The 144,179-nt window shown below is 46.3% G+C and overlaps 1 protein-coding gene across 2 annotated transcripts; it reads left to right on the forward strand.

The window, feature by feature from the left end:
- Positions 1 to 56,514: 56,514 nt before the first annotated feature.
- LOC144511039 (synaptic vesicle glycoprotein 2B-like) lies at positions 56,515 to 113,502 on the forward strand. 2 transcript variants are annotated; one of them, XM_078241009.1, is made up of 12 exons: positions 56,515 to 57,043; positions 72,990 to 73,170; positions 76,284 to 76,435; positions 88,062 to 88,195; positions 90,417 to 90,506; positions 91,418 to 91,528; positions 93,371 to 93,459; positions 96,506 to 96,670; positions 98,602 to 98,735; positions 103,201 to 103,407; positions 112,410 to 112,569; positions 113,319 to 113,502. In XM_078241009.1, the coding sequence occupies exons 1-12, from the start codon at positions 56,515 to 56,517 to the stop codon at positions 113,500 to 113,502; spliced, it is 2,136 nt and encodes a 711-aa protein (XP_078097135.1). The 2 variants fall into 2 exon arrangements, with proteins under 2 accessions (XP_078097135.1, XP_078097136.1); XM_078241010.1 differs by lacking the exon at positions 103,201 to 103,407.
- The last annotated feature ends 30,677 nt before the right edge of the window (positions 113,503 to 144,179 follow it).

Below are 144,179 nucleotides of genomic sequence, written 5' to 3' on the forward strand. Positions count from 1 at the left end.
TTTGTCAAGGGCAGGTCGTGCCTTACGAGCCTGGTTGAGTTCTTTGAAAATGTGACCAAACACATTGACGAAGGAAGAGCGGTGGATGTGGTCTATATGGACTTCAGCAAGGCGTTCGATAAGGTCCCCCATGCAAGACTTCTTGAGAAAGTGAGAGGGCATGGGATCCAAGGGGCTGTTGCCTTGTGGATCCAGAACTGGCTTGCCTGCAGAAGGCAGAGAGTGGCTGTGGAGGGGTCTTTCTCTGCATGGAGGTCAGTGACCAGTGGAGTGCCCCAGGGATCTGTTCTGGGACCCTTGCTGTTTGTCATTTTCATAAATGACCTGGATGAGGAAGTGGAGGGATGGGTTGGTAAGTTTGCTGACGACACCAAGGTAGGTGGTGTTGTGGATAGTTTGGAGGGATGTCAGAAGTTGCAGCGAGACATAGATAGAATGCAAGACTGGGCGGAGAAGTGGCAGATGGACTTCAACCCGGATAAGTGTGTGGTGATCCATTTTGGCAGATCCAATGGGATGAAGCAGCAGTATAATATGAAGGGTACCATTCTTAGCAGTGTAGAGGATCAGAAGGACCTTGGGGTCCGGGTCCATAGGACTCTTAAATCGGCCTCGCAGGTGGAGGATGCGGTCAAGAAGGCGTACGGCGTACTGGCCTTCATTAATCGAGGGATTGAGTTTAGGAGTCGGGAGATAATGCTGCAGCTTTATAGGACCCTGGTTAGACCCCACTTGGAGTACTGCACGCAGTTCTGGTCACCTCGTTACAGGAAAGATGTTGAAGCCATTGAAAGGGTGCAGAGGAGATTTACAAGGATGTTGCCTGGATTGGGGGGCATGCCTTATGAGGATAGGTTGAGGGAGCTTGGTCTCTTCTCCCTGGAGAGACGAAGGATGAGAGGTGACCTGATAGAGGTTTACAAGATGTTGAGAGGTCTGGATAGGGTAGACTCTCAGAGGCTATTTCCAAGGGCTGAAATGGTTGCTACGAGAGGACACAGGTTTAAGGTGCTGGGGGGTAGGTACAGAGGAGATGTCAGGGGTAAGTTTTTCACTCAGAGGGTGGTGGGTGAGTGGAATCGGCTGACGTCGGTGGTGGTGGAGGCAAACTCGTTGGGGTCTTTTAAGAGACTTCTGGATGAGTACATGGGATTTAATGGGATTGAGGGCTATAGATAGGCCTAGAGGTGGGGATGTGATCGGCGCAACTTGTGGGCCGAAGGGCCTGTTTGTGCTGTGGCTTTCTATGTTCTATGTAACACAGAGACACATAATGAGACTTGGTTAAAAAAACTTGGCCAAAGAGGTAAGTTTTAAGGAACATCTTAAAAGAAAGAAAAAGTAATCTGGAGGTGGAGGAAATTCCAGGATTTAGGATCTAAGCAACTGAAGGCATGCTCACCAATTGTACAACCCATCATTTCTTTTATTCATTCATGGGACATGGGTGTCACTGGCTGACCAGCATTTATTGCCCATCCCTAGTTGCCCTTGGAAGGTTGAGAGTCAATCATTGCTGTTATCTGGAGTCACATATAGGAAAGGTTTAGAGGGATATGAGCCAAATGCAGGCAAATGGGGTTAGTTTAGATGGGCTTTTTGGTCGACATGGACCAGTGTGGGCCAAAGGGCCTTTTCTCTGTGTCGTACATTCTAAGATTCTATAACTGGAGCAGATAACATAAATGGGTTCAAGGAATAGCAAAGAAATTAAGGAACATGCTGAGACGAGAGGACGATGGCCTATTGGCATTATCGCTAGACTATTAATCCAGAAATTCAGCTAATGTTCTGGGGACCCGGTTCGAATCCCACCATGGCAGATGGTGGAATTTGAATTCAGTAAAAATATCTGGAATTAAGAATCTACTGATGACCATGAAACCATTGTCGATTGTTGGAAAAACCCGCCTGATTCACTTCCCTAAAAGTCATTAGTGAATCAGATGGGTTTTTCCGACAATGGTTTCATGGTCATCAGTAGATTCTTAATTCCGGATATTTTTAGTCTTTATTTCCACTCTTTATTTCCCTCTTTCTTGCTTGGAGCTGTTTATCCCCCGCACGCTTGCCTTATGAGTTTAAATCCTCCGGCAGCACCTTTGCATTGACACTGCATCATTCTATTCTAAAGCTGGTCCCTTCGAAAGGTGCGCTGGCATCATGAAAAGCAACCCCGTCAAGCTTCATCACGGTGGGTGGAGAAAGCTGGTACCTATTTAACAACTTATCACAGCTTTCAGAAACATCCCACAGCAGGTTACATACTATGAGGGTTGGCTTATGAGGAGAGACTGAGTAGACTGGAACTATACTCATTGGAATTCAGAAGAATGAGGGGGGATCTTATAGAAACATATAAGATTATGAAGGGAATAGATAAGAAAGAAGCAGGGGAGTTGTTTCCACTGGCGGGTGAAACTAGAACTAGGGGGCATGGCCTCAAAATAATGGGAAGCAGATTTAGCCCTGAGTTGAGGAGGAACTTCTTCCCACAAAGGGTTGTGAATCTGTGGAATTCCCTGCCCAGTGAAGCAGTTGAGGCTACCTCATTGAATGTTTTTAAGGCAAGGATAGATACATTTTTGAACAGTAAAGGAATTAAGGGTTATGGTGAGCGGGCGGGTAAGTGGAGCTGAGTCCAGGAAAAGATCAGCCATGATCTTATTAAATGGCGGAGCAGGCTCGATGGGCCAGATGGCCTACTCCTGCTCTTAGTTCTTATGTTCTTATGAACTATATCGAAACACACTCTGTTGTTGTGTATGCAAGGATGCCCGATGTTCTGCACACTGCCAATGTCCCACAAGCAACAAACTTGAATGTGTTTTGTTTATAATGTTAACATAGAAACATAGAAGATAGGAGCAGGAAGAGGCCATTTGGCCCTTCGAGCCTGCTCCGCCATTCATTACGATCATGGCTGATCACCCAACTCAATGGCCTAACCCGGCTTTCTCCCCATAACCTTTGCCCCAAGTGCTATACCCAGCTGCCTCTTGAACGCATTCAATGTTTTGGCATCAACTACTTCCTGTGGTAATGAATTCCACAGACTCACCACTCTTTGGGTGAAGAAATGTCTCCTCACCTCCATCCTAAATGGTCTACCCTGAATTCTCAGACTGTGACCCCTGGTTCTGGACTCCCCCACCATCGTGAACATTCTACCTGTATCTATCCTGTCTAGACCTGTTAGAATTTTGTAAGTCTCTATGAGATCCCTCCTCATTTCTCTGAACTCCAGCGAAAGCAATCCTAACCTTGTCAGTGTCTCCTCATACATCAGTCCCGCCATTCCCGGAATCAGCCTAGTAAACTTTTGCTGCACTCCCTCGGGAGCAAGAACATCCTTCCTCTGAAAAGGAGACCAAAACTGCACACAATACTCTAGGTGTCACCTCACCAAGGCCCTGTATAGTTGCAACAACACATCCCTGCTCCTGTACTCAAAACCTCCCGCATGCCAACATGCCATTTTCCTTCTTTACCGCCTGTTGCACCTGCATGCTTACCTTCAGTGATTGGTGCACACTCCCCTCTCCTAATTTACAGTGATTCAGGTAGCAATCTGCCTTCTTGTTTTTGCTTCCAAAGTGAATGACCTCACACTTATCCAAATTATACAACATCTGCCATTGATTAGCCCACTCACCCAACCTGTCCAGATCATTCTGAAGGATCTCTGCATCCTTGTCACAGTTCACCCTCCCACCCAACTTGGTATCATCTGCAAACTTTGAGATGTTACATTTTGTTCCCTCATCCAAAATCATTAATATATATTGTGAATAGCTGGGGTCTCAGCACCAATCCCTGTGGCACCCCACTAGTTACAGCCTGCCAATTTGAAAAGCACCCATTCATTCCTACTCTTTGTTTCCTCTCTGCCAACCAGTTTTCTATCCATCTCAATACACTTCCCCCAATCCCATGTAATCGTGCACAATAATCTCTTGTGCAGGACTTTGTCAAACGCTTTCTGAAAGTCCAAATATACCACATCGACTGGTTCCCCCTTGTCAACTCTACTAGTTACATCTTCAAAGAATTCCAACAGATTTGTCAAGCATGATTTCCCCTTCATAAATCCATGCTGACTCTGTCTGATCCTGCCACTGCTTTCTAAATGCTCTGCTATAAAGCCCTTGATAATGGATTCGAGAATTCACCCCACTACCGATGTTTCACAGTTTTTTGCAGCTTGGGTTGCATAGGACGACGGAAGCAGATTCAATAGTAATTTTCAAAAGAAAATCTAATAAAGGCTTGCAGAGAAAATAAATGGCATGGCTGTAGGGAGAGAACAGGGGAAGGGAATACGTTGGATAACACTAAGAAGAACCAGCACTGGCACAATGGGCCAAATGGCCTCCTGTGCTACTTTTCATTCCAGGAATGATGGAATTAAGGTCACAGTCGGATCAGCCATGATCTTATTGAATGACAAAGCAGGCTTGAGTGGCAAATTACCTATTCCTGCTCTTATTTCTTATGATCTTATGATCTATTCTTTATGCAAGTGATTTGTCAATTTTTTCTCCCCCTGTGAAGACAGTGCCCCTTTAACACGGATCTGAAAATAAATGGATACTGCGGCAGTCATCACTGAAGAATGCATCATTCTCCAAGCTAATAATAGAACAGCCATTAACGTTTTATAAAAAAAGCAACATTGTCTACACTGTGAAATTGGAGATCTTTTCCCAAAGGGGTTGGAAGGTCTTGCCTCAGCTCAGAAAGATAGAGTCGGAACTGCAATGAAAGAGCTTTGGTTTCCATTTTACTTTCAATTTCCTTCTTTTATTTTACTGGTGACACTAACTCGTGCCATGGCTGATCTTGCCCGAGTCTTCTTAGAGCAAAGGAGGTGAAGAGGAGATTGAATAGAGATGTTCAGGGGTTTTGGCACAGTAAATAAGGAGGAGATATTTTTGGTGATAGAAGTTTGCTGAAGGGCAGCACGGTGGCACAGTGGTTAGCACCGCTGCCTCACAGCGCCAGGGACAGGGGTTCAATTCCGACTTGGGTCACTGTCTGTGTGGAGTTTGCACGTTTTCCCAGTGTCTGCGTGGGTTTCCTCCGGGTGCTCCGGTTTCCTCCCACAGTCCAAAAAAAGTGCGGGTTAATTTGATTGGCCATGCTAAATTGCTCCTTAGTGTCAGGGGAATTAACATGGGGTTACAGGGATAGGGCCTGGATGGGATTGTTGTCGGTGCAGACTCGTTGGGCCAAATGGCCTCCTTCTGCACTGTAAGGATTCTATGATTCTATGAAGTGTCAATGACAACGGGGAGGATTTTACGGCCCTTCCCGTCAGTGGGATCTTCTGGTTCCAGCAAAGACGACACCCCCCCACCACCCGCGACGGGTTCTCTGGCAGCAGGACGGGCAAGTCGTGCAAAGCACCGTATACATCGGTGGTACACCATGATCCTGCCCGAGGCCAGTGGCGAACTACCTCTGCCACGGAAAGCATACCACTGGGGGGCATGGGGCTCGCACTGCGGAAGTCCCGCCCAGGGAGTTGTGGTCTGGAATACACTGCCTGAAAGGATAATGGAAGCCGACTCATTGGTATCATTTAAATCAAAATTGAAAAAGAAACAGCATATCTGAAGTGAAAAAAGCATTACATGGCTATGGCAAAAAATCAGGGGATTGGGATTAAATGGGTAGGTTTACAAAAGTGCCATCACAGACATGATGGGTTGAATAGCCCCCTTCTGTGTTGTATCTTTCTATGATTATGAAATCTTCAGTCTTTATGAGTGGGGCTTGACAGTGAAGCCAGCAGGATTTCGCATCCTGGAGGCACGTTAGCCGACTTTTCAACGCACATGCATATTCAGCAGAAGCTTCTGGACAATGACCTCGAGGTTTGGCAGAGGATTCCCCCCCAGGACAGTTGAGGTCAACTGTGCCCCTGTCGACTGCCCTCACTGAGATCAGCTCACCCCACACAGAGCAAAAGCCAAAGCTGGAACTATCCTAGTTGATAAGTGAATAAAATAACATTTGCATAAATGACGTTTATCAGTTGGAAACACTTTTGCAATGCCACGAGAGTTATTGTGTCGACAAATTTGGCAGCCATTTTGAACATCAGAAGATTCATGAAGTGAATGACTAGTTCACCTCTTTCCGTTGAATATTTGTCAGGGCACCAACAGGAGAACCTCCTATTTTTCTTGACGTTATGGAATCAATGATATCTAAGCGTAAAAGGAGGTTGCTGGGTTGTTCTGCCTTATTAATGGGAGCTCCACTAACGCATATATCCTTTACAATTTTCACTGCTGAATCCTGTGATCGACTCAGTTTTAAGTATTTCACTTGCAATAATTTTCATGTCCTTTGCCTGAATTTTTTTAACTTCCCCTCCTGATATTGATCTTAAATTTCTGCCATGTTGTAACCAATTGCCAGTGGAAATAATCTCTCACTTTTTAATCTCTCAACCCCTTTCAGAACCTTCAACATATGAAACTACATCCTCGGTTAACTTTCTTTGCTGCAGTATTATAGACACTGTCCCATTTATCAAGTGGTTTAACACATCTCTATTCTCTCTTTCTTGGTAACATCCTGTAATAAGTCTTTGGAGGCAGAAGTCCCTTCACCAAAATCCCTTTATTTACAAACTCTAACAGCAGTACACAGAGTGCTGTGCCAGAGGAACTGACACTCTCGGTTAAATACGAGGAAAAGACTCCTTGATTGGCCCATCAATTGACTCCTAAATCAGGGAATTCATATTCCAATAGGCCAACCTCAATGGCCTGATTGAAGTCATTACACATCTTAATTAATTTAATTGTACCTTTTCCATGGTTTCAATATCTTTTCGATGAAAGGGTTCTGAATTTCATACTGTACAACATGGCTTGATCAGATTCACTGCCCTTCCTGTTTTTTCCAGTTGATAGTTGATAATAGTTGATAGTACCTCAGTGGTAGCTGGCACTTTAATTGCTGCTTTTACAGAAGGTCACGGGTTCAAATCCTGCTCCAGAGATTTAAGCACATAATCCAGACTGAAATGTACAGTGCAGCACTGGGGGAGGTGCGTCTTTTGAGGGTGATCTTAAACTGAGACCCAGTCTGCTCTCTCAGCTGTGAAAGAGAACAGGGGAGTTCTGAAACCAAAAGAGAAAACACTGGAAAATCGCAACAGATTTGTCAAAGGGTCATCTGGACTCGAAACGTCAGCTCTTTTCTCTCCTTACAGATGCTGCCAGACCTGCTGAGATTTTCCAGCATTTTCTCTTTTGGTTTCAGAATACAGCATCCGCAGGGGAGTTCCTCCTGGTCTCCTGGTCAGTAATTATCCCACAAGCAACATCACTAAAAGCAGATTAGCTTGCCATTATTCCATCGCAGGATGTTTGTGGGAGCTTTCTGTGCTCAAATTGTCATACAGTACAATAATGACTTAATTGGCTGCAATGCACTTTGGAATATCGGAGGTTGTGAGAGCTATCACTGCAATGTATTTACTTTTGCTTAAATTGTATCACTTTTATCTTCGGGGTGGCACAGTGGTTATCACCTCAAGGTGACAGGGACCCTGGTTCGATTCCCAGCTTGGGTCACTGTCTATGCAGAGTCTGCACGTTCTCCCTGTGTCTGCGTGGGTTTCCTCCGGGTGCTCCGGTTTCCTCCCATAGTCCGAAAGACGAGTTGGCCATGTTAGATTCTCCCTCAGTGTACCTAAACAGGCGCCGGAGTATGGCGACTAGGGGATTTTCACAGTAACTTCATAGCAGTGTTAATGTAAGTCTTACTTGTGACACTGATAAATAAACTTAAAACTTTAAACTTTATTTACACTGATTTAATATGAAAATTATTTATACAAATGGAGAGCATAGATATATAAATATAATATATATACATATATATATAAAGATATATATATATAATAAAGATCCACTGGCGCTGTTGTGTAAATCAAAAACACCTTACTCCTTGGGGATAATTTTACTTTTTCCTTGAGGAATGTGGCAGCGGGTGGGAAAAGCGACGTTGAATCTGTTGGCACCAATGGTGGCTTTCTCTGCCGTATTGCGAGGAACTTAGTGCACAAAAGCTGAAGGGGAGACTCCCCCGATGTCACACTGGCCTGCCAGCAACTTCATTTCTAAAAGATTCAAGCGCAGTCTAAAGTTGAACTCAACACTGGGAGCTGTAATGTGCCTAATCGGGAGGTGAGTTGCTGTTACTCCAGTTTGCGTTGGGCTTTACTGGAGCATTGCAGCAGGCCACGGGTGGACATGAGGGAATGGGAGCAAGGTGCTGAGGTGAAATGGCAGCAACAGGAAGCTGGGGGTCATCATGCTTGCTGGCTGAGCAAAGGTGTCATGCAAAGTGACCCACTCTGCATCATGTCTCCACGACGTAGAGAAGACCGCGTTGGGAGCAGCGAATACAGTAAACCAAACTGAGATCAAATGGAAGGGAGTGCAAGTGAAATCTTGCTTCACCTGAAGGGAGTGCTTGGGGCCTTGAACGCTGAGGAGCCAGGAGGTGTTGCGCTTTTTGCAATTGGCGTGAAAGGTGTGGTGGGAAGGGGATGAAGAGTTGGGGGTGATGGAGAAGTGGACCTGGTTGCCGCAGAGGGAGCAGTCCCTGCAGTATGCTTCACGGGCCGGGGGACGGGTGGGAGGAGGTGGGGGGATGGGGAATGGGAATGGGGTGGGGTGAGACAGAGGGGGGAGTGGGTAAGGAGAAAATGTGTTTCTCCAGCATTTTTTTGTTTTGTTAAATGTGCTTGGCCGGCCTGTAACTTTCTTCTCTTGCAGTTTTTCCACGACAGATTTGATGCTGATCGATCTTAGCCACATAGCTTACCCTTGATTCTTTTGACTGGAACAGAACAATTGATTCCCTGCAGGTTTGCTTAAATATAACTCCCGTCTTCCAAGAACTATGGATAGTGCCCCTCCTATTTCTTTATTATCTCCCTAACCACTCTAGAATCTAGATCATCCAAGTTTGGCAAATTGCCCAAGTTAAGTCTCATTAATCATTTTTAAAAGTATTTTATATCATGCAACACTCCTGCTACATCCTTTCTTTATTTTTTTCTATGCCTGCAGCCTTCCCTTCATTTCTTTAATCCAGAGACACCATTGTGGCGCTGGAAGAAAGCAGGCAGGAGGATGGTTTGCTGTTTCACCTGAAAGACGGTATCTCTGACATTGCAGTATTTCATTGAAGGGGCTGTCTGCATTACAAAAGAGGAAGATAGATTTGCATTGGCAAAGCTTGTGTTGTGACCACAGGGTTCCCCCAAAGTGCTTTACAGCCAGCCAGACACTTTTTTCTTCGAAGACTGATCACTGTTGTGATGTCGGAAGCCGATCAGCTGATTTGTGCACAGCAAGATCCCACAAATGCCAATCATAGAATCCATACAATGCAGAGATAGGCCATTCGGCCCATCGAGCCTTCGCTGACAACAATCCCACCCAGGCCCTATCCCCGCAACCCCACCTATTTACCCTGCTATTCTCCCTGGCACTAAGGGACAATTTAGCATGGCCAATTAACCTAACCCGCACACCTTTGGAGTGTGGGAGGAAACCCACACAGACCCGGGGAGAATGTGCAAACTCCACATAGACAGTCACCCAAGGCCGGAATCGAACCCGGGTCCCAGGCGCTGTGAGACAGCAGCGAGCGCTAACCACTGTGCCACCGTGCCGCTCAAAGCAGCGCTTCGACAGTAAAAGTATGTTGAACGGGGGATAGATATCAGCCTGGGAAGAGCTCCCAAGCTCTTTGTTGAAATTGTGCCCCAGATTATTTTATTGAGAGGGCTGATAAGGCCTCGATTTCAGGTTCCATCCAAGAGATGACACCTCGGAGACTGCAGTATTCCCTCTCAGGATGCATTGCAGTGTCAGCTGAAGTTTTGTTTTGCTAAAGGGGGGCTTGAACCCACAATCTTCCAACTCAAGAGGGCTGAGCCGCAGCTGACATGCATCATGTGCAGACATTTGAGCACCACTGCTGGGGAAAGCACTATTCTGTACCAGATCCTTGAGTGCTCAATGTCAGCAACAACATTGTAAGAAATGCTACACTCCCCCAAACACACATGACAGCATTCATCCTGACAAGAACAAAAGAGATGGCCGAGCAGGGGAAAGTATTGACATGAAATTTCGAAAAAATCAATCTAAAACAGGGAAGAACACATTAAGATGCCTCTCATCAGAGATGTTTCTAAGGCAGATGTTTAGAATATCACTCTTTACTGCAATTTGGCTATGCACACTTCGCAATCTATATCAATGATTGGATGAAGGGACTGATTGTATAGCTGCTAACTTGGCAGGCAACACAAAGATAAAACAAAGAACAAAGAAAATTACAGCACAGGAACAGGCCCTTCAGCCCTCCAAGCCTGCACCGACCATGCTGCCTGTCTGAACTAAAACCCCCTACCGTTCCAGGAACTATATCCCTCTATTCCCATCCTATTCATGTATTTGTCAAGACACCCCTTAAAGTCACTACCGTATCTGCTTCCACTACCTCCCCTGGCAGCGAGTTCCAGGCACCCACCACCCTCTGTGTAAAAAAACTTGCCTCTCTCCTTTAAACCTTGCTCCTTGCACCTTAAACCTATGCCCCCTAGTAATTGACACTTCCACCCTGGGAAAAAGCTTCTGACAATCCACGCTGTCAATGCCCCTCATAATCTTGTAGACTTCTATCAGGTCGCCCCTCGACCTCCGTCGCTCCAGTGAGAACAAACCAAGTTTCTCCAACCTCTCCTCATAGCTAATGCCCTCCATACCAGGCAACATCCTGGTAAATCTTTTCTGTACCCTCTCCAAAGCCTCCACATCCTTCTGGTGGTGTGGCAACCAGAATGGAACACTATATTCCAAGTGCGGCCTAATTAAGGTTCTATAAAGCTGCAAGATGACTTGCCAATTTTGAAACTCAATGCCCCAGCCGATGAAGGCAAGCATGCCGTATGCCTCCTTGACTACCTCCTCCACCTGCATTGCCACTTTCAGTGACCTGTGTACCTGTATACGCAGATCCTAGCAAAGGAAATAAGGCGGCTACAAAGAAATATAAATGGGTTAAGAGAGTGGGCAATAATCTGACAGGTGGCATAAATTGGGGTAAAATGTGAACTTATCCACTTTGACAGGAAAAATAAGAAAAACAACATATTGGCCAGAATTCTCCAGCCGTTCATGCCCTGCCGCCACTGCTAGCGAGAATGGAGAATTTGGCGCTCAGTCAAATCTCTGTTCAGTGCAGCGGGACTGGTGAATCTCAGCCACGGGCGAGGTCAAAGAAGAAAGAAAATTACAGCACAGGAAGAGGCCCTTCGGCCCTCCAAGCCTGCACCGACCATGCTGCCCGACTTATCTTAAACCCCCTATCCTTCTGGGGATCATATCCCTCTATTCCCATCCTATTCATGTACTTGTCAAGACGCCCCTTAAAAGTCACTACCGTATCCGCTTCCACTACCTCCGCCGGCAACAAGTTCCAGGCACCCACCACCCTCTGTGTAAAGAATCTGCCTCCTGCATCTCCTTTAAACCTTGCCCCTCGCACCTTAAACCTGTGCCCCCGAGTAATTGACCCTTCCACCCTGGGAAAAAGCTTCTAACTATCCACTCTGTCCATGCCTCTCATAATCTTGTAGACTTCTATCAGGTCGCCCCTCACCCTCCGTCATTCCAGTGAGAACAAACCAAGTTTCCCCAACCTTTCCTCATAGCTAAAGCCCTCCATACCAGGCAACATCCTGGTAAATCTTTTCTGTACCCTCTCCAAAGCCTCCACATCCTTCTGGTAGTGTGGCGACCAGAATTGAACACTCTATTCCAAGTGCGGCCTATAAAGCTGCAACATGACTTGCCAATTTTTAAACTCAGTGTCCCAGCCGATGAAGGCAAGCATGCTGTATGCCTTCTTGACTACCTTCTCCACCTGCATTGCCACTTTCAGTGACCTGTGTACCTGTACACCCAGATCCCTTTGCCTATCAATACTCTTAAGGGTTATGCCATTTACTGTATATTCCTTATTTGTTTTAGACCTTCCAAAATGTATTACTTCACATTTGTGCGGATTAAACTCCACCTGCCATCTCTCCACCCAAGTCTCCAACTGATCTATATCCTGCTGTATTCTCTGATGGCTTTCATCACTATCCACAAATCCACCAACCTTTGTGTCATCCGCAAACTTACTAATCAATCCAGTTACATTTTCCTCCAAATCATTTATATATATTACAAGCAGCAAAGTCCCAGCACTGATCCCTGAGGAACACCACTTGCCACAGCTCTCCATTCAGAAACGCACCCTTCCATTGCTACCCTCTGTCATCTTTGACCGAGCCAGTTTTGTATCCAAGGTCGGAGAATCTGGCCCATTATCTCAAAAGTTAAAGTTTATTTATTGCCACAAGTAGGCTTACATTAACACTGCAATGAAGTTACTGTGAAAATCCCCTAGTCGCCACACTCCGGCGCCTGTTCGGGTACACTGAGGGAGAATTTAGCATAGCTAACGCACCTAACCAACACATCTTTCGGACTGTGGGAGGAAATTGGAGCGCCTGGAGGAAACCCATGCAGACACGGGGAGAACGTGCCAACTCCATGCAGTGACCCAAGCCAGGAATCGAACCCAGGTCCCTGGCGCTGTGAGGCAGCAGTGCTAACCACTGTGCCACTGCGGAGAGAGAGAGAAAGGAGAGAGATTGCAGAGCTTTGAGGTACAGAAGGAATAGGGTGACTTGGTATATGAATCACAAAATGTTAATATGCAGGTACAGCTAATGATTAGGAAGGCAAATGGAATTTTGTCATTTTCTGAAAGGGGAATGGAATATAAATGAAGGAATGTTTTACTGCAGCTGTTTGGGCATTGGTGAGATCACATCTGGAGTACTGTGCACAGTTTTGGTCTCCTTATTTATGAAATGACATTGTTGCATTGGAAACAGTTCAGAGAAGGTTCACTCGACTGATTCCTGGGATGAGGGAGTTATGAAGAAAGGTTGTACAGATTGGGCCAGTATTCATTGGGGTGTAAGATTTGGGCCGGAGTTCTCCAGTCTCGCACGCCCTCCGTTCCCAGCAGCAGCACCGGATGATCCCAGCCACGGGCGAGGTTAGAGAATTCCGCCCTTGATCTTGAAACATGTAAGATCCTGAGAGGAGCTGATAGAGTGGATGCTTGAAGGATGTTTCCCCTTGTGAGAGAGACCAGAAGCAGGCTACACAGTTTCAAAATAATTGGTCTCCCATTTACGATTGAGATGAGCAAAAATGTTTTCTCACAGAGGATCATGAGCCTGTGGAGCTTGTTCCCCAAGAGTGGTAGCGGCAGGGTCATTTAATATTTTTAAGACAGATAAAGTCTTGATTAACAAGGGAGTCAAAGGGTATCAGGCGTGGACGGGAAAGTAGCATTGAGGTCAAAATCATATCAGCCATGATCTTATTGAAAGGTGGAGCAGGCTTGAGGGCCTACTCCTGCTCCTAATGTGTATGTTTGCATGTTCGCTGGCTGGCAACATGGGCTAAAGGTGTTTTTTTGTCAAGGTATATACAAAGATCACAAACAAGCCTGCTTTCACATTGTTTGTGTGTGGGTTAAGTCACCTGGTTTAGTTTCTGTAGTTGTGATCGAGTTACCAGAGCCTTTTAACTGACACATAATCCATTATCTCCACAATTAAAAATAATGTTTTGTTTTCTGGTCAATGTCAACATTTCCCAAAGACAATTACATGCAAATTTGTTCCTATCTTTCAGATAAACATTGCATGGATTGTTCTTTGTTTTCTCTCAGATACGTGTTTGAACCTTGATCTTCCTTGAGCCAGACTTTATGTGAACTGTTTTTATCCCTTCCTCACCTGAAGGTACTGATATTCAGAGGTACTTACCACCTGGTAATTCTCCATCAGTTTATTTATTAGTGTTACAAGTAGGCTTACATTCACACTGCAATGAAGTTACTGTGAAAATCTCCTGGTCGCCACACTCCGGCGTACACTGAGGAAGAATTTAGTATGACCAATGCATCTAACCAGCACGTCTTTCGGACTGTGGGAGGAAATCGGGGCACCCGGAGAAAACCCACGCAGACACAGGGAGAACGTGCAAAGTCTGCATAGACAGTGACCCAAGCTGCGAACCCGGGTCCCTGGCGCTGTGAAGCAGCAATACTAACCACTGTGCCACCTGGACAGAGAATGGCGGAGAGCTATTCCACAATGGCAGGCATCACAAACAAGGCTAACCCTGTCCCTCCCTCTCATCCACGGTGGCACAAGGATTTGCACTGTTGCCTCACAGCGCCAGGAACCCGGGTTCAATTCCGGCCTCGGGTCACTGTCTGTGTGGAGTTTGCACTTTCTCCCCGTGTCTGTGTGGGTTGCCTCTGGGTGCTCCGGTTTCCTTCCACACTCCAAAGATGTACGGGTTAGGTTGATTGGCCATGCTACATTGACCCTAGTGTCAGGGGGATTAGCAGGTTAAGTATGTGGGGCTACGGGAAAAGGGCCCGGGTGGGATTGTGGTCGGTGCAGACTCGATGAGCTGAATGGCCTCCTTCTGCACTGTAGGGATTCTATGATTCGGATTCTATGATCCACAAAAATGACTTTCCAATACCTAACCGTGGCTGATTATTAACCTCTCCTGCCCGGTGTAGAAGATTCATGGTCAGTTATGATATTTCAATTCTAAACGCAGCTGAGGTTACTTGACTCAAAGATCAAATGCGTGTCCTTGTGATTTGAATTGTTTGGCTCCCTGGTGAGCAATCTATTATGCCACCAAACAGCAAGTCTCATTTCAATCTGTACAAAACCGACATGCTGTGAGAAAATGTCGAAGTTGATGACTAAAAAGTTAATTGCTATTAAATAAGAGGAGACAATTTTTTCAACACAGAAAGCTTGAATCGCTGCAACAGTATTTGGTGAATATTGTCTCTCCCCCTAACCAACGTAACCAGATTTTTCTAGTGAGGTTTATTTCCTTGTAATGGCTACTCGCCTTAAGAATGAAATTGAAAGCTAAGATGCTGGAAACGCTTAGCAGGCCTTGGAGTTTCAGATTGGCGAGCCCTTTCTTGCATTTTCTCTCCGCAGTTTCTGCCTGATCTGCCGAGTGTTTCCAGATCTTTCCGTCAGATATTTCACATTTCCAGCCTCTGCGCCATTTTGCCTTCAGCTTTGAAATAAATGTTTGTCACAAGGACCTGTAGTTATTGATCATATTTCTATTGAACAAGATTGGGGGATTGCAGCAAAAAAAATCTGTCAAAGAGTCCATTACCATCGAAATATTGTACGTAGAAAATGGATGGGAGTCAGAGCTGAAATCTAATTGAGAAATTCATGTGATGTCGGAAAATGTGAGAGGGAGGCTCGGACCATTTGTGAATGCGATCAGTAATCTGAGATTCGATTATAATCTTGCAGTCATTCCGTGCTGCCTGTTCATTTAATGATATACATTAGACAATTTTGCAAATGGAATTAAGGCCTTCGCATCTTGTCATCTGCAAACAAAGTAAGTATTTAAATCACTTTAAGGTTTGGAGGATGGCTGATAGTTGTGCAATATGCAATTCGCAGAGGTGGACTCAATTGTCTATTCAATTGTTTATTCAGCAGCGTTCTCCAGATCATTGCTCATCTGAATTTGCTCCTTCTAAGTACATTTTCCTAATCGGGTTAGCTGAAGTTGGATGGGAGGAGGCTCACATGCAAGATTGGTGCTAACCCAGACCATTTGGGCCGCATGTGCTGCAAATTCTATGGAATTCTAAATGCCATTGCTTTCCCTCACACCTTACATAGAATCCCTACAGTGCAGAAGGAGGCCATTCGGCCTGTCAAGTCTGTACCCACCACGATCCCACCCAGGCCCTATTCCCATAACCCCACATATTTATCCTGATAGTCCCCCTGACACTAAGGTCAATTTAATATGGCCAATCCACCTAACCCGCACATCTTTGGAGTGTGGGAGGAAACCGGAGCACCCGGAGGAAACCCACGCAGACACGGGGAGAATATGCAAACTCCGCACAGACAGTGACCCAAAGCCGGAATTGAACCCGGGTCCCTGGCGCTGTGAGGCAGCAGTGCTAACCACTGTGCCACCGTGCCACCCCATGTGGGAGATGTTGTGACAGCATCGTCACAACATCTCCCACCTGAATTGTTTGTTCCTTGATGGAATTCCTTCGATCCCTCAGTTTTCCTGTCCTCTTACTATCTTCGTATTTTAAAGCTGATTTGCTTTGGTCTCTTACTCTTTTCAGCCTTGCTGCTGTCATTGCAACATTGCTCTTTCATCAAGGTTTTCATGTGACTGCTCTGGGACAGTAGATTAGAAAAATAATCTTATATTCAACGCATTAACCAATTTACAACACTGATGTAAAGAGGCAATGATGTGATGAAGTTGAAGTGTTGGTAAATCCATTACTGCTTGATGTGGGGTTGGGAAAGGCAGCGTGGAATTTAACATTGTCCACACTTCTGTTAAGATCCCTCGAAGAGTTATATGACATTGAGAAACTGGAAGTGGGATAGTCGGAGTGAAAGTTATCATCAGGCTGCTGCTGCTTGTTTCTTGTCAGGCAATTGTAGGGGCGGCACGGTGGCACAGTGGTTAGCACTGCTGCTTCACTGTGCCAGGAACCCTGGTTCGATTCCGGCCTTGGCTCACTGTCTGTGAGGAGTGTGCACATCCTCCCCGTGTCTGCGTGGGTTTGCTTTGCTTTCTTCCCATAGTCCAAAGATGTGCAGGTGAGGTTGACTGGCCATGCAAAATTGCCCCTTAGAGTCAGGGGGACTAGCAGGCTAAATAAATGGGGTTATGTGGATAAGGGCTAGGTGGGATTGTTGTTAGTGCATGCTTGATGGGCTGAATGGCCTTCTTCTGTTAGCACTGCTGCCTCACAGCGCCAGGGACCCAGGTTCGAGTCCCAACTTGGGTCACTGTCTGTGCTGAGTCTGCATGTTCTCCCCGTGTCGGCGTGGGCTTCCTCCGGGTGCTCCGATTTCCTCCCACAGTCCGAAAGACGTGCTGGTTATTTGCATTGGCCATGCTAAATTCTCCCTCAGTGTACCCGAACAGGCACCGGAGTGTGGCGACCAGGGAATTTTCACAGTAACTTCATTGCAGTGTTGATGTAAGTCTACTTGCGATACCAATAAATAAACTTAAACTATAATTCTAGGTTGCCCTTTGGTGTCCTAAGATGTGTAGGTTAGATGGATTAGCCATAGTAAATACACGGGATCACAGGGATAGGGAGCGGTGGGGGGAAGGCCTGGGTAAGATACTCTGTCAGGAGTCAGTGCAGAGTCAGTGGGTTGAATGGCCTATTCTGCACTGTAAGGATTCTATGGTTCTAAGCAAATGTTGGCTTTTTACTCTCTCCATAGCTGTTGTCGGGACTGCTGGGATTTTCCAGCACATTCTGGCTTTATTTCCAGTTTCCACAGTATTTTGTTTTTATCTCCATGACGCGTGGTTGGTTAGTCTCAATGCGATAGATTGGTACTAATTGGAACCAAATAGGTAATCATGCTTAGAAAGGGCACAAGATGGCAAGTACAGGAAGTGATTGCAATGGAGAGTTATGAAAAAGAAGACTTTGAGGAGAGTTTGGAGAGAGTCAAGAAGGGCCCACTTTGCTGCTAACCTCATATTGTACTTGATAAAAGCAAATTACTGAGGATGCTGGAATCTGAAACCAAAAAAGGAAATGCTGGAAAATCTCAGCAGGTCTGGCAGCATCTGCTTGGACAAAGGGTCATCTGGACTCGAAACGTCAGCTCTTTTCTCTCCTTACAGATGCTGCCAGACCTGCTGAGACTTTCCAGCATTTTCTCTTTTGGTCTCAGATTGTACTTGAACCTGGCTTTTCCTTTGTGCCAAATGCTTCTAATGGGAACTGTTCCATTTCATAGAACCATAGAAACTTTACAGTGTAGAAGGAGGCAATTCAGCCCATCGAGTTAGCTCTAACCCTCTGAAAGAGCACACTACCCAGACCCATCCCCCAACCTACCCCCATAATCCCATGCATTTACCATGGCTAATCCGCCTAATCTACACATTTTTGGACTGACATCCCACAGACTGGTGACTTACATATCTTCACAGTATGTCATGTGCCGCTTCGCAAGTTAGCACAAAAATCAAATTATAATAGTCAATAAAACAGCAATAGTATTGCACTGAATAATGCTACATTGCTCTTAAATTCTCTCATTTATGACATAGGCTTTCTGAGCACATAGAATCCCTACAGTGCAGAAGAAGGCCATTGGCCCATCCAATCTGCACTGATTCTCCGACAGCGCATCTTACTCAGACCCTATCCCCATAACCCCATGCATTTAGCACGGCCAATCAATCTAACCAGCACATCTTTGGAGTGTGGGAGGAAACCGGAGCACCCGGAGGAAACCCACGCAGACACGGGGAGAATGTGCAAACTCCACATAGACAGTGACCCGAGGCTGGAATTGAACCCGGGTCCCTGGCGCTGTGAGGCATCAGTGTTAACCACTGTGCCACATAAAACACACAGAAGAGACAATTGCAGAGAGTACTTATTGCATTATCATCCTGCACGTTGGTATCAACAATGGAGCTGTTCACGGTGCTGAAAATGATTTCTCCAGATCTGTGACAATGGGATTCTGTGAGCTGCTGCATTTTGTTCTGCTCTCTTGAATTTTCTAGTCTTGGACAATTAGTTCAAGCAATCTGATTTCTCCTCCTCCATTGCTTAGAGGCAGCACGGTGGCACAGTGGTTAGCACTGCTGCCTCACAGTGCTAGGGACCTGGGTTCAATTCCAGCCTCGGGTGATTGTCTGTGTGGAGTTTGCACATTCTCCCCGTGTCTGAGTGGGTTTTCTCCGGGTGCTCCGGTTTCCTTCCACACTCCAAAGATGTGCGGGATAGGTGCATTGGCCATGCTAAATTGCCCCTTAACGTCAGGGGGATCAGGAGGGTAAATATGTGGGATTACAGGGACAGGACTGGTTGGGATTCTTGTCAGTGCAGGCTCGATGGGCCAAAATGGCCTCCTGCACTGTAGATTCTATGACTCTTTGTGCTGAGACTGACAGTTTGGGAGGGTTGAGTGAATAAAGATATTGAAGCAATATCACTCATTGCCTTGGCCTCTGCGCACATTTGTCTAAAAGTGCTGGCACAATATATTTTATTTGCTTTATTGTGCTTTGAAAGTATTCTTCCTGAGTTAAAGAACATTTGGATAATAAAACATTACCCAAAGCGCTATCACTTTTGTTTTATTGGCTAGTAAAATCCTCAAATGTTTTGTCATAGAAGAAGACAGTAGCTAGCACTGCTGCCTCACAGCGCTAGGGACCTGGGTTCGATTTTGGCCTCGAGTTATTGCCTGTGTGGAGTTTGCACATTCTACCCGTGTCTGCGTGGATTTAGTCTGGGTGCTCCGGTTCTCTCCCACACTCCAAAGATGTTCAGCTTAGGTGGATTGACCATGCTAAGTTGACCCTAGTGTCAGGTGGATTAGCAGGGTAAATGCATAAGGTTACGGGGATAGGGCCTAGGTGGGATTTTTGTTGGTTCAGGCTTGATGGGCCGAATGGTCTCCTTATGCATTGTAGGGATTCTATGATTCTATGAGACCATTTGGCCTGTTATGCCTCTGCTAGCTCTCTGAAAGATCCACCTATTTCAATCTGATTGCCCTGCCATGACCTTATATCCCTGTCATTTTCACTTTGTTAAATATTTATCCATTCTCTTTAAAAGCTATTTGGATTTGAATTTCCCCGGCATTCTTGAAAGGACATTCCAGGTATTAAGTGTGTGGTGTACGAATAAAACTTGCTGGGTTGAAAGTGTGAATTTTATGCATAATTTTGGCTCTGACCACTGATTACCTTGAATGCTTGCCTCTACTTGCCTAATGCTATGCCATAAACATGAAGGTTTAGCAATTGAGTTCTGATAAGACAAAGCTTTTATGGAGCTGCAAGTGTGGGCACCTTGCAACCCCTTCCATTAAAGGTGTAGCATTCTGTGCCTGGCACTTAGCAGCATACTGCAGGATGGTTCAGGGACTGAGGGATTGGCTGCACACCATCGATCATGTTGTACTGAAAGCTCTTTCTCCTGATGACTCCCATAAGGTGGAGTAGCAGAACACTTGCTCTTTTAAATTGAGGTCCTCAGAAGGGCAGCATGGTGGCACAGTGGTTAGCACTGCTGCCTCTCAGCACCAGGGACCTGGGTTCAAGTATGTCCTTGGGTGACTATGTAGAGTTTGCACGTTCTCCCCGTATCTGCCTGGGTTTCCTCTGGATGCTCCGGTTTCCTCCTACACTCCAAAGATGTGTGGGTTAGGTGGATTGACCAGGCTAAATCGCCCCTTAGTGGCCCAAGATGTGCAGAGTAGATGGATTGGCCATGCTAAATTGTCCCTTAGTGTCCAAAGATGTGCAGGTCAGGTGGATTGGCCATGCTAAATTGCCCCTTAGTGTCCCAAGATATGTAGGTGAGGAGGATTAGCAGGGTAAATATGTGGGGATATGGGAATAGGATCTGGGTAAAATGCTCTATTGGAGATTTGGTGCAGACTCGATGGGCTGAATGGCATCCTTCTATACTGTAAAGATTCTATTCTATGAATTTCTAGAATAAATGTTTTTAGTGTTTGTGAAGTCTTGGCAAAGTGCCCCAGAAAGTCTCCCAATTTATGCCCTGCAGTTACTGACCTACTTCCTCTCAATTTGCCTTATTAACTCCACATCACGGTGGCACAGTGGTTAGCACTGCTGCCTCACAGCGCCAGGGACCCAGGTTCGATTCCCGGCTTGGGTCACTGTCTGTGCAGAGTCTGCACATTCTCCCCGTGTCTGCGTGGGTTTCCTCCGGGTGCTCCGGTTTCCTCCCACAGTCCGAAAGATGTGCTGGTTAGGTGGATTGGCCATGCTAGATTCTCCCTCAGTGTACCCGAACAAGCGCCGGAGTGTGGTGACTAGGGGATTTTCACAGTAGCTTCATTGCAGTGTTAATGTAAGCCTTCTTGTGACGTCAATAAAAAAAAACTTTAAATATGTGATAATTTCTAATCCAGTTCCATTTTCTACAAAGCGTAAATTGCACGATGTAGGTCTTTAGGTTTTAGGAACCTGCACAAAGATGCACCCTGTTCATGACATCGTCATGTATTCCGTTCATCTTACATCTCCACTGACTTACAGACATGTGCAATTATAATGCTGATTAATACATTTACCAAGCGGTTGTGTGCATAATTCACCCTGCCAAAGAGGACAGGGAAACTTGCAATAATGATTTATCACATTGAAGAAAACCTGCTCCCCCTGTCGGGCTTGTGCCAGACGCGTTTACCATCCAGTTCTAACGTCAAGTGATGGGATAAGCCTTATCCCGTCTGAAAGACAAAAACGCTGGATTAAACAGCAAATCATCGGATCAGCCAAACAAAATGTAGTTCAAAATGTATATTAAAAAAAAAGCTCACCGGACTTTTAATCAGAAGCCAAAACTGTCGCCTCGGTTTGATATCTCGGGTGTTCTGTTCCATGAGCAACTGAGGGCTAAGTTGTGTAGCAGTTACGACCCTGGACTAGTAATCAAAATACCTGAAGTAATAATTCCGAAGAACACAGGTTCAAATCCCATGATGGTGCTTTAGAAATTGGAAATCAGTTCTTTAAAAAAAAATCTGGAAATAAAAATATCAGCTGTCGGGTTGTTGTAAAAATCCAAGTGGTTCATTGATGGCCTGAGGGGAAGGAAAGCTGGTGTCCCCACATGCTCTGACTTGCCAGTGACTCCTAACCCATAGCATTCTGGTTCATTCTTAACTTCCCCCTGAAGTGGCTATTCAGTATTAAACCAGGACACAGACGAGATGGTCAAATGGGCAGATATGTGGCAGATGGAATTTAACCCTGAAAAGTGCAAGGTGATGCACTTTGACGTGGAGATGCTGGCATTATCCCTTTCTCCACTCATACTGTCTGTACCTGTAAAGACGTGATTACCTGTGAAGACTAGCATTCCAACCATTATCTTGCAATTGTGCCTTTGTTGATATATGCCGTGTTTGTGAAACCTACCTCCCCACTCACCTGATGAAGGAGCAGCGCTCTGAAAGCTCATGATTCCAAATACATCTGTTGGACTTTAACCTGATGCTGTGAGACCATGATACACTTTGGAAGGAATAATTTGACCAGGAAGTATTTAATTAACGGCATGACATGAGGAGGTTCTGAGTAACAAAGGGATCTTGGCGTGGTTGTCCACAGGTCTCTGAAGGCGGAAGGGCATGTTAGTAGGGTGGCGAGAAAGACAATTGTGACACTTGCCTTTATCAGTTGAGGCATAGATTACAAAAGCAGGGAAGTCATGTTGGAGTTGTATAGAACTTTGGTGAGGCCACAGCTGGAGTGCAAAGGGACCTGGGGGTCCTTGTGCATGAGACGCAAAAGCCCAGTCTGCAGGTACAACAGGTGATCAAGAAGGCAAATGGGATGTTGGCCTATATTGCGAGGGGGATAGAATATAAAAGCAGGGATGTCTTGATGCACCTGTACAGGGCATTGGTGAGGCCGCAGCTGGAATACTGTGTGCAGTATTGGTCCCCTTATATGAGGAAGGATATATTGGCATTGGAGGGAGTGCAGAGAAGGTTCACCAGGTTGATACCGGAGATGAGGGGTTTGGATTATGAGGAGAGGCTGAGGAGATTGGGTTTGTACTCGTTGGAGTTTAGAAGGATGAGGGGGGATCTTATGGAGACTTATAAGATAATGCGGGGGCTGGATAGGGTGGAGGCGGAGAGATTCTTTCCACTTAGTAAGGAAGTTAAAACTAGAGGACACAGCCTCAAAATAAAGGGGGGTCGGTTTAAGACAGAGTTGAGGAGGAACTTCTTCTCCCAGAGGGTGGTGAATCTCTGGAATTCTCTGCCCACTGAGGTGGTGGAGGCTACCTCGCTGAATATGTTTAAAGCGCGGATGGATGGATTCCTGATCGGTAAGGGAATTAAGAGTTATGGGGATCAGGCGGGTAAGTGGTACTGATCCACGTCAGAACAGCCATGATCTTATTGAATGGCGGGGCAGGCTCGAGGGGCTAGATGGCCTACTCCTGCTCCTATTTCTTATGTTCTTATGTTCTTATGTACTGTGTGCAGTTCTGGTCGCCACATTATAAGAAGGAAGTGATTGCACTGGAAGGGGTGCTGAGGAGATTCACCAGGATGCTGCCTGGGATGGAACATTTAAGTTATGAAGAGAGGTTGGATAGACTTGTGCTGATTTGTTGGAGCAGAGAAGACTGAGGGGCGACCTAATCGAGGTGTACAGAATTATGGAGAGAGTGGATAAGGAGTAGCTGTTCCCCTTAGTTAAAGGGTCAGTCAAGAAGGGACACAAGTTCAAGGTGAGGGGCCGGAGGTTTAGGGGGTAATGTGAGGAAAAACCTTTTTATCCAGAGGGTGGTGACAGTCTGGAATGCGCTGCCTGGGAGGGTGGTAGTGGCGGGTTGCCTCACACCCTTTAAAAGGTACCTGGATGAGCACTTGGCACATCATAACATTCAGGGCTATGGGCCAAGTGTTGGTAGATGGGGTTAGGTTGCAGATCAGGTAATTCACATGTCAGTGCAGACTCAATGGGCCGAATGGCCTCCTCTGCATTGTACAATTCTATGATCTATGATTCTGTGAAGAGGAAATGGACAATAAGTGCCATATCCTGTGAGTAAATTCTTAAAAACAGTTGAAGTTTAGCCATCGGACCAGATTTAAATATTTAATACATGCAAATTAGATTCCTCTCAAATGATACGCAATGACAGGACTATTACAGCTGAGACAGAAGGTTGTAGCTTCAAGTCGCACTCCAGAGGTTTGAGCACATCATCTAAGTTCCACCTTTGGTGCAGTACTGTGGAAGTGCTACCTTATCTGAGGCGCTGTCTTTTGCATAAGGTAGTAAACCTAGGCTTCATCTGTCTGCTCAGGCAGATAGAAAAGATCCCATGGCACGATATGGGTGACACGGTGGCACAGTGGTTAGCACTGCTGCCTCACAGTGCCAGGGACCTGGGTTCGATTCTTGGCTTGGGTGTCTGTCTGTGTGGAGTCTGCACGTTCTCTCCGTGTCTTCATGGGTTTCGTCCGGGTGCTCCGGTTTCCTCCCACAGTCTGAAAGAGGTGCTGGTTAGTTGCATTGACCTGAACAGGCACAGGCTACAGGTGTAGCAACTAGGGGATTTTCACAGTAATGAAATTGCAGTGTTAATATAAACCTACTTGTGACAGTAATAAATATAAACTTAAGCTTTTATTTGAGGAAGAGTTAGGGAGCTGTCCTTCCCTGTGACCAATATTTGGTCTGCAATAAACATCACTAAATCAGATTACCCTATGAATGATCTCATTGCTGTTTGTGGGAGCTTTCTGTGCACAGATTGGCTACCTAGATTACAACAGTGAATCATAGAATTCCGACAGTGCAGAAGGAGGCCATTCAGCCCATCTACACTGTCAACAATCCCACCCAGACCCTATTGCCATTTAACCCCACCCATTTACCCTGTTAATCCCCTGACACTAGGGTCAATTTAGCATGGCCAATCAGCCTAACCCACACGTCTTTGGATTGTGGGAGGAAACCGGAGCACCCGGAGGAAACCCATGCAGACACGAGGAGAAGGTGCAAACTCCACACAGATAGTGACGCGAGGCTGGAATTAAACCTGGGTCCCTGGCGCTGTGAGGCAGCTGTGCTAACCATTGTGCCACTGTGCCACCCATACCTAACCCGCACATCTTTGGACTGTGGGAGGAAACTGGAGCACCTGGAGTGAACCCACACAGACAGGGAGAGAACATGCAAACTCCACACAACAGTATTACACTATTAAAGTATTTCATTGGCTATAAAGTGCTTTGGGAAATCCTGATGTTGTGTAAAGTTTATTAATACAAATTCAATTGCGTCCTTTTGATTTCCATTAAACAATGACAGTTTAAGTGTAGATTCCAAAACTTAAGCAACAGATACACTCACATTGTATAATTATGTAATAATTAGTGATGTAAAAGGTTATCATCTAATCCCAGCCAGTGCAGGTTGTTGATAATCAACAAATCTTTTCTCAGTACTCCATGTTCTGAGACTCTGATATAAAGAGCTGTTTCTTTGATTTGATTCTATTTGATTTATTATTATTACATGCATTGGGATACAGTGAAAAGTATTGTTTCTTGCGTGCTATACAGACAAAGCATCTCGTTCATAGAGTATATCGAGGAGAAGGAAAGGAGAGGGTGCAGAATGTAGTGTTACAGTCATAGCTAGGGTGTAGAGAAAGACCAACTGAATATAAGGTCGGTCCATTCAAAAGTTTGATGGCAGCAGGGAAGAAGCTGTTCTTGAGTACGTGTTTTCAGACTTTTGTATCTTTTTCCGGATGGAAGAAGGTGGAAGCGAGTATGTCCGGAATGCGTGGGGTCCTTGATTATGCTGGCTGCTTTCTCGAGGCAATGGGAAGTGTAGACGGAGTCGATGGATAGGAAACTGGTTTGCGTGATGGACTGGGCTATGTTCACAACCCTTTGTAGTTTCTTGTGGTCTTAGTCAGAGTAGGAGTCACACAAAGCTGTGATGCATCTGGAAAGGATGCTTTTTATGGTACATCTGTAAAAATTGGCGAGAGTCAGAGTGTATATGCCAATTCCCTCATTAGTTCTGAATCCGTAAACTCTCTAATAGTCCATATCCTACAATTACAGCCCATTATCCTTTATTTTTATACCCACTGTTACCCACTGTCTATTCTGTGCAACCCAAAGACCTTCATTGTGAACTTTCCATTGCATTCTCTGTGGTTCATCATTCTTCATTGGGTATTCTGTGTCCTTCAATCTCCACCCTCATTGGGGAGGCGATGGTCTTACGGTATTATCACTAGATATTTAATACAGAAACTCAACTAATCTTCTGGGACCTGGGTTCGAATCCTGCCAGAGCAGATGGTAGAATTTCAATTCAATAAAAAAAAATCTGGAATTAAGAATCTGCTGACGACCATGAAACCATTGTCAATTGTTGGAAAAATCCATCTGGTTCACTAATGTCCTTTAGTGAAGGAAATCTGCTGTACTTACCTGGTCTGGCCTACATGTTGCTCCAGAGGTATAGCCATGTGGTTGACTCTCAACTGCCCTCCAAGGGCAACTAGGGATGGGCAATAAATGCTGGCCCAGCCGGCAATGCCCATGTCCCACAAATGAATAAAAAGTGATTTCTCTGAAATGCATTGTTTCACCTTGTACACTCTTTATCTTCCACACACTCCATTGTTCCTCATTATGGATTCTCCCCATTTGCCCTCAATGTGTTCTGCATGCCGCACTATCCCTCATTGAGTATTCTCTATAACTCAAAATGTCTAATCCAATATTCTGCTACCTATCATTGTTTATTCTCGAGACACCGCTGCCCTATTGCAGATTTCTGATTTCTTATTGTTTCCCAAAGTATATTTCCCTCCACTGGCCACTGTCAATTCCGCTTATTTAGTTTCAAATTCTTGTTCTTTGTAAATGCCTCTATGGCCTACCTTGGCAAACTCATCCAGTCCAGTAACCATGCCCAAATATTCCTCTGACTGCAGGCCTTTTATTGATTTCCTGCATTCTCTCACCAGTTTTTTTGGACAGTGTCCACTTGTAATGGTCTTTCTTTCTGCAACTTCCTGACAGAAGACCTTTCATCTGGTCTTCAGAACACGCCACTGAACCGGAACAGAAAGCTCATTTGAATACATTAGCATGTCCTTAGTGAGCACTCTCTCTGGGACATGCCCCCTCGCCAGATATTCAGTGGGCGCCATTGCCAGTTCTGCATAAACGTGAATCTGGCACCCTCACCCCAGGAGGGATTTCAGAGGTGGGTGCTCAGGCAGCCAGTACCCTCTGCGGTGGGCATCCTCCGGTAGCACCAGAGAGGACTCAGGGGACACAGTTAAGTTCAACTCGGGGCTGGGAGTGGGAGTCACAGAGTCGCTATTCCGGGGAGAGGGGTCGGGAGGGGGCACCTACTTTCCTTACCTTCCCTTGCTCTGAAAGAGTTGTGAAGGCTGGTATGCAGGCAATGCTTCCCGTGTTCTCCTTCTTGAGTTCCTGTCCATATCACAGCTGAGGGAGTGCCCGTCCTTAGTGGGGAATGGTGAAAGGTTGGGAGGGACATAGCACTCCCATTCTCACACTTAACAGGGACAAGGTGCCGGGTGAGCAGGGTGGTACCCCCAAGCTTGGTAGCATGAACAGAGAGAGTGGTGGCTCTATGGCAGAACACAGTGAAATTTATTCCCAAACATTTAAAACAAAATGGTGACTTTACTGCAACAGTGCCTATGTCCACCCATGCCCACTAAGTGCCTTCAGTTCCTTAGTCTTCCTGATCTTCCCATTACGTCCCGGTGTATCCCCAGGATCCACAGCTGAGATTGAGGCAGCCTGTTGACTTCCACATCTTTTTTTTTCTGAAATGACCTTTGTGTTCGTCCCCTGGAGGGGGCCGGGATCTTGAGGGTCCAGGCCTGCTTTCGGGCGGCAAGGATGTTTCTCTCCTCGTTGTCAGGAGCTGGAGGTGTGTTGCTCACGGGGAGATGCCCAGGGTCCCCTGGCTGGAGGGCCCCGGGCTGTACTCCTGCCAATCCCCTTCCCTTGAGTAGAAACCATAGAACCATAGAAAATTACAGCTCAGAAACAGGCCTTTTGGCCCTCCTTGTCTGTGCCAAACCATTTTTTGCCTAGTCCCACTGACCTGCACTTGGACCATATCCCTCCACACCCGTCTCATCCATGAACCCGTCCAAGTTTTTCTTAAATGTTAAAAGTGACCCCGCATTTACCACTTTATCCGGCAGCTCATTCCACACTCCCACCACTCTCTGCGTGAAGAAGCCCCCCCCTAATATTCCCTTTAAACTTTTCTCCTTTCACCCTTAATCCATGCCCTCTGGTTTTTTGCTCCCCTAGCCTCAGCGGAAAAAGCCTGCTTGCATTCACTCTATCTATACCCATCAAAATCTTATACACCTCTATCAAATCTCCCCTCAATCTTCTACGCTCCAGGGAATAAAGTCCCAACCTATTCAATCTCTCTCTGTAACTCAGCTTCTCAAGTCTCGGCAACATCCTTGTGAACCTTCTCTGCACTCTTTCAATCTTATTTACATCCTTCCTGTAACTAGGTGACCAAAACTGTACACAATACTCCAAATTCGGCCTCACCAATGCCTTATATAACCTTACCATAACACTCCAACTTTTATACTCGATACTCCGATTTATAAAGGCCAATGTACCAAAGGCTCTCTTTACAAAGAACAAAGAACAAAGAATAGTACAGCACAGGAAACAGGCCCTTTGGCCCTCCAAGCCTGTGCCGCTCCTTGGTCCAACTAGACCAATCGTTTGTATCCCTCCATTCCCAGGCTGCTCATGTGACTATCCAGGTAAGTCTTAAACGATGTCAGCGTGCCTGCCTCCACCACCCTACTTGGCAGCGCATTCCAGGCCCCCACCACCCTCTGTGTAAAAAACGTCCCTCTGATATCTGAGTTATACTTTGCCCCTCTCACCTTGAGCCCGTGACCTCTCGTGATCGTCACCTCCGACCTGGGAAAAAGCTTCCCACTGTTCACCCTATCTATACCCTTCATAATCTTGTATACCTCTATTAGATCTCCCCTCATTCTCCGTCTTTCCAAGGAGAACAACCCCAGTCTACCCAATCTCTCCTCATAGCTAAGACCCTCCATACCAGGCAACGTCCTGGTAAACCTTCTCTGCACTCTCTCCAATGCCTCCACGTCCTTCTGGTAGTGCGGCGACCAGAACTGGACGCAGTACTCCAAATGTGGCCTAACCAGCGTTCTATACAGCTGCATCATCAGACTCCAGCTTTTATACTCTATACTCCGTCCTATAAAGGCAAGCATACCATATGCCTTCTTCACCACCTTCTCCACCTGTGTTGCCACCTTCAAGGATTTGTGGACTTGCACACCTAGGTCCCTCTGTGTTTCTATACTCCTGATGACTCTGCCATTTATTGTATAACTCCTCCCTACATTATTTCTTCCAAAATGCATCACTTCGCATTTATCCGGATTAAACTCCATCTGCCACCTCTCCGCCCAATTTTCCAGCCTATCTATATCCTGCTGTATTGCCCGACAATGCTCTTCGCTATCCGCAAGTCCAGCCATCTTCGTGTCATCCGCAAACTTGCTGATTACACCAGTTACACCTTCTTCCAAATCATTTATATATATCACAAATAGCAGAGGTCCCAGTGCAGAGCCCTGCGGAACACCACTGGTCACAGACCTCCAGCCGGAAAAAGACCCTTCGACCACTACCCTCTGTCTCCTATGGCCAAGCCAGTTCTCCACCCATCTAGCCACTTCCCCTTGTATCCCATGAGCCTTAACCTTCTTAACCAACCTGCCATGTGGGACTTTGTCAAATGCCTTACTGAAATCCATATAGACGACATCCACGGCCCTTCCTTCATCAACCGTTTTTGTCACTTCCTCAAAAAACTCCACCAAATTTGTAAAGGCACGATCTCCCTCTTACAAAACCATGCTGTCTGTCGCTAATGAGATTGTTCCGTTCTAAATGCACATACATCCTGTCTCTAAGAATCCTCTCCAACAACTTCCCTACCACGGACGTCAAGCTCACCGGCCTATAATTTCCTGGGTTATCTCTGCTACCCTTCTTAAACAACGGGACCACATTTGCTATCCTCCAATCCTCAGGGACCTCACCCGTGTCCAAAGAAACGACAAAGATTTCCGTCAGAGGCCCAGCAGTTTCATCTCTCGTGTCCCTGAGCAGTCGAGGATAGATGCCATCAGGCCCTGGGGCTTTGTCAGTTTTAATGTTCCCTAAAAAACCTAACACTTCCTCTCTTGTAATGGAGATTTTCTCTAACGGGTCAACACCTCCCTCCGAGACACTCCCGGTTAACACGCCCCTCTCCTTCGTGAATACCGATGCAAAGTATTCATTTAGGATCTCCCCTATTCCCTTGGGTTCTAAGCATGATTCGCCTCCTTTGTCCCTGAGTGGTCCGATTTTCTCCCTGACAACTCTTTTGTTCCTAACGTATGAATAGAATGCCTTCGGATTCTCCTTAATCCTGCCTGCCAAGAACATCTCGTGACCTCTTTTTGCCCTTCTAACTCCCCGTTTGAGTTCTTTCCTACTCTCTCTGTATTCCTCCAGAGCTCCATCTGTTTTCAGTTGCCTGGACTTAACGTACGCCTCCCTTTTCATTTTAATCAGATCCTCAATTTCCCTGGTTATCCACGGCTCTCGAATCCTACCTTTCCTATCTTTCCTTTTTACAGGCACATGCCTATCCTGCAGCCTTATCAATAGTTCCTTGAAAGACTCCCACATGCCAGATGGGGACTTACCCTCGAACATCCTCTCCCAATCAACATCCACCAATTCCTGCCTAATCCGGCTCTAGTCAGCCTTCCCCCAATTTAGCACCCTGCCCGTAGGACAGCACTCATCCTTGTCCATTACTATCCTAAAGTTAACAGAGTTGTGGTCACTATTTGCCACATGTTCCCCTACCGAAACTTTGACGACCTGACCGGGCTCATTTCCCAGAACTAGGTCCAGTATAGCCCCCTCTCTAGTCGGGCTATCTAAATATTGTTCCAAAGAACCCTATCCACCTGTGATGTCACTTTTAGGGAATTCTGTACCTGTATTCCCAGATCCCTCTGTCCAACTGCACTCTTCAGAGTCCTACCATTTACCCTGTACGTTCTATTTTGGTTTGTCCTTCCAATGTGCAATATCTCACACTTGTCTGCGTTAAATTCCATTTGCCATTTTTCAGCCCATTTTTCTAGTTGGTCCAAATTCCTCTGCAAGCTTTGAAAACCTTCCTCACTGTCTACTACACCTCCAATCTTTGTATCATCAGCAAACTTGCTGATCCAATTTACCACATTATCATCCAGATCATTGATATAGATGACTTGGGCACACCATAACATTTGAGTACTTGGTACGCCATAACATTCAAGGCTATGGGCCAAGTGCTGGCAAGTGGGATTAGGAGGATAGGTCAGGGCTTTTCATGTATTGATGTGGACTCAATGGGCCAAAGGGCCTCTTCTGCACTGTAGTATTCTGTGATTCGGGTTCCCGGGGGCCCTTGTGCTCTTCCAGTGGATGGAGGGGCAGCTGGCATGAGATCCTCTGGTGCTGATTCTTGTGGATTCCAACCTGTGACTGCACCATGCAGCCGAGGCCCTGCACAATGGTGTGGATATCTCCTGCCATGGAGTGCATGTCCTGCACCAATGTCTCCACTGCTGACGCCACCCTTGCAGTGTTGGCCTCGGTGCGCCGCCGTGGTAGCATCATCTCCTCAGATAGAAGGCAATAGGGCTCCTCCAATCGGCCTTGACTCCCTTCCTGATACTTGCAACTTTGCCTTTGCAGCTCCAGCAGCGGTGGGATGACCAGGGTCATGTTATCGGCAAGGGGCTTAGCAGAATCCTGGGCTCCGGCATCCCTCTGAGTGCCAGTTCCCTGGAACATCCTTGCCCATGCCTGCTGTTGATCTTCAGCTGTGAGGTGCTCACCAGTGAGTGACCCAAAAGCCTGCCTACTTATTGGACCCACTGGGGTGTGAGTATCTGTACTGGTACCAGGTGCGGGTGACAGCTGTGATGCCCCCTTCAACGATGGCGTTGGAGACGTCCCCCTCAGGGCTGTTGGAGTCCTGTGGGTCCAGAGGACACAAGGATGGCCTGGCCTGTTCTGCTGGTCGGCCTGCAAGAGAAGGGAGATGGCATCAGTGCATTACCAGGGATATGGAGGAAACATTAATTGCTCACTTGCGACTTGAGGAATGGAGCATATGTTTTGACGATTCTCACATTTCTTTGTTGCCCCCATTTCACCAGAAGCGCGGGCATGCTCTCCTCCCACCCTGGCCAGCTCGAGGGCTCGCTCCAGTGGGTGAGGGTTCTCAGCTTGGGCAAGGTTCCAGCTGGCTGCGCCCGCTCATGCTCATTGTGATTGAGTTTGTCCTGCAATGGCACAGAGGGGGAGAGTGTAAGTGGGAGTGTTGACATTTAAGATGATGATGAGGTGTGGAGCTTAGGTGGGAGCTGGATTGTGAAGAGCAGCAGGGGGGTGGGCACGGTGATTGTGGGAGGGAGGGAGAGGGGGGGGGGGGGAAATCTGGTGTTGGCAAAGTCCAAAGTGGCTGAGTGAGAGAAAGGGTTGGGAGTGTGAAAGGTGTGCGAATTGTGGGGAGGAGCAGTGGGAGACTGAGGATGGTCCACTTACCCTGGCTGAGTGAAGAAGATCATTCATCTTCTTCCGACACTGTTGCCCCGTCCTCTCCTGGAGTGCACTTGCACTGACTGGGGCTGGCACTAAGTCCCAAGCGGGAGTGGTGAATCTGCTGGAAAGCCATCTCCTGGAGCGGAGAATCAGGGGGAACATGCCACTGGAGAAGTGTGAAGCTCTTGGGCATAAGAAATTATCGCTAATAAGCTGTAAGATTTGGCGTGGAAACACGCTGGCACCGTCAGTGGGAAGCATTCTGTTTTTTGCAGCATAACCAACACTCTGCCATTTTTTGGTAACATTTCGCCCGGTGTTTCCCTTTTGCTTACTTGGCTTTCGACTGAGCTGTGCATTGAATTGTCTGACTCGCTCCATTCATTTTGTCCTTCAGGCAGCTTTCTGCTCTGCAATTTGACAAGTTGCGCTGCTTACATCCTTATCTCTTTCCTCTGATCAGGACTGAATCGGATATTAAACACTGCTTGCACCCACACTCTGCCGCTTATTGTCTGTGGATCTGAATGTGTTTGTCATTTTCCAAATTAAAAAAAAAAGTAAGGATCTGAACAGAAATGCAGGAAATGAAATGAAATGCAAAGGGAAGTGAGGTTGTATTTGCTGCAATAAACTCAAAAAATGGATATAACTACAGATAAGATTAAGTTGACAGTTAAAGTTAAAAGTTAGTTGGCGGGCCCTGGGGAATAGGTGGCTCTCGAAGCAACTTGTTGGGCGTCACTTCACATTGTATGGAAGAGGAAAGACTGGTGGGAAAGCTCAGGTTAAGGTCAAATCTCGGCTGAACTGCAGTTGAGTTGATTTGATTTGATTTATTATTGTCACATGTATTAATCTCCAGTGAAAAGTATTGTTTCTTGTGCGCTATACAGACAAAGCATCCCGTACATAGAGAAGGAAAGAAGAGAGTGCAGAATGTAATATTACAGTCACAGCTAGGGTGTAGAGAAAGATCAACTTAGTGCGAGGTAGGTCCGTTCAAAAGTCTGATGGCAGCAGGGAAGAAGCTGTTCTTGAGTCGGTTGGTGCATAATCTCAGACTTTGTGTCTTTTTCCCGTCGGAAGAAGGTGGAAGAGAGAATGTCCAGGTTGCATGGGGTCCTTCATTATGCCGGCTGCTTTTGCGAGGCAGTGGGAAGTGTAGATAGAGTCAATAGATGGGAGGCTGGTTTGCGTGATGGATGGGCTACATTCACAACCCTTTGTAGTTTCTTGCAATCTTGGGCAGAGCAGGAGCCATACCAAGCTGTGATACAGTCAGAAAGGATTCCCGGTGGGCCTTGTTCACTGCCTCAAGAGAAAGGGCAACAATGTTGAGCGCGTGGATGCTGGAGCCGCAGTCTAACTGGTTGCTGTGCTTGAGTATCTGACCACTGAAACCCTCGAACTGACCATTAACGGGGCCTGTGACAAGAAGGAGACCCGCATCATCCCCAGACACCAGCAGCTGGCCGTCCGCAACAATGAGGAGCTCAACAAGCTGCTGGGAGGGGTGACCATCGCTCAGGACGGGGTGCTGCCTAAATCGGGCTGTGCTGCAGCCCAAGAAAACCAGCGCTGGTGTGGGCTTGAGGACCAAGTGAAGAGGCCATTCTTTAATCTAATAACCCACCAGAAACATCGCCAGGGACCCGAGTTCGATTCCCGGCTTGGGTCACTGTCAGTGTTGAGGTTGCACCTTCTCCCCATGTCTGCGTGGGTTTCCTCCCACAGTCCGTAAGACGTGCTGGTTAGGTGAATTGGCCATGCTAAATTCTCCCTCAGTGTACCCGAACAGGCGCCGGAGTGTGGCGACTAGGGGATTTTCACAGTAACTTCATTGCAGTGTTAATGTAAGCCTATTTGTGACACTAATAAAGAAATAACTAAACACTACTATCATAGTGATAAACATATTCATACAACAGAAATACCTTTATCAGTGGAGTATTAACATTAGACTACAAAAATAAACACCTAGAAAATGAAAAAACCTCACACTTTGCCCTGTATATTTGCAGGGAGGGGCTGGGTTGCAATGCAGTTGAGAAGCAGAGAAGAATGGAGTTCCCTCGGGTCTTGTTGCGTTTCACATTAACATTTGAAAAGTCTTCAGATAAAAGTAAATCACTGCAGCTGCTGGAATCTGAAACAAAAACAGAAAACTTTAGAAAATCTCAGCAGGGATGGCATGATGGCACAGTGGTTAGCACTGCTGCCTCACAGCGCCAGGGACCCAGGTTTAATTCCCAGCTTGGGTCACTGTCTATGCGGAGTCTGCACGTTCTCCCCATGTCTGCATGAGTTTCCTCTGGGTGCTCTGGTTTCCTCCCGTAGTCCAAAGATGTGTGAGTCAGGTTGATTGGCGATGCTAAATTGCCCCTTTATATCAGGGGGACTAGCTAGGGTAAATGCTATGGTTATGGGGATAGGGCCTGGGAGAGATTGTGGTCGGTGCAGACTTGGTGGGCCAAATGGCCTCCTTCAGCACTGTCGGGTTCTATGATTCTATGCTGTCAGTCCTGCTGAGATCGTCCAGCATTTTCTGTTTTTGTTTGAAAAGCCAGATTGAGAGGCTGTCCAGTGGGTGGGCCTGTAGCCACAGCCATGGGGCAGAGAGGAGGGATGGATTGGAAAACTGGATAGCTGGGGAGTTGTGGGGATGGACAGTAGGGAGGGAACGGTGATTGGAGGCAATTTACCTGGTGGAAATCAGAGGCTGGAGCAATGATTGGAGGCCTTTGGTGGGGAGAGGGGGGGGGGGGGGGGGTGCAGAAAGAGAAATAAACAGAGTCAGGGGCATAGGCCACACCAAAGAGAGCGTAAAAGAAGAATGGGATGGATTGGAAAGACCAGGTGGGAGATTGTGATGTTGTGGTGGCCATCATGGGTCAGGGGTGGCGTTGACTGATGGCTGGGTGTTTAAAGGGTCGTAAGCAAGTAAACTGGATCCAGCAAGCTAACCGATTGGCCTTTCTGGTTCCATTAGTCCAAATCTCCCAGTAGCTGTTGGCTTTGCTGAGGTCTGGGAAACTCAACTGACCTGCGTCCGATATAAAATGGAGACCCAAGCCTGGGTGATGCAGCCAATGACTAAACTGCTTCTAGAATCTAGATGGTCCAGCCCTTGTCTTGCCTCTGCCTTAACTTTCTCCACAACCCAAACCCGATTGTTTGGGGAGAAATTCCCTGCTGTAATGCTGCTGACACCTTCATTGCCCTTCTATTATTTTCTTTTCTATTTTCTCTCCCTTTGGTTTTAAGTGTAATTTTATTATTTTTCTACTTAACCCAATCTATATCTTACTGCTTACATAGAAAAAAAACATTGAAAATCCTTGACGTGCTTTTCTCGTGGCGTCATGATTTCAGCGAGGCCCATCAGGTTGGGCTCTCGGAGTACGAGCTCCCTGATTGAGGCCACAATTGCCTGCCCAACCAGGGAGCCTCACCTGTATAATAATATGGATGTGTCAGGTCTACTGACGCTCTGGATTCTGACTTTGTGCCAGAAGCACTCCTAGGAGTGGAGACAAGTTCGTAAAGAAAGGGAATCTGGTGAAGGGACACCGGCTTCTGAAGCCATATTTCATTTATATTCCATGTGGATATTCTCCCACCACTTCATCTCACCCTCTCTGCATGCCCTATATAGCTATCCCCTCATGTGATTATTTAGCTTCCCTTTGAATGTGTAATGACTTCAATCAGGCCATTGAAGTTGGCCTATTGGAATACAAACTCCCTGATTAAGGGATCAATTGATGGGTCAATCAGGGAGACTTTACTTTGTATGTAGCCGGGAGTGTCAGTTCCTCTGGCACTCCAGCAGGGAGACTGTTGACTGATAGCACTCTGTGTATTGCTGTTAGAGTTTGTAAATAAAGGGATTCTGGTGAAGGGACTTCGGCCTCCATGAACGTATTACAGAATGCATCTATACTATTCACCTGGTAGCAAGCTCATAGAATTATACAGCACAGGAGAAGGCCATTCAGTCCATTATGCATTTGCTAGCACAAGTTCAGGTCTGAGGTGACAATGTGAATCTCTCCTTCAGCGAGTCGATTTCACTTTTGTCACCCTGGGGCCTGTTATGTATGCACCGATCACCTAAAGGATCACAAAGTAGGCTTGGTAACTTGAACACTGGGAGCTCTGTATTGGAGGTGTGCACTGTTCCACAGTCAGATCTAAGAGCGAACAACCGGGTTTTATGTTTTTGAAGTTTAAAGTTTATTTATTAGTGTCACAAGTAGGCTTACATTAACACTGCAATGAAGTTACTGTGAAAATCCCCTAGTCGCCACACTCTGGCGCCTGTTCGGGTGCACTGAGGGAGAATTTAGCATGGCCAATGCACCTAACCAGCACGTCTTTTGGACTGTGGGAGGAAACCAGAGCACCCGGAGGAAACCCATGCAGACACGGGGAGAACGTGCAGACTCAGCACAGACAGTGAACCAAGCTGGGAATCGAACCCGGGACCTGGTGCTGTGAGGCAGCAGTGCTAACCACTCTGCCAGCGTGCCGTCACACACTGGGAGGAGCTAATCCCCCAGGGGTCACCTGACCCACACTCTTAAAGGGGCAGTAGGCACCCCAAACCCCAACATGCATTATATGCATATACTACAGGCCAAGACTCTGGGTTCGGGCCGCACTTGCACAGTAACCCACAGCAATTGCACAACTGCGTGCACGCATATTTATCATTAATAATTCTGCAGTGCACTTTCAGATTCCCGTGTGGGGGAGTTTTGACACGAATCTCCAATCGCTGATCAATTAAACTGGGGAAATTTGCATTTAACTTCGGGCTGGCATCAGTGTGCAGGCAGCACTTGCTCGTTTGCGGCAGCCTATATCGATGAATGCCAGTCGACTCTGCTTTACTTGTTAATGGCAGAGATAAATCAGCCACACCCTGGGCTCCAGAGTCTGTACAACTGCAGCAGCGCAGTCAGGGATTCTCAGTCAGTGTGATATGTGACCAGCTTCTGTTTACCTCACTTGCACAGAGCAGCAGTGGAAAGGTGTCACTGCTGTGGTAAACGGATGACTTTTTAAGAGAAAAACTTTCAGGCAGGACTGATAGATATATATATAAGAACGTTGTTCAGGGAAATGTTGGATTCAGCCCAGTACCAGACCTTGAGGCTCAGAATACTGTCTCTTCTCAACAAACATCCGTCTCCTTCTCAGGTAAATGCGAGTCTGCGTTCGATTGTTTGAACTAAATGCCTTAGTGTGAAAAAATTCTTGGAAAATTTAGTCCGGAATTCTCATGGCGGTTCATGGCATGCCGCCGCTGCGTATGAGGATGGGGAATTTGGCACTCAGCCAAATCTCCATTCACTGCAGTGGGACCAGGAAATCCCGCCGGCGCAAACAGCTGGAAAGTTCTGCCCGTTATTTTGCTATTTTTAACCTACAAAGCAAGAATAAAAGCTGAATTATTTTCTGTTTTAATCCCATTTCCCAGCATTTGGTCCGTAACCTTGCATGATATTACATTTCAAATGCTCATCTCAATGGTTCTTAAATGTTCACCGGAGTTTTACCGTCCCACTCGTTGCGGGAATCGGAGTGGGCGAGGGGCGGACCATGGAAAGGTCCATTGACTTCGGATGGGATGTTACGGTTTCGGGACGAGCGCGGCCATAAAATCCCGCCCATGCGAGGGTTGCCGCTTCTACCACCCTTTCAGGTCGTGAGTTCCAAATTCCCACCACCCTCTGGGTGAAAATGTTTTTCCTTAAATCCCCTCCAAATCTCCGATGCCTTATCTTAAATCTGTGCCTCCTGGTTACTGATCCCTCTACTAAGGGGATAGGTTTTGTTTAATCTACCCTATAATTTTGTACACCTCGATCAGGTTCCCCTCAGGCTTCTCTGCTTTAAGGAAAACAACCCCAGCCTAACCAGCCTCTCTTCGGAGCTGAAACGCTCCAGCCCAGGCAACATCCTGGTGAATCTCCTCTGCACACTTCCTAGTGAAAAGCAGAAAATTCAAGAAAGGCACAGCAGACCCTAAAAACAGAAAAGGGTAACTTTAAAACCTGAGACTCTATGAATGGGATGATTTGAACAAATGATGCAGCGCCACTCTGTTCAGCTGCCAATCAACACATTTTATGCTTCCATAATATTCTGCTTAATATAGCAAGAGGGTGTAAATTAAGTCAAAATCTGTGCTGAACTGCATCATTGCATTGGGGGCAAGCATGGTGGCACAGTGGTTAGCACCGCTGCCTAACAGCAGTGCTAACATTGTCTGTACCTTTAAGACTTGATTACCTGTCAAGACTCGCATTCCAACCATTATTTTGTAAATTGAGGTTGTGTCTTTATATGCCCTGTTTGTGAACAGAACTCCCACTCACCTAATGAAGGGGCAGCGCTCTGAAAGCTTGTGGCTTGTGCTACCAAATAAACCTGTTGGACTTTAACCTGGTGTTGTGAGACTTCTTACTGTGCTTACCCCAGTCCAACGCCGGCATCTCCACATTATGCCTAACAGCGCCAGGGACCCAGGTTCAATTCCTGCCTCGGGTCACTGTCTGTGTGGAGTTTGCACATTCTCCCCGTGTCTGTGTGGGTTTCCTCTGGGTCACCCGGTTTGCTCCCACAGTCCAAAGCTGTGAGGGTTAGGTTGATTGGCCATGCTAAATTGTCCCTTAGTGTCAGGGGGGACTAGCTAGGGTAAATGTGTGGGGTTACGGGAGTGGGGCCTGAGTTGGGATTGCGGTTGGTGCAGACTCGATGGGCTGAATGGCCTCCTTCTGCACTGTAGGGATTCTATGATTGCACTCACGTTACCATGGTAAAAACCAATGAGTAGCCTTTGAGCCACATCTCTCACGATGCGCACAGCCTCCCGTGTTCATCCACAAGGGAATCTATGAAAGCGTTTGTGGATCTTTGAGGTAGGAAGCAGGTCCTAACCCAGAGGAGTGCTTTTAGAATGGAAAGTAGCTTGTTATAAAAGAAGAAGAGTGGGTTGGGTAGATACGAAAATAATCTAAATGAATGAGAATCTAAATGAGAAAAATAGCTTTAAAAATAGAGTTGGCATGAAGTGTAATTAATCTTTTGTCATTTTCCCAGGTAGGGTTGGGCCTAATTTAGATCATATCCTCTGTGATTAATATAGGCTGCTTTCCCTCGAGATCAGACAGGCTGTGAGCTTTTGTAAAGAGTTTCATACATACTTTGCTTCCTCTGTTTTAAAGCAGCATATTCTAATCAACTCCATTTGTGTTTATTGTAGTTTTATGTTATTGCCAAGACTTATAGGCAATTAAACCAGCCAAACGTCAGGAAAATAAGAAGAAGCTAAAGGCAGTTTTGCAGTTTTTGCTGCCTCGGCACTGCTTCTGCCGTAGGGAGTTGACCCTGTTTTACATTTGGCTTTGGCCCCCATGCCTGTGGGGGCTTCCCAATGAGGAAGAAAGGCGTGGAAGGATTGGAGAGAGTGCAGAGGAGATTTACCAGGATGCTGCCTGGTTTGGAGGGTAGTTCTTATGAGGAAAGGTTGAGGGAGCTAGGGCTTTTCTCTTTAGAGCGGAGGAGGAGGCGAGGTGACTTATTAGAGGTTTATAAGATGATGAGGGGGATAGATAGAGTGGACGTTCAGAGACTATTTCCTCGGGTGGATGTAGCTGTTACTAGGGGGCATAACTATAAGGTTCATGGTGGAGATATAGGAGGGATGTCCGAGGTAGGTTCTTTACTCAGAGAGTGGTTGGGGTATGGAATGGACTGCCTGCAGTGATAGTGGAGTCGGACACTTTAGGAACTTTCAAGCGGTTATTGGATAGGCACACGGAGCACACCAGAATGATAGGGAGTGGGATAGCTTGATCTTGGTTTCGGACAAAGCTCGGCACAACATGAAGGGCCTGTACTGTGCTGTACTGTTCTATGTTCTATGTAAGCCATCCTGCTTCTGCAACATCCTCGCTCATCCTGGCACACTTGCCTTCATCGGTCAGAGCATTGAGTACAGGAGTTGGGATGTTATGTAACAACTGTACAATACATTGGTGAGGCCACATTTGGAGGTTGTGTACAATTCTGGTCACCTTGCTACAGAAAGGATTTAAAAAGTTTATTTATTAGTCACAAGTAGGCTTACATTCACACTGCAATAAAGTTACTGTGAAAATCCCCTAGTCGCCACATTCCGGCACCTGTTCGGGTACATTGAGGAAGAATTTAGCATGGCCAGTTCACCTAACCTGTACATCGTTTGGACTGTGGGAGGAAACCGGAGCTCCCGGAGGAAACCCATGCAGACACAGGGAGAATGCGCAAACTCCACACAGACAGTGACCCAAGGTGGGAATCGAACCCAGGTCGCTAACGCTGTGAGGCAGCAGTGCTAACCACTGTGTCACCGCGCCTTGGAAAGGGTGCAAAAAGATTTACAAGGAAGTTACCGGGACTGGAAAGTTTGAATTAGAAGGAGAAGCTAGATAGGCTGGGACATTTTCCCCTGGAGCGTAGGAGAATGAGGGGTGACCTTATAGAGGTTTGTAAAATCATGAGGGGCAGAGATCAGGTGAATAGCCCAGGTCTTTTCCCTGGGGGAGGGGAGTTGAAAACTGGAGGACATAAGTTAAGAGGGGAAAGATTTAAAGGGGACCTGAGGGGCAACGTTTTCAGGTGATGCATGTATGGAATGAGCTGCCACAGGAGGTGGCAGAGGGGGTACAATTACAGCATTTAAAAGACATTTGGGCAGGTACATGGATGGGAAAGGTTAATGGGCCAAACGCAAGCAAATGGGACTAGTTGAGTTTAGGAAACCTGGTCGGCATGGACGAGTTGGACTGAAGGGCCTGTTTCTGTACTGCATATCTCACTGACTCTGGGCAGGATTTTATGGCCTCGCTCGGGTGAAACCGGAAATTCCCGCCCGAGGTCAACGGAGATTTCCACTGTCGGATCCTCGCCCGCTCTGATTCCTTGGCGGGGGAGGTGGTACAGTTCCGGCATATGACTCTATGCAGCCAAAGTGAATTTAAGGCCAATCAGAGCCAAATTAGGGACCGTTTTGTGGAGTGGTCCCACGCACGGTGGAAGACAGGATTGCATTAGTCCAAACTCAATCCATTCGGATTCCAGAATATTGAAAGATTATTCAAGCTGTAGTTTTGTCGTTAGAATAAAGAAGGTTGCACCAAATGCTGCATATCTTTTTCTGGAGAGTGGACTGGGGCGATATTTGATTTTATTGGTGAAATAAAACATTTTAAGCTGCAAGCTCAGGAGTTGAGATCAGCTGCTGATGGACAAGAAAATCCATTTTCATCCCCGTAATTGTTTTTTTCCAGAGTATAGTGCAATCTTCTGGCTGAAGCTTTCACGAGGAAAGCTGCCTATTTGGATGGACTGCCATTTTGCTGGAATGAGTAGCAAAATATTTATTCATTCATTGTGTGATTGAGGTTCCTGCTTTTTTTAGTTATATTCTACCCCAGTCAACATCTCCGTCAAGGGCTTATTGGTGCCTGGGCTTGTTGTAGCCTTGCAGCATCCATGGTCAATGAATGGTAATCTTACTCGAGGAAGCCACAAGATTACGGTTAGGACAAGGGGTTAGGGTTAATGGTTAGGGTTACAAAACTCAGCAACAAGATGCACGCACCTGTATTAGGGTTAGGGTTATGGGTCAGGGTTTGAATTAAGGGGTCAGTGTAAGGAGTTATGTGATTATGTTATGTTATGGGCGGCATGGTGGCACAGTGGTTAGCACTGCTGTCTAACAGCGCCAGGGACCCAGGTTCAATTCCGGCCTTGGGTCACTATTTGTGTGGAGTTTGCACGTTCTCCCTGTGTCTGCGTGGGTTTCTTCCGGGTGCTCCGGTTTCCTCCTACAGTCCAAAGATGTGCGGTTAGGTGGATTGGCCATGCTAAATTGACCCTGGTGTCAGGGGGATTAGTGGGGTAAATGTGTGGGGTTACGGAAATAGGGCTTGGGGGGGATTGTGGTTGGTGCAGACTCGAAGGGCCGAATGGCCTTCTGCACTGTAAGGATTCTATTAGGGCCGGGCAGACGGGACCATCGTCCTCAGTTGCACTCTGCCACTTTTTGGCCGGCTCACATCAGCTTTCTTGCCCTGTTGCCCTTGTTCCCAATCTTCTGGTCTTGATGTTTGTGGTCTTCATTGTGTAGAACTGGCAGAGGGCCAGAGGACAGAGACAGGAGTCACAGGGTTAATGAGGAAGGGGAGGGGAGAGAAGTCTGGTGGGGAGGGATAAGAGAAGAAAGAGACAGACAGACAGTATGGAGGAGAGAGAGAGAGAGTTGGCAAGGAGGCCAGTTCTTTGTTCTTTGCTCTTTTGGGGTTTGGGGTCACTTTTTGATGCACCTTTCAGAGTTAATTTTTGAAGTTGTACTTGAGTTTGGTGTCATTTGTGGTTAGAGTTAGAATGGAATTCATTGCCACAGAGGGCTGTGGAGGCCAGGTCGTTGTGTGTATTTAAGACAGAGATAGATAGGTTCTTGATTGGTAAAGGCATCAAGGGTTACGGGGAAAAGCGGGAGAATGGGTTTGAGAAACTTATTAGCCATGATTGAATGGCAGAGCAGACTTGATGGGCCGAATGGTCTAATTCTGCTCCTATATCTTATGGTCTTATTTAGGGATGGGCAATAAATGCTGGTCTTATGGTCTGGAGTTAGGATTAGGGGTCAGGTTAGGCATTGGCTTAACAGAAGTCACCCTCCTACCCAGCTTTGTGTGATCTTCAAATTCAGAGATAGTTCTCTCATCTAAATAAGAACATAAGAAATAGGAGCAGGAGTAGGCCATCTAGCCCCTCGAGCCTGCCCCGCCATTCAATAAGATCATGGCTGATCTGACGTGGATCAGTACCACTTACCCGCCTGATCCCCATAACCCTTAATTCCCTTACCGATCAGGAATCCATCCATCCATATATTAAATCATTAATATATAGTGAATGTGTAGATTAGGGGGGATTGGTGGGGTAAATATGCAGGGTTTTGGTGATCAGGCATGGGTAAGGTGCTCTGTTGGAGAGTCGGTGTAAATTCGATGGACCGAATGGCCTCTTTCTGCACTGTAGGGATTCTGTGATCCTGAGGCTAATATTGAGGCGTGTTCCCGCAGATGTTGTGAAGGGAACTTCGGGAAATGGGAAGTGGGTTCCTAGTGGCTTAGCCAGGTAACCGGTTAATGTAAAATATTGTGAGAGTGGGGACACTTGCTGGGAACTCAAATATCCTCACCACAGTTCATCCTTGACGCTAATCAGCAGCTCCGATAATAATGGATTAATGGAATAGAAGCCCAACGTTGAGGAAAGTGAATAGCTGCAGGAAGTGACATTAATTACAATGAAAATAAATGAGCTTCCTCTCTCCCACTGGCTGAGTGATGATCAAATACATCACTGGCTGTAGTGCTAAGCCTCACTGACAGGGCCGACTGACTGCACCACAGCTGTCCCAGGTTGGCCACAGTTTTTGGAAGAGAAGAATCACCTGGGATTCCTCTCCTGACTGAACCGTTGCCCCATGGCCCCTTGAGTTTTTCTTTCCTTTCTTGGGATGTGGGCTTCGTTGGCTGGGCCAGCATTTATTGCCCATCCCTAAATGCCCTTGACAGAGATGACCTGACAGAGGTTTACAAGATTATGAGTGGCATGGACAGAATGGATAAGTCAGATGCTCTTTCCTCGGGTAGAAAAGTCAAGTACTAGGGGACATAGACTTAAGGTGCGTGGGGAAAAGCTTAGAGGAGATGCGTGAGGCAAATGTTTTACACAGAGGGTGGTGAATGTCTGGAACGCGCTGCCCGGGGGAGGGGTGATGGGAGCAGGAATGATAGCGGCATTTAAGGGGCAACTAGATGAATACATGAATAGGATGGGAATGGAAGGATACGGACTCCGTAAGTGCATACGGTTTTAGTTTAGGCAGGCATCATGATCGGCGCAGGCTTGGAGGGCCGAAGGGCCTGTTCCTCTGCTGTACTTTTCCTTGTTCTTTGAGGTATTTAAGAGTCAACCACATTGCTGTGGGTCTGGAGTTACACGTAGGCCAGACCAGGTAAGGATGACAGATTTCCTTCCCTCAAGGACATTAGTGAATCAGATGGGTTTTTATGACAATCGACAATGGTTTCATGGTCATCATTAGATTTTTAATTCCAGATTTTTTTAAAATTCAAATTTCACCATCAACCGTGGTGGGATTTGAACCCGTGTCCCCAGAGCACTACCCTGGGTCTCTAGATTACTAGTCCAGTGACAGCACCACTACACCACCACTCCCCCATACATGTGGATGCCGTATGATGACTTAGCTTCATCTCTTCATGATAGAATAGCCCGTGGGAACCTGCTGCCTAAACCTGGACATGAAGGATGGGCATGATGTGGAGATGCCGGCGTTGGACTGGGGTGAACACAGTAAGAAGTCTCACAACACCAGGTTAAAGTCCAACAGGTTTATTTGGTAGCAAAAGCCACTAGCTTTCGGAGCGCTGCCCCTTCGTCAGGTGAAGGATACGCACAGGGCGTGAGGCAGCAGTGAGAAGCTCAGACATCAAGGAGCTAGCCTCTTCAGGAGATGAATAGATAGAAGACAAGGAAATCTTAAAGAAAATTGAGCTCAGTTGCGATTGCTAATAAAGATCAATTGGAAATTCCTATTCGAGAGCATGGTTCAGATTAATTTTTCACGGAAACTTTCATGGAACCCAGTAATAGTCAAGTGGGTAATGAGATGTTAACAAGAGGACCTTGATGTCTGCTTATGGACTCTTGTTTCAATCATAATTGCTTTTGCGTGTGAGTACTTTCAAATTCCATTTTTCGAGTGTAACTGGTTTGAAACAGTATTTATCAGTTGATAAAAGACCAGTATTGGCGGCCCGGTGGCACAGTGGTTAGCATTGCTGCCTCACAGCGCCAGGGTCCCAGGTTTGATTCCGGCCTTGGATGATTGTCTGTGTGGAGTTTGCACATTCTCCCCGTGTCTGCATGGGTTTCCTCCGGGTGCTCCAGTTTCTTCTCTCAGTCCAAAGACATATGGTTAGGAGGATTGGCCAGGCTAAATTGCCCCTTAGTATCCCAAGATGTGTAGGTTAGGGGATTAGCGGGATAAATGTGTGGGGTTACAGGAATGGGGCAGGAGGTGGTCCTCGGTAAGATGGTCTGTTGGAGAGTCGGTGCAGACTCGATAAACTGAATGGCCTTCTCTGCACTGTAGGGATTCTATGAGTTGTAGATTAGGGGGATTAGAGGGGTAAATGTGTGGGGTTACAGGGCTGGGGGTGGTCCTGGGTAAGACGCTCTGTCGGAGAATCGGTGCAGACTCAATGGGCCAAATGGCCTCCTTCTGCACTGTAGGGATTCTATGATTCGATGAGTTTAAATGGTCCTGTAAACAGTCATGATGTGGAGATGCTGGCGTTGGACTGGGGTAAACACAGAAAGAAGTCTAACAACACCAGGTTAAAGTCCAACAGGTTTATTTTCCCTGTAAACAGTCGCAGTGACAGATGAATCGTGCCTGCTTTCGCCCTCCTGTGCTGAAGCTGCTGAGTCTGCAGGATTTATCTTTTAAAATTCCCATCATCCCAAGGCCAGTGACATCCCCGTCGTGTAAATGAATTTTAAAATCCAACAGACTGCAACGAAAAAACTTGCACTTATGAGCTGTAGTAAACCATTCCGAGGCTCTTCACCGTAGCATTATCAAACAAAATGTGACACTGAGATGCCTAAGGAGATATTAGGACATGTAACTAAAAACCTGGTAGGTTTTAAGGAGAGAGAGAGGCAACACAGTTCAGAGAGGGAATTCCCGAGCTCAGGGCCCTGGCAGCTGATGGCATGGCTGCAATTTGTGGAGCAATTAAAATTGGGAATCTGCAGGAAGCTAAAGTTGGAAGAACAGAGATCTCAGAGGATTGTTGGACTAGGAGAATTTACAGAGATTTGTATTGATTCGATTTATTATTGTCACATATATTGGTATACAGTGAAAAGTATTGTTTCTTGCATGCTGTATAGACAAAGTTCGTAGAGTACATAGGGAAGAAGGAAAGGAGAGGGTGGCACAGTGGTTAGCACTGCTGCCTCACAGCGCCAGGGACCCGGGTTCAAATCCGGCCTCGGGCCACTGTCTGTGTGGAGTTTGCACTTTCTCCCCGTGTCTGCGTGGATTTCCCGCAGATACTCTGGTTTCCTCCCACACTCTAAAGATGTGCAGGTTAGGTTGATTGGCCATGCTAAATTGCCCCTTAGTGTTAGGGGGACTAGCAGAATAAATAGATGGGGTTAAGGAGATAGGGCTTGGGTGGGATTGTGGCCGGTGCAGACTTGATGGGCCAAAGGGCCTCCTTCTGCACTGTAGAGAGTCTATGATTCTAAGGAAAGGAGAGGGTACAGAATATAGTGTTACATCTAGGGTGTAGAGAAAAATCAACTTAACATAAGGTAGATCCACTCAAAAGTCTGATGGCAGCAGGGAAGAAACTGTTCTTGAATCGGTTGGTAAGTGATCTCAGACTTTTGTATCTTTTTCCCGATGGAAGATGTTAGAAGAGAGTATTAGGGGTTATGGGGAGCAGGCGGGTAAGTGGAACTGATTCGCTTCAGATCAGCCATGATCTTGTTGAATGGCGGGGCAGGCTCGAAGGGCCAGATGGCCTACTCCTGCTCCTATTTCTTATGTTCTTATATCCGGGGTGAGTAGGGTTCCTTGATTATGCTTTGATTTGATTTGATATATTATTATCACATGTATTAGTATATAGTGAAAAGTATTGTTTCTTGCGGGCTACATTCATGACTCTTTGTAGTTTCCTATGGTCTTGGTCAGAGCAGGAAGCATACCAAGCTGTGATACATCCGGAAAGCGTGCTTTCTTTGGTGCAGCTGTAAAAATTGGTGAGAGCCGTAGCGGAACGTGCCGAATTTCCTTAGCCTCCTGAGAAATTAGAGGCAGGGATGGGGCGAGACCATGGGGAGATTCAACAACCAAAGATGGGAATTTTAGAATTGAGGCGTTGCCAAACTGGGAACCGATGTGGGTCTCAACAGGGGTAGGTGATATGGGAAATGGAAAAGTGTCACGTTGGTGGCAGTCGGTGTTGCTCCCCTGTGAGTGGGGCTGAGGCTTGTTGTTGCAACATTGAGAGATTTTTACTCTGAACCTGACGTGGTCTCCGTGACCTGGAACCACTTGCTGCTGACACCTGGCTGATGCTGTGGATGGTTTTCCACTTCCCAGCCCTGGTACTTCTCACTATTGTCAACACGAAAGGTTTAAAATATATAAACAAGGAGATTTATTGAGCAGGAATTAATCAATCAATGGCAGTTCTTATCAAACGGAATAAATTAAGAGGCCATTTGGGGAGTTGAGAAAGCTTCTGTGACATTATACAGAACTCCTCATGCGATTCTCAAGTCAACATAATTAAAGGCATTTCACTGCGAAAATATGTTTGGCCAAAATCTTTATTTGCAGCAGACAATACGTGTATTTTCTCCACCTATGACATTCACATGTAAAGGACAGTACGTGAATTGTGCTTTTGTGTCATCACACCAAATATTTGCAAACAAATGAGAAGGGGCTTGCCAGGAAATCTTTTTCCAAAAGGATATTCCAGTATCCCTTTAAACAGTAACGGAAAGGATACAGCTGCTTGCTAACAAAAGCGTTCGATAGGCAGAAACCACCCCCAGAAATGCAAGGGACCAGAGGGGAATCGGACCAGCTTCACTCTAGCCACGATACTGCATTTAGAGCTATTTTTCAAAGCCAATTTTATTTTTGCCCAGAATTAGTTTTTTTTTTCGGTTTTCTCCTGACTGTTTTGGTGTTACAGGTGATGACATTCAGCAATTAATTCTTACTGTCCCATGGTTCATTAAAAGATATCTGTGGCTTGATATCTGCTCTTGCTGAAGTACAATGTGGAGGTAATGATTGTTCCCCGATGTCAAGTCTTGCTGTGTTATGATATACCGGGGCGGTACGGTGGCACAGTGGTTAGCACTGCTGCCTCACAGGGCCAGGGACCTAGGTTTGATTCCCGGCTTGGGTCACTGTCTGAGTGGAGTTTGCACGTTCTCCCCGTGTCTGCGTGGATTTCCTCCGGGTGCTCCGGTTTCCTCCCACAGTCCAAAGATGTGCAAGTTAGGTTGATTGGCCATGCTCAATTGCCACTTAATGTCCCAGGATATGTGGGTTAGGCGGATTAGCGGGGTAAATACATGGCGTTGCGGGGATAGGGCCTGGTTAAATTGCTCTGCTGGAGAGTTGGTGCAGACTTGATGGGCCGAATGGCCTCCACCTGCACTGTAGGGATTCTATGCTTCAAATCACTTTCACCTTATCACTCCGATTCAGAGTCGCTGGGAGTTGAAGCCCCAACAGGCACTGGGTGTTAGGCAGGGCACATGCAAGATGGGATGCCAGTGCATCACAGGACACACACACACACATACACACACATGCATGCACACGACACACACATCACACCCGGGACCCTGGAGCTGTGAGGCAACAGCGCTATCCACTGCGTCACAGTGCTGTCCACTTCCAGATACTCTTACCTTACATTGCCATGGCATTTTTAATTTTCAAAAGTAGGGAGAATGTCATTAGACCTGATTTCAAAGTGAAATATATAAACGATACAGAAAATGCTGGACAAGCTCAGCAGGTCTGGCAGTATCTGTGGAGAGAGAAGCAGAGTTAACATTTCAAGTCCGTCTGACCCTTCAAGGTTATTTAGAGCTAAAGATGCTGCAGTTGCTCTGTGTGTTTCAGTATCCATCCATTGAATATATCCCTTGGGCTGGATTTTACGTGGCCCAACCTGGGCAGGAGTGGGAATGTAAAAAAGGGCAGATGCCCTTCCCACCACCTTCCTGCCCAGCCCGAGCTTATCCGCATAATACAAGGGAGGCGATGGCCTGGTGGTATTATTGGTAGACTGTTAATCCTGAAACTCAGCTGATGTTCTGGGGACCTGGGTTCAAATCCCGCCACAGCAGATGGTGGAATTTGAATTCAATAAAAAATATCTGGAATTAAGAATCTACTGATGACCATGAAACCATTATCGACTGTCAGAAAAACCCATGTGGTTCACTAATGCCCTTTAGGGAAGGAAATCTGCCGTCCTTAACTGGTCTGGCCTACATGTGACTCCAGAGCCACAGCAATGTCGTTGACTCTCAACTGTTCTTTGAACAAGGGTAACTAGGGATGGGCAATAAATGCTGGCCAACCAGCAATGCCCATGTCCTACAGATAGATGAATTTAGAAAAATGCAGGAGGTGGGCGGGTGCCGTATTTGGGAGCCCACCCATCACATTCCTATTAATCTCATTATCAAGCCGACTGACGCTGAATAAATTCTCCATGCCATAAAACATCTGGAATGGGCAGCTGGACAGGAGAGGGCAACCTGCTTTTTTAAAAAAGATCTTGTATGGGAGGGAAGGAAGTGGGGTTTGCTCTTTAGGGGCTGTCCTTTGCAGGTTCTGGGGCATCCCACCTCTAAGATCCAACAACCATGTAATAACCTCACTAAGGTACAATAGTGCTTTCATTAGGAACAGAAAACCACCTAATCTGCAGCTTGCAACACAGGTCAGTGCTCTATGACCTACAATACCCTGGTTAAGGCTGTGAGTTTTTTTTCATTCATGCGTGAGACATGGGCGTTATGGCTGGCCAGCATTTATTAATGTGGAGATGCCGGCATTGGACTGGGGTAAACGCAGTAAGAGTTTTAACAACACCAGGTTAAAGTCCAACAGGTTTATTTGGTAGCAAATACCATTAGCTTTCGGAGCGCTGCTCCTTCGTCAGATGGAGTGGAAATCTGCTCTCAAACAGGGTACAGAAACACAAAATCAAGTTACAGAATACTGATTAGAATGCGAATCTCTACAGCCAACTCCACTCACTCCACTCACATTGTCTGTATCTTTAAGACCTGGTTGGCTGTAGGGATTTGCATTCTAATCAGTATTCTGTAACTTGATTTTGTGTCTCTGTGCCCTGTTTGAGAGCAGATATCCACTCCATCTGACGAAGGAGCAGCGCTCTGAAAGCTAATGGTATTTGCTACCAAATAAAACTGTTGGACTTTAACCTGGTGTTGTTAAAACTCTTACAGCATTTATTGCCCATTCCTAGTCGCCCTTGTTCAGAGGGCAGTTGAGAGTGAACCACATTGCTGTGGCTCTGGAGTCACATGTAGGTCAGACCAGGTAAGGACGGCAGATTTCCTTCCCTAAAGGACATTCGTGAACCAGACGGGTTTTTCGAACAATGACAATGGTCTCATGGTCATCAGTAGATTCTTAATTCCCGGTTTTTTTAAATTGAATTCAAATTCCACCATTTGCCCTGGCGGGATTCGAACCTTAACCCCAGAACATTAGCTGAGTTTCTGGATTAATAGTCTAGCGATAATATCACTAGGCCATCGCCTCCCTGTGAGTGCAGGTCTTAAACTTCAGGCCCTTCTCTCCCATTGGGCAAGCTCCTATCTGAGGACTCTGGGTCTATACCCGATGGAGTTTAGAAGGATGAGGGGGGATCTCATTGAAACTTACAGGATAATGAAAGGCCTGGATGGATTGGATGTGGAGAAGATGTTTCCATTTGTAGGAGAGACTAGGATCCGAGGGCACAGACGCAGAGTAAAGGGACGGCTCTTTAGAACCGAGATGGAGAGGAATTTCTTCAGCCAGAGGGTGGTGAATCTGTGGAATTCATTGCACAGAAGGCTGTGGAGACCAGATCATTGAGTGTATTTGAGACAGAGATAGATAGGTTCTTGATTGGTAAAGGGATCAAAAGTTACGGGAAAAAGGCGGGAGAATAAGGTTGAGAAACCTATCAACTATGATTGAATGGCAGAGCAGACTCAATGGGCTGAATGGTCTAATTCTACTTCTATCTCTTATGGTCTTATGGTCTAATAGGGAAACTCGTATTCTATAAAGGCGACAGAAGATCCGTTAATGATGTCCATGTCCTTCATGACCACTACAAAAATCCCCCTTCCTTCCTACTCACCTGTAGCCTTAAACCCACCCTGACCCACCCAAACCTTTCCTCTCCCTGGACTTAACTGCTTGGGGGGAATCCATGGGCATTTTTCCTTCTACTCCTGCAGTCCCGGGAGCGGCCACTGACTTGATCTTGGCACTGCTGGGACTGATGGCGCTGCTAGCCAATCCGATTGGCTGACAGGTCCGGGAATGGGACTGATGAAGTCCCACCTGGTCCTTGTTTAACTGTCTTGCAGAGTGCTATGGTTGCAGGGTAGATCGGTGTGGAATGTGGAGCCCCTCCCCCCCACCTCCCACCACCGTAGTAGAACAACAAAGAACAAAGAACAGTACAGCACAGGAAACAGGCCCTTCGGCCCTCCAAGCCTGTGCCGCTCCTTGGTCCAACTAGACCAATCGTTTGTATCCCTCCATTCCCAGGCTGCTCATGTGACTATCCAGGTAAGTCTTAAACGATGTCAGCGTGCCTGCCTCCACCACCCTACTTGGCAGCGCATTCCAGGCCCCCACCACCCTCTGTGTAAAAAACGTCCCTCTGATATCTGAGTTATACTTCGCCCCTCTCAGCTTGAGCCCGTGACCCCTCGTGATCGTCACCTCCGACCTGGGAAAAAGCTTCCCACTGTTCACCCTATCTATACCCTTCATAATCTTGTACACCTCTATTAGATCTCCCCTCATTCTCCGTCTTTCCAAGGAGAACAACCCCAGTCTACCCAATCTCTCCTCATAGCTAAGACCCTCCATACCAGGCAACATCCTGGTAAACCTTCTCTGCACTCTCTCTAACGCCTCCACGTCCTTCTGGTAGTGCGGCGACCAGAACTGGACGCAGTACTCCAAATGTGGCCTAACCAGCGTTCTATACAGCTGCATCATCAGACTCCAGCTTTTATACTCTATACCCCGTCCTATAAAGGCAAGCATACCATATGCCTTCTTCACCACCTTCTCCACCTGTGTTGCCACCTTCAAGGATTTGTGGACTTGCACACCTAGGTCCCTCTGTGTTTCTATACTCCTGAAGACTCTGCCATTTATTGTATAACTCCTCCCTACATTATTTCTTTCAAAATGCATCACTTCGCATTTATCCGGATTAAACTCCATCTGCCACCTCTCCGCCCAATTTTCCAGCCTATTTATATCCTGCTGTATTGCCCGACAATGCTCTTCGCTATCCGCAAGTCCAGCCATCTTCGTGTCATCCGCAAACTTGCTGATTACACCAGTTACACCTTCTTCCAAATCATTTATATATATCACAAATAGCAGAGGTCCCAGTACAGAGCCCTGTGGAACACCACTGGTCACAGACCTCCAGCCGGAAAAAGACCCTTCGACCACTACCCTCTGTCTCCTATGGCCAAGCCAGTTCTCCACCCATCTAGCCACTTCTCCTTGTATCCCATGAGCCTTAACCTTCTTAACCAACCTGCCATGTGGGACTTTGTCAAATGCCTTACTGAAATCCATATAGACGACATCCACGGCCCTTCATCAACCGTTTTTGTCACTTCCTCAAAAAACTCCACCAAATTTGTGAGGCACGACCTCCCTCTTACAAAACCATGCTGTCTGTCACTAATGAGATTGTTCCGTTCTAAATGCACATACATCCTGTCTCTAAGAATCCTCTCCAACAACTTCCCTACCACGGACGTCAAGCTCACCGGCCTATAATTTCCTGGGTTATCCCTGCTATCCTTCTTAAACAACGGGACCACATTCGCTATCCTCTAATCCTCAGGGACCTCACCCAAAGAAGCGACAAAGAGTTCCGTCAGATTTCCGTATTATTCAGCCCCTTATCTCTTCTCCCAAAATACATGACCTCATCCTCCATTGCAATAAGTTATCCACTAGTACGATTAATTGACATCCGTCTTGAATCTTTCCTTGCTGTTCGTCAAACCTTAATTTTACTTGTGTTCTTAAAGGTGGTTCCTGAAACACTGGCTCTTCACTGGCTCAAAAATCTTACCAAATAATATTTTAAAGTTGTGAATGTCAACCAACTGTGCCATATTGGCACTAACTTAGCAACCCCACACAGAGAAATAATTTTTCTTTATTCATTCATGGGACATGGGCATCGCTGGCTGGCCAGCATTTATTGCCCATCTCTAGTTGCCGAGGGCAGTTGAGAGTCAACCACATTGCTGTGGTTCTGGAGGCACATGTAGGCCAGGCCAGGTAAGGATGGCAGATTTCCTTCTCTAAAGGACATTAGTGAAGCAGATGGGTTTTTCTGACAATCAAAATGGTTTGATGGTCATCAGTAGTTTCTTAATTCCAGGTATTTTTTATTGAATTCAAATTCCACAATCTGCTGTGACGGGATTCGAACCCGGGTCCCCAGAACATCAGCTGAGTGTGGGTGCTGATACAGGTGGTGGAAATGCCTCCGCAGTCCAGGTGTGAGATGTTTCACCTCCTGGGGAGGAAACACCATCCACAGGTTGAGGTTAAAGAATATTGAAAAGAGAGAGAAGGCCTTTCTTGAACATAACAGCAACCATCGATGACTTGGGAGGGCTTAATGATGGTACTGAGTGCCAAAGTATGGAGATATCTTTGTTTCATCTGCACTGACCTTGATGAGAACAAAATAACCAGTAGGTATTGGAGATTGCTTTCAGAAATGCAATCTAATCCCAGAGTTCAGACACTTCAGGATTCACTCCAATTGCATCAAAACCTTGCCTTGCCCCTAATGTCCACCACTCTCAGTGGTTATCTGCAGTATAATTGTTGAAGCATGGGAACATATTAATGCCAAACCCCAGAAACCCCCCCAAACCCCAGAAACCCCTGGTGGCCTAACACTCTGTGTGTGACATTGCAATAGCTTGTCAGGTGCCACAATGACTTATACTTTTGGACACAATAAGAAGTCTCACAACACCAGGTTAAAGTCCAACAGATTTATTTGGAATCACGAGCTTTCAGAGCGCTGCTGCACTCACCTGATGAAGGAGCAGTGCTCCGAAAGCTCGTGATTCCAAATAAACCTGTTGGACTTTAACCTGGTGTTTGTGAGACTTCATACTGTGTCCACCCCAGTCCAACGCCGGCATCTCCACATTAGATTTTTGGAAGCAGACTTACTTTTACATTGATGCATACTGATTTTGGTGTAATGATTTGGCACAGTGGTTAGCACAGCTGCCTCAAAGCGCCAGGGTCCCAGGTTCAATTCCAGCCTCGGGTCACTGTCTGTGTGGAGTTTGCACATTCTCCCTGTGTCTTAATGGGTTTCCTCCAGGTGCTCCGGTTTCCTCCCTCAGTCCGAAAGATGTGCAGGTTAGGTCGATTGGCTATCCTAAATTGACTCTAGTGTCAGGGGATTAGCAGGGTAAATGCGTGGGGTTGCAGTAATAGGGTTTGGGTGAGATTGTGGTCAGTGCAGACTCGATGGCCGAATGGCCTCCTTCTGTACTATAAGGATTCTATGATTATCTTTGCTAGTCTGATTGAGGTGTTTAAAATGATGGCGGAAGTTGATTGGATTCATGCAGAAAAACTATTGCCTCTGGTAGGAATTGAAATTTTCAACACCGAGATTGCTCAATTTTCTTAGGAGATTTGCAAACAAATTTTTTGTTAATTCATTCCTGGGGTGTGAGCATCACTGGATGGACAAACCCAGCCCTAATTGTCTTTGAACTGAGTGGCTTGCTCGGCCATTTCAGAGGGCAGCTAAGAATCAACCACGTTGCTGAGGGTCTCGAGTCTCATGTAGACCAGACCAAGTAAAGATGGCAGATTTCCCTCCCTAAAGGGCATTAGTGAATCAGAGGGGTTTTTATGGCAATGGTTTCATGGTCATCATAAGCTTTTAATTCCAGATTTTTATGCAATTCCTGTTTATGATGGGATTGAAACTTCGCCCCACAGAACATTCATCGAATCATAGAACCCCTACAGTGCAGAAAGAGGCCATTTGGCCCATCGAGTCTGCACCAACCACAATTCCATCCAAGCCCCATCCCCGTAACCCCACATATTTACCCTGCTAATCTCCCTGACACTAAGGGGCAATTTACATGGCCAATCAACCTAACCCGCACATCTTCGGAGTGTGGGAGGAAACTAGAGCACCTGGATGAAACCCATGCAGACACGGGGAAAAAGTGCAAACTCCGCACAGACAGTGACTCAAGGCTGGAATTGAACCTGGGTCCCTGGCGGTGTGGGGCAGCAGTGGGCTAACCACTGTTAACATTAACACAGGGACTGAACCCAATACTTACTTTCAATTCAGAAACCAGTAAAAGCTGTGGATATGAACAATATTCTTTAGTGAACATGGTCCAAAAATGCCCTGCCGTGTTACAAATTTATTCTGCTTCTATCCATTTAATATAAACTTCACATTTAATTAAATAGATATGGGGATTCCGCTGAGCACTGATATATGCTTGCATCCTCCAAGGACTCTCAGTTTGCCAGACATTTTTAACAACAACAGCTCAATCAGAAAAGAGATTGAAAAGGGACAGGTTGTGAAACGAACTCATTTCATTCCAATCTAAGCCTCGAAGACATCTAAGTTTATTTTCTTTTTCTTTTTTTTACAGAAATTTACCATTCGGACCAGCCCGTGAGACGAATAAAGGTCATCCATCACTTCAAGACACTGATAGAATTTGATAGCTAAGCTTTGTACAGTGGCAAGAATTGCCCCACTGTCTTCCTGTTTACCTCAGCATCTCTCTCGGAGACATGCAGTGACCTCATCGTGGAACTGAAAAACACTTAAGGATTTCAAAGTTTTTCCTTCGACCTCGTCCTCCGAGGAAATCATTGGCAGAGCATCCAAACAGCTTTGCGTCTTGCTTTTTTTTTAAACAGCGGAACAAATTGTAACTGAGGCTGACAAGACTATGCACATGTAGTTGTGCATAAGTTGGAAGAGGTCTAGCTTGCCGTGAGCACGATGGATGACGGATTTGGGAATAATTCAGACTTTTTTCAAGGAGCCAAGGATATTGCCTACGAGGCCAAGAGGCAGGGCAGGATGCAAGACTCCTACACGCGGTATGAAGGCGGCGGGGAGCGAGATGGGGGATATTACCACAGTGACGAGCCTCATGCCCAGGAAGACGCTGACAGCGATGCCACAGAAGGGCATGATGAAGACGATGAAATCTACGAGGGGGAGTATCAGGGGATCCCACATCCTGATGATATTAAAGCCAATCGGATGGCAGCAACTCAGCCCATCCCCAATGAATACAGGGACCAAGAGGATCTCATGGCCGAGCGAATGAAAGATGAGGAGCAGTTGGCGCATCAGTACGAGTCTATCATTGAGGAGTGTGGACATGGACGCTTCCAGTGGACACTTTTCTTTGTCTTGGGATTAGCGCTGATGGCTGATGGAGTGGAAGTGTTTGTGGTGGGCTTTGTGCTTCCTGTGGCCGAGAGGGACATGTGCATGTCAGATTCCAACAAAGGAATGCTGGGTAAGTGCTGCTATAATGATACGAATGGAGGCACTTTCTGAGCCTGGGGTTCAATCCAGTAATTACACCTTTCTCCCAATGGGTGAATTCTAAAATTAGTGTCATTCCTGGTGGATCATAGAATCCCTACAGTGCTGAAGGAAGCCATTCTTTTGATTTGATTTGATTTGATTTATTATTGTCACATGCATGAATATACAGTGAAAAGTATTGTTACTTGCATGCTATATAGACAAAGCATTCATAGGGGAGAAGGGAAGGAGAGGGTGCAGAATATAATGTTACAGTCAGAGCTAGGGTGTAGAGAAAAATCAACTTAATATATGGTAGGTCCATATATTAGATCTCAGACTTTTGTATTTTTTTTCTGACAGAAGAAGATGGAAGAGAGTATGGCTAGTCCGTGGGGTCTCTGATTATTCTGGCTGCTTTTCCAAGGCAGTGGGAAGTGTAGACAATGTCAATGGATAGGAGGCTGGTTTGAGTGATGGACTGGGCTTCATTTACAACCCTTTGTAGTTTCTTGTGTTCTTGGATAGAGCAGGAGCCATACAAAGCTGTGATACATCCGGAAAGAATACTTTCTATGGTGCATCTGTAGAAGTTGGTGAGAGTTGTAGCTGACATTTCCTTAGTCTCCTGAGAAAGTAGAGGCGTTGGTGGACATTCGGCCCATTGACTCTGCAGTGACTCTCCAATAGAGCTCAGAGATGTCAATGTTGGCATCTTTTATTTGGATGTGATGCAGATATTGTCCCTATTTGTCTCTACATACTGATCTTCCGTCACTAAACTAATACCTGAACAGATGACCAAAGGCCTGTATCTGCGCTGTTACATTATAAGAAATAGGGGCAGGGGTAGCTTACTCAGCCCTTCATACCTGCCCTGCTATTCAATAAGATTGTTGCTGATCTTTCACCTCAGCTCCCCCTTCCTGCCCTTACCCGATAACCATTAATTCCTTTAGCCTCAGAATCCATAGATCTCCGTCTTGAATGTATTCAATGATTGAGTATCCATAGAGAATTCCAAAGTTTCATCACCTTTCGAATGAAGAAATGTCTCCTCATCTCTGTCCTAAAAGGCCAATTCTTGACACTGAAGTTGTGACCTGACTCCCCAGCCATGGAAACATCTGCCCAGCATCTCTGCTGTCAAAGCACCGAAGAATCATTCCCTCATTCTTTGAAACCTGATATGGTTTTAAAGGGTGGAATCTTATGAAAATTTGGCAAAGTGTCAGTTCTGGCATGGAACTGTCCAGCTCCACTGGTCAGTTTTCTCACCAGATCTTGTCCCTTTAACTGCAAATGAAAATGTGGGTGTGGTTTGCGAGGGGCGGGGGCTCCAAGAGTTGGGAACCGGCTCCACTGAGATCGGGGCGCCATTTTTCAAGGATGCCCCGGTCGCATAAACAAATATAACTCCCCCCCCCCCCCCCCCCCCCTCCCCCACCCACCATGGAGGTTTCTGTGGTCTTCCCCCACCGCCATCATCCCCGGCTTCCTCCCACCTCCACCCCGACTATCCCCACCCCACCACCCCAATCATTCCCGGCTTGCCCCCACTTTCTCCACCTGCCCCCACCCCCCCTCCCCCCTCCCTGTGCCCTGTTCATCCCTGGCATTCTCACCCCTCTTTGTGTCTGCTTTCCCTCCTCCCCTTTCCTTTAGGAAAAATTCATACTATATTCATTCAGCACCAACACCCCCGACCGTGACCTGACCAAGCTGATATTTCTTCATGTCTGAACCTTGTGACAAAGCTGCGGCTGACAAGTTATTCAACTTTGCGAACCATCACGGCTGTTCTCATCCTATCGCCCACACAACATCCTCACCAACAAGTCTCCAGTGGGATCAGGGATCTTGATAGATTTAATTCCCATTGCTGTCGCCTCAGAACACTGAAATGAAGAACCCCTATCTCTAGCCTGGGCAAGATTAGCTAGTAGAGCAGTGAGTTGGTTTCGATGCTGGATCCTGTCTGATCTATATGGTTTAGCACCAAGTCACAAGTTGCATTTGCTCACTGCCGCTTTGGGAACGTTAGCAAGGGAGGAAGGGCCTTAAAACAATGTAAACCCCTGGGCCTGGGCTGGACTTGCTGGTGGCTAACGAGAAAACACCCTTCAAAATGGGAGTGAAGGAACATCTATGTCATTTGGGACGGTGAACAGCAGTGACCTAATTAAAGCGAGTTCTTCGATGGTTGGGGGTGAAGGGTGTTTGGTGTCTGGGCTTTGAGAACAACAAGAGTGGTCAGACTTGATTTCCAGTTTGTCCTGAGCACCTGATCTTAACTGGAATGATGGGGACTGTCTAGAATTTGCCTCAGGTGCCCATGGCTTTTAACTGGTGCCCCTGATCCTGTTCACAATCAATGAGTTCTGCTGAAAAGGGCTTGGGATCCAATTTTAACTCTGTAAATGAACGAGCTTTGAGTGAGTGAAAATCTTGCCCGAAAAACGGAGTTTAAAAAAGTTTAGAAGTTTATTTATTAGTATCAGGAGTAGGCTTACATTAACACTGCAATGAAGCTACTGTGAAAATCCCCTAGTTGCCGCACTCTGGTGCATGTTCGGGTACACTGAGGGAGAATTTAACATGGCCAATCCACCTAACCAGCACGTCTTTGGAATGTGGGAGGAAACAGGAGCACCCGAAGGAAACCCACGCAGACACGGGGAGAATGTACAGACTCTGCACAGACAGTGACCCGAGCCGGGAATCGAACCCAGGTCCCTGGCGCTGTGAGGCAGCAGTGCTAACCACTGTGCCACCGTGCCAGCCTTTGCTTTTGGACCTCGCCATTGGGAGGAAATGGAGATCCTGACTTGCTGGCAGTAGGACTGGCTCGACTCTTTTACTGGAGGTGGCTAATTCTAGGCTTGTTTTCTAATTGAGGACAGGAGGCCGGCTTCACATGCTGAAGGCCTGAGCCTCAGCAGCCCCACAGATAGCAGTCAGCCAGATCGGGCCCTCGCAATTTCAATTTGAAACTTGGTGTTCTGATCTCTCGATCTCTGAGACAGCTCAAAGAGGTCTGAGAGGTCAGACTTCGAGTAAAAGTTGTGGGGGCCCAAGCAGGTTGACTTCTCCAGATGGTCCATTAGGGCCACACAGGGGGCCTGTCCTGCCTGCAACCAGGGGCCCTCTGGCTCTAATTGTGTGCGACACCCCCCCCCCCCCCCAAAGGAACTGTGGGAGGCAGGGTGGGGGAGAGAGCTTGGTGAGTAACAGAGAGAGAGTTTAGGTGGAATTTTACAGACCCACTGTGTCTGTGCAAGGACAATGCAGTGAGCTGTTCAAAAGCCCATTAATGTCAGTGGGGCTGGAAAATCCTGCCAGTGGGAGGGGGCATGAAATTCCATCTTTCCTCTCTCATCAACTCAACACAAATAGGATTTGATTTCATTTATTGTTGTCACATGTATTGGGAAAAATATTCTTTCTTGCGTGCTATACAGACAAAACATACCGTTCACAGAGTACAGAGGGGAGAAGGAAAGGAGAGGGTGCAGAATATAGTGTTGCAGTCATAGCTAGGATGTAGCAAAAGATCAACTTAATTTTTAAAAATTCATTCACGGGACATGGCTGTTGCTGGCTGGCCAGCATTTATTGCCCATCCCTAGTTGCCCGAAGGCAGTTGAGAGTCAACCACATTGTTGTGGCTCTGGAGTCACATGTAGGCCAGACCCAGGTAAGAACGGCAGATTTCCTTCATTTAAGGACATTAGTGAGCCAGGTGGGTTTTTCCTGACAATTGTTTCATGGTCATTAATAGATTCTTAATTCTAAATTTTTTTATTGAATTCAAATTCCACCATCTGCAGTAGCAGGATTTGAACCTGGGTCCTCAGAACATTAGCTGAGTTTCTGGATTAATAGTCCAGCGATAATACCGCTAGGCCATCGCCTCCCCACCACCCTACATATGGTAGGTCCATCCAAAAGTCTGATGGTTGCAGGAAAGAAGCTGTTTTTGAGTCAGTTGATATATGATCTCAGACTTTTGTATCTTTTTCCTGACAGAAGAAGGTGGAGGAGAGTATGTCCGGGGTGCGTGGGGTCCTTGATTATGCTGGCTGCTTTTCCGAGGCAGCGGGAAGTGTAGATGGAGTCAGTAGATGGGAGGCTGGTTTGCGTGATGGACTGGGCTTCATTCACCACCCTTTGTAGTTTGGATTTATGTATCATGATGCAGCCCTTTAAGGCTTTGAATACTCAAGATGTTGAATAGTTTCTTGAAACCGTAACGCAATAATGGTACTTTGAATGGTTAACACAGGTTTAACAAAAGTGAATACAATATTCTGCTGTTCTTGCAGGACATCATTAAAATACTGGCCAGGTGCCCAGAATGTTCTCAATAGCTCTGAGAATGATCTGTGATGTGAGCTCTCAGCTTTCTATTGATTGAAGACTTTAATGGAAATTATCCGCTAAAGTACTGTCTTCCATTTTGTGTATTGACTACCAAGCAAATAAATTTTTGGAACTGCTGTACTAAGTATCTTGCTAAATGCAGAACATAATGAGATTGCTCCTACAGAGTGCCTCAAAACCACTCAATGGTTTGAAAGCAGCATTGCTATGTAATGGTGAGGACAGATGTTTTTTTCCCCCTTGGTGATGATGTGGTTAGATTGCTGTCCCTTCACCTCAAGGGTTCTGATCCAGTCAGTCTGATGGGTTAAAAGCATCCTTATATCTCTAGGCTGTCTCTATCTACTGGCTACGGATCACTAAACATAAAATTGCTTCAATTTAGTCCTAAACTAGCAACTTACACTCAGAACAGCTGCGGGAAACGGCAAAAATGCTGTACCCATTGGATGCTCTTCTGAATTTGGGATTTGAGGTCCATGGTTGGACAGAGAAGAAACTTTTCTCTGCCACTGTCCTTGACACATTTGTGAATTGCACAAGTTCCATCCATCCTGAGGGTTTTGTGTAAAGAGCTCAATTTACGTTTAAAAAAATTCATTCATGGGATGTGCGTCACTGACAAAGCCAGCATTTGTTGCCCATCCCTAATTGCCCTTCAACCTGGTAGCTTGCCATACCATTTCACATTACAGTTCAGAGTCAATCACATTGCTGTGGGTCTGGATTCACATGTAGGCCAGACCAGGTAAGAATGGCAGATTTCCTTCCCTAATCGAAATTAGTGAAGCAGATGGGTTTTTACAACAATTGATGATAGTTTCATGGTCACTATCACTGAGACTGGCTTTAAATTCCAGATTTATTAATAGAATTTAAATTCCACCAGCTGTTGTGGTGGGGTTTGAATGCATGCCCTCAGAGTATTAGCCTGGGCCTCTGGATTAATAGCCTATTGACAATACCACTATGCCATCATTTCACTCCTCCAGGTGGTCCACTGAGGATCATAGAATCCCTGCAGTGCAGAAGAAGGCCATTCAGTCCATCGGATCTGCACCGACTCAGCATCTTACCCAGGCCCATACAGCCTCCCCCAGCTCGCCCGATCCCCGTAACCCTTACCTACACAATTGGGACACGAAGGGGCACTTCAGCAAGGCCAATCCACCTGCACATCTTTGGACTGTGGGAGAAAACCCACACAGACACGGAGAGAACGTGCAAACTCCACACAGTCACACAAAGCTGGAATTAAATCCGGATCCCTGGTGCTGTGAGGCAGCAGTGCTAACCACACAGGTGGCCTCCCCTGACCGCAATAGAAGGCACATTGTTTGACAAAGTCACACCTTATTTGAATCCACTCAGGAAGATGAATTGAAGAGTACCTCATTCTGCTGGCTGCATACTTCCTTATGATAAATGAATTTCATCCCAATACTGAGAGGTCGATAGCCACAGCATTTAGCTTCATGTATTATAGAATCCCTACAGTGCAGAAAGAGGCCATTTGGGTCATTGGGTCTGCATCGATTCTGACAGAGCATCTTATCCAGGCCCACCCCCTGCCCTAACTCTGTAACCCCACACTTTTACCCCACTAATTCTCCCCTAACCTACACATCTTTGGACACCAAGGGGCAATTTATCATGGCCAATCCAGCTAACAGACAGTAGAGAGAGAAGACCTTTCTCCCACCATCTACACTCGGGACATGTAAAATCAAAACATAAAGTGCTGGAAAATGTTCAGCAGTTGAGGTAGCGTATGCAGAGAGAAGGACAGAGTTTTTGATTTGATTTATTATTGCCACATGTATCAGTATTCAGTGAAAAGTATTGTTTCTTGTGCGCTGTACAGACAAAGCATACCGTTCATAGAGAAGGAAAGGAGAGAGTGCAGAATGTAGTGTTACAGTCATAGCTAGGGTGTAGAGAAAGATCAACTTCGTGTGAGGTAGGTCCATTCAAAAGTCTGATGGCAGCAGGGAAGAAGCTGTTCTTGAGTCGGTTGGTGAGTGACCTCAGACTTTTGTATCTTTTTTCCGACGAAAGAAGGTGGAAGAGAGAATGTCCGGGATGCGTGGGGTCCTTGATTATGCTGGCTGCTTTTCCGAGGCAGCGGGAAGTGTAGACAGAGTCAATGGATGGGAGGCTCGTTAACGTTAATATCTAACATTTCAACTGAATGATCTTTCATCAGAATCGGAACATGTGAAATATTTAATAGCTTATAATCAAGTATGGAGAAATGGGGATGGGAAGATGAAAGAGGAAGAAATGAGATGTGATGGGGGACAGGAACGATTAAATGCGATGATGGTACAAGGCAAATAGGGAAAAGTAAAGTAACAAAGATATGCGTCCTGAGGAGGTACAAACAGATACAGCAAAATAGCTCGAGGGAAGGGATTTAATTGTTCTTCCTTCATAGATTGATGCCATGAGACAAGTAGACCACACATAAAGTTTACAATAGTAATCCATGTTCCAAGTGACTTGCATATATCTCAGCTTGCTGATACTAACATCTTAATGTTCTGATTTATCTATGTCTGAAAGAGCTGATCAACTTAGTACACCTTAATCCCCATTACCCTGTGATTCAGCCCTTTTCAATTATACGTCCAGTTGTCTTTTGAAAGCTCTTGCAGAGTGTGCTTCACAAAGCATTACAAGGTATTTACAGAATGGTGACACAGTGGTGAGCACTGCTACCTCACAGCGCCAGGGAGCCGGGTTCAATTCCCAGCTTGCGTCACTGTCTGTGCGGGGTCTGTATGTTCTCCCTGTGTTTGCGTGGGTTTCCTCCGGGCGCTCCAGTTTCCTCCCACAGCCCGAAAGACGTGCGGGTTGGCCATGTCTAATTCTCCCTCAGTGTACCCAAACAGGCGTCAGAGTGTGGCAACTGGGGGATTTTCACAGTAACTTCATTGCAGTGTTAATGTAAGCCTAGTGACACTAATAAATAAATAATAAAGAACAGAAACAAGACAGTTTGGTCAGTGTCTGTGTTTCATGTGAACCTCCTCCCATCTCTCTTCAGCTAACCTCACCAACATATCTTTCTATTCTTTTCCTCATATCCTTATGTAGTTTCCCCTTCAATGCATCTATGCCATTTGCCTTAACTCCCTACTGTGACAGCAAGTTCCACATTCTAACCCCTTTTTCCTTAAAGATGGTTTAAACCTTCTGGTCTTTGGTTCATCAGAGACTGGGCGTAGGACCCAGGATGCACGTGGGGACCCCACAGAGGTCCTGAAACGCTGACCTCCATATTACTTGGGAAGTTTGAAGATCGGACGGACAATTCCCCTGTTTCCTGGAACCCTCCGTCAAAGTTTCCGATTCTGAGTTAGAATCACAGACTTTGGATAGTTTTGACTTTCTTATCTGGATAGTTACCCAAGAAATGTCAGATAGAGAAATCCTTCTCTAACTCTTGGGTAATTACAGAAATGAACCCCCCCCCCCCACCTCCCCCCCCCGCCCCCCTCCACCATCACTCACATTAATACCTCTCCAATCCTCCCTTGACTCCCTGAATATCCCCCCACCCCCCACCACTGGTCCTGACCCGACCAATCTCCAACCTGATGCAACTACCCCTCCCGACTACGCTAACCCCCAACTACCCGACCTGACCAGCTCCCAACCTAACTACCCCTCCTGACATGCCCCGATAACTCACCGCACCCACCTCCCACCTACCCACGTCACCCACCTGCCACCCTACTCACTCACCCACTTACCTCACCCACCTGCCCACCCGTCCTACCGCCCTACCCATTCACTCATTCACCCATCCACTCACATTCACACTGGACAGTTAAACTTACCACTTGGCAGCTAGTGCCACAAAAAGGAGGCATCTCCAGTCTTCCCCCTTGACCATCCTCCACTGCAATGGAGTATCCCAATGGACTGTCCGTCTTCATTTCCGCAGCATCTGGGCTCAAAACATCTGGCCAGAAATGCAGAGCTGCCTCAGGGTAGAGAAAAATACAGTTCGACTGGCAATTCGACAGTGAGTGCTGCACCATGCAAGATCCGGGTCGATGTTTCTCTTGAATTCCTTCTTGGATTTGTTTGTGTCTATCTTATAGTTGTGACCATTAGTTCTGATCGTGCCTGCAAGCGGAAACATTTTCTCCACATCAGTCCTATCAAACCCTTCCATAATCCAAAAGACCTCCATCAATCTTTTCTGGAGAAGAGTTCCAGCCTGCTCAGTCTTTTCAGATAGGTATTCCTCTCAGTTTTAGTATATCCTTTGTTGCAATTTTTAAAAATTCATTCATGGATCATGGGCACTGCTGGCTGGCCAGCGTTTATTGTTGTCTAAGCCTAGTTGAGGGGTTGTGGGGGTGGGGTGGTGGTGGGGTGGCGTAGCACGGTGGAACAGCAGCTAGCACTGCTGCCTCACAGTGCCAGGTACCTGGTTTCATTCCCAGCTTGGGTCGCTGTCTGTATGGAGTTTGCACGTTAACATAGACATAGAACATAGAAACCCTACAGTGCAGAAAGAGGCCATTTGGCCCATCGAGTCTGCACCGATCACAATCCCACCCAGGCCGTACCCCTATATCCCTACATATTTCCCTGTTAATCCCTTTAACCTATGCATCTCAGGACACTAAGGGGCATTTTTTAGCATGGCCAATCAACCTAACCCGCACATCTTTGGACTGTGGGAGGAAACCGGAGCACCCGGAGGAAACCCACGCAGACACGAGGAGAATGTGCAAACTCCCCATGTCTCCCCATGTCTGCGTGGGTTTCCTCCGGGTACTCCGGTTTCCTCCCACAGTCCGAAGGACGTGTTGGTTAGGTAAATTCTCCCTCAGTGTACCCAAACAAGCGCCAGAGGGAAGCAGCTGGGGGATTCTCATAGTAACTTCATTGCAGTGTCAATGTGAGCCTACATGTGACACTAATAAATAAATTAAGACGCCCTTTTTAGAGGGTAGTTGAGAGTCAACCACATTGCTGTGGCTCTGGAGTTACATGTAAGCCAGACCAGGTAAGGATGGCAGATTTCCTTCCCCAGAGTCATAGAGAGTCATTTCCCCAAAGGATATTAATAGACCAGATGGGATTTTCTGACAATTGACAATGGTTTCATCAGCACCCCCATTGTACCCCCATTTTCCACTGCTTCTCCATTATTTAGACACTTATTATCTGAAGAGTTTGTGGCCTCCTGATTCTTCCTACCATTATTTGTTTTATTTTTAACCAGAATTTATTACCTCACATTTATCTATTAAAGTTAATTTGGCAATTTCACACCCTATTGACTCGTAATTGGAAAGTGCATGGGAACCCAGGGTGAGGACAGGATTGCATAGCCTGCCAACTCATTGTCAAGGCCTGTGCATGAGAAATTCCCACTTCTGCAAGGCGTGTGAATGGCACTCATTGAACTGCGACTATCCAAAGGGGAGAAAACTGCCAAGGAAAATGGGGACATTGCCGGTTGTTAACACAGTTGTTTAATTTCCTGTCCTAATGCAACTATCCAACTGTACATTTCCCTATGGAGTGGAGTTGCTTCAATGTGAGTGGGTTCATTCAAAACCAGCGACATCCTGAGAAGCTAACAAGGCATGTGCAGTCCCTTGACAATATTCACAGTCGGAGTTGTGAGGACACAGTGTCATTTACAATGCAACATCAGCAGCATCATACGGAAGAGTGATTTTAAAAATGAGGTTTTTGCTCTGGGCACAATAGGCAATCTTTGTGCAAATTGTGTTCAAAAAGGCACTAGTTTTGAGGAGCACTTTTTTCTTGAGTTTCTGCTCAAACTCATTTTCATATTGCCCAAAGTAAATTCACCAAGGAGATTAATTCGGCCGAGAGGTGTGGCCAGTTTTGTGGATGAGGCCAATTTCTAAACCAGTTTTTTTGTATCAGTGCAAAAGATCGCGGAATTCAGTTTGTGCTGGACATAACCCAATGGTGAGTACTGCTGCCTCATAGCGCCAGGGACCCAGGTTCGATTCCTGGCTTGGGTCGCTACCTGTGCAGAGTCTGCATGTTCTCCCCATGTCTGCGTGGGTTTCCTTCGGGTGCTCCCCTTTTCCTCCCACAATCCGAAAGATGTGCTAGTTAGCTGCATTGGCTGTGCTAAATTCTCCCTTAGTGTACCCGAACAGGCACTGGAGTGTGGCGACTAGGTGGATTTTCACAGTAACTTCATTGCAGTGTTAATGTAAGCCTACTTGTGACTAATAAATAAATAAACTTTAAAATAATTTGCATTTGAAATACTTTGATCTACTGAGTGAATCGCACTGGATAAACCAGTTGGAACCCAAAGATAAAGGCAAAATACTGCAGATGCTGGAATCTGAAACAAAAACAGAAAATGCTGGAAAAACTCAGCAGGTCTGAACAGTACCTGTGGAGAGAGAATAAAGCCAACGTTTTGAGTCTGGATGACCCTTCATCAGTTAAACCCAATTGCACTGGATAAACCAGTTGAAGTTCAAAGTTTATTTATTAGTGTCACATGTAGGCTTTCATTAACACTGCAATGAGGTTACTGTGAAAATCCCCTAGTCGCCACACTCCGGGTACACTGAGGGAGAATTTAGCATGGCCAATCCACCTAACCAGCACGGCTTTCAGGACAGCAAGGGGCAATTTAGCATGGTCAATGCACCTAACCAGCACACCTTTCAGACTGTGGGAGGAAACCGGAGCACCCGCAGGAAACCCAAGCAGACACGTGGAGAACATGCACATTTGCAACAGACCTCCAGTTGAAAAGTACCCTTCCATGGCTACTCTCTGCTTTCTATGCCCAAGCCAGTTTTGTATCCGTCTTACCAGCTCACCTCGGACCCCATATAACTTCACCTTCTGTATCAGCTTGCCATGAGGAACATTATCAAAGGCTTTACTAAAGTCCATGTATACAACATCCACTGCCCTGCCCTGGTCAATTTTTCTTGTCACTTCCTCAAAGAACTCAATCAAGTATGTGAGACACAACCTCGCCTTCACAAAACCATGCTGCCTATTGCTCATAAGTCCACCCTCTTCCAGGTCTGTGTACATCCCGTCCCTATGAATCTTCTCCAGTAATTTCCTCACAACTGATGTAAGGCTCACAGGGTTGTCTCTTCTGCCTTCTTAAACAGAGGAACAATGTTAGCTACTCTCCAGTCCTCTGTGACCCCGGGTCCCTGGCACTGTAAGGCAGCAGTGCTAATCACTGTGAACTCAGCTGCACTGGGTAAACCAGTTGAACCCAATTGCATTGGATTTCTACCTTTTCCACCAAATATCGGTTTGGCTCCGATGGCCACATCCCTGGCTCTCTGGGTTCAGCTGCATTAGGGATTGGAGCTCAGTCTGGACTGAAATCTTTTGTGAGTACATGAGACATTCTTCAATGCCAGGAGGCATGTTAATCTGTCTGCTCTGATGGCTGGATTAGAAAAGAAGTCACGTCGCTGTTGAGGGAGGCAGAGAGTTCCCTTGCTCAATGTTTCTCCCTCCTTCCAACACCCACCACAACATGCAATGGTAATTGTGTCTTGGTTGTGTTGTGGCAAATGGGTCATTGTGTTTACTGGCAGCGTTGACTGCATTTCAAAAGTAAGAAGTCTCATAACACCAGGCTAAATTCCACAGGTTTAGTTGGAAACATGAGCTTTCAGAGTGCTGCTCCTTCAATAGGTGAGTGGGGCCACTCCCCTGATGAAGGAGCAGCGCTCCAAAAGCTCGTGATTCCAACTAAATCTGTTGGACTTTAACCTGGTGTTGTGAGACTTCTTACTGTGCCCACCCCAGTCCAACGCTGGCATCTCCACATCATGCATTGCAAAAGTGATTGGTCATAAAGCATTCCATGAACGCAAACACTGAATGAACTTTCAGTCACTTCCCCTCTGTCGATTTTGCCTCCATGAAACAACATGGGGATGATTTACTGCAGCGGTGGGCAACCTGTAGCCCCTGGGCAAGCTGCAGCCCCTGGGCAACCTGCAGCCGTGGGTTGCATGTGGCCCATCAGGCTTCTGACTGTAGCCCAAGAGACATCTTGTTAAGAGTGAACATAGAGTTTGTGAGAGCGGAGAGAGGAGGATAATGGAATGCGAGAAAGAGTGAGACTGAGAGCGGAGTGATTAGTGGGTGAGTATTTTATTTGTTTTCCTCAATTATCTTTCAATACTTTTATGATTTATTGGTAACTGTAAATTTTTCCTCCATTTTTATAACAGCAGCAGCAAAGATTATCGGGAGCAGGAGGGTTTATCACTAAAAATAAATAAAGGTCAATAAATATGAAAAATAAAAATAAAATAAAGACCTAAAGTACATATCTGTGTAATTAAGACATTTTGGCTGGAATTTTACCGGCACGCACACCCGAGGCTGACAGAGAATGCCGTTCTGCGAGTTGAAATCGAGGCGGGCATGCCGGTAAAGTCAGGGCCATAATTTTTAGTTGTAGCTGGTACTAGTTTTGGTAAGTGCAGTCAATTGTAATATACATGAGATGAGTGTAAATATTTCTCCTGTTTGAAGTTGATATCAGTTCTATTACTATATAGAGTCATAGAGTCAAAGAGGTTTACAGCATGGAAACAGGCCCTTCGGCCCAACTTGTCCTTGCCGCCCAGTTTTTACCATTAGGCTAGTCCCAATTGCCCGCATTTGGCCCATATCCCTCTATACCCATCTTATCCATGTAACTGTCTAAATGCTTTTTAAAAGACAAAATTATACCCGTCTCTACTACTACCTCTGGCACCTTGTTCCAGACACTCACCACCCTCTGAGTGAAAACATTGCCCCTCTGGGCCCTGTTGTATCTCTCCCCTCTTAAACTTATGCCCTCTAGTTTTAGACTCCCCTACCGTTGGGAAAATATATTGACCTCATCTATGCCCCTCATTATTTTATAGACTTCCGTTAGATATGAATAATTAAGCATTTCCTGTAACTCATTATGAAATATTCAGCGTGTGTTAAATGTATTTAATCTTATTCATGGGGTCATGGTTAGTGAACAAGCCTGATTTCAATCTTGTAGCCCACTGAGATGAAGGAGGGCCACTCTTGCGGGCCACGCACCAGCCGAGGTTGCCCATCACTGCTTTGCTGTGTCAAAGGCATTCCTTGTTCCACATTCTTATATAGTATGAAAAGGATTTTAAGAGAAACAGTTTACCCAGTTGTAAATCTGATGTCAAACCCCGAACACACATCTAGCCGGATTTAGACATATTTCTTTGAACACCAATGAACTGAAGACCAATTCTGTTTTCACTTTAGCTTCATTAAAAGCCAGTTAATTTATTCTTGGCTTTTGACCCCAAGCATGTCAAACTGTATTTATGAAACTGAATTTCATATGAGTGTGAAATGGTCAGATAAGAGCCAACAACTTGGCATGATATCGAGGCCTCAGTGTGGGTCCGAGCCACACCGGCTGGGAGGGCTTCAGCTTTGATCCAACTTGTGTTGCTTCAGCTAATGCCAGCTGGAGTGATGTGAGCTGCTCCAAGATTGTCTCAGCATCCTTGTGGGTTAAAGAGAAAATAAAATTAACATAACATACAGTGAAAAGTATTATTTCTTGCGCGCTATACAGACAAAGCATACCGTTCATAGAGAAGGAAAGGAGAGAGTGCAGAATGTAGTGTTACAGTCATAGCTAGGGTGTTGAGAAAGATCAACTTAATGCGAGGTAAGTCCATTCAAAAGTCTGACAGCAGCAGGGAAGAAGTTGTTCTTGAGTCGGTTGGTACGTGACCTCAAACTTTTGTTTCTTTTCACCCAACGGAAGAAGGTGGAAGAGAGAATGTCCGGGATGCGTGGGGTCCTTAATTATGCCAGCTGCTTTGCTGAGGCAGCGGGAAGTGTGGGTAACCCAGAGGTCTGGTTGAGTTTAACGGTTGGTAGGTGGGGTGTCTGACCATGTGGGCAGCGTTGGCACTGCCAGGTTAGCGTTGCCAGGGGCAGGGCCTACAGGAAGCTGGACCTGTAGGCAACCCCGTAGTGGGGGTTTGCTTCGTGTATGAGGAGATGATGGAGGGGGGGGCGAGGGGATGCCGATGTCCCGAAGAATGGAGATTGGTTAAGGGGGGAACCAATGTTGGTGGGGGCAATGCCGGCGCAATGATGGGGGAGGGGATTTCATGAATGTGGTTTTGAGATCAGGGAGCCCTTTAAAAATGCCCCTTACTGTGACGACACAAAGCAAGCCCCCCCCCTCCCCGCCATTTTAAAATTATAATGTGTGGAAGGATCTGGATGGAGAAACTGTCTGTTTTTCTGGGGAGAAACACGTCAGTTTTCAGTATGAGCCTGACATTTTGGGTGGGATTCCCCAACCGTTCACACCAGCTGGGATTCTCCAGTCCTGCTGCAGTGAATGGAAATTTGGCTGTACGCCAAATTCTCCATCCTCTCTGGCAGCAGCAGTGGGGCGTGAACAGCCGGAAAATTCCGGCCCTCGTCATTTCTTGGGAAAATTCCACCCATGGTCTGACCAAGCTTTGGGTCGTACATCATTCAGGCATCCAAGAAGCCCTGGGTGTATGAAATTGAGTCTCACTGCGTCCCTTCCCTTCTCTTTAGAATGCCTCTTTTGGTCACCTGTCACACTCTTACGTGGTGTGGCTCGGGATCACTCTACAGGCACAATATGAATGCAAGCAGTTGTTACAAGATAGATGCAACATGGCCTGACTGCAATCGCGTTGGCGTTCCCCCTCATCAAAGTCGCATTGCACCATTACCTCAGGACATCCGGCAAGTCAATCTATCTTCTGGAGACTACCTTGAAATTGTATCTGAAGTGAAGCAATTTTCTATTGAATTATTATTGTAAAGCACGCGTCACAGGTTTGCTGTAACGGATGGCTTCAGGAGGTGCTCAGGAGTTATGTACAACAGATGCATTGAACTGGCTGAATTCTCAGAGATAGTGAGCATGTTTAGGAATAAGCTCCTCGGGAGCTGCCCATTGCATTTCTTTTGACTATACACTGGTGAAAATTTTACCATGGTCACGGAACTACATCATTCACGGGGAAGATTTTCTACCGCATTGCGTGAGACAAGTTGATATTGATTTTCTTAATGAGCCAATCACATTCTCCCCGATGGGGGAGAATGTACAAACTCCACACAGACAGTGACCCAAGCCGGAATCGAACCCTGGGTCCCTGGAGCTATGAGGCAGCAGTGCTTTGTTCCCCAGTCAGTAAACACCACCAAAACCAATTGCTGCTTGTGGGATCTTGCTGTGTGCAAAATCATCTGGTGCGTTTGGCAGCATACATTTGTCATTACGCCCAAAAAGTAATTCACTGGGCAGAATTCTCCCATCCTGCCCGCCACGGGAATCGTAGCGGGGGGGGGGGGGTGTGTGTGTGTGTGTGTGTGGACCATGCAATGGTCCGTTGACCTCAGGCGGGATTTTCCGGCATTGGGGCGAGTGCGGCCAGAAAATCTCACCCAGTGTGAGGAAAATTTAGCATGGTTATTTTATTATTAATCATCTTATTACTGCTTTGCAGGATTGATAGTCTATTTGGGAATGATGGTAGGAGCCTTCATCTGGGGCGGTCTGGCAGACAAAATGGGCAGAAGATATTGTCTGATCATTGCCCTCAGCATCAATGGAGTCTTTATCATCTTCTCATCGTTTGTCCAAGGCTATGGCATATTCCTGTTCTGCCGACTGCTTTCAGGAGCTGGGTAAGAGAATCAGATCTTTTGAAACAACTGGATTAAAGAATGGTGATTGGGATATTGCATTAAAATTCCAGCTGTTTTGGTAATTCTTGTATCCCTGGCAAAGACACGCACACTGTCATGTATTGAGTAAGACTCTGCAGGCAGCCATTATTCACAGAATCACACAAAACAGAAGAGACCCTTCAGCCCATCGAGTCTGCACTGACTCATGAGAAACACCTGACTTACCACCTATTCCCATTTACCAGCACTTGGCCCATAGCCTTCAATGTTATGACATGCCAAGTGCTCATCCAGGTGCTTATTCAAGGGTGTGAGGCAACCCGCCTCTACCACTCTCCCAGGTAGCGCAATCCAGACCTTCACCACCACCTGGGTAATAAAGCTTTTCCTCACAACTCCCCTAAACTACTGCCCCTCAACTTGAACTTGTGTCTCCTCATGACTGACCCTTTAACTAAAGGGAACAGCTGCTCCTTACCCACTCTGTCCATGCCCCTCGCAGTCTTGCACACCTCGATCAGGTCACCCCTCAGGCTTTCTTCTTTGCTCCAACGAAAACAAAGCAAGTCTATCCAACTCCTCTTCACAACTTTAATATTCCATCCCAGGGAGCATCCTGGTGATTCTCCTCTTCACCTTTCCAGTGCAATCACATCCTTCCTATAATGTGGCGACCAGAACTGCACACAGCACTCTATTGGGTCCACTATGATTGCCAAGTTTAGAGTGTGGGAGGGAATCACTTTTTCACTTTCTCATATATAATGGCCAAATTCCTCCTCTTGGGTTGGGTAATACAAGCAAAAACTCTGGAGTCTGTTCAGAGCCGTCAGGTGATGAGGTGGTCAGGGTGGGTGAGGGGTTGTGTGCAAAGTTTCGATAGAGGGGTAACGAAACAGGCTGAATGGTGTTCCTCATCTACTTCTACCTTTATAAAATTCACTTTGAATCCAAAGGTTTGCCCCTAATCCTCAAACTATGACCCAGAGTCCTAGACTTCCCCACCATCGGGAACATTCTTTCTGAATGGTGAAAGGGGGCCACAGGATGTTGTTAGCACACCTCAAAGACAAACAGACTATGGTCAGCAGAACACAGCAACAGAGAAGATGTTGTCCCAGAGAGCTAGGGAGAAACATAGAAACTAGAAGCAGGAGTTGGCCATTTGGCCCTTCGAGCCTGCTCCGCCATTCATTTTGATCATGGCTGATCATCGAATTCAATATCCTGATCATATTCCTCCCATATCCCTTTAGCCCCAAGAGCTATGTCTAATTTCTTCTTGAAATCAGACATCTTGGCCTCAACTACTTGCTGTTTTTAATGAATTCCACACATTCACCACCCTCTGAGTAAAGAAATGTCTCCTCACCTCAGTTCTAAAAGATTTACCCCTTATCCTCAAACTCTGACCCCTAGTTCTGGACTCCCCCACCATCGGGAACACTCTTTCTGAATCTAGCCTGTCTAGCCCTGTTAGAATGTTATAAATTTCTATGAGATACCCTCTCACTCTTCTGAACTCCAATGAATACAATCCTAACCGACTTAGTCTCTCCTCATATGGCAGACCTGCCATCCCAGGAATCAGCCTGGTAAACCTTCGCTGCACTCCTTCTATAGCAAGGACATCCTTCCTCAGATAAGGATACCAAAACTGCAGAAGCTATCAGAGTTTTGCTCTATATCTATTGCCATTGGGTCATTCTCTCTGTGATAACTGACATCACTGGGATCTGGACTATCTGGCATGCATAGACTCTAGTACCACTGTCCCCTAACCATATATGCATCTGAGCCATTTCTGGGAGCTGGGTGGGGAGGGGGGGAGGGGTTTGGTGGGTTGGAAATTGGAGAGAGTGCGTGTTCATCGCCCTCACTTATCTGCCATGGTATCCTGCTACCATTTTCAAATTGAAGGCATCTGATTAGCCCTCTAACTTCAAGACCCCCCCCCCCCCCCCCCACTCACAGTCCTTATACAGCCAGAAAGCCGGTCCTCTGACCGTTAATTTGCTACTCTGGGGAAAATCATATCCAGTAACTGCGCTTCATACAGAGCAGGCTCCTGACTCTCTGACATTGGAATTCAGAAGGCCTCAGAGAAATCCTTGCCCAGGATCTGAAAATCCCAGGATGTTACATGATGCCCAGCAGGTTAGCGGGACCTTTCTGTGACCAATGGGGACATTAGCGGGACTTGAGGACATTGCTAATCTGACTTTGATCACTGATTGAAATGCATCTTTCAAGAATTTTGAAGGTTCCTTCCATTTATTACACTGATCCTTCCTGGAAGCAATGGATGTTCCAGCACTGCACCACTTCCTAAAGTGAGGGAACATCTGTAGATGAGTACAGCACAATAGATGTCAATATCCAGACATGTCTGCCAACATGCATGTTCCTCAGCATTGCTAGTGCTTTGGTCTCAGGATGGCAGTCAATGGGGAAGGACCTGATAGCGTGCGAAGGGAATGAAAGAAAATGAGTCTGAGTCCTGTTAACATCTAGAAGAAGAATCATGGAATCCCTAAGTGCAGAAGGAGGCCATTCGGCCCATCGAGCCTGCTCCGACAATAATCTCACCCAGGCTTATCCCCGTAACCCTACGTATTTACCCAGCTAATCTCCCTGATACTATGATGTGGAGATGCTGGCATTGGAATGGGGTGGACGCAGTAAGAAGTCTCACAACACCAGGTTACAGTCCAACAGGTTTATTTGGTAGCACGAGCTTTCGGAGCACTGCTCACTCACCTGATGAAGGAGCAGCGCTCTGAAAGCTCATGCTACCAAATAAACCTGTTGCACTTTAACCTGGTGTTGTGAGACTTCTTACTGTGCCCTGATACTAAGGGTTAATATATCATGGCCAATCAACCTAACCCGCACATCTTTGGACTGTGGAAGGAAACCAGAGGAGGAAACCCACGCAAACACGGGGAGAATGTACAAACGCCACACAGACAATGACCTGAGGGTGGAATTGAACCCAGGTCCTTGGAGCTGTGAGGCAGCAGTGCTAATCACTGTGCCGCCGTGCCTCCCTATTCTGCATCTATTCTGTATTGTATTCTGAAAATGGTCCTCCCTTTTCTGTCTTTCAGTATTGGGGGCTCCATTCCCATCGTTTTCTCGTATTTCTCTGAATTCTTGTCCCGTGAGAAGCGAGGGGAACATCTCAGCTGGCTCTGTATGTTCTGGATGGTCGGTGGGATTTATGCGTCAATAATGGCCTGGAGCATTATCCCGCATTACGGTAAGTGTCTTGGCGATTCGGGTTCTGAATTCTTCTTGGCCCATTCTGCCTGTTGTGTGCAAGATCAGAAAGCAGATCATTTTTAGAATTTACAGATTCTTCATTTAAGAAAACAAGGAAGAAATATTGTTAACGTGGTACATTATCATGGCTCTTGGAGGCATCATAAAGTGCACCGCATTCAATAAATTACATTGAAGTGCGTTGGCTGCAATGCAGTCTAACAGTGGCTATTTTGTGCACAGCACATAATGAGATGAAGGGCCAATTAATTTTCTTTTCGGCTGAGGGGAAATGTCGGTCAGGACACAGAACAAACTCCCTGCTCTCTGTCAGATAGTGTCAAGGGATATATATCATGTCACCTGGGAAAATCCAACCAGCAGGTGGAGCATTGGTTGAATTTCTCATCCGCAAGGTGGCTCCCGAGGCAATGTAGCACCCTCTCAGTACTGTGCAGGTCTGCCAGTCCAGAATATGTGTCTGCACCTCAGAACAGGGCTTGAACCTCACTTATACAGGGCAGTGGTGAGACCACATCTGGAGTATGGTGTACAATATTGGTCTCCTTATTTAAAGAAGCATATAAATACATTGGAAGCAGTTCAGTGACGTTTTATTGGATTAATACCTGGAATGGGTGGGTTGTCCAGCCTAGCCACCTTTGAGGAAAGGTTGGATAGGGTAGGCTTCTATTCGCTGAATTATCCATTTTACCTTGATGGCAGCACAGTGGCACAGTGGTTAGCACTGCTGCCTCACAGTGTCAGTGACTCGTGTTCAATTCCCAGCTTGGGTCACTGTCTGTGTGGAGTCTGCACATTCTTCTCATGTCTGCGTGGGTTTCCTCCGGGTGCTCTGGTTTCCTCCCACAGTCCAAAAGATGTGCTGGTTAGATGCATTGGCCATTCTAAATTCTCCCTCAGTGTACCCGAACAGGCGCCGGAGTGTGGCGATGAGGGGATTTTCGCAGTAACTTCATTGCGGTGTTAATGTAAGCCTACTTGTGACACGAATCAATAAACCTTAAAAAAAACTTTAAATTGAAGGAGGCAGTTTAAAACATAACCATCTTACAAAATCTGGTGGTCATATAACACACTATAGATGCTGCCTGATCTGCTGAGTACTTCCAACATTTTCTGTTTTTATTTATGGAAATATCCCCACCTACTGATATGTTTTAAACAAAAACCCTCCCTCATCTTTGTTGATTTCATGTCGTTTTGAGAGGAACTTCAAAAAGCAGTGGGGTCGCAGAATGCCATTTTACCCTGGGTCATGCATTGGAATCCAGATCTCCAATTACCAGTTACAAACAGAAAGCAGTCTGAGGCCAAATGTAACATCGGCTGAGATTAACTAAATCAGCTTAATCCAGCAACCCTCAGCTTTGTACCAGACAGTGCATTTGCCTGATAAGGCAGATTCCATTTTGTTCCACGTTAATAGTGTCTGTATTTTGGGCCTTGGGTTTCTCTGTTTATTTTCAAGGACTTCATGAAGGGTACTTTGTTTCCTCTTGGGAGTTAGCATCAGCTCATCGGCTCTCTCTGATCAGTAACCCTGTATGTTAATCCTGCAGGAGACAGAGTATCAATAATTGAAATGAGCTTCGAGGTTTCATCAAGAATGTCAACTGTTGCTGATCCAATCTGGACGCATTTGCTGTACTTATTAATATGTGGCATTTGTAAGGTTAGCTGTCTGTAGTTCAGTATCACTGGCATTTCCTACATGTCCACAGGAATGATGATGTGGAGATGCCAGTGTTGGACTGGGGTGGGCACAGTAAGAAGTCTCACCACACCAGGTTAAAGTCCAGCAGGCTTATTTGGTAGCACGAGCTTTCGGAGTGCTGTTCCTTCATCAGGTGATCACATCATGTTCACCTGGTGAAGGAGCAGCGCTCTGAAAGCTCGTGATTCCAAATGAACCTGTCAGACTTTAACCTGGCGTTGTGAGACACTTCTTACTGTGCCCTCAGGAAGGATGTGACAGATGGTGCTAATAGACTAGTGGCATTTGGACTATCCGGACTGCAAACGTTCAGTGCACAGGGTAGGAGTGGTCAGCTTAACCACTTTGTTAGGAATGAGCCACAGCAAGGGGCCAGGAGGAGGAATTTTGGTAGCCTTCTTCCCACCCCTCACCCACATAGGTGGCATGGTGGTACAGTGGTTAGCACTGCTGCCTCACAGCACCAGGGACCCGGGTTCGATTCCCGGCTTGGGTCACTGTCTGTGCAGAGTCTGCACGTTCTCCCTGTATCTGCGTGGGTTTCCTTCCACAGTCTGAAAGACGTGCTAGCTCGGTGCATTGGTCATGCTAAATTCTACCTCAGTGTACCCGAACAGGCGCCAGAGTGTGGCGACTAGTGGATTTTCACAGTAACTTCATTGCAGTGTTAATGTAACCTTACTTGTTTCACTAATAAATAAAATATAATCCTGTTTCCCTTATTGCAGCAGTAACAATTGTCAAGAGTGAATTTGAGTTGGCGCATGGAATCTTGACACTTCCCACTTCCCTAAAGGACTTTAGTGAACCAGATGGCTTTTCTAACAATCGGCAATGGTTTCATGGTCATCAGTAGATTCTTAATTAGCTATATTTTATTGAATTCAAATTCCACCAGCTTCTATGGCGGGATTCGAACCCCGAGTCCCCAGAACATTAGCTGAGTCTCTGGATTAATACTCTAGCGATAATACCACCATATGCAATCTCCCACCTTACTCAGAAAAATTGGGTATGGTTAGGAAATGTAAGGCTGGAGGAGGTGATGGAGATTGATGGAGGGAGGGTGGGATGGAGAGGCCATGAAGAGACTTAGAACATAGAACACAGAACATTACAGCGCAGTACAGGCCCTTCGGCCCTCGATGTTGCGCCGACCAGTGGAACCAATCTAAAGCCCCTCTAATCTACACTATTCCAATATCATCCATATGTTTATCCAATAACCATTTGAATGCTCTTAATGTTGACGAGTCCACTACTGCTGCAGGCAGGGCATTCCACGCCCTTACTACTCTCTGAGTAAAGAACCTACCTCTAACATCTGTCCTATATCTCTCACCCCTCAATTTAAAACTATGTCCCCTCGTGCTAGCCATCACCATCTGAGGAAAAAGGCTCTCACTATCCACCCTATCTAATCCTCTGATCGTCTTGTACGCCTCTATTAAGTCACCTCTTAACCTTCTTCTCTCTAACGAAAACAACCTCAAGCCCCTCAGCCTTTCCTCATACGATTTTCCCACCATACCAGGCAACATCCTGGTAAATCTCCTCTGCACCCTTTCCAACACTTCCACATTTTTCCTATAATACGGCGACCAGAACTGTACGCAATACTCCAAGTGCGGCCGCACCAGAGCTTTGTACAGTTGCAGCATGACCCCCTAGCTCCGAAACTCAATCCCTCTACCAATAAAAGCTAACACACCGTACGCCTTCTTAACAACCCTGTCAACCTGGGTGCCAACTTTCAGGGATCTATGCACATGGACACCCAGATCCCTCTGTTCATCCACACTACCAAGTATCTTACCATTAGCCCAATACTCTGTATCCCTGTTACTCCTTCCAAAGTGAATCACCTCACACTTTTCCGCATTAAACTCCATTTGCCACCTCTCAGCCTAACTCTGCAGCTTATCTATGTCCCTCTGTAACCTGCCACTTCCCTCCGCACTGTCTACAACTCCACCGACTTTAGTGTCATCCGCAAATTTACTAATCCATCCTTCCACGCGCTCATCCAGGTCATTAATAAAAATGACAAACAGTAGTGGCCCCAAAACAGATCCTTGCGGTACACCACTAGTAACTGAACACAAGGAAGGGAAAAGTAAGGCTGGGGGATTTTGCAGAGATAGGAAGAGGGAAGGATTTAAACATGAGAATGAAAATGTGAAAATTGAGATTTTGCTGTAGATGGAACTAATGTAGTAACACATTAACAGACACTTACAGTTCACTGCTCGGCAAAGGGTGAGAAAATATTGATGTCTGCAGAAACACAGGGTTACAACTTATTCACAGACAATGCCTGTCAGACAGGGCCGGGGAGAGAAAGCATGGGCCCCAGTGCTTCTCCTGTTTCAGGATCTGCTATACCTTCCCCCTCCCTCACTTTAACCTCCCTGACCAATCATGCATGACATTTTTACCCCTTTCAAGATTCATCAGTCAATACTCCAAACAATCACGGGTCCCAGTAACATGATCATGTCCATTGTTGGCATCTGGTTACAAATACCGTCTGATAGATACGCAGCATGTTTGTTTTTATTCATTTGTTGGACACGGGCATCGCTGGCTGGCCAGCATTTCTTGCCCATCCCTAGTTGCCCTTGGTCAGAGGGTAGTTGAGAGTCAACCATGTTGCTGTGGCTCTGGAGTCACATGTAGGCCAGACTAGATAAGGACGGCAGATTTCCTTCCCTAAAGGATATGAGTGAACTAGATGGGTTTTTCCGACAATTGACAATGGTTTCATAGTCATCAGTAGATTCTTAATTCCAGATATTTTTTATTGAATTCTAATTCCACCACCTGCTGTGGTGGGATTCGAACCCACGTCCCCAGAACATTAGCTGAATTTCTGGATTAATAGTCTAGTGATAATACTAGTAGGCCACTGCCTCTCCTGAATTGTGAATAACAGGAAAACCCATTGACTGCGGCGGGACCAGAAGATCCTGCCATCAGCCAATGGTGGGCTACCTCCGCAGCAGAATCCCACCCCCATGCATTTATATCCTTCCTTAGACTTTTAATTCCAGATTTTTTTTTAATTGAATTCAAATTCCACCCTCTGCCGTGGTGGGATTCGAACCCGGGTCCCCAGAACATTCGCTGGGTTTCTGGGTTAACAGTCTATTGATAAGACGACTAGGCTATTGCCTCCTTAATATGTCATTACTATTAAGAGCAGCAATGATATAATGCTGCATTAGTTTGTGTGTGCCTGAGAGGTGATCCCACTGTGTCTATTAACCATGCAAGAAAGTACAAATTTTACTTTAACATTATGCAATATTGTCAGATTGACAGTAAAATATCCCGTTAGTTATTTATAACACTGATGATAACGCTGATTTCAGTGACTGTCTCAGCACTGATTAATATTCTGCACATTGCACTGCATGGACACACTGACAGTAAATTTATATCTGGGGCAAAGATTCAATGTTTGCAATCTAGCTAAACTGCACAAAATCTTTTCCATTCTGTAGAGCTGGAAGGAGATTTTCTTCTGCCTGGGTACATGATATTCAATATTTTTTTTATTCGTTGCTGGATGTAGGCATCGCTGGCTAGGCCAGCATCTGTTGCCCACCTATAGTTCTCATTCAGAAGGTGGTGGTGAGCTGCCTTCTTGAACCACTGAAGTCCCCGAGGTGTGGGTGCAGCCATAATTATTTCATATAAGGGGTGTAATTAGATTCTATTTTATCAGCAATCTCACGGGGAAGAAAATCAAATGATTCCTGAGCAGCAAACTGGAATGATTGAACAATCTAGGTCTTTACTATCAGTGAGAAGCTTTGGAGCCCCCAGGTGCCTCTATACAATACAACTTTTAAGAGGTCAATGCTGTGTTGTCGGGGAGTGCTGGCATTGACTGTTTGGAGGGGTGGGGGGTGGAGGATGGACTGTGGGGGGCTGGGGGATGCCGGCTGTGAACACGGTGGGGTAGGGGAGGATTGACAGTTCTGATTGTGGGGGATGGGGAGTCCCTGAGACCTTTGTGCTTGGGTGGGCGAGGGGGGGGGAGGTTATTTTTTCTTTTAATTAGGGTACCCTTTAAACATGGCGCCCCATTCACATTGAAGCCAGGCTCTGCTGATATGTTTAGGCCCCTTCTTCAACAGTGTGAAATATGCCCAACTTTTGTTGACTGAGAGTCATAAGATCTGGAAAGAAAACCGGCCTGTTTCTCTGGAGAGAAACGCACCAAATTTCAGTCAGATCCTGACACTTTTCCAAATTCTGCTAAGACCACCCTCTCTAATTCAAAAATACTTAATTGGTTGTAAAGTGATTTGGGACATTCTGAAAGGTGCTATATAAATGTAAGTTTTACCTTTCTTTCAATACACCTGCATTCAGTAGACAGAGTGGGTGGAATTTTCCCGTCCCGCCCGCCACGGGAATCGTAGCGGGGGGGAACCATGCAAAGATTTGTTGACCTCGGGTGGGATTTTCAGGTCCTGGGGCGAGTGCGGCCAGAGAATCCTGCCCAGTGACTGTAGCAATGGTGAAATTGGAGGCCCAATACGAATTCTCTAAGGGTAATTAGATGTCAGGAAGTGGCTACAAAGAAATCACGACACTTACAAAACAATTGGGGTGGCACAGTGGTTAGCACTACTGCCTACACAGCTCCAGGGACCTGGGTTCGAATCCCAGCGTGGGTAATTGTCTGTGGAGTTTGCACATTCTCCCTGTGTCTGCGTGGGTTTCCTCCGGTTTTCCTCCCATAGTCCAAAGATGTGCGGGTTAGGTGCATTGGCCATGCTGAATTGCTCCTTAGTGCCCCGGGATGCATAGGTTAGAGGGATTAGTGGGGTAAATATGTGCGGTTATGGAGATAAGGCATATGTTGTTGGATTGTGCTTGGTGCAGACTCGATGGGCTGAATGGCCCCCTTCTGCACTGTAGGGATTCTATGAATTCAATTCTGTTGTTAACCTACCCCTCACAAATGCCTTCTCCAACCTCCCGTCTAATTCCCCCTCCTACCTTTCCCCCAACTAACCTCAACTCCAGTCCAAATTCCTCCCAACACCCCTCTAACCTCCCTTGACTCACACTCTATCCTCCCCATAACTTTCCCTCTATCCTAACTTCCCCCCAACCAAAAAGAAATTGGATGCACAGAGCTGCCAAGGACCAAAAGCAGCAGCACGGCAACCCGGTGAAATTGACATTGACAGCCCAGATTTTAAAAGATGGGAACTCTCCGGTTCCGTTCAGCCTGGAAGATGAGAAACTCCATTTAAAACATGGAGCCCGGGACCTTCCCTAGGCCCTCCACAACCCCTCCGCCCCCTTCTCCCCTAAATAAGCCCAGGGCCCCCTTAGCCCAGGGACTTGGAGTTTGGCACCGTCTGCACCCCCCTTCTCCCTGCTGTAAGGTCATAGATACAAATGGAAGGGGCTGGAAAAAGACACAGGCCGGAATGTTCCGGCTGTTCGTGTCAGAGGGCAAAGACTGGGAGCTGGATTCTCCAAACCCACCCACAGCTGGGATTCTCTGGTCCCGGTCCCGCTGCAATGAATGGAGATTTCGGAGTGCCAAATCCTCTTATTCTCGCTGGCAATAGTGGTGGGGCATAAACAGCCAGAGAATTCCAGCCTGAATGGCCACAGCACCGCTGTAGGTTTCCCAGTGGCAAGGAGTGCATTCGATAGGAAGCTCCATTGACAATGGCAGGACCAGAAGATCCTGCTGCCGGCCAATGGTGGGCCACTTCCACCATCGCGAAACACATGGTGAGAGCGTGGAAAATCCCGCCCAAAGGGGAGCTCTTCCAACAGAGCATGGAGAATCCCACAGACAAGAACAAACAACTAAGAAAAGTGCAGCACAGAACAGGCCCTTTGGCCCTCCAAGCCCGTGCTAATCGTGATGCCCTCACTCAATGAAAAAAACCCACTTCTGCCCTTACTCGGTCCATATCCCTCTATTCCCTCCCTATTCATGTACCCATCCAGATGCCTCTTAAATGTTCCTAATGTGCCTGCTTCCATCACCTCCTCTGGTAGCCAGTTCCAGACACCCACCACTCTCTGTGTGAAATACTTGCCCCGTCTCCCTTAAGCTTTCCCCCTCACACCTTGAATCTGTGTCCCCCTTGTAACTGACACTTCCACCCTGGGAAAAAACCTCCGACTAGCCACTCTATTCCTCTCATAATTTTGTAGACCTCTATCAGGTCTCCCCTCAGCCTCCGTCTTTCCAGTGAAATCAAGCCTAGTTTATTGGAATTGATTCATTGGAATTCAGAAGACTGAGGGGAGATCTTATAAAAACATATAAGATTATGAAGGGAATAGATAAGATAGAAGCAGGGAAGTTGTTTCCACTGGCGGGTGAAACTAGAACTAGGGGGCATAGCCTCAAAATAAGGGGAAGCAGATTTAGGACTGAGTTGAGGAGGAACTTCTTCACACAAAGGGTTGTGAATCTGTGGAATTCTCTGCCCAGTGAAGCAGTTGAGGCTACCTCATTGAATGTTTTTGGGCAAGGATAGATAAATTTTGAACACTAAAGGAATTAAGGGTTATGGTGAGCGGACGGATAAGTGGAGCTGAGTCCACGAAAAGATCAGCCATGATCTTATTGAATGGCGGAGCAGGCTGGAGGGGCTAGATGGCCTACTCCTGCTCCTAGTTCTTATGTTCTTATGTTTACTCAACCTCTCCTCATAGCTGACACCCTCGAGACCAGGCAACATCCTGACCCCGCTCTGTTGTCTGAATCCACAATCGCTCCCTTCTCCATTTCTCAAAACCAAGCAGCAGAGCAAAAGAGATTTCATTGAATACTGGAACAAAGGGAATACATAATGAGGCTTTCTTAATGCAGCATGGTCTCATGATTTGGGTTGCACTGTCCAATAGGGCAGCGAAAGCAGATTCAGCAGTAAGTTTCCACATGGAATCTGGCAAATATCTGAAGGGGAAATATTGACAGAGCTCTGGGGTTAGGGCAGGGGTGTGGGGTGAATATTGGATTATTCTTTCAGAGGGCCAGCACAGACATTATGGGCCAAATGACCTCCTTCTGTGCTGTACCATTCTGTGAGCGGGATTTCATGACCTCACCCACTGCCGAGGTTGTCCAGTCCCATCGGAAGTCAATGGATTTAGGCCCTCGACTGCCAAATCCCCTGCAATGGGGGAAGGGGGCTGGGGGGGTCTCACCAAGACGGGCTCGCAAATCCCAGCCAATGATTCTATTCCACAATGGAGAAATTTGGTTAAAGTTTACACAATAATAAAGGGACTAATTTCTAGGCACCAATTATTTCAACAGAATAGGCTAGGGAAGGACAGGAGCTATGCTTACAAGTTATGTAAGGGAAGGACTAGGTTGAATCTTAGGGAATAGTGAACATGTGGAACTGGCTACTGGGGTGAACACTGTAATCTGCAACTGGTACACTGGAGCTGGACACCTTCAGGAGAGAGCTATTTCTGGTTGGGGTGGTAATCACTGTGCAACGAGATAACTTTCCTTATTCTATGAATTGGAACCAATATAATCTACTTGGATAGAGTAGCTATCTGTTACCACAGAAAGTAGTTGAGGCCAAAACGTGGTGTGATTTGAAAAAGAAATTAGATATAGCTCTTGGGGCTAAAAGGATCAAGGGTTGCGGGAGGGAAGGTGGGATCAGGATATTGAATTCGATGATCATCCATGACCAAGATGAATGGCAGAACAGGCTCGAAGGGCCAAGTGGTCTACTCCTGCTTCCATTTTCTCTGTTTCTATGGATGGTTTCGATTGCCTTTTTAAAATTCTTTCCCAGGGTGTTGGTGTTTTTAGCTAGGCCACAATTTATTTCCTGTCCCTAATTGCCCTTGAGAAGGTGGTGGTGAGCCGCCTGTTGAACCGCTGCAGTCCATGTGGTGTAAGTACACCCATAGTGCAGTTAGGGAGGGTGTTCTAGGATGTTGGTCGAAAGGGGTTGGAGAGAAATTTATTAGATGCGTTCCCCATTTGGCCTGTTTTTTTGTTAACCTTTCTTGGGAGATTCCTTGGCTCTGCATGGGGACGTGGGCTCCGGTGTCTATTGTGTTGTGTTGGGACATCACAAAGCTATAGCAGCCTAGATCATCCAGTGAGTCATAGGATCATAGAACCCCCACAGTGCAGAAAGAGGCCATTCAGCCCATCGTGTCTGCACTGACAACAACCCCACCCTGGTCCTATCACACAACCCCACATATTTACCCTGCAAATCCCTCTAACCTACACACCCCGGGACACGAAGGGGCAATTTAGCATGGCCAATCAACCTAACCCGCACATCTTTAGACCGTGGGAGGATGTCTATCCTTTTGGCACGTTAGTCGAACTTAAATTATTGATCCAGTCATTTCACCGGCTGGGAGGAAAGGGCGACAGGATTCGTTGGTGCCTCCAGACTCGTATGTTGAGTTGGTTTGAGATTAGCTCTCAATTAGAGGGGTCTCACCTAATATCCATGATTTTAAAAATGTTCTTCATTTGAAACAAAATACAATACACAATGACGGAAGTTTTGTGCTGGTCGGATTAAATCATTTTGGAAGGTTCATTTTCTATTTTCATCATTTGAATCTGAACGCCTGATTGTTGTTTATAATATTTTATATGTGATTCATGTTAATTTGTTGGCGCAGCTTATTTTTAATTTGACTAAATGGGTCTTAAAATCTACATTGATTTTCAGCTATTGCCAGCGTGGGAGACAAATTATACAGAGGAGATGTCTAAACTGAGCATAAAACCCACTACATCCGCATTTTCTCTCATTTACTGATGTTTATAGTCGAGTGGGAGCCTTTCACTGGTTGCTTTATTTCAGGGGGAAACTTTTCTTTTGTGGGTACCTTCTTCCGTCCCCTTTCCCTGTGCCGTGCACCATCCAAAGTCACGAGAAAGTGACCAGCTCCTGGCAGCTGACGATGGATGTACTCAAACCCTGGCATTAGGAGGGGGCGGGGGCACAAGACACACCCCAGGCTGGATGCCCCTCTTTGGAAGTTCCATCCTTCCTTATGGGGCAGAACATGAATTTCCCACCTCAACGTGGCTGAGAGGTGAATTGTGCGTGGTTAGGCTGGTGGCACAGTCTCATGCCCAACTACTCCAATGGGCACAGTGACACCAGCACGGCTGGACTTTTCTTAATCTTCACCCAGAATTGTATTGCAAAGAAAGCAATGTTTAGTATTCACTTCGGGCCTGTCTCATGTCCTCCTCCTGATAATTATCTGAAGATGAACACTGCTGAGGTGCCCCCTTGCCGTCAGTATTCAGCTGGCATTTACTGTTCAGGCTTAGACATGAAGAACTGTTACGTGGGCAAGATAATGCTGGAGCCCGTGATGTGCATCCTCATACGAGCCAAGCCCCTTCGGGAGACGGGGGAACAAGAACCCGACATGAGGCAAATCCCACCAATGTTTTGAGTTTATTTATTAGTGTCACAAGTAAGGCTTATATTAACACTGCAATGAAGTTACTGTGAGGATCCCCAAGTCGCCACACTCCGGAGCTTGTTTGGGTACACTGAGGGAGGATTTAGCACGGCCAATGCACCCAAGCAGCACGTCTTTCGGACTGTGGGGGGAAACCGGAGCACCCGGAGGAAACCCATGCAGACACAGGGATAATGTGCAGACTCCGCACAGACAGTGACCCACGCCGGGAATTGAACCCGGGTCCCTGGCGCTGTGAGGCAGCAGTGCTAACCACTGTGCCACTGTGCCGCAGTGGGACCCTGTGGTCAGAGTTGAAGGAGCAAGGGTTGCCAGCCGTTCTTTTCCTTTGCTCATGCTGGCACGGGTGGCAGTGTGTTGCTTTACCTGACTGTTGTCTTTCTGTCTGTTGCAGGCTGGGGTTTCAGCATGGGCACGTCCTTTCAGTTCCACAGCTGGCGTCTGTTTGTCGTAGTGTGTGCTCTGCCCAGTCTCTCCTCCCTAATTGGCCTGCTGTTCGTGCCGGAAAGCCCACGCTACTTATTAGAGGTGAGACAACCAGCAACGTAGAAACTACACCGGGTACGTTAGTTGCCAGGAAAGACAACCTAACCCACTCTGGATATATCGATCCTTGAAAAATTTCCATTTAATCTCTAGAGGTTCAAACCACTCCATGTTGCACATTGGAATACCTGTGCCAAAAGATGAGTTTTCTAATTTACCTCTACTGAGAGATCTACATTTACACGGAGCACGGATCAGTGATGGGGATATTGTAGATCTGAATCTCCAAGCAATCATCTCATTCAGCACTGCTCACTCTTGGAGGTACAGGAACAATCCAGTAAATATCAGTGCGAGATGTCAATGAATCACGCAGCGTCGCAGAGCAGAGAAGGTTAAGAGGAGATTAGATGGAGGGTTTTGGTACAGTAAAGCAGAAGAAAGAGTTTCCACTGGCAGAAAGGTCAATAACCAGAGGACCGACACAGAGTTCAGGTGGTTGGCCAAAGCACCAAGAGTGACATGAAAAACCCACTGCCCGAACAGTTAGTGGAAGCAGATTCTTGTCCCTCCCGAAAGGGAATTGGATGAATACTTGGTGGGAGAAAATCTACAGGGCTTTGGGGAAAGGGTGGGGGGGGGGGGGGGGATGTGGCAGTGAGACTAGTTGATCAGCCTTTTGAAGGCTGTGTCTTGTCCACACTCTTGTCCATATTCCCTTTGCCAGGCAAGTGGGCACTGCATGCCATTCATAGGACCACTGAGCTGCTCGACCTAGGTGTGTGGAAGGATAGCCATTATAATAATGAGCCAGTTATCCAGCTTTTAAGGATGTGGGGTGTGAGGATAACCTTTGCAAGGCAGGTTATGTTTTAATATTCCAAATGATGCTGCTACAATGCACAATTCTCAAAGAACTCACAAGAACAGGATCCTTGAGGCCTTGAGGAGGGACTCCTTTAAGCTTTGGGCTTTAGGAGACAGTTCATTTCAGATTTATCACTTTGTACATTTCATAGAAATCATAGAAACCCTACAGTACAGAAAGAGGCCATTCGGCCCCTAATTTTGGGAATTATCTTCCATAGTGGTTCTCTGGATTATTTGTTGCAACTTTGAGGGAAATTCTCCAGAAATCCCAGAGAAAGACATTTTTCCAGGGTAACTGAAGATCTTTTGCCAAAGTTACAGCAGACAACCAGGGTAATCTCCTCTCCCTCCATGGCTGGGGAGGGGGGTGGTGAAATCTTTTACCTATCTCTGATGAAGAACAACTACTTTGCATAGCAATGACCAAATCGGGACCTATTAACTTATCCATAAGACTGAATGGATGCCCAATATTAATGGAGGTCGACACAGGCGCAGCCATATCCGTGGTAGGGGATACAGCGTTCAACAAAATTCGCACTGGACTCCAACCCTTAGCCCTAACCGAGACTTCGGCAAAGATTGGATGGAGGTTGGGAATGGTGACTACATATCTGCTTTAAGAGGCAGCCTTGGGGAATCTGTTCAAGTAGACGGGACATGTGGAAATGCTGAAAGGTTCACGGGCAACATTCTGCAGTTGAGGGGTGTGATGAATCATGGCACTGCCACTATCAACGGGGGAGAGGGAGTGGGCAATGTACAGTGGGCTAGGGTCAGAAGAAGGTGTGGGTCAAGGTGGGACGTAGAGTTGGAGGGGGTTTCAGGAGTTGGTGAGGTGGAGCCATGGAAAGAGAGAGTAGGGTGGCCACTGATAGATCAAGAAGAACTGCTTGATGGATGACCTAGGATCAGTTGGCAAGTCCTTAAAACAGCAACGAGAGAAGCAAGCAGGCTGAACTCCTTAAATACAGGTAAACGCAAAATATTGCAGATGCTGGAATCTGAAACAAAAACAGAAAAATGCTGGAAAATCTCAGCAGGTCTGACAGCATCTGTGGAGAGAGAATAGAGCCACCGTTTCGAGTCTAGATGACCCTTCATCAGAGCTCTATTCTCTCTCCACAGATGCTGTCAGACCTGCTGAGATTTTCCAGCATTTTTCTGTTTTTGTTGAGGTTGATCTTGCCGGAATTCACCAGCAACTCAGGCCCCACCGTCATTGCCAGTGCGAACGGAGAATGTGGTGCTCAGCCAAATTTCCATTCACAACAGCGGGACTGGAGAATCCCAGCCACGGGCGAGGCTGGAGAATTGGGAGAATTGCATTCCATTAGCTTTGAGATTAATTTGGATTTCTAAGAACTTTTTTTTTGTTATTTCTGCCTAATAGATTGGGAAGCACGATGAGGCTTGGATGATTCTAAAGCAGATTTACGACACAAACATGAGGGCGAGGGGGCACCCGGAAGCTGTCTTCACGGTGAGCTGAAAGCAAACTCAATGACTGGACAATTGGAGATGATGCTTGGTTTTTATTGTCCTTTTTATTTTTATTGCCACAATCTCCTTCCTCCTCATTTTTAATGTTTCCTTATCTCAATTATTGTTGTTTTAAGATTAAAAACAGAAAATGTTGGGTAAACTCAGCTGCTCTGGCAGAGTCTGTGGAGAGAGTTAATGCTTTGAGTGCATATCACTCTTCTTCAGAGCTCTCTTTAGCTCTCCCTTTCTTGCTCTCTTTCCCATTCATTCTATTCACCTTCCATCTCTCTCACTCCCTCCCTCTCCACCTTCTCTCTGTATCTACCAACTCTCCCATACCTATCTTTCTTCCATACTGCCCTGTCTCTATCACTTCCTTCTCTGCCTCTATTACCCATTTCTATCACTCTTTGGGCAGGATATCTGGCCTCAACGTTGACGGAATTCTCTGCTCCTGCTGCAGTGAACAGAGATTTGGCTGAGCACCAAATTTTCTTTCCTCGCTTGCAGCAGCAGAGAGGCGCGAACAGCTGGAGAATACCGGCCTTTCTCTTTTCTCTCAAATCCCTGTCCTTCCTTTGTTTTCTTCCTCTCTCTCCTCTTTCCCCAGTCTTCCTGCCTTTCTCTCTCCCCTCTCTCTGCTTCCTCTCTCACTCCGTCTCCCTCTCTCCAACTTTAACTCTCCCTTTCCTTGTACATTCTGACTGTACCAGTTTCGTCCTCTGACAAGCCTGACTAACAGCCAGGACTGGGAAACCAAAGCTTCTCAGGTGAAGACCAGCAAGTATAAACCTGACTGATGTAACTGCGGGAAATATTGCTGCAACTCATTGTTCCTTAACTCAGCGAAGAGGGGGGAATGGGAGAATATTAGCAGCATTAACAAATGTACATTTAAATGTTTTCCAGGTATCCCACATAAAAACCCCGATACAAATGGATGAATTCATTGAGATTCAGAGCTCAACTGGAACTTGGTTTCAGCGTTGGTTGGTCAGAATCATGACTGTTGTGAAGCAGGTCTGTATGAATCCAGCACACTGAGATACAAAGTTTTCTTCTGCTGACTTATTATTCTGGGACTTGCCAGAGGGATGTCTGCTAATCAATTACTGATTTTAACCTTAAACTTTAAAGAGGCAAATTACTTGGGGAATAGAAAGATCCAAATCACAGCATCTTTCTTGAGAAGTGAATTAGCCTCATATCTACATCAGTGTGAATTCTGTCATCATAAGGCTTGTGAGCCAAAGAGAGATGGCCTGGAACTTCGTCTCAGTGTTGTCTGTGGGAGTTTGCACTAGGTGATGGCCTCGAGGTATTATCGCTAAACTATTAATCCAGAAGGCAGCTGGGGATCCGGGTTCGAATCCCGCCATGGCAGTTGGTGGTATTTCAATTCAATAAGGAAATATCTGGAATTAAGAATCTACTGCTGACCATGAAACCATTATCGAATGTCGGAAAAACACATCTGGTTCACTAATGTTCCTTTAGGGAAGGAAATCTGCCTTCCTTACCTGGTCTGGCCTACATGTGACTCCAGAGCCACAGTAATGTGGTTGACTCATAACTGCCCTCTGAAATGGCCTAGCAAGCCACTCAGTTCAAGGGAAACTAGGGATGGGCAATAAATGCTGCCTAGCCAGCGATGCCCATGTCCCACGAACGAATAGAAAAAAACTATTTGCCTATGCAGGTATTGCACGTGGCAAGAGATTGGTTAACTGCCCACTCTGGGTGGATCCCAACAGCAAGCTCCATACCTGAGGTCACGTGACCCATTCCCTTAAAGGGGCATGCCCCAACATATATTACAGGGTTCAATCGCAATTGCAGCTGAGTTAGACTTGGTGTCTGCCTCCTTACTCGTGGTAAACAAATCACAGCACTTTACATGTGGTTCAGTAAATAATCACCAAAAGCCCTGCCTTCAGCGGGAGAACTCAACAATGAGAGAACATAATCTTTCTGCCACTGTTTCCTCGTGAAGTATGAGTATGTGCCATAGCAGAAATATGTTTTGCACTTTGCAATGTTGCTGGTGATAGCATCCCGCAGTGACATTGTGAATCGCACTGGTCCATTTGTCACAGCATTTACTCTGCCTTATTTTTAGCAATGGTTCACAGTAAGGCTGCTGATGTGATTCAAATGTAAATTGTTGGAATTGCCACCCCGAAGACTGTCTTTAAGATATTTTTTTAAAAAGCCCTCAGTGTCTCTGAGACTGTCACCTAATGAAGGTTTGGCAGCGCAATTCTTTTCTTTATTCATTCATGGGACATGGGTGTCGCTGGCTGCCCAGCATTTGTCGCCCATCTATTTATTGACCAGGATTTGAACTCGGGTCCCCAGAACATTAGCTGAGTTTCTGTGATTATTTTGTTTTAATTCATTCATGGGACATGGACGTCACTGGCTGGCCAGCATTTATTGCCCATCCCTAGTTGCCCTTGTACTGAGTGGCTTGCTCGGTTACAGAGGGCAGTTGAAAGTTAACCACATTGCTGTGGCTCTGGAGCCATATGTAGACCAGACCGGATAAGGACGGCAGATTTCTTTTCCTAAACGACTTCAGTGAACCAGATGTGTTTTTCCAACAATTGACAACGGTTTCATGGTAGATTCTTAATTTCAGATTTTTTTTATTGAATTCAAATTCCACCAACTGCCGTGGCGGGATTCGAACCTGGGTCCCCAGAACATGAGCTGAGTTTCTGGATTAATAGTCTAGCGATAATATCACTAGGCCATCACCTCTCCGTCATTCACTTACTGAGGTGTGATGTAGCAGTTACGGGACAGAGGGTGAATGTCCAGAAACAGTTCTCTTACATTAAAGTTCCGACTGTTTTTCAGGTGTGGCAGAACATATTGCTTTGTTTTACGCCCAAGCACAGGATGACAACTCTGTTCCTGGCAGTGGTTTGGTTCACCCTGTCCTTCAGGTTGGTGCTAATGAGAACTATCTGCTGTGAGAAATGATTCAGTCTTTCATTTTGCTGTGCTCCTGGGAATTGAATTGGATGCTCGGGGTGGGGTTTTTCTGGCTGTTCTTGCTGGTGGAACCTTACAATCCCACTGACGTCGACTCCCTGTGGTGGGCCGGGTAAGCCATGCAAAAGCCCGTAGACATCAGCGGGATTGGAAAATCCCACCAGCGGCCAATGGTTGGGTGCTTCCACCGCAGGAAAACTAGCCAGGGAGATGGGGAGGGGTGGGGTTTGTGTGGGACGGAAAATCCCGGTCTCAGTATCAGCAGGAAACCAGTGACGTACAGAGTTAGCTTCCATCTGCCCTATCAAACATGAAGGGGGCGATCTTACTGAAAAAATTCTAAGTGCTGAATGAGTGTGAAAACAGGAGAGAGTCACACCCATTTTTTGGGTGAGCTCTCAGATGCTGTCTTATACCACTTAGAGAAAAAAATGAGGCAAAGTGTGATTCTCGCCAGTAGGGGGAGTGGGTGGAGTCTATTCCCGCCAGGTAGCCAGCTGCTACTGCTAGAGGGCGCCATTGTGCATGCGCCTGATCTCCCTGTGCACTCTGTAAAGTGTACACGGTGCACTGGGAATCTGATACACCCCCAACCCTCCTGGTCATCGCACCCCCAGCCCCCCCAATCGCCGCTCCCGATCGTGCCCCCTCCCACCCAATTGACCAGCGAGATGAGCCTGTTAGATTGCCCCTGAAGTGTAAAGAGAAGACTGAGGGGATGACCTGATTGGCTTCTTTAAGATGATATGGGTTGCTAAAGTAAGCGAAGAGAAGATGTTTCCCTCTGAGGGCATGACCAGAATGACGGGTTCATAAGTTCAATAATGGACCTGAGACAAACTCCTTTGCTGATAAGAGTCTGACACTTAGAGAAAAAAATGAGGGGAAGTGTGATTCTCACCAGAAGGGGGAGTGGACAGAGTCTATTCACGGACAGTTATTGAGATAAATAGTGTAAATGCATTGGTAAGCGTAAAGCAGAAAGGAATAGAGGGATATGTTAATGGAGTGAGATGAAGAGGACTGGGAGGTGGCTTGTGAGAGCATAAACATCAGCATGGACCAACTGGGCCAAAGGGCCTGTTCCTGCGCTGTAAATATTCTGTAATACCTGCGGGCCAGATTCCACACAATTAGATGTGGAGTAAGGCTCCTCCTCTGCTTTGTCATTCAGCATGCTGAGCTTAGTTAGATGCAAAAGAATGTTCTCTTCGGCAGTCCAGGCAGGCAGTCATGGGGCAATTGGGACTGGCTGGGAGAGCACCATGGTCGGCATGGACCAGTTTGGCCGAAGGGCCTGTTTTGGTGCTGTATCAAAACACCGATTGGATTATGTGCAATGCCAAGCTTCCTCCCGCTGTAGCATCAAATGTCTGGGGTCAGATACAGCCTGAGACAGTTGCGGAGTCAGACTCCCTTTGGTCCGTATCCATTGCTTCCACTTTCAGAGGAATGCTCCCACAGTGTGACCCTTTTCCATTTCTTATGCTAACCATCTCATTGCCTCCCAGCGTATTTTGCCAAATTAATGCCAATTAGTGCCAAATTAAGGGTAGTTCATGCTGAGCACCCCTGCCCATTAGGAACCAGATTAAGACTGATCACAACACATTTCAATTCACCACAGCAATTGGTAGAAACAATAAAAAGTGTCACACAAAATAATGGAAAGGCTTGTAAATTTACCATCAATTAAGGGAGCTCGGAAGAATCAATTTAAATAAAATCTGGTGGGAAAAGATAATGGATTGCATAACAGGGTCTCAGACAACAGAATCGTAGAAATCTACAGCACAGAAGACAGCCATTCGGCCCATCACGTCTGCGCTGGTTCTTTGAAAGAGCAGCCATACATAATCTAATGCGACTAATTTCACCAACTCGGAGTTTCAAGTAGAGTTGAACCTGTGATTGGCTCCCAACTAGCTTTCTTCACCAGAGGAAGCTGTCACTGGATGATAACCTTTGTCTTTTCCAATCTGTAAAAGGTTGTCATAAAAGCAGCCAGGTAACTCATTCCAGTGGCCTTTTCTAGACAGTTGTGGGAAGACAGCAAGATAGATGGACAGGTAACTAGGATGAGAGACGGTGTGATGAGTATTGATTTCAACTGAATGAGGAAGCAGGAAGGATGAAGAGTGTGGGATTAATGGATTTGGATTTTCGAAACAGGGGAGTAAAGTTCAGAGGGGAACGGACCCCAGCGTCAATAGTGGGAGAGAAGTTGAGTCTAAGATGAGAGGAGGGTCAGCTATCAGAGAGCACATTTTGCAACTGATTTATTCCTTGAAATGTAGGAGAATGAGGGGTGACTTTATTGAGGTGTATAAAATCATGAGGGATGTAGATAGGAAGAATGTAGATAGGCTTTTTCCCAGGGTAGGGGAATTGGAAACTAGAGGGCATAGGTTTAAGGTGAGAGGGGAAAGATTTAAAAGGGACCTGAGGGTCAACTTCTTCACGCAGAGGGTGGTGCCTATATGGAATGAAAGTGGTTGAGGCAGGTTCAATAGCAGCATTTAAAAAGCATTTGGATAAGTACATGGGTGGGAAAGGATTAGAGGGATATGGGCCAAACGCGGCCAATTGGGACTAGCTGGGAGGGCACCAAGGTCGGCATGGACTGGTGCCAGTTTTGGTGCTGTATCGTTCTCTGACTTAGACTCTATGATATGTTTCCCATACAATGTCAGCTACACAACAATCCACACCTGGAGATGATCTCTACTTTTAAACGCCAGAAGAATTAACATAATATATTGTCACAATAATGTTCAAGAATAATAATCCATGTCAACTAATGTGCAGAATGAATTACTGATCTCAGACAGCTCATGCCTTATAAGAGATGAGAGAGCTAGTTAGAGTCTGGAGTTCTCATTAAATGAAATCTTTAGAGTCTCTTTATGTCACACAGTATTGCCCATTAACTAATAAGTAAAGAGCTTTGGAATTGTAAGTTGAACCCTATTCAGTTTGGCTTGTGCTCTTGTTCAGCTACTATGGACTGACAGTGTGGTTCCCGGACATGATCAAGTACTTTCAAAATGAAGAGTATGAATCCAAAATGAAGACATTTCATCAGGAGCGAGTTGAAGACTTCACCTTTAACTTCACACTGGAGAACCAGTATCATACAGAAGGAGAATACATCAATGTCAGGTGAGCTACCATAGAATGTGAGGCCTGAACAATGTGACAACAATAACCCAACCTACTCTCCAAAATCACCCCCAAGTATTTTATATGTAGCACATCTCAGGCTCCCTATTACCTTATAGGTGACGCAAAACACCTTAGCTTGTGTCTTGGGGCAGCATGGTAGTACAATGGTTAGCACTCCTGCCTCACAGCGCCAGGGACCCGGGTTCGATTCCCAGCTTGGGTCACTGTCTGTGTGGAGTCTGCATGTTCCCCCTATGTCCGCCTCCGGGTTTCCTCCGGGTGCTCCAGTTTCCTCCCACAGTCCGAAAGACGTGCTGGTTAGGTGCATTGGCCGTGCTAAATTTTCCCTCAGTGTACCCGAACAGGTGCCAGAGTGTGGCGAATAGGGGATTTTCATAGTAACTTCATTGCAGTGTTAATGTAAGCCTACTTGTGACACTAAACTGGTCACGCATTTCACATGTTTATTAACATCGGAGTAGCCGGACACACATAAATGTGTCAGTTTCTATTTCTTTAACCCACTGCACCGCATAATCACACTATAAAATCTCACAGGGTAATAGCTCACAGCAAAGTCTCACTGAAAAAAATCCCACTGCAAAATTGCACGGCAAAGGTTGAGTGAGCGCCCCAAGAGCTCTAACCAGGGAACCATTGATTTGCCAATCACAGATATTTTTCTCACTTCTTACCGGTCACAACAGCAGCCCATGCCTGACGTTGCTCAATCAGGTTTCGGATCTGTATCGCAGAGAGTTCCAGCTCTCAAACTGAACCATGAATTGGTGCTGGCAGCATCTGGAGGGAGTGCAAACAAACAGCAATTGGGTTTTCAAACTTGAGACATCTAACACAAAGTGATTATGATCAATTTGTACATGGCAATAGTTACTACCATCTGCTGTTTTGACAGCCACATCGCTGAAGGGATGTTACAATTACATAGAGTGTACAATGGAGTTTCAGAATAAAGAACAAAGAAAATTACAGCACAGGAACAGGCCCTTTGGCCCTGGGCTGATCCCAAAGGTGGGAAACTACAAGGAGACTTGAGACTATTGCTATTGAGCAGAGAAGGCTGAGGCAATTTTTTAGAATTATGAATTGTTTTGACAGATTGAATAAGGAAATATAGAACCATAAAATCCCTACAGTACAGAAGAAAGCCATTCGGCCCATTGAACCTACACTGACAACAATCCCACCCAGGCTCTATCCCCGTAACCCCATGTGTTTACCCTGCTAATCCCCCTGAGAGTAAGGGTAGGGGTTTCTGGCCGTACTCACCCAGAGACCAGGAAATCCCGCCCGAGGTCATAGAATCATTGAAATCATAGAAACCCCACGTGCAGAAAGAGGCCATTTGGCCCATCGAGTTTGCACCAACCACAATCCCATCCAGGCCCTACCTCCATATCCCTACATATTTACCCGCTAATCCCTCTAACCTTTGCATCTCGGGACACTAAGGGGCAATTTTAGCATGGCCAATCAACCTAACCCGTACATCTTTGGACTTCAGGTGGAAACCGGAGCACCCGGAGGACACCCATGCAGACATGGGGAGAACGTGCAAACTCCACACAGACAGTGACCCAAGCTGGGATTCGAACCCAGGTCCCTCGAGCTGTAAAGCAGCAGTGCTAACCACTGTGCTACTGTGCCGTCCCAATATGATTTTATCTTTTCTTGGGAGTCACCAATGAGTGGATCATTAATTCGAATTGTCACAAATCAAGAAGTCAGGGGTTTTTGTTGTAGTGAGTGTGGTTGGAGCATGGACCACATGGTGCAGTTGAGGCCATTGTATCTTTTTAAGGATCGCATAAGTAGAAACTCTAAACCGTTATGTGACACGGTGCAGTCTGTGCGTGTAATGCCCCGAACCTATGTATTTTTCTAATTGCCTCTTTATTTCTGGATAGATTCATTGGGATTAAATTCAAATCTGTGACGTTTGAAGACTCCCTGTTTGAGGAATGCTACTTTGAGGACATCACCTCAACAAACACTCACTTCAAGAACTGCACCTTTACAGGGACAATCTTCTATAACACAGGTCAGCCTCTGGGGGTGGGGATTGAGGGGGGGTTCGCACTCCTGTCTGTTTAAACCAGTTTCCATAGGGGATCTGAGGTGGGGAGTGATAGCGACCTCTATTTGCCAGTGGCAATGGAGAGATTTCCCATTCCTACACTCATGCTGACTTTATTGTAATGTTAGTAAATGGAATAAATCTTCCCTAATCTATCAAGGCCCATGAATTCCCTGCCCAGTGAAGCAGTTGAGACTACCTCATTGAATGATTTTAAGGCAAAGATAGATAAATTTTTGAACAGTAAAGGAATTAAGGGTTATGGTGAGCGGGCGGGTAAGTGGAGCTGAGTCCACAAAAAAATCAGCCATGATCTTATTGAATGGCGGAGCAGACTCAAGAGGCCTACTCCTGCTCCTAGTTCTTATGTTCTTATTATAGAACTGTTCTTCTCTTATTTTCCTTCCCGCCCCTGAATGTGGTAATTCTTGCCGGTGCTGCCAACATTCAGATAATGCAACCATTATCCACGCACAAGTCTAACTGGTGACTGTCGGCGGTGATGGAGGGGCACTATTTGTAAGCAGCGTTTCTGGGCAATGGTCAGTAGCTGGTACCCTGGCTGACATTTTCTCCCACCCACCCAGCTGGGTCCAGCTGGATCAACTCAGCTGCTATTCCTCCGGGAATCAAAGAGCTTTATTATTGTTCAATCATGGGATATGGGCGTTCCTTGCAAGGTCAGCATAAATTGCCCATCGGTGCTGCCCTGGTGGAGGAGATGGTACGCTCCATTCCTGCAGCACTGCAACCTTTAAGTTGTTGGCACACCCACAGTGATGATAGGCAGGGAGTTCCAAGCTTCTGACCCAGTGATGATGAAGGAAATGTGTCCTAGTCAGGATCATATTCAACTTGGAAGGGAATTTGGAGTTGATGGTGTTCCCATGTATCCGTTACCTTTGTCCTTCTAGATGGCGGAAGTTGTAAGTTTGGGAGTTGTTCTCGCTGAGGCAAATTTATTATTCTCTTCAACCAAAAATGGGGCAAAACAAGCTTTTAATGTGATGACCCCCTCCCCCCCACCGAGAGATGCTTCTATTTAACGTTCTCTTTTCAAATTCCTCTCTTTACTTTTCAAAATGTCTGCGTGGGTTTCTTCTGGGTGATCCAACAGTCCAAAGATTTGCGGGTTAGGTTGATTGGCTATGCTAAATTGCCATTCAGTGTCAGGAGGACTAGGGGGACTAGCTCGGGTAAATACATGGGGTTACGGGGATAGGGGCTGGGAGGGATTGTGGTTGGTGCAGACTTGATGGGCCAAACGGCCTCTTTCTGCACTGTAGGGATTCTATGAAAATAAAGAGGATTAGCAGCACAATTAAAATAGCGATAAACTCTTAGATGTGTAACGTCATTTTCTCAATGACGTTATACTCCTGTTTCTAATTCAGCTCAGTTTTAAGATAGGATGAACGCAATGATTAAGATAGCACAAAAAAAGACATAATTAAAAATGTCAGCAATTTATTCATTTTCCAGGCAGACTTGATTACATCCCTGTCACTTCATATAGCAAAGTAATTAATTTTTAACAGATGGTGTGGTTTATGATGTCTCCGTTAACCTAATAGATTTTGCACACTTCATTTCGTTTTATCTCAGAAGGTGGAAAAGTTCAGCTATTCTCTAAATCCGATGCTGGACTCTGTACTTTTTCAATATTCCAATAGTACTAATTGAAATAAAAGGGCAGATTTTCCTGTGACTGGATCGAAGACAGTTGACCACCCAGAATGCTTAGAAGCAGGGAAACTGGGCAAGGGATGGTGGCATAGAGAGGTGGGATGTTGCAGGGGCTATAGCATCAGCAGTGTTAGAGGTGTTGAGGTGGCACAGTGGTTAGCACTGCTGCCTTACAGCTCCAGGGACCTGGGTTCGATTCCGGCCTCGGGTCACTCTCTGTGTGGAGTTTGCACATTCTCCCCGTGTCTGTGGGTTTCATCTGGATGCTCCGGTTTCCTCCCACAGTCAAAAGATGCGCAGGTTAGGTGGATTGGCCATACTAAATTGCCCCTTGGTGGATGATCCGTGGTAAATGTGCGGGGGGTGAGGGGAGGGGTAATTTGCCTGGTCAAAGTGCTCTTTCGGAGGGTCAGTACAGACTTGATGGGGCATATGGCTTCCTTCTGCACTATAGAGATTCTATAGATGGGAGAAAGAGAGGGAGAAAGAAAGAGGGAGTGAGGCAGCTTTAGCATGTTGGGAGAGGACCAGTGATTTAAGAATGAAGGAGGAAGAGGGCAATATGTGTAAGAGGATGTCAATAACAATCTCAAAGACACAGGCCAGATCAAAAAAGGAGGTTTGTCTTTTTATTCTAAATTTTTCTAAACTTTTCCAGTGAAATTTTATCATTATTGAGTTGTGTTTTGTGGTGGGAAGCTTTTTCACTTTGTGCAGCCCATTACTGACCTCCCGCTCTCCCAGAGATCAGGTTTAAGACAAAGCTATCTCTTCACTGCCTCATCTAATGATTCCAGAGCTTTTATATCACAGGAAACATTCAGAATGGAACTCCTCCTCCTCCTCCACTCTGGTAAGCGTGTTACAATCTGGTTGGGGAATAGTAATTTTTTTCTTTACGGTAGATGAAGTTTGAAATCCTAGCTACCCACCAGGAGAATAAAACCACAAGGGTTTTAAACAAACAAAATAAATTTTACAAAGTCAGAAGGTTAAAACAATTTACAATATCTATCTCATACTCTAACATTCAGAATTAACATGGGGTAAATGTGAATTTAACAGGCAGATTGTGGTCAAACACACCACAGTGCACATTGAATGGTAGATGTGACCAAGACAGATCCCACAGATTTCTCAGCAGATCACCCAGACATCAGTGACCACTGTGAGTCCCAATATTTCGTTAAAACCCAGTCTCCCTGATAAGGATTTTCACTTCTGAAGATCTAGTCTCTGAATTCCCTCAAGAGGCACCCTCACTCGACTGCGCACCTCCTGATGGTCCAATATTTCCTCCTGAGAGTACATTCCACAGGATTTACAACGCTGCACTCCCACCTCTAGTTACCAGCACAGTTTCAGCTCTCTCGCAGATGACTACCTTCACTGAGTTAACACATCTCCAATGTTTCTCTGAACTCAAGTCTCCCAGCATGTGCAAACAAGCTATAAATGCTCCCAAGGCTTTCCCTGAGCCCTAACTGCACCATAAGTCAACTCACAACACCAGGTTAAAGTCCAACAGGTTTATTTAGTAGCACGAGCTTTCGCAGCACTGCTCCTTCATCAGGTGAGTGTAGGATTTGTTTCACAAACAGGGCATATATAGACACAAACTCAATTACAAGATAATGGTTGGAATGCGAGTCTTAATAGGTAATTAAGTCTTTACAGGTGCAGACAATGTGAGTGGCAAGAGGGTTAAGCACAGGTTAAAGAGGTGAGAATTGTCTCAAGTCAGGACAGTTAGTGAGATTTTGCAAGTCCAGGCAAGTCATGCCAGTGTAACATGAACCCAAGATCCCAGTTGAGGCCATCCTCATGTGTGCGGAACTTGGCTATCAATTTCTGCTCGGCGATTCTGCATTGTTGTGTGTCTTGAAGACTCCTTACTTATTTGTGAGACTACTTACTATGCCTACCCCAGTCCAATGCCGCAACTCCTCATCATAACTGCACCAAACAGCTCCCAGAGCTTCTCTGAGCTCTAACTGCCTGGAGCCTGCTAACAGCAACACTATTTCAGTATGGTCTCTTCCCTGCTGCAGAACACTCGCTTCCAGGAAACACACAGATACATTGAAAACAGAGAACCTTCATAAGATTCACTCATCCCCATGATCACATATCTTGCTCTGGCCTATCCTCACACTGACCTCCAACCCAATTATCCCTGCCTTACACTTTCTCCAGTGAAATAAGTCCACCTACAGTTTAGTGGCTCCATCTCTTCCAGCTGTTATTTCCTTAAACCAACATGGTCCAAACCCCCCAAGTGTAATAGACTCCAAGCTGCTTTTGTAGCATTTATCCCATTTTCTACAGTTAAATTTCAATCTTCCCAGAACCAAAAAATTACACCTAAAATCTTAACATGAACCGTGAACTAGATATTCGTGACAAGGTGATGCACTATCAATTACGATGCAAAGACTTCTGAGAGTGAGGGAAAACTAATAGGCTTTTATTCACAGAGAAAAGGAGCACACCCTTGTAGCTGACCTGGTCTGGACTGAGGCAAGGAGGAGGGACCATCACCTTTATACCCCACTCTGGGTGGAAAGGGAGGGGTCTCAGGTGGAAAGGGAGGAGTCTCGGGCCAGGCGCAGCATGGGTGTGTCCAGGCACATACATGTAGTAACAGTGGTTCACCACACAAGGTACCTGCACCCTCATTCTGGAAGGGCATCCCTGAGTGGATTTCACATGCCAACACAGTGAAATCTTGTTTCTTTTTCAGATCTGTTCAAGACAAGATTCGCTCATAGCAGGTTGATAAATAGCACGTTCCTCCACAACAAGGAAGGCTGCCAGATTGACTTCAGCGATGATGCGGAAACTGCATTTCTAACTTACTTGGTCAGTTTCCTGGGGTCCTTGGCTGTATTGCCGGGAAACATTGTGTCTGCGCTGTTCATGGACAAGATTGGAAGGATTAAGATGATCGGTGAGTATTCATTGACAATCTCATTAAAAAAATCAATCTTTTATCATGTGGATAGGGGAGCTGAAAGAAATCTGGGACATTAGCTGATTTGTTGCTCACCATGTGATAACAGAGGGAAATATGATAGGATGAGGGATGAATTGGCTAAGGTAGACTGGGAGAGCAGGCTGGCAGGTAGGATAGCTGAGGAACAGTGGAGGATTTTTAAGGAGATCCTTTTCAGTTCTCAGCAAAAATATATTCCAGCAAAAAACAAGGATTGTAAGAAAAGGGAGAACCAGCCGTGGATAACGAAGGAAATAAAGGAGAGTATTAAAATAAAAACAGCTGCGTACAGAGTGGCCAAAAATAGTGGAGAAACAAGTGATTGGGAAAAATTTAAGAAACAACAAAGAGAGACTAAGAAAGCGATAAAGAAAGGAAGGATAGACTATGAAGCTAGGCTAGCAATTAATATAAAAAATGATAGTAAAAGTTTTTATAAATATATAAAAAGGAATAGAGTGGCTAGAGTGAATGTTGGACCCTTGGAGGACGAGAGGGGGGAGTTAATAGTGGGAAATGAGGATATGGCTGAGTCTTTAAATAAGTTTTTTGTGTCGGTCTTCACGGTGGAGGACACAAATAGTTTGCCAAATATTAACGATAGAGGGTTGGCAGCAGGAGAAATACTTAATACAATTAATGTTACCAGAGAGGCAGTGCTGGGTAGACTAATGGGACTGAAGGTGGATAAGTCCCCGGGTCCGGATGGAATGCATCCCAGGGTATTGAAAGAAATGTCAGAGGTAATAGTGGATGCGTTAGTGATTATTTATCAAAACTCGTTGCATTCTGGGGTAGTGCCGGTTGATTGGAAAATGGCTAATGTTACGCCGCTGTTTAAAAAAGGAAGGAGACAAAAGGCGGGTAACTATAGGCCGGTCAGCTTAACGTCTGTAGTAGGGAAAATGCTGGAATCCATTATTAAAGAGGAGATAGCAGGGCATCTGGATAGAAATGGTTCGATCAATCAGACGCAGCATGGATTCATGAGGGGAAAGTCGTGCTTGACGAACATGTTGGATTTTTATGAAGATGTGACTAGGGCGGTTGATGGAGGAGAACCGGTGGATGCGGTGTTTTTGGATTTCCAAAAGGCGTTTGATAAGGTGCCCCATAAAAGGCTACTGAAGAAGATTAGGGCACACGGAGTTGGGGGTAGTGTGTTAAATTGGATTGGGGACTGGCTATCCGACAGGAAGCAAAGAGTCGGAATAAATGGGTGTTTTTCCGGTTGGAGGAAGGTAACTAGTGGCGTGCCGCAGGGATCGGTACTCGGGCCGCAACTATTTACCATTTATATAGATGATCTGGAGGAGGGGACGGAGTGTAGGGTAACGAAGTTTGCAGACGACACAAAGATAAGTGGAAAAGTGAATCGTGTGGAGGACGGAGAAGATCTGCAGAGAGATTTGGACAGGCTGAGTGAGTGGGCGAGGATATGGCAAATGGAGTATAACGTTGAGAAATGCGAGGTTATACACTTTGGAGGAAATAATAACAAATGGGATTACTATCTCAATGGAAACAAATTAAAACATGCTACCGTGCAAAGGGACCTGGGGGTCCTTGTGCATGAGACGCAAAAGCCCAGTCTGCAGGTACAACAGGTGATCAAGAAGGCAAATGGGATGTTGGCCTATATTGCGAAGGGGATAGAATGTAAAAGCAGGGATGTCTTGATGCACCTGTACAGGGCATTGGTGAGGCCGCAGCTGGAATACTGTGTGCAGTATTGGTCCCCTTATATGAGGAAGGATATATTGGCATTGGAGGGAGTGCAGAGAAGGTTCACCAGGTTGATACCGGAGATGAGGGGTTTGGATTATGAGGAGAGGCTGAGGAGATTGGGTTTGTACTCGTTGGAGTTTAGAAGGATGAGGGGGGATCTTATGGAGACTTATAAGATAATGCGGGGGCTGGATAGGGTGGAGGCGGAGAGATTCTTTCCACTTAGTAAGGAAGTTAAAACTAGAGGACACAGCCTCAAAATAAAGGGGGGTCGGTTTAACACAGAGTTGAGGAGGAACTTCTTCTCCCAGAGGGTGGTGAATCTCTGGAATTCTCTGCCCACTGAGGTGGTGGAGGCTACCTCGCTGAATATGTTTAAAGCGCGGATGGATGGATTCCTGATCGGTAAGGGAATTAAGGGTTATGGGGATCAGGCGGGTAAGTGGTACTGATCCACGTCAGATCAGCCATGATCTTATTGAATGGCGGGGCAGGCTCGAGGGGCTAGATGGCCTACTCCTGCTCCTATTTCTTATGTTCTTATGTGAAAGATGGGAGATGACCCTGGGACATGCATTTCAATTACAGAAATATAGGAATAGTCGTAGAGCTGTTATGGCACAGCAAGAGGCCATTTAGCCCATCGAGTACATGTCAATTCTCTAGAGCAATCCAGTCAGTCCCAATATTCCACTTTGTAGGCCTGTAAAGATTATTTCCCATCCAATTCCCACCCAATTCCCTATTGAAATCATTCATCATCTCCACTTCCACCACCCTCATGGGCAACGAGTTCCACTCCATTACTACTCGCTACATTAAAAGGTTTTTCTTTGCATTCCTCCTAGTGTCACTTGCCCAAAGCCTTAAAGTTTTGTCCCCTAGTCCTTGTGCCATCAACTAATAGGAACAACTTTTCTTTGTCTATCTTATCTAAACCTGTCATAGTCATGCACACCTCAGATCTCCCCTCAACTTTCCTTCCTCCCAGGAGAATAATCCAACCTCTTCAACATAACCCTATAGCTAAATTCCTTCATCCCTGAAAGCATTCCGATAAATCTCTTTGGCACCCTCTCAAGGACCTCCAGATCCTTTGTAAAGTGTGTTGACCAGAAGCACTCTGAATTGTGACCCAGCTAGAACATTATAAGGTTTGGTCCGGGCGGCAAGGTGGCACAGTGGTTAGCACTTCTGCCTCACAGCGCCAGGGACCTGGGTTCGATTACGGCCCTGGGTGACTGTGTGGAGTTTGCTCCCACACTCCGAAGATGTGCAGGTTAGATGGATTGGCTATGCTAAATTGCCCCTTAGTGCCGGTGGATTAGCAAGGTAAATACGTGGGGTTATGGGGATAGGCCCTGAGTGGGATTGTTGTCAGAGCGAACTTGATGGGCTGAATGGCCTCCTTCTGCATTATAGGGAATATATGATAACTTCCTGTTTATTATTCAATACCTCTGTATATGAAGCCCAAGACTTTACTGATGACTCTCTCCCTTAATATGCCCTGCCACCTTCAAAGATCTATGCACATGAAACCCCAGGTTCCTCTGACACTGCACATTCTTTAGAACTGTACTCTAAAGTGTATATTGCCTCACCAGAATCCTTCTATAAAATGTACCAAATTATGTTTCTCTGTATTAAACGCCAACTGGAACTTGTCGCCAGCCTATCTATGTTCTGTCGCAGTCATCCTCACTGTTTGCTGCACCTCCAAGCTTGGCATCATTCGCAAAGTTTGAAATGTTACTCTGTATTCCAAAATCCAAGTCATTTATATGTTACAAAAAACAGCGATTCTAGCACTCACTCCTGCTGTACACCACTTTCAACCATCCTCCAGTCTAAAAATAGCAACTATTTCATAGAGTTACTGCAGTACAGAAGGAGGCCAATCGGCCCATTGAGTCAGCACTGACAATAACCCCACCTAGACCTTATCCCTGTAACCCCACATATTTACCCTTTTAGTCCCCCTGACTCTAAGGGGCAATTTAGCATGGCCAATCTACCTGACCTGCACATCTTTGGACTGTGGGAGGAAACCGGGGCACCCGGAGGAAACCCACACAGACACGGGGAGAATGTGCAAACTCCACACAGAGAGCCACCCAATGCCGGAATTGAACCCAGATCCCTGGCACTGTGAGGCAGCAGTGCTAACCACTGTGCCACTGTGCTGCCTCCTGCCCCCACTGTTTCGGTCCTTAGATCAGTTTTCTTCTTAATTCCAGCGGACACTGATCATCCTAGCCCATAAATCTCAATTGTGTTAGCCTGCCTTGTATGTGGTACCTTGTCAAAAGCTTCCTTGAGATCAAATACCAACCGACTCAAGAACAGCTTCGTCCCTGCTGCCATCAGACTATTGAATGCACCTACCTTATATTAAGCTGATCTTTTTCTGCACCCTAGCTATGATTGCAACACTATATTCTGCACTCCTTTCCTTCTCCCCTGTGTACTATGAACGGTATGTTTTGTCTGTATGGCGCACAAGAAACACTGTATCCCAATACATGTGACAATAATAAATCAAATCAAATGCAATATAGGCAACATACATCACATTCCTTTCATCAACCTTCCTGTTATTTCATGAATAATTTAATTAGATGCGTCAAACACAGCCTAACTTTCACAAATCTCTGCTGGCTCTCTTTAATTAATTCAAACCTCTTTTGTGGCCTCTTCTGTGATGATGATTCTATGATATGACTTTAACATTGTAAGGAGGAGGTGGGAATAGGAAGGGGGGGATTCACTGGGCCGGCTGTGAACAAAATAACTTTCAAAGTAGACACACTTCGCAAGAGCTACCATTCTAATTTGCTAACAGTGCTCTTTTAGTAAATAGATAAATCTTGCTAAACTGATAAAAATTATTTAAGGAAGGGGAATGAATGAGAAAGGAATGGCAGCTGCACTACTCAGAATCAATACTTTGTACTCCGGTTAAAGAGCAAATTCACTTTTTTATGGTCCTGCCGTTGTAATGGAATGGCCTTCAGGCAAGAATGATGAAGTTCCATCAGCTGATAGATTTTTCCGTTCCTTCAACTCGCGACAGATCTGAAGCCAGAGAGAAATTTCAGTCAAGGCAGACCTGTCACTTTTATAATCAATTGTGGCTAACATGTAGAAAGCAGTAAACCCCTGAGACAGGCTTTGTCACATGGTGTTCAAATCAATGGTGAGGGAGAGCTGCCCTCTGCATCTTCACTGTATTAAACTCAAGAGGGGTGCAAGTTCTCTCAAGATCTGCTTTCCCCATTACAACCTGCTAATGGAATAGAATTGAAAAGCTTTCAGACATAATGATTTTTGAGAAGGCTACTTCTAAAGTGGGTCATTCATTAAAAAAACAGATATGTTCTTGTTTTCATTATTCGCCTCCGAAATGCATTACTGTCTATCCTACTCAAACACTTACAGCCTGGACACTGTTCCCCACTGTGGGTTTTGTCATTTAGTTGGATTTCTCATTCAAAGGGCAAACATTCACCTTCTACTTAAGTCTATACATTGCAGCTTTGCAGCTGTGCAAGTTTCTGTTATGTTAAAGGTCTAAGGTATGGGACGGCACAGTGGTTAGCACTGCTGCCTCACAGGGACACGGGTTCAATTCTGGCCTTGGGAGACTGTGTGGAGTTTGCACGTTCTTCCCGTGTCTGCGTGGGTTTCCTCCGGGTGCTCCGGTTTCCTCCCGCAGTTCAAAGGTTGGGTGGAATGACCATGCTAAATTGCCCCTTAGTGTCCAAAGATGTGTAGGTTAGATGAATTAGCCATGCTAAATGTGCGTGGTTACAAGGATAGGGCGGGGGAGAGGGCCTGGGTAACCATGCACCGTCAGAGAGTCGGTGCAGACTCGATGGGCTGAATGGTCTCTTCTGCACTGCAGAATTCTATGATTCTAAATAGATCCTGGCATTTATGTTGATTAACTCACTGTTTTAGTGTATTCAACCTTTAATCTTCACCACTGGCTTTCCCTCTTGACTCCCTCAGCCACCCCTCACTATCATTGGCTAACTATTTGCACCTTTTCCTCCACCAAGAATTGACGTTCAGGAGTCCTGGAGAACATTTTCTCTTCCATTTGGTCTTCAACCCTCCTGTGTTCTCCCCCCCTACCCCCGAAAACACACAAACCTTTTCACCCAGAGGGTGGTAGAATCTGGAAATCACTGCCTGAAAGGGTGGTAAAGGCAGGAAACCTCCCAACATTTCAGTGGCATTTAGATGAACACTTGAAATGCCAAAGCGTACAAGGCTATGGACCAAGTGCTGGAAAATGGGATTAGCGTGAAGGCTGGCTCAGACACGATGGGCCAAAGGGCCCTTCTTGTTATGGCTCCTGCTCTGACCAAGACCGCAAAAAAACTACACAAGGTGGTGAATGTAACCCCAGTCCATCACGCAAACCAGCCTCCCGTTGACTAATGACCACTGACTCTGTCTACACTTCCCGCTGCCTCGGAAAAGCAGCCAGCATAATCAAGGACACCACACATCCTGGACATTCTCTCTTTCACCTTCTTCCATTGGGAAAAAGATACAAAAATTTGAGAACACGTACCAACCGACTCAAGAATAGCTTCTTCCCTGCTGCCATCAGACTTTTGAATGGACCTAGCTTATATTAACTTGACCTTTCTCTATACCCTAACTATGACTGTAACACTATATTCTGCACCCTCTCCTTTCCTTCTCCCCTATGTACTCTATAAATGCTTTGTCCGTATAGCGTGCAAGAAACAATACTTTTCACTGTATATCAATACATGAATAAATTAAATCAAATCAAATTAAAACTCTGCTATGGCAACCCATGCTGGGGTACAGTTCCAATGGCATCTGATGCCCTCGCCCAAAGTACTTAAAGTTTCTTCATGAACCACTGCACCTAAAGCCTTCCATATTCTGTATTGTGTGTGATTTGCTTAATCCTCTTAGAGAACCCAGTGGAAACAGCTAATTAAAGAGAAAGATACAAAGAAAAGAAAAATCAAAGAATAATTGCAGCCTGCTGTCCTGAGTCAGAGAAAGAGCAAATGCCCAGGATTGCTGAAGCGTGCATGTTAATAAACATCGTATAGGGACAGAATGTGATTCAGTTGCCATGTCCTCCCATTGCCAAGTAGTGCGCCAACGTTCATGGGGTGGGCTCGCACCTAAATAAAACTGGGCCTATACCATGCAAAGGGCAGGCGGTGCCTGTGGTTATTTGCGGCGCAGCGTGAACCAGAAGCGGAAAGAGAACACAGCTGTATAGCATATTTATAGGAGCAGTTCAGCACTGCAGCAGACCCACCTGCTACATAACATTATTGTCAAGGTCAAAAGCAAATTGATAAGCTGCTCCGTACCTAATCTATGAAATAATTTGGAAAGCAAATGGCATAGTGGTCTTTGTTACAGAAAAAAGAAATCTTGCTACAATTGCATAGTGCATTGTATTGGCTTTCTGTCTCTAATGAAGTTTAACGTTTATTTATTAGTGTCACAAGTAGGCTTACATTAACACTGCAATGAAATTGCTGTGAAAATCCTCTAGTCGCCACACTCCAGGTCCTGTTCGGGTACACTGAGGGAGAATTTAGCACGGCCAGTGCACCTAACCAGCATGCCTTTCGGACTATGGGAGGAAACCGGAGCACCCGGAGGAAACCCACGCAGACATGGGGAGAACATGCAGGCTCCGCACAGTTGGTGACCCAAGCCGGGAATCAAAACCGGGTCCCTGGCGCTGTGAGGCAGCGGTGCTAACCACTGTGCCACCGTGCCGTCCCACCGATGAAGTAATTTGAAAAACAAATGGCATGGTGGCCTTTGTTGCAGAAAAAAGAAATCTTGCTTCAATTGCATAGAGCTTTGGAGAGACCGCACCGTGCATTATATTGGTTTCTGTCTCAAATGAAGCAGATACTTGCATTAGAGACAATACAGCGAAGTTTCATTCGATTAGCAGCGGAATTATTTGGGCCTATATGCTGTCTTCAATTTATGAGAATGAGAGGTGATTTAATTGAAACACACAGGATTCAGAAGGGGTTTGACAAGGTAGACACTGGGAGGTTGCTTCTTCATGCTGAGGATCAAAAAAATGGGGACAATTACAGACTTGGGTTAGGGGCTTGATTACTTAGGACTGAGAGATCTGGAGGAATTCCTCCACCAAATGGCATGTGAATTTTTGGAATTCTCTAACCCAGAGGGTTATTGTTGCTCCATGGTTGAGTATATTCAAGGCTAGGTTAGGAATAGTTTTCATCCCGCAGGGATTTAAGGAATATGGGGGTGCAGGCAGGAAAATGGAGTCATTGGTCATGCTTAGTACAGGCATGAAGATATTACAAAGTTTAAAGCTATATTTTAAAAAGTGGACATCAAGGAGATAGTCTTCGACTTCAGGAAGCGTAGTGGAGGACATGCCTCTGTCTACATCAACAAGGATGAAATGGAAATGGTCAAGAGCTTCAGATTTCTAGGTGTCCAGATCACCAACAACCTGTCCTGTCCCTCCACACCGATGCTATAGTTAAGAAAGCCCACCAACACCTCCACGTTCTCAGGAGGTTAAGGAAATTCAGCATATCTGCTGCAACTTTTAACAACTTCTACAGATGCACCATAGAAAGCATTCTTTCTGGTTGTATCACAGCTTGGTATGGCTCCTGCTCTGACCAAGAGAGCAATAAACTAAAATGGGTTGTGAACGAAGCCCAGTCCATCACGCAAACCAGCCTCCCATCCATTGACTCTGTCTACACTTCCCGCTGCCTCGGAAAATCAGCCAGTATAATTAAGGACCCCACGCACCCCGGACATTCTCTCTTCCACCTTCTTCTGTCAGGAAAAAGATACAAAAGTCTGAGATCACATACCAACCGACTGAAGAACGGCTTCTTCCCTGCTGCCATCAGACTTTTGAATGGACCAACCTCATATTAAGTTGATCTTTCTCTACACCCTAGCTATGACTGTAACACTACATTCCGCACTCTCACCTTTCCTTCTCTATGTACAGTATGCTTTATATTGCACGCAAGAAACAATACTTTTCACTGTATACTAATACATATGACAATAATAAATCAAATCACAATCAGTGAAATTATAATTTCAGAGGTGATTGAACATCAAAGTGCTGCATGCGATGATCACCGTTGCAGGGAAGTGAGTGTTGTTATGCGGTTATTTTGTTTAATTTTGCCTTGCAGGTGGATCCATGCTGCTGTCGACCATCACCTGCTTCTTCCTGTTTTTCGGCAATAGTGAATCAGCCATGATTGGAATGCAGTGTCTGTTCTGTGGGGTCAGCATCGCAGCATGGAATGCGCTGGATGTGATCACAGTGGAACTCTACTCCACGGATAAAAGGTGGGACACTAGCGTGCGCGTTGGCCTATCTGGGGCACCCCGGTGTAGCAAACCAAAATCTCCCCGTGAGGGAAACATATTCTATTTTGTCAATTTTCTGCTCAGCAAGGTGAGGGGACGATGGCACTGTGGTTAGCACTGCTGCCTCACAGCACCAGGGACCCGGGTTCAATTCCGGCCTTGGGTGACTGTCAAATTTTGTTTGATGACATACCTGTGAAGTGTCTTGGGATGTTTCACTGTGTTAAAGATGCTACATGAATGCAGATTGTTGTTGTCTGATAGTTTTATATCGTTCTTGGAGCTAAAGGGATGAAGGGATATGGGGGCAAAGGTGGGATCAGGATATTGAATTTGATGATCAGCCATGATCAAAATGGATGATGGAGCAGGCTCGAAGGGCCTCCTCCTGCTTTTATTTTCTATGTTTGACCTTTTTACCTTAGTAACCCTACCGAGAATTGAACCCAGGTCCCTGGAGCTGTGAGGCAGCGGTGTTAACCACGGTGCCACTTGACCTCTCCCAAGCATAACCATTTTCTAGTTTATTAAGGAAGCTATGGCCTTTACTCCCCAGAAACCTCCTTTCTTGCATCTTCACTGCTTTGAACTGAAAGTTGTTACACCAAAAATCGTCACCATGTCACATGCCCGCATGTGCAGCCTCCTTGGTAATTGAGAATGTTGCCTGTAGAATATAGTCTGCTATCATTAGTAGTGGGCCTCAATTTCTTTCTTTCTTTCCACAGGGCAACTGCATTTGGTATTCTCAATGGACTGTCCAAGTTTGCTGCAATACTGGGTATATCAATATTTGCCTCATTTGTGGAGATAACTAAGGTGGTTCCTGTCCTGCTGGCTTCCATTGCGTTAGTAGGAGGTGCCCTGCTTGGCCTCCGACTCCCTGAGACCCGGGAGCAAGTTCTGATGTGACGGGCTCTCCACACCTCTTCTGGACTCACAGGATATGCACAGCTGCTAACCACTGTCCTTATAACCTAAAGCATCCACTCTACCATCTGTGCTTTCTGTGACTGGACATAGTTGTGCTCTCTGTACACTCCAAATGGTTTCACATAGCTAGTTGCCACGTATTTACAGAAGTTGTCCTGTCCACCTACCCCATGAGGCTGAGATGGGGGAAGATTAGAAACCATCGGAAGTCTTGTCATTGTTGAATGTTGCGCACTTTAAATTTTGCAGTAACCTGTTGTGGTGGCTCTTCTCTCCCTTGTTGATCATTCCCTGCAGTTGGATTTTCCGGGTAAGTTCTGGGGATCCTAATTTTTAAGCCTGCCACAGAGTTTCTTCCACTGTTACTTTATGCTAATTTTGTAAAGTGTTGCGATTTTCGGGGGGAGCAAACCCCCTCACCACCCCCATCAAACCATAAACTAGCACCAATCAGGAACATAGCAATTAGGAACAGAAGTAGGTAAATTCAGTCCTTCGAGCCTGCTCCGCCATTCAATCAGATCCTGGCTGATCTCTCCCTGCTCCCAAATCCACCTCCCCACCTCTTCCCCATATCCCTTTTTTAAATTAGAAATATATATATCTCCTTCTTGAAACCATTCGACGGTTCAGACTATTAAAATAGTGTTATGACTGCTTTTGGTGACATTGTCCTTGAACTTTTCAAGGGACCACATTCAACCAACCTCCTGACTGTTATCTCATGTCTCTTTCTTCAGTAAGGGTACATCAATGGGAACATTTTAGTTCAGTGAGCCTATCCCATGATGGGTGGACTGGCCTTTCACCATTGAAGCTCGAGAATTATCAAAGCACCATTTGCAGTAATCCAATGGGGTCGAATGCAGTCAGTGTTAACATCTCAGCCAGAAGATAATGGACTTAAGACACATGCAAGGTACTATCCTTTGGAAGAGACTTGTACTAAAGCCCTGTCCATGTTCAAGTGGACATGAAAGTTCTCCTGACGTTAACAAGAGAATCGCAGGGAATTCTCCCAATGTCCTCTCTAACCGATTGCACCAAAAGGATTTACTGGTCATCCAAATCTAGGGAAGGGACTCTGCCACAGAGCGGGTCCTCACCTCACTTCTTCAGGCTTCAAAGTCTTGCCCTTTACTCTCCAGATGCTTGTAGGAGCCTCCCATTTTCAATTACAATGAGTAATTTGACTAGGGAAAAGAATCCATTCCTGTTGCCTCCCTCATCTCTTAAAGAAATCACAAGCCCTCTTTCTGAAGAATCCTCCGTGGGTAAGCAGTCGCTGTCCCTCGAGATGCTGGCTCTCTTACCATTATCCCCACGTGATGAAGGAGTAGAGCTCTGAAAGCTCGTGATTCCAAATATAAACTTGTTGGACTTTAACCTGGTGTTGTGAGACTTCTTACTGTGCCCACCCCAGTCCAATGCCGGCATCTCCACATCATTACCAAAAAGATGCACTGGCTCTGCTGTTGGCCATGGCTCATAACGCTGAGCATGCGACCCCCATCGAGGCCTGTGGTGACCACCCCCTCAGATGATCCTGTTTAATATACTGATACATGTGGCTGTTCAATGTACACCAACAGGGAACCGTTTCATGGGACCGGGTAGTTCGGCGGGTTAGCGTGCTAATATTTCAGCCTGAATATGAGTGGTCCAGTTAGGTGGGATGAAGTCTTCTTTTGCTCGTGGTCTGTATGAGTGCTACCTGACATGAGTGGCACAGTGGTTAGCACTGTTGCCTCACAGTGCTAGGTACCCGGGTTCAATTCTGGCCTTGGATGACTGTCTGTGTGGAGTCTGCACATTCTCCCTGTGTCTGCGTGGGTTTCCTCCGGGTGCTCCGGTTTCCTCCCACAGTCCAAAGATGTGCAGGCCAGGTGGATTGGCTATGCTAAATTGCCCCTTAATGTCAGGGGGACTAGCTGGGTAAATACATGGGGTTACAGGGATAGGGCTTGGGTGGGATTGTGGCTGGTGCAGGCTTGATGGGCCAAATGACCTCCTTCTGCACTGTAGGGACTCTATGATTCTGTGAATTTAGCAGACAGGTGTGGTAACATTGTGACCATTGTACTTGACTAGTAAACCAGAGACTTCCTCTCATCTTTCAGAGGATGAAGGTTCAAATCCCACCACGGAAACTTGAATTCAGTTTAAAAATAATTGGTCAAACTGGTTCACAAAAATGACTGCCTTTCTATAGCACCTTTCACAACCCCAGGACCTCCGAAAGCACCTTCCAGCCAATTTTTGAAGGGTGGCCACTGTTGCAATTTCGAAAATAGATGTCCCTCTGGGAAGGAAATCTACCGTCCTTACCAAGTCTGGTCTACATGTGAATCCTGTCCTGTGGCAATGTGGTTGGCTGGGACAACCTGCTGAAGTGGACCAACAGGCCATTCCGTTGTACAAAGGCAAGTAAGGCTTGGCGAGAAATGCCAGCCTTGCCCATATCCTGAGAATGAATTGAAATGAACAAGTTTGCAGTGAGTTAGTGCATGCGATGGGGTGGGACGTGGAAAAATGTCCCTGATGTAATAGCAAGTGAAATCGAACGCAAAACTTATTGGCCCTTAAAGCGAGGTTTAATCTACATCTAATCTGCAGTAACATCCCTCATCTCAATGGGCACAAATCTGATGAAACTTGAACAGAAGAATCTTTGGTTACACTTTCTTAAGGTTAGAAACAATGTACTTGGCTTTTCTTGGTGTGGTGCAGAAAATGACACCGATCGACTCAAAGTGAAGGGGCTAAACCTGGTGCGAACCCGATGACAATATAGAAATTAGGTTATTAATACACAAATACGAGCTGCTTGTTTTAATCCATTTATTGTGATAAGCACATTTCAAGTTATTGTCTGAATTGAATGAAAACTGATTTATTTTTATTCTTTGATGGGATGTGGGTGTCATTGGCAAGGCCAGCATTTGTTGCCCATCACTAATTGCCAACAACTAAGTGGCTTGCTCGGCCATTTAAGAGTCAACCACATTGCTGTGGGTCTGGAGTCACATGTAGGCCAAACTGGGTAAGGACGGCAGATTTCCTCCCCTAATGGACATTAGTGAACCAGATGAGGGTTTTTTTTTTCATGACAATCAATGGTAATTTTATGGTCACGAGCAGTTTTCAATTCCAGAATTATTACGCCATTTTTCAAAATCAATCAATTGAATTTAAATTCCACCAGCTGCCATGGCGGGATTTGAACCCGTGTCTCCAGAGCATTAGTCTGTACTTAGCTCTGTACAGTTACTTTATGTTTTGGCTCTATTACCAGAAACCATACCATAAACCATCACAAAATGTTCCACTTCCTGACTGCCGTCAGTATATTGTTCTTCTCTTGTGAACCAGTAATCACTTATAATTACGTGGCCTTGCTCACTAACAGGAACATTGTGGTTTAGTTAGGAAGACAGTGAATGTTGCCGAGGAGGGAAAGAAGGAGGCTGAACATGGGTTGGAAGAATTTGATTTGATTTTGATTTGATTTGATTTATTATTGTCATATGTATTAGTATACAGTGATAAGTATTGTTTCTTGCACGCTGTACAGACAAAGCATACCGTTCATAGAGAAGGAAAGGAGAGAGTGCAGAATATAGTGTTCCAGTCATAGCTAGGGTGTAGAGAAAGATCAACTTAACGCGAGATAGGTCCATTCAAAAGTCTGATGGCAGCAGGATATTGAGAGGTTTTTTTGAAAGCAGAGAGGGAGTGGTATGGCAGAAGGTTCTAGCAACAGTTCCGTTGGATAAAGAGAATGAGGGATGAACAAGCAGTCCCCGATATTGGAGTGTAGGGATTTTGATTTGATTTGATCTTTTATTGTCATATGTATTGGGATACAGTGAACAGTATTGTTTCTTGCATGCTATACAGACAAAGCATACCGTTCATGGAGAACGAAAGGAGAGGGTGCAGAATGTAGTGTTACAGTCATAGCTAGGGTGTAGAGAAAGATCAACTTAATGCAAGGTAGGATCATTCAAAAGTGTTTTGGCAGCAGGGAAGAAGCTGTTCTTGTGTCGGTTGGTACGTGACCTCAGACTTTTGTATCTTTTTCCCGACTGAAGAAGGTGGAAGAGAGAATGTCCGGGATGGGTGGGTTAAAAGCGTTAGAGTTTTAAAAGCATAGAACGAGAGTAAAAGATGGGATTAGAGGGTATGCTGGGCACAGCTGGCAAGAAGTTACCATGTTCCGGCACCATGTTGGATTGGAGGGAGTTGAAGAGGAGTTATAGCTGTTGCGTGTGTTGGGTTTAGTGCCTTTGCCATCAAGGGTAGGGAGCTAAGCAGATTGTGGCTAATTTTCTACCACATCTCCACTTTCCTGCCCGCTCTGCATATCCCGTGGTCCCCCGGGAAATCAAAAATTAATCACAGAATCATTGAATCATACAGCGCAGAACAGACCCTTCAGCCCATCTCATCCATACTGACACATTAGAAACACCTGAACTCCCACCTAATCCCATCTGCCAGCACTTGGCCCATAGCCCGGAATGCTGTGATGTGCCAAGCGCTGGCATATGGGATTAACCTTGAATATATTCAACGATGGAGCATCAACCGTTCTCTGGCGGAGAAAATTTCAAAGATTCACAACGCTCTGAGTGAAGAAATTTCTCTTCATCTCAATCCTAAATTATCGACCCTAATCCCGAGACTGTGTTCCTATTGTCCAGATCCCACAAGGGACACAATCTCTTGGAATAAAGAGTGCTCTGTTCTGTGTCCAAGTGCCCAGTACCGAAACAGGGAGTGATTGAGGCTCATAATCCTTGGTAGCACAGTGGTTAACACTGCTACTTCACAGCTCCAGGGACCTGGGTTCGATTCCTGGCTTGGATCACTGTCTGTGTGGAGTTTGCACGTTCTCCCCGCGTCTATGTGGATTTCCTCCAGGTGCTTTGGTTTCCTCCCACAGTTCAAAGATGTGTTGGTTAGATGCTTTGGCCATGCTACATTGCCCCTGAGCGTCCCGGGATGCGTAGGTTAGAGGTATTAATGGGGTAAAAATGTAGGATTATGGGAGATAAGGTTGAGATGGGATTGTTGTCGGTGCAGACTCGATGGACTGAATGGCCTCCTTCTGCACTGCAGGCTTTCGATAATGAAATGGAGAACAGAAGCTTTCAGCTTAAATGAAACCAAAACACAACCTGTACAAAGAGGCCATTCAGCTCATTCTCCATGTGCTAGCTCTTTGAAAGAGCTATCCAATTAATCCCACTCGCTTATCCCTATCATCTTAACTCTGCAATGTTTCCTCCTCAAGTTTATATTGGTCTAAAAATGATTATAATTTTGAAATTGGAAAATTCGTTCCGCTGTGTTTTCAGATGCTGAGAGCCAGCTGCACATTACAACTGTTTTGAACAATTACATCTTGACGAGAAATATCCCACTTCAGAATGATGTAGAAGAGCCATTTATCATTTATGAGACATTAATATTGAGCAGTGATAATCCAGCCACAAGCATCATCAAATGTTTTCCTGTCCAGGAGCTTTCCAGCGATGCTGAGCTGCTCCTTAACCCTTGTGTTCTCTGTACATTCACAGCATGCAGCCGGATGTTTCCGGAAACGATCTAAACCATTAGCTGGCCAAGACAGAAAGGTTAAAGTTTATTTATTCGTGTCACAAGTTTACATTAACACTGCAATGAAGCTACCTCGGGGAATTTCACAGTAACTTCATTGCAGTGTTAATGTAAGCCTTACTTGTGACTAATAAATAAACTTTACTTTTAAAATCCCCTAGTCGCCACACTCCGGCGCCTGTTCGGGTACACTGAGGGAGAATTTAGCACGGCCAATGCACCCTAACCAGCACGTCTTTCGGACTGTGGGAGGAAACCGGAGCACCCGGAGGAAACCCACGCAGACACGGGGAGAACGTGCAGACTCCACACAGAGAGTGACCCAAGCTGGGAATTGAACCCAGGTCCCTGGCGCTGTGAGGCAGCAGTGCTAACCACTGTGCCACCGTGCCTCCCTAATTTAAAAAAAAATAATTCTGGAAATACCCAGCAGAAGTAATCCCCATATTTGGCAAAGAAAGACTTTATTACATTCATGTAGCAACCCTTCACCATCTGAGGGTGCCCCAATGTGCTTTGAACCAGTGAAATATTTTGAGCAGTCCGGTCATTGTTTTGATGTGGCGGACTGTTTCAACTTGCCCATTCGTACAAACAGCGGTGAGATCGTAACCAGATCACCTGCTTTTAGTCAAGTTGGTTGAAGGATAGATACTGACCAGGACACCAGCGAGCATCAGCCGTTCTTCTTCAAAATGGTGTATTGGGGTCTTCTATGCCAACCTGATTGGGTGGGTGGAGGGGGTTCAGTTTAACTTCTCACCCCAAAAAACAGAGGAATGGACAATGCTACACAATTCTGATGAAGGGTCAGCACGTGGTCATTCTGGATAATAGAAGCCCTTTGTCCCACCTTAACTCATCCATCTACAATGACCCTGTGCAGCAATCCTTCAGTTAAAAGATTTCAGGATTTTTTTCCTCCTTTATCCGGCCGTTCTTTAGAGTAGTGATCACCTTTTGGGGGGGAAAGAAGGTTCTGATTTCAGTCCCAAAGATGCCGCTAATATATTTTGGCCTATGACCTCTCGCCCGACTGCGACAGTTCAACTTAGAGTAATTTTCCAAATTTAGCTTTCTCATTCCGACTATAATCTCGTAGACCTCAAGTAGATCATCTCTCAGGCAACTCCACTCAAACGAAGAGTCCACGTTTTTCACACAAGGCTTGTTAAATTATTACCCTGTTTGTTTTCCCACTTTCAAATGTTAATTGATAGAGGCCGGAATTCTTTGGCTGCTTGCTAGTGGCAGATTCTCTGGTCCCACCGGCAGTGCGCCCCGTTGCCGTGGGTTTCCGGGTGGCGTGGGGTGGTGACAATGGAAAATCCTATTGGCAGTAACAGGACCAGAAGATCCTGCTGCTAACGAAGCACCCGCTGCCACTCGCTGCCGAGAAACCTGCTGATGGGAAGCAGGAGAACTCCGGCCGTTGTGTGAATTTCCAACATTTGGTTCAAATTTCCAGATTCTATTCCTTTTTTAGACGGACACGGTTTTTCCCTACTTATTTAGAATGAGGTACTGGCTTTCAAGGTGAGGTTCAGAATAACAGAGTGAGGTTTGCTAGAAAATAATTGTAAACGTACATTCAATACAAAGCTGTGTTACACCCGGGGCAGGTGCCCCAGGTTCAGCTGCAAATATCTTCTGAGGGCATTTGAGGTGAGGATAAGAACACTACAATGGGTCTCAATGCCATTGCCATAGAGGGAGTGAAGATCAGATAAAGTTTCTTCTTCTATTTGCATTGCATTGATCAAGGTTAGGAATTAGATGAAAGTCACTGGCACAGTGGTTAGCACTGCTGCCTCACTGCTCCAGAGACCCAGGTTCAATTCCCGGCTTGGGTCACCGTCTGTCTGGAGTTTGCACATTCTCCCCGTGTCAGCGTGGGTTTCCTCCGGGTGCTCCGGTTTCCTCCCACGGTCCAAAGATGTGCGGGTTTGGTGCATTGGCCGTGCTAAATTGCCCCTTAGTGTTCCGGGATGCGTAGGTTAGAGGGATTAGCGGGGTAAATATGTGGGGGTTACAGGGATAGGGCCTGGTGATCTGGCCTGCTTAACACTCGGGCTGCAGGCTGAAAGGTTACTACTCCCTTGGTACCGTCCAGCCCTGCGGTTTTAGAGGAATAGAGCGGGATTTTCCAGCCGCGCTCGTCCCAAGGCCGGAAAATCCCGCCCGAGGTCAATGTACCTTTGCATGGTCCGTGTCCCGCCCGCTACAATTCCCGTGGCATCCAGGATGGGAAAATTCCGCCCATAGAGTTTTACAGCACAGAAAGAGACCCCTCAGACCATCATGTCTGTTCTGGTCCTCGAGCACCTATCCATTCTAATCCCATTTTCCAGCACTTGGTCCATAGCCTTGTATGCTATGGTGTTTCAAGTGCTCATCTACATACTTCTTAAATATTGTGAGGGTTCCCGCTTTTACCACCCCTTCAGGCAGTGAGTTCCAGACTCCCACCAGCCTCTGGGTGAAAAAACGTTTCCTCAAATTCCCGCCAGATCTCCTGCCCCTTACCTTAAATCTATGGCCCCTGGTTATTGACCCCTCTGCTGAGGGGAAATGTTTCTTCCCATCTGCTCCATCTATATCCCTCATCATTTTATACACCTCAATCAGGTCCCACCTCAGCCTTCTCTGCTCCGAGGGAACCAACCTCAGCTATCCAGTGTCTCCTGATAGCTGAACATCCTGGCGAATCTGCCCCGCACCTTCCCTAGTGCATTCCCTGTAGTGCAGAGACCAGTTTTCCATGAGATTCTGGTGTTAAAATCTTCGGGACCTGCCGGTCCATTAGTCACCAAGGGCAACAGAAAAATAGTTCACCACAGGACCATTTGACAGAGCGCAACAGATATCATGGACTCATTCAGTGGAAGGCCATGTGGCTCAGTTCATGTGCACCAGGACTCACACTGTTATCTTCACTGACGCAACCCTTGTAACGTAAAGAGGTTCAGTATTAAAATGACTGTATATGGGTTATAAAATGTACAGAAGAGAAAATGTCTGTGTATTGTCTAAATGTGCATGCTGCTTAGCCATCCACATACTGACAAATCATTCACTGCAGTATAAATATGTATAATTTAAATGTGTCCAGAGAAGTGTGCATGCTACTGGATTTAAGGAGAGTGATTGCTTTAATTTGGTTTTGGAGATCACCGTCTTCAATACACTCACCGCTGGACATGTCACCTCACGGAAAGAAGGAACATTTTGTAAAATTATTTAATCCGATCAAAGGCAATAACGTTTTCTTTTCAATCTTCGCACCTCAATCAGAAACTTCTATGTTTAGTACCTAGCCAAGAAAAAAAGCTTTACTTGTGATAGACGTCTTGTAACTGCTGGTGTCAACCTCCACATCACATCAATGGATGTTAGTTTAGCCGCCTTACGGGTGCTGTATGTTGTTAATTGTAAATAAAACACGGCGTATCCACTTGTCCGAGGTGAGAATAAACAAAAACATTATTTAGTTCTCATATTTCATTTGGACAAACAATCCTATCTGACGATTATTTTTCTACAAGCTTGTCTGGCTGGTCTTGAGAAAAGCAGACTGGTGCTGACAGTCCAAGTCTGTTTTGTTTCTTGTGTGTAACATTAAAGAACAAAAAAACAATTATTTTTTGGTGTTACCCGAATTTCATTTGAAATATTTGTGTGACAAGTCTTACATTCCGCACGCACTTCTCGTCAACTCTCCCCTGAACTCGTGTTTATCACGGTAGCCACTGATGTAAGCGCGTCTTTCTTTCCTCATTCATACGTGGGATATGGGCGTCGCTGGCTGGGCCAGCATTTATTGCCCATCCCTAGTTGCCCTTGAAACTGAGTGGCCATTTCAGAGTCAACTACATTGCTGTGGCTCTGGAGCCGCATGTAGGCCAGACCAGGTAAGGTAAGTCAACCACATTGCTGTAGCTCTAGAGTCACATGTAGGCCAGACCAGGTAAAGACGGCAGATTTCCTTCCCTAAAGAACATTAGTGAACTAGGTGGGATTTTTCCGACAATCGACAATAGTTTCATGGTCATTAGTAGATTCTTAATTCCAGATTTTGATTTGTTGATTTCAAATTCCACCATCTGCCATGGCGGGATTCGAACCTGGGTCCCCAGAAAATTCACTGAGTTTCTGGATTAATAGTCTAGCGATAATACCACTAGGCCATCACCTCCCCATGCATGTTTTCTTCCCTCCAACTAGTGGTGGTATTAGTTAGTGGTGCTAACAATGACTGGGAATGCTCTGAATAGCATGACAAGTTTACAAAGAAATTTGCCATTCTTCTTTAGTCCCTGCTGGAAGGGATGTGTGACTCACAGCGGACAGGGCAAGGAGGCAGGTTCCGAAACTCACCAGCCAGAATGGGGATTGAACCCTGTGCTGTCCATGGGCAATCTGATCCATGCCAACTGACCAGAAATCTTTTGACCAGAAATCTCTCCCACTCACCATTGGTGTACGTTGGAAGGATTCACAAGTTAGTACTCAACATATTTGGCCACATTATGAGTGCACCTTCCCTGGCCATCAGGTCCTGGGATGAACCGAGAGCTTCTGGCTCAGAGGCAGAGGTGCTACCCACTGGGCCATAAGACCTCAGATTTCCATTATAAAAGTGAAATTAGGAATTTATAAAGGTCATACAGAAATCAGGACAGATTTCATCAGTTTGAGACGGGCTTTCAATTGCATCTGTGAGATTTGGTCCAGTTATCCCCCCAAGTCTCTAAATCAGACCGCACTGTATCAATATTAAATGTGTTGTGTGTGTGTGCATGTGTATGCATGTGCATGTTTGGTGTGCATGTATGTGTGTGTGGTGTCTGCGTGTGTGGTGTGTGCATGTGTGTGTATGTGCGTGTGCGTTGTGTGTGTGTATGTGCGTGTGTGTTGTGTATGTGCGTGTGTGTATGTGTGTTGTGTGAGTGTGTATGCGTGTGTGTATTGTGTGTGTGTGTTAACACATGTAACAGAGTTCCCTCAAAGTCCAGTTAGGTAAAAGCTGGGCCTGATGTTGTAATGTGATATGCAGAGGAAACAATCCCAGATTTTATCCCTGATGGCTTTGATGCCAGTCAGTATAGAATCTTTACAACTGCCGACAGCGCCCCCCACTCCTTCCCCCATGGAGCCAAGAGAAACTTGGAAAATCACTCCTTGCTTGTTCTCACATGCCTCCCAGAGGGTTGCCAAAGAGCAGGGTGCTGCTGAACAGCCAGGTGCCTTCACCTGGTGGAGGGTAGGGTTTGAAAAGAAGGAAACACCTTAGAAAGAGAGACATACTCTAAAAATAGCAGCCAACCCAACACAAACCGAGCTGGAGGGGGAAGGAGCCCCAATCCCAATGTGGCTAGAGAAAAACCAAGCCAGTCTTGGCCGAGGCTGTGCAATCTCACCCCCCCCTCCCCCGTACCACACCACCCCCCCTCCCCCGTACCACACCACCCCCCCCTCCCCTGCACCACACCACCACCCTCCCCTGTACCACAACCACCCTCCCCTGTACCACACCCCCGCACACACGCGCGCACACACACGCCTGCACGCACACATCCACACACATACACCCCCACACACACACACAAACGCAAGCACACACACACATATACAAACCCAGACTCAGATACAGACACATACATGGACATGCACACACACAAACCCAGGCACGCATACACACACGCATACATATACACACAAACCTCGACACACAGACACAAGCCCAGACACAGAGACAGACACACAAACACAACCAGACTCAGGCACCGATATACAGATACAAACACATGTTTAAAATTCATTTAAGGGATATGGGTTCCACTGGCTAAACCTGTATTTATTGCCCTTCCCCAGTTGCCCTTCAGAACATGGTTGTCAAAGAATCATAGATTCAAATCATACACCGGAATTCTACCGTCCCGCCCGCCACGGAATCGGAGCGGGCGAGAGGCGGAAAACAGGAATATCCGTTGACCTTGGGTGGGAATTTCCAGTCTCCTTCGAGCAAGGCTGTAAACTCCCGCCCATAGAATCCCTGTAGTGCAGAAAGAGGCCATTCGGCCCATTGGGTATTCATCCACTCTCTTACACAGCATTTAACCCAGGCTCTATCCCCGTAACCCCACACACGTACCCTGCTAATCCCCCAACCTACACATCTTGTGACACTAAGGGGCAATTTAGCATGGCCAATACAGAAAGGGTTTTGCTCATGGGATTGGTTTGATTGGAACATCTTGGATATATTTGTTAAGGGTTATACATTATTGTGGTTATTTTGTTTTGTTTGTAATTGATAAATGTTATTGCTAATATTCTTATGATACATGTTAGCTATATTCTTAATTAACCTTTGTTTGATAAAAACTCCCTAGTGGGCCATTTGAATCATACCTGAGGTGAAACATCTCATGCGTATCCTAGCCAAATTCAAGGTGCAAAACGTACGATCCAGGCGGGCTCCATAAAACGCTTTGGAGTTTCTGACCTGAACCATAACACTATCACTTGCTGCTTATGCTGTTTGATATACACGTAGTTCTGTGTTGCAGCTTCACCAGGTTGACACCTCATTTTTAGATATGCCTGGTGTGGATCCTGGCATTCCCTCCTGCACTCTTCAATGAACTAGGGTTGATCCCTGGTTTGGAGGTAATGGTGGAGAGGGCTATGAGGTTTGAGTACAATTCCACTGCTGCCCTACAGGGCATCATGCATGTCCAGTCTTGAGTTGCTGGATCTGTTCGAAGTCTATCCCCTTTAGCACAGTGGTAGTGCCACACGACATGACTTGAACGGATACACACACAATCTTAGAGACAGACACACAAACGCATTGACACATCTTCTTAGGCAGTGTCTCAGGGTCCAGGGTAATTTGCTTCCAATCCCATTTGACGGATTCTGAGGTGACTGATCTGCAGACTCTGCCACAAGTGGGGCAGCTGGTGCCTGAAGGGTTAGGTAGATGGGTTCTTTGGAGGATTGTGCGCCTCCTCCAATGGCTTGACTTCACCTCCCACATTCTCGACAAAGTCCCTCAATGTGTTTGGTGCCTTCCTAAAGGAGCCTGTTCCATTTTGCTCAGTCACGAGCCAAGGTATCCCACAGGATAGATGGATTTCTGATCGGTGGGGGAATTAAGGGTTATGGGGAGCAGGCGGGTAAGTGGAACTGATTCACTTCAAATCAGCCATGATCTTATTGAATGGCGGGGTAGGCTCGAGGGGCTAGATGGCCTACTCCTGCTCCTATTTCTTATGTTCTTATGTTCTTAAGATGGCGGGGATGGCAGGGATTCTTTGAGGACATAGCTAAAGCGTTTCTACTAGCCTTCAGGGGAGTGTCTCTTTGTGAAACACCTCTGTTCAATCTGCAGGAGTGACCCCAAGCTCCTTGTGAATCATAGAATCCCTACAGTGCAGAAGGAAGCCATCCGGCCCGTCGAATCTGCACCGACCACAATCCCATCCAAGGCCAATCCCCATGCATTTACCTTAGCTAGTCCCCCTGACTCTAAGGGGCAATTTTATCGTGGCCAATCAACCTAACCTGCACATCTTTGGACTGTGGGAGGAAACCGGAGCACCTGGAGGAAACCCACGCAGACAAAGCGAGAATGTGCAAACTCCACACAGACAGTGACCCAAGCCGGGAATCGAACTCGGGTCCCTGGCGCTGTGAGGCAGCAGTGTTAACCACTGTGCCACCGTCCAGCCCTAAAATCAATGATAGTTATCAGGTTCACCCTTACTGATGACCAGCTTTATATTCCTGATTTATTAATTAAAGGTTAGATCCACTCTCTGCCATGGTGGGATTTGAACCCACGTCCCCAAAGAATTAGCTTGGCCTTATTAGCCCACTTGCATGACCATTATGCCGCCAGTTCTTTACCGCATGATTCCTAGCCTTTGACCTTTGTGCTTGGCACTTTGATTCTCCGCCTTGTTTTCACTCTGACCTTTCTGTCCTTGGCCTGCTCAATGTTCCAATGAAGCCCACGCAAGCTGGACGAACAGCACCCCATCATGCGACTAAATGCTTTACAACCTTCTGGACTCTACACTCAATTTCAGATTGTTAAATTTGTCCCCATTCTGTTCAGTGTTTCTTCACAGATTTTTGTATTTTTCTTTCCTTACTCTGAATTCAAACAGCTTTCCTGCCATTCATTCCTCTTTTAAACTCATCTATATTTGTCCCCATTTCCACATATTGTGAAACCTCTTATCACCCAATTTCTCCTCCTCTCCGTCCCAACTTCACTTTTGTTCTTCATCCCACTGTAATGTTGAAAGTTTACTTATTAGTCACAAGTAGGCTGACATTAACACTGCAATGAAGTTACTGTGAAAATCCCCGAGTCGCCACACTCCGGTGCCTGTTCGGGGACACTGAGGGAGAATTTAGCACGGCCAATGCACCTAACCAGCAGGACTTTTGGACTGTGGGAGGAAACCGGAACACCTGGAGGAAACCCACGCCGACACGGGGAGAATGTGCAAACCTCACACAGACAGTGACCCAAGCCAGGAATCGAACCTGGTCCCTGGCACTGTGAGGCAGCAGTGCTAACCACTGTGTCATCGTACTGCCCCATAATGACTTCAGTCGGGCCATTGAGATTGGCCTATTGGAATATGAACTCCCTGATTAAGGATCCAACTGATGGGTCAATCAGGGAGTCTTTGCCTTATACTTAACTGGGAGTGTCAGTTCCTCTGACACACCCATAGAACATTACAGCACAGTACAGGCCCTTCGGCCCTCAATGTTGCGCCGATCTGTGAAACCAATCTAAAGCCCATCTAACCTACACCCGGAGATAGACTGCTGACTGATAGCACTCTGTGTACCACTGTTGGAGTTTGTAAATAAAGGGGTTTTGGTGAAGGGACTTCTGCCTCCGCAGACCTATTACACCCACCTTCGCTTCGCCCTCCCCTTCTCCCGTCCACCTGCTTAAAACCTTTCCAACGTTTCCCAGCTCTGATGAAAGGACATCAACCTGAACATTTAACTCTGTTTCTCTCCCTTTTTGCACAGAGGCTGCCTAACCTGCTGAGTATCTCCTGCATTTTTTGTTTCATCTGCAGATTTCTGGCAACTGCAGCGCTTTGCTTTCGGATTATTTTGGGACGTTGGGGCTGGTCACATTGCACTGAGCGTCTGTGGGCCAGGCTAGTACAACAGTGACACCTGCTGGTTGCATAATGGCAACCAGTCCAACCAATGGGAGACAGAAGTTCAAGTGCATGTTTCATGGGGATCTCATAGAATCTTCGAATGCCCTACAGTGCAGAAAGAGGCCATTCAGCCCATCGAGCCTGCCCCGACAACAATCCCACCCAGGCCTTATCCCCTTACCACACATATTTAACCCGATAATCCCCCTGACATTTCGGGACAATTTAGTATAGCCAATCCACCTAACACGCACATCTTTGGACTGTGGGAGGAAACCGGAGCACCCGAAGAAAACCCACGCAGGCATGGGGGAAGAGGTGCAAACTCCACACAGACAGTGACCCAAGGCCGGAATTGAAACCGATCCCTGGCGCTGAGAGGCAGCGGCACTGAGAGGCAGCAGCGCTAACCACTGTGCCACCGTGTGGCCCCAATAAGTGTGCAGCTCTGCGTCGGGGCCATTGAACCCCAGTCTCCCGCATGACAGGCGGGGATGCTAACCACTAGACAAGCGAAGAAGTACAATCAAGGAAGGAGGCAATCTTTCCTTGCCTCCCTGCACATTCAAGCAAGTTGGGGTAGAGTTTTCACTTTGGGTACAATCTGGAAATTGTGCCAGAACAGCGCATGAAATTACGGTTGCTTAGGTTTGCAGTTAAAGTTTCAGCTAAAATCCATTTGTGTAATTGCAAGGGTGAAATCTTCCACTGACCACCGCAAGTTGGCGCTGCAACAGAATATAATTTTGCCATTCAAAGATAAAATTCTGTCATATATTCAAGAGTGGTTACCCGGAGCAGGTCTATTTATACAGCTGAAAATGGATATATCAGCAAAATGTATGCATTTTTAATAAGGGTATTCAATCCTGTGACTTTGATTAACCTGATTTAAGACTATTTTTAAAACTATACTGAACCATGTAATAGTTTAATTAGCGCACACTAGCTAGTTTCCTTGTCAAATCGGTATCTTTTGATATGAAAAGTCCTGGCCTACCAGTGCCTGTCTGCCAGTCTGTATCACTGGGCGAGGCGAAGGCCTAGTGGTATTATCGCTAGACTATTAATCCAGAAACTCAGCCAATATTCTGGGGACCCGGGTTCCAATCCTGCCATGGCAGATCAAAGAACAAAGAACAAAGAACAATACAGCACAGGAACAGGCCCTTCGGCCCTCCAAGCCCGCGCCGCTCCCCGGTCCAGGATTGAATCCTGAATCCAGGATCCCCGCCCAATTTTCCAGCCTATCTACATACCAATATCCTATCCACCGAGCTGTCCCTCACAGCTACGATGCTTTGTTCATTACAACCTATTAACTCACCCCCACCCCCCCATTCCAGACCATGTGATCTCCAGGGAGAGGCGAAAACCCAGAGTGAAAAACCCCAGGGCAGATATGGGGAAAAAAAAATCTGGGAAATTCCTCTCCGACCCCCTGAGGCGATCGAAACGAGTCCAGGAGATCACAATGGCCCTGATCGGAAAATGCTTCCCAACCCTAGTCATTTCCACTTCCACGAACACCATATGAATTCCCTGCCCCCGAGACAGGTTCCCAACTATCCGCAGTCACGCTCTGTACTGGCACCAGCAAGATGATCATAGATGGTGGAATTTGAATGCAATAAAAAAAATATTTGGAATTAACCAAGTGTTGATGTAAGAATCTACTGATGACCATGAAGATATTGTCGTTAAAACCCGTCTGGTTCACTAATGTCCTTTATGGAGGGAAATCTGCCGTCCTTACCGGGTCTGACCTACATGTGACTCCAGAACCACAGCAATATGGTTGACTCTCACCTGCCCTCTGAAATGGCCCAGCAAGTCACTCAGTTCAAGGACAATGTTTAATGTTTATTTATTAGTGTCACAAGTAGGCTTACATTAACACTGCAATGAAGTTACTGTGAAACTCCCCCAGTCGCCACACTCTGGTGCCTATTCGGGTACACTGAGGGAGAATTTAGCATGGCCAATGCGCCTAACCTGCATGTCTTTCAGATTGTTGGAAGAAACCAGAGCATCTGGAGAAAACCCACGCAGACATGGGGAGAACATGCAGACTCCACGCAGTCAATGATTCAAGCTGGGAATCGAACCCGGGTCCCTGGCGCTGTGAGGCAGCAGTGCTAACCACTGTGCCATCATGCCGCCCAACTAGGGATGGGCAATAAATGCTGGCCAGCCAGCGATGCCTATGTCCCACAAATGAATTTTTAAAAATCTGCAAAATTCATTGCAGTGACTCACCAAGGCTCCTTCAACAGCATCTTCCAAACCTGTGACCTTTACCACATAGAAAGACAAGGGCAGCAGACACATGGGAACACCACCATCTGCAAGTTTCATTCCTAAGCCATTCACCATCTTGACTTGAAATTATCGCCGTTCCTTCAGTGTCACTGGGTCAAAATCCTGGACCTTCCTTCCTAACAGCACTGTGGGTGCACCTACACCACATGGAGAACAGCGGTTCAAGGCAGCAGCTCATTACCGCCTTCCCAAAGGCAATTAGGGATACAGAATGATACAGAATCCTTACAGTGCAGAAGGAGGCCATTGAGCCCATCAAGCCTGCACTGACTCTTACCCAGGCTTACCCTGTAACCCCACTTTTTTACCCCACTAATCCTCCCTAACCTATATATCTTGGGACACTAAGAGGCAATTTAGCATGGCCAATCCACCTAGCCTGCACATCTTTAGAGTGAGGAAGGAAACCGGAGCACCTGGAGGAAACCTACGCAGACACGGGGAGAACGTGCAAACTCCACACAGACAGTCACCCAAGGCTGGAATTGAACCCGGGTCCCTGGCACTGTGAGGCAGCAGCGCTAACCACTGTGCTGCCGTGTCACCCAAATTGGGCAACATGTGCTGGCCTAGCCAGCAAAGTCCACATCCCAAGAACAAATGAAAGTAGGAGGAAAAAGACCTTAATTCGAAGAGCATTCTAATCTAGTGCAACCTTGAGATTTTGACATTGTCTTGTAATTTTATACTTCGACCAATCAAGTGGGTGAAACTTCATCCAGGTGAACTACCTCTTAAAGGAGTGATTACAGTGGTTAGCACTGCTGCCTCACAGTGCCAGGGACCCGGGTTTGATTCCCGGCTTGGGTCACTGTCTGTGCGGAGTCTGCACGTTCCCCCCGTGTCTGCGTGGGTTCCACCGGGTGCTCCGGTTTCCTCCCACATTCTGAAAGATGTGCTGGTTAGGTGCATTGACCCGAACAGGTGCCGAAGTGTGGCGACTAGGGGAATTTCACAGTAACTTCATTGCAGTGTTAATGTAAGCCTTACTTGTGATGAATAAATAAACTTTACTCGACCTCTTAAAGCGAAAAACGTGCATAAAATTGCTTCTGCCTGCAACTTGTTTTTCTAACTCCCTGAACTCTCACACTGATCTAACTCTTGATTGATACCAGTTAACCAAAACCCTCATGGCCAATGGCATTTTGGATTTCAGATCATTTTGGTTTCCACATATAGACCAAGGCCTACTGACATCACCATGGGTGATGCCTCGGCTAGCTATTGTTTAAAGTACAGAAAATGGCCAGAGGAAGTAAGATTGAATAATAAATACAGGGTATCTGTAATAAATTCCCACCTGTGGTGCCATCTGCGATTCTGCTTGCAGGAAAAGATTCACAAGGTAAGCAGTGCTGTCAAACAACCAGGGCGCGATCTTACCTGCCGTTCGTGCCACACTCCTGCTGCAGCAAGGTTGGAGAATTTGGTGGCCGGCCAAATCTCTGTTCACTCCGGCAGGGTGGGGAAGTCTCGCCACTGTGGTCGATAGAATGGTGGTAAGATTTCGGCCACAGACTTTTAATACGAAGGACCACTGCTGGGATTCTCCGACCTCATCCGCGGCTGGGATTCTCCAGTCCCGATGCTGTGATTGGAGAGTTGGCCAAATGTCAAATTCTCTGCTCTTGCTCGCAGCGTTGGCAGGTATTGGAGAATTCTGGCTCAGGTGTGGTCAGTGAGGTTTGTGTTGGCTCAGGTCACAGACGTCCCATGCTAAAGGTTGAGGAGTTTAAAAAAAATGCAGTTTCTCCAATGTGTTTAGTTTTCAGATTAATGGATGACCTCAACCTGTAGCAGAAAGCCAGAAACTCAACATCAGTGCAGTGACTCCCTGTGCAGTTTAACCTTTTGCATTTGCGTTTATGTCATAATTAAAGATGGAATCAGACAGACAACACTGCAGTAACTTTGAAAGATTTTCTAACACAGTGAAACATCTGATGTAGCTTCTCATACAGGGTTAGCAAACAAAATTTGAGGTGGTGCCAGATTTTAAGGAGTGTCTTAGAGGAGACCATAAGACCATAAGCGCAAGAAACACAAAGTTGTGATAGTAGGGGATTTTAATTTTCCACATATAGATTGGGACTCGCATACTGTTAAAGGTTTAGACGGGGTAGAGTTTGTAAAATGTGTTCAGGAGAATTTTCTACATCAGTATATAGAGGTGCCAACTAGAGAGGATGCGATATTGGATCTCCTATTGGGAAATGAGTTAGGGCAGGTGATGGATGTGAGTGTGAGGGAACACTTTGGATCCAGTGATCATAATGCCATTAGTTTCAACCTGATCGTGGATAAGGATAGATCTGGTCCTCGGGTTGAAGTTCTGAACTGGAAAAAGGCCAATTTTGATGAAATGAGAAGGGATCTGGGAAGTGTGGATTGGCTTACATCTTACATCTGGTAAGGATGTAAATGGAAAGTGGGAGGCCTTCAAAGGAGAAATTTTGAGAGTGCAGAGTTTGTATGTTCCTGTCAGGATTAAAGGCAAAGTAAATAGGAATAAGGAACCTTGGTTCTCGAGGGAGATTGTAACACTGATTAAGAGGAAGAGAGAGTTGTATGAAATGTACAGGCAGCAAGGAACACATCAGATGCTCGAGGAGTATAAAAAGTGCAAGAAGCTACTTAAGAGGGAAATCAGGAGGGCTAAAAGAAGACATGAGGTTGCTTTGGCAGACAGAGTGAAGGAAAATCCAAAGAGCTTCTATAGGTATGTTAGGAGCAAAAGGATAGTGAGGGATAAAATTGGTCCTCTTGAAGACCAGAGTGGTAGACTGTGTATGGAACCAAAAGAGATGGGGGAGATACTAATTGGTTTTTTTGCATCCGTATTTACTGAGGAAACGGGCATGGAGTCTACGGAAATAGGGCAAACTGGTAGGGAGGCCATGGAACCTTTACAGATTAAAGGGGAGGAGGTGCTCGCTGTCTTGAGGCAAATCAGAGTGGATAAATCCCCAGGACCGGACAGGGTATTCCCACGGACCTTGAGGGAAGCTAGTGTTGAACTTGCAGGGGCCCTGGCAGACATATTTAAAATGTCAGTATTCACGGGGGAGGTGCCGGATGATTGGAGGGTGGCTCATGTTGTTCCGTTGTTTAAAAAAGGTTCCAAAAGAAATCCGGGAAATTATCGGCTAGTAAGTTTGACGTCGGTGGTGGGCAAGTTATTGGAAGGTGTGATATGGGATAGGATCTACAAATATTTGGATAGACAGGGACTTATTAGGGAGAGTCAACATGGCTTTGTGCGTGGTAGGTCATGTTTGACCAATCTATTAGAGTTTTTCGAGGAGGTTACCAGGAAAGTGGATGAAGGGAAGGCGGTGGATGTTGTCTACCTGGATTTCAGCAAGGCCTTTGACAAGGTCCCTCATGGGAGGTTAGTTAGGAAGGTTCAGTCGCTAGGTATACATGGGGAGGTAGTAAATTGGATAAGACACTGGCTCAATGGAAGAAGCCAGAGAGTGGTTGTGGAGGATTGCTTCTCTGAGTGGAGGCCTGTGACTAGTGGTGTGCCGCAGGGATCGGTGTTGGGTCCATTGTTGTTTGTCATCTATATCAATGATCTGGATGATAATGTGGTAAATTGGATCAGCAAGTTTGCTGATGATACAAAGATTGGAGGTGTAGTGGACAGTGAGGAAGGTTTTCAAAGCTTGCAGAGGGATTTGGACCAACTAGAAAAATGGGCTGAAAAATGGCAAATGGAATTTAACGCAGACAAGTGTGAGATATTGCACTTTGGAAGGACAAATCAAAGTAGAACGTACAGGGTAAATGGTAGGACTCTGAAGAGTGCAGTTGAACAGAGAGATCTGGGAATACAGGTACAGAATTCCCTAAAAGTGACGTCACAGGTGGATAGGGTCGTAAAGAGTGCCTTTGGTACATTGGCCTTTATAAATCGGAGTATCGAGTATAAAAGTTGGAGTGTTATGGTAAGGTCATATAAGGCATTGGTGAGGCCGAATTTTGGAGTAATGTGTACAGTTTTGGTCACCTAGTTACAGGAAGGACGTAAATAAGATTGAAAGAGTGCAGAGAAGGTTCACAAGGATGTTGCCGGGACTTGAGAAGCTGAGTTACAGAGAGAGATTGGTTGGGACTTTATTCCCTGGAGCGTAGAAGATTGAGGGGAGATTTGATAGAGGTGTATATGATTTTGATGGGTATAGATAGAGTGAATGCAAGCAGGCTTTTTCCGCTGAGGCTAGGGGAGCAAAAAACCAGAGGGCATGGGTTAAGGGTGAAAGGAGAAAAGTTTAAAGGGAATATTAGGGGGGGGCTTCTTCACGCAGAGAGTGGTGGGAGTGTGGAATGAGCTGCCAGATAAAGTGGTAAATGCTTTTTAACATTTAAGAAAAACTTGGACGGGTTCATGGATGAGAGGGGTGTGGAGGGATATGGTCCAAGTGCAGGTCAGTGGGACTAGGCATAAAATGGTTCGGCACAGACAAGAAGGGCCAAAAGGCCTGTTTCTGAGCTGTAATTTTCTATGGTTCTATGGTTCTAAGATATAGAAGCAAAATTAGGCTATTCGGCCCATCGAGTCTGCTCCGCCATTCAATCATGGCTGATATGATTCTCATCCCCATTCTTCTGCCTTCTCCTCGTAACCCCCATATGGGGCGGCACGTTGGCACAGCGCTGCTGCCTCACAGCGCCAGGGACCTGGTTTCAATTCCTGGTTGGGTCACTGTCTGTGTGGAGTTTGCACATTCTCCCCGTGTTTACGTGGGTTTCCTCCGGGTGCTCCGGTTTCCTCCCACAGTCCAAATATGTGTGGGTTAGGTGGATTGGCCATGTTAAATTGCCCCTTATTGTTAGGGGGACTAGCTAGGGATTATGAGGATGGGGCCTGGGTGGGATTGTAGTCGGTGTAGACTTGAAGAGCTGAATGGCCTCCTTCTGCACTGTAGGGAATCTATGAAACCCTTGATCCCATTATTGATCAAAAACCTATCTATCTCTGTCTTAAAGACACTCAATGACCTGGCCTCCACAGCCTTCTGCGGCAATGAGTTCCACAGATTCACCATCCTCTGGCTGAAGAAATTCCTCCTCACCTCTGTTTTAAGGGAGCGTCCCTTCGCTCTGAGATTGTGCCTTCGAGTTCTAGTCTCTCCCACATCCTCTCCACGTCCACTTTATCTAGGCCTCTCAGAATTTGGTAAGTTGCAATTAGATTCTCTCTCATCCTTCTAAAACTCCATTGAGTATAGGCCCAGACTCCTCAACTGCTCCTCACATGACAAAGAGTAAAGAGAGAGCCACAACCTCAGGCTAAAGGGACGATCCTTTAAAATAGAAATGAGGAGGAATTTCTTCAGCCAGAGAGTGGTGAATCTGTGGAACTCTTTGCCACAGAAGGCTGTGGAGGCCAGGTCATTGAGTGTCTTTAAGACAAAATAGGTAGGTTTTTGATTAATAAGGGGATGAGGGGTTATGGGGAAAAGGCAGGAAAACGGGGATGAGAAAAATATCAGTCATGATTGAATGGCGGAGCAGACTCGATGGGCCGAGTGGCCTAATTCTGCTCCTATGTCTTATGGTCTAAGGCAGAGTTGGGAAGGCATTCCGTAAATAACTCAAGAGAAGGCCGCCAATAGCAGAACGATTGAAACTGGGGACACTCTAGAATCCAGAATTAGATGAGCTGGCAGCCAGCGTAGGTCAGGGAGCACAGGGGTGGTCGGTTGGGTTTGGTGAAAGTTAAGGCATGAGCAGCAGGGGCTTGGAATGACCTTCAGCTTACGGAGGGCGGAAAGTGGGAGGATGGCCAGGAGTGCATTAAAATAGTTGAATCTGGAGGAAATGAGGGGATGAATATTTTTTTAAATTCTTTCTTGGTATGTGGTAACGCTTATTGTCCATCCCTCATTGCCCTTGAACTGAATGGCTCACTGGGCCATTTCAGAGGGTATTTAAGAGTCAGTCACATTGCTGTGGCTCTGGAGTCACATGTAGGCCAGACCAGATTTCCTTCCCTCAAGGACATAAGCGAACCATATGGGTTTTTCCGACAATGGTTTCATGATTGCCATTTAATTCCAGTTTTTTTAAAATTCCAAATTCCATCATCTGTCAGGACGGGATTCGAACCTGAGTCCCCAGATAATTACCTTGGGTTACTAATCCAGCGACAACACCACTACGCCACTGCCTCCCCTAAGAGGAGGCTGGTAGCAACAGATGGGGGAGACCGGGGGTGAAACCGTGTGTTAGAGAAGTGGGGCGAATACAAAGTCTTGCCTGCTAGCGGTGGTGCTATTAAATACAGGCGTAAGCAAGAAGCCAAAAATGGGTGAGGCCAGATATTTTGGAGGATTGTCGGGCTGGAGGAAGTGAAAGAGATAGGGAGGGATGAGACCACAGAAAGCTATAAAAACAAGGGTGAGGATTTTAAAACAGAGATGTTGCCAGTTGGGTGTTAATATAGATCAGTGAGCACAGGGGTGATGGGTGAATGAGACTTGTTGTAAATTGGGATCTGGATGGCAGTGTTTTAGACAAGGCCAGGTTTAAAGAGGAATGCAAGGTTGGAGATTGGCCAAGAGGGCAATGGAACAGTCTAGTCTCGAGGTAACATTATCCTTAGACATTGCACTGTGTGCCCAGTGTGAGGAAACTGCGCCATCTAGTGTCTGTGTCCTTCAACTGTTCAGAAATATTCGAACGCAACTTCAGAAATATATCTTGGAATCTTCCACAATCAGTTGTCTTAACTTCAGCTGAAGCAGAATATTAGTAGCAAACGTGGATTCTCAATGTTCTCCTTCCAAAGTTATGGCAGCAGATCAGATGAATCCCTGAGGAAAAATCCTGTGAAAGATTCAAACAAGTGAGGATTTGTTGTCAGCGATGTTATTGTATGAACCCCTCGATCTTAATGAGGAGGTGAATGGGATGTGAATGTCTTTAGCAACGACATCCCTAATAAAACACCTGTCCTCAAAATCTTTATTGTGGTTCCCCACTCCCAGGATTTGAGCACAAAACTCCATTGCAGTGTTAGAGCGGGAGTGCTACACTGTTGGAGGTGCTGCCTTTTGGATAAGACATTAAATCAAGGCCCCTATCTGCTATCTTACGTGAATGCAAATGATCCCACGACACAATTTCAAAGACAAGGTGGCCTGATAAATATTTCCCCCTCAATCAAATTCACAGAAACAGATTATCTGGTCATCATCACACTGTTGTCGGTGGGATCTTGCTGTGCGCAAACTGGCTACCACGTTTCCACCATTACAATGGTGACTACATTTCAACAAAGGAGATTCACCAGGATGCTGCCTGGGATGGAGCATTTAGGTTATGAAGAGAGGTTGGGTAGGCTTAGGTTGTTTTCGTTGGAGTAGAGAAGACTGAGGCGACCTCATCGAGATGTACAAGACTGTGAGAGACATGGACAAAGTGGATAAGGAGCAGCTGTTCCCCTTAGCTGAAGGGTCAGTCATGAGGGGACATAGGTTCAAGGTGAAGGGGCTGGAGGTTTAGGGGTGAATGTGAGGAAAAACTTTTTTACCCAGAGGGTGGTGATGGTCTGGAATGTGCTGCCTGGGAGGGTGGTAGGGGCGGATTGTCTCACATCCTTTAAAAAGTATCTGGATGAGCACTTGGAACATCATAACATTTGAGTCTATGAGCCAAGTGCTGGCAAATGGGATTAGGTGGGAGGTTAGGTGTTTCACACATGTTGGTGCAGACTCGATGGGCTGAAGGGCTTCTTCTGTGCTGTATGATTCTATGATTCTACTTCCTTGACTGTGAAGTTCTCTGGAGCATTTTGTAATTATGAAAGGTGCTATATAAACGCAAATCATTCTATTTTGCTATTAGTTGACTCTTTGATGGGTTGTACATACAATTTTAACAGCCCTAAAATGGGGTAATCCAGATTGCTTTACTCTTTATGAGCAGAGAAGACAGGGGCGATCTCACCGAGATGTACAAGACTGTTCTATGGTTCTATAGGTGCAGGTCAGTGGGACTAGGCAGAAAAATGGTTCAGCACAGCCAAGAAGGGCCAAAAGGCCTGTTGCTATGCTGTAATGTTCTATGGTTCTATGAGAAGGTATAAGTACATCGATTCCTGAGTTCAGATGCCAAGAGAATATATGATGAAAATGTGGAAGTTAGGAGTAAAAATGGAAATTTATACACCAAATGAAATAATTGTGCAATGAGTTTACCAGAGAAGTGTGTGTAGAATCATAGAATCGGATCCCTACCATGCAGAAGGAGGTCATTTGGCCCATCGAGCCTGCACCGACCCCAATCCCACCCAGGCCTTATCCCAGTAACCCGAAGTACTTGCAAGTCTCCTGACACTGAGAGGCAATTTATCATGGCCAATGCATCTAACCTGCACATCTTTGGAGTGTGGGAGGAAATCAGAATGCCCACGCAGACATGGGGGGAACAGACAGTCACCCGAGGCCAGAATTGAACTCGGGGCCCCTGGCGCTGTGAGGCAGCAGTGCGAACCATTGTGCCACCATGCCACCTGTGAACCTGGTATGAAGATGGTGTTCTGGAGAAGAAAGGAATTGTGAGTTCCAAGATTGAGCTACCAAATGGGAAGGTTAGTTCGTCCGAATGGCCTCATCTTGTCGATGAATTCTATTTCAGTGTCTACAGTCCAATCATCCAACTTCCAGATCATTGGCCATTGGAGGTCTTGTGGTGCATTGGTGGTGTCCCTGCCTCTGAGTCAGAAGTTCTGGGTTCAAGCCCCACTCCAGGACTAGATGACCAAGGAAGGTTGACGATTAACCTACAAATCCTTGATCAGGTTGATTGTCCGGTCATTATCACCTTGCTTGGTGAGAGCCTGCTGTGTGCAAACTGGTGGCCGTATTTCCTGTATCGGAACAGGCACTACACTTCAAAAATCATTTACCCGCTGTAGAGTATTTTGGTACACCCTGAGGGCTCGAAAGGGACTAGGTGAATGCAAATTTCTGCTCCATTGTTAGTGGTTGCGTCAGGAGAGTCCTGTGGGTCTCGGTACTGGTGTTCCTGCTCTTCGCTGCAGGAGGGCAGATCACAAACTTGCAACCTGTGTGTCAATCACTCAAGATGGACAGAAAACTGTGTTGTATCTGAGGGGAATGTTAATAATCAATGACTATTTTGTGCCCACTTTCTTTCTGAAAATAAGGGTTAATAATTTCAGCAGACATTAAATTGTGCATTGCATTGCCGGATCTTTCAGCGATGAGTCACTGCGAGATACCCTGACTGACAATAGTTGAGTTTCTCTCACCCAAGGTGGACTGGCACCAGATGCTGACCACATCAGCACGGTGGCATAGTGGTTAGCACTGCTGCCTCATAGAGCCAGGGACCCAGGTTCAATTCCCGGCTCGGGTCACTGTCTGTGCGGAGTCTGCACGTTCTCCTCGTGTCTGCGTGGGTTTCCACCAGGTGCTCCAGTTTCCTCCTACAGTCTGAAAGAGGTGCTGGTTAGATGCATTGGCCGTACTAAATTCTCCCTCAGTGTACCCGAACAGGCACCGGAGTGTGGCGACTAGGAGATTTTCACAGTAACGTCATTGCAGTGTTAATGCAAGCCTACTTGTGATTGATAAATAACTTTTTTAGTGGGAGTGTGGGTTTCCTCCGGTTGCTCCGGTTTCCTCCCACAGTCCAAAGATGTACAGGTTAGGTGGATTGGCAATGCTAAATTGCCCCTTAGTGTCTCAAGATGTGTAGGTTAGGGGAATTAGCCATGGTAAATGGGTAGGGTTATGGGAATAGGGTGAGGGGGACAAGGGGTCTGCATAAGATATGTTGCCAGAGAACCTCTGCAGACTTGATGGGCCGAATGGCCTCCTTCTGCACTGTAGGGATTCTATGGAAGCTGTCATTAAAACCTCACCCATTCACTATTGTCCTTCAGTGAGGGGGAGACTCCTGTCCCTCCCAAGTCCGGCCCTTGTGTCACTCCAATGCTGGCCCTCCTGGTGACTCTTAATGCCCTTTGGGTAACTAGGACTGGCCAATAAATATTGCTAAATTCACATGAAAACGTTTTAGTTTAAAGTCCTCTATTTCTGTCTAATATCAATTTAAAACTTAATGAACTTGTACATTTTTTGCACTGAAGGATTTCAACAAAAGTCGAATTTGCTGGGAGTTCTGTGCAGGAGAATTTGTTTCTTGCGGCAGAGTTTGTTCCTTCAGAACATGGGAAGGTTTTCTCCCCAGGGATCCGGCCGAACACCAAACTGTGGTTGGAAAATGCCTCTCCAAAAATTAATCTCTCGTCCCTCTTCCATACTGCAGACAGCGAGATGTAATGGGCCCGGAGAAGAGATTTTTGCCTAAAGTTAATGGGGGCGATTCTCCCGTCCCGCTGCGCTGCTTTTTTTTAGCATAGTGGGCCGGATGTGCTCCTCGCTGCCGGATTTCTGGTGGCGTCAACTGCATAATATATGCAAAGGTTCATTTTAATGCCATTTGAATCTCATTAGCAGGCCCGGGACTGAAATCTCTGGGCACACTAACTTCTCCCACCTCCCCACCTCTCACCCGCGCCGCCGCTCCAGCCAGGAGTGTTTCACTCCAGAGGGGTTTACAATAGCTCACCATTCACGGGGAGCTGGCGGCTCAACCCTGCAGGAGTGAATGAGGGGCAATCGAGGCCTCCCAGAGGGTCGGGTGCAAAGGGGTGCTGCCCCCTGAGCATTGGCACCATGGCAGTGCCAGCCTAGGCCCCCCTGGCACTGCCAAAGGGGCAAAGCAGCAATGCCCAGGGGCACCTTGGCATTGCCCACTGGACATGGAGCTGTGCCAAGTAATGGGGGGCCTAATGGGGGTGGGGCCTGATGATGGGGCGGGGCCTGTGGGGGGGGGTGATCGGAAAGGGTGGGGGGTCCAGCACTTGGACTGAGCACTTTGAGCTGAGTGACAGAGGGACAAAGGCCATCATTCGGGGCTGGGCACAGGGTGGGGTGGGTCAGCCTGTTCAGTGGTTGAAGCTGCGTGGGGGCGGTTGGCACTGGGAGGGGGTGGTGGGGAGAGGGGGTGGAGATCCGGAGATTGGGGCTGCCAGTGGGGGTTGCGGGGGGGGGCACGGGAGATTGAGGTGGGCCGGGAGGAGGGGGGTTGGGGTTGGGCCCAGACACGTCCAGGGGGGCTAGCGATTGGGCTGTGGGGTGATCGCACGGCCGGCAATGCGGGGGTTGTGGGGCTGGCCAGCGATTGGGCTGGCTAGCAATCTGGAGGCCAGCAGTGCGGGGCCACTGCGCATGCGCCAATCTCCACTATGACCGATCGGTGCACGCGCAGTGACCCGCTCAGCGCTCCGCTGCCAGCCTCTCCAATGGGAATAGGTCCCGACCACTGATTTTTAGCGCGATTCACACCAGTGCACTCTGCTGTGCTCAGAGTGTGGGAGATACATTTTGAAACTCCCGCCAAAAAAAAGCAGCGGGATTTACTCCAGTTTTGACGTTAATTCGACACTTAGGCCGGAATTTTACTGGCACGCCCACCCCGGTTCCAGGGGGCAGGTGAGGCTTGGAGAACATTCTCCGTTGGCCTCAGGAGGGATCGTACGAACCTCGGGCAGACGTGCCAGTAAAATTCTGCCCTTGGAATTTTTTTGGGAGAATCGCCCCCAACATGCTCAGCATTGTTCTCCAGTAGATGGCAGTCTGGAGTGGGTCACAATGACCAGCATCTCTCCACCCGAAAATCAGCATCTTCACAGTCAATAGGAACAGTCACCCAGTGTGTGTGCAGTCATCAATCTTAATTGCCTCCTTTGTTCTCTCTCTCTCTGCCCTTCCTCTCCCCAGACGCACACATGCAATTTCCTCTGCTCTTTTCCAGAGAGGAATTATTTTTGTGTTTATTTATTTATTGGTGTCACAAGTAGGCTTATATTAACACTGCAATGAAGTTACTGTGAAAATCCCCTAGTCGCCACACTCCGGCGTCTGTTTGGGTACACTGAGGGAGAATTTAGCATGGCCAATGCACCTAATCAGCACGTTTTTTGGACCAGGGGAGGAAACTGGAGAACCCGGAGGAAACCCACGCAGCCACGGAGAGAACGTTCAGACTCCACACAGACAGTGACCCAAGCCAGGAATCGAACCCTGGTCCCTGGCGCTTTGCTGTGGGCAGCACGGTGGCACAGTAGTTAGCACTGCTGCCTCACAGTGCCAGGGACCCGGGTTCAATTCCCGGCTTGGATCACTGTTTGTGTTGAGTTTGCACGTTCTCCCCGTGTCTGCGTGGGTTTCCTCCGGGTGCTTTGCTTTCTTCCCACAGTCCAAAGATGTGTGGGTTAGGTTGATTTGCTGTGCTAAATTGACCCTAGTGTTAGGGAATTAGTAAATATGTGCATTTGCGGGAATAGGGCCTTGGTGGGATTGTGGTCGGTGCAGACTCGATGTGCCGAATGGCCTCCTTCTGCACTGTAGAGATTCTATGAAGCAGCAGTGCGAACCACTGTGCCACCGTGATTGGTTAGATTTTCATTGGCATCAGATACAGCCAAGCTTTATGTGTGAGCCTAAATGGCAGACTATTCAACTGTGTTAGAATAACGACAGACTATTTGACCAGGTTGAGTTGGTGGCTCATTATCTAAGTATGTAGCGCCATAACCCAGCACACAGCTTGTCCACGAGATGCATATTCCAACACGTGTGACTGGACGACCAAGATTATCGCATTGCTGACACATCAGGAGTGGGAATCTTGGCTGACGTTGCTTTCCCCCCTCCTGGGATAGGAACACAGCAGGAGTGAATGGGGGGCAATCGAGGTCTCCCAGAGGGTTGGGTGCAAAGGGAGGATGCCCCCTAGGTGTTGGCACCATAGCAGTGCCAGCCTGGGTTCCCCTGGCATTGTCGAAGTGGCAAAGTGCCAGTACCCAAGGGGGCACCTTGGCATTGCCCACTGGGCATGGGGTTGTGCCAAGTGGGGGAGGGGCCTAATGGCTGCTTTGCTAAGATGCTAACACTGGATATCCCAATGATATAACCTGGGATCTCCTGAGGCATTACTGCCACAGCAGGCAGCCATTTAAGGTACAATGCCATTCAAGCAATAAAGAATTAGTAATATCTGACACACCATTCCTGATGTCTTATTGAGGTGTCAACCTTGGTTATAGGTAATATATTTGCTGTCAGTAAGTCAGAGTTTATGGATTCAAAGCATCACCACTGTAAGTGGTGATGATCCCCTCCAATTCGATTTTCAAGTTTGCTGACGACACCACCGTAGTGGGTCGGATTTCAAACAATGACAAGACAGAGTACAGGAATGAGATAGATAATCTGGTGAACTGCTGCGGCAACAATAATCTCTCCCTCAATGTCAACAAAACGAAGGAGATTGTCATTGACTTCAGGAAGCGTAAAGAAGAACATGCTTCTGTCTGCATCAACGGGGGCAAAGTAGAAAGGGTTGAGAGCTTCAAATTTTTAGATGTCCAGATCACCAACAACCTGTCCTGGT

The sequence above is a fragment of the Mustelus asterias genome, chromosome 24, assembly GCF_964213995.1.
Source record: "Mustelus asterias chromosome 24, sMusAst1.hap1.1, whole genome shotgun sequence".
NCBI lineage: Eukaryota > Metazoa > Chordata > Chondrichthyes > Carcharhiniformes > Triakidae > Mustelus > Mustelus asterias.

What these genes read in the sequence shown, in the direction of transcription:
- LOC144511039 (XM_078241009.1), top strand. Translation starts at nt 56,515, where the DNA reads ATGGATGACGGATTTGGGAATAATTCAGACTTTTTTCAAGGAGCCAAG. An exon ending in TTCCAACAAAGGAATGCTGG is followed by an intron (nt 57,044 to 72,989) that starts GTAAGTGCTGCT and finishes ACTGCTTTGCAG; the next exon opens with GATTGATAGTCTATTTGGGA. An exon ending in TCATGACTGTTGTGAAGCAG is followed by an intron (nt 91,529 to 93,370) that starts GTCTGTATGAAT and finishes ACTGTTTTTCAG; the next exon opens with GTGTGGCAGAACATATTGCT.